A 125,874-nucleotide genomic window follows, 5' to 3' on the forward strand; every position below is an offset into this window, starting at 1 on the left:
AAAATATTATTCATACCAGGTCACTTTAGTTTTTAGTATTGGCTTTTTCTCCTTTTTTTTTTAAATTTCTCTTTTTTTCAAAATTTCTTGTTCATGTCTGTTGTTGCGTTTCTTGCTGTGTCAAGTGAATTTCCCCTTTCCTGGATGAATAAAGTATAATCTAATCTAATCTAATCTAATCTATTCTGATATGAACAAACCCAACAATTTAATATTATTACAATAGGCTATAGAAAGAAATAAAGTTATGAATTTTGATGTAATTGAGACCAGCCTTTAAATATCTGTACTGTAAAATTAAATTTGTATACACAAATTTAATTATATATATGTTACGGATCACAGCTATCTGTGAGATGCAGCTCCACACTACTGTTGCTTCTACATATCACAGACGACGACCAGGTGGATTATGGGGTATTTATTACAGCTATTTTCCTGCAACACTGCATATAGCACCGCAGTGGTGTGGGAAACTTAGCGTCACAGTCTACACCACAGTAAAGTCCTATTTTCTCTGTGCGTCTAATAAATATAAGTAAAATACAGAAACCCATTCTCATAATGTATAGTGCATTTGTTACTCCATAAATCCTAAATGAATAATCTCCTCAATCTTTATGTCACATGAAATATCTTTTAGGAACACATTCAACATCTTACATTAAATTCAAGATTAGATGAACAAATGCGATCTATTTATCCGGACAAATAAAAAAGGCTGCTCACATAGGCTGATATACAAAATAAAACGTCATAAAAACGTACACAAATAGTACACAAAGTATTACCTGCAACACAGCATATAGCACCGCAGTGGTGTGGGAAAGTTAGCGTCACAATCTCGGGACAATCAACAACACTTGACACACTGCGAGGGAAAACATTTAAGCGAGTTCAGCAACATTAACAACTCTCTAAACATACTTTTATGGTCTAATAACTCACAGTAAGTGCTCAGACCGTTTAGCAAAGGTCACAGTGAGTATATGACAGTAAATTATAAAGAATAAACAACAACCACTACGCCAATAGATTGCGCCTCTTTTGCCATAATTTAATAGGAACAAATGTACTCTGTTACATATTTATACTTTTTAATGTTTAAATAAACAGATAATATAATTGTTACAATTAAACAAAATGTATCCCTATTGTTTAGCTACATTTTCACAGATATAACTGCATTAACTTGTAAACTGATGTATTTGAAATAAATCTGCCGGAGCAATCTTTTTAAATAGAAACAAGTTTTGGCGACATCTTGTGGTGCACTTTGAGCATTGCAAGCAAGGCACACGGCCGGATACCAGACCTCCTGCGTCACTTCCTCTCCTCTTCCTGTTTATTTTTTTTCTAACCTTGCTGGCCTCCATCCATGTAGTACCTGCTCCACAGTGAATGGAAGATCTCACGAGCTCATTTTGTGCTTCTTTCGGTAAGAGGAGAGTTGATCTATGTTTTCACCACACAAATTCAATAAACTATCAATAAGCTCTACGTTTATTAGCATTATTAGCAGCGATAAATGATGCTATACAGAATGTTAACAGTTCGCATTAGGCTCGTTTAATTTGTTTCGCTACTTGGCTTTCTAACGTCAACGGGTCGAGTTGTTATCCCTCTGTAATAAGGTCAAGTTATTTCCTCTCTATCATAAGGACATTAGCAGTGTCGTTTCGAGTGATATACAAGTACAAAGTCCATACAGTGGGGTTATGTAACCGCTATAACATATTTGGTACAAAGCAGACTAAGGTTGACGGATAGTTAGTTGTTTGTTTATTGTGTACCCATGTTTGCTCAGCTAATGAAGTCATCTTTCAGTAGCTCCACCGTGTTTGAAGCCAGCTGGTTTAAAGGTTCACCGTGCTTCGGAGCAAAGCCTTGCTCTCAATAACATCCGCCAGCCACTTCTCCCTGAACCTGCATTTCCCGGGAGTGTGAATAAGCCTGTTCGACTCCACTATGAAGTGGACATCTACTGGTATAGTTTGGGGCTTGTTTTTGGAAACTTCCACGGCGAAGTAGACGCTGGCTGTTCCCTGAATCGGCTTCCTCGCTGTCGGGGTGCTGAAGCGGGCTCGATAGTGGTAGATGGTGTTGTGCTCCTCCTCCGTCGAGTAGAGAAAGTCCAAACTATAAAGCCAAGATGATGGGATCTCCCATGTTTGAATATAAGCCCCAATCTGCTCCTTCCCCACTTGGACCGTGAAGTCTTTGCAGGAGGCCCAGTGAATTGTGTCCGTCTCACTGCCAGCGGAGTGGTCCTCCTGCGTGTTCGTGCGGCGGTGGCGCTCCAGCGAGGCTTTTACAAGTAGGAAGGACTCAGCTGTATGATTCACATCATGTGAATATCGGTCCATCTTGGCTTTGATAGAGGACGTCAACGAACTGCCATGTCATTTTTTTGAAAGATGCCAGCATCGGTTTTGATGACTGAGGAGTTTCCATGGTTACCAAACACAGCAGAGAGTCACATGGAGCCCTCTATTGGCTTCACCATATAACAACAAAATCACTGGAAGTCTTGTTTTATCTTTTTCATGCTGACTCTCTTTGAAAATATTTTCTGTTTGTTCTTTTTCAGAAAAGTGGAACCCACAGCGAAGTTTCAACACCGATAATGGACCTAAAGCTACAATAGCTCATGGCACAAAGCCTGACCGGAACGCTGCAATACCACCATTGTGAACACTACAATACAGTGAATCAGCAGACGCATGTCGCGGCTCAGGACCACAATCGACAGCGTAACCAAGGCTGTAGGTAGCACAGACCTCATCTCCAAGTTCTCCCGTTTCAAGCCTGGCAATGCCACAGCTGGCAGCACCCATTCTGAGAAAGTACCGGTCAAAGCCGAGACCTTGACCTCCAACAACCCAGCTGCTTCTTCACCGCCTGAAACTACGATGAAAGAAGAAGAAGAAGAAGGAGGAGAAGGTGGGAAGAGTACAGCAGAGGATGATTCAGATAAGCAGAAGCAGCAAGTTACAGAAAAGCCTTTTGTCGCAAAGAAGAAGTCCACATCTGGTTTAGCTTCGGCGACAAATGTGTCTGCAGCATCTTCTACATCTACTGTGGCAAAACAAACGATACAGCTGTTCCACCCATCAGCTCTGTCCACCAATATGGACGAGACCTACAAGAGTCTGTCCAACCACATTAATAGTTACTTTGGCACCAACCCACAGGGAGAAGATGGAGAGAACAGACTACAGCATCACAGAGAAAGGGCTGATCCTGTTCCTGAGTCTCACATCGCTGCTCTGAGACCAGCAGATCACATTCCTGTTTTGTCTCCCGTGTCAAAGAGTATTGATGCACCCGTTACCGCGCCCATTCCTTCCTCTTCATCAGAAAATATCCGTCCCTCTGCAGAGACGCCCTCCTCTGAAACCGTTGCCAGTGAAAGCCCAGCTCAGTCCACCCCTGTGCTTACCACCTCTCCAAAAAAAGGCTTCAACCACTATCTGTCCTACCCCGGGCCCAGCGTCCAGGCGTTTGTAGGCAGCTACATTGCACCTCTCGTCCCCAAATTTCGAGGTGATTCTAAAAGAATAGCAGCTGCTGAAAAAGACAAGTCTTCAACAGTTGGCGTGGATGAGTCCACTGTGGACAAGCCAGTGGAGAAGGCTGATAGTGAGGAGGAGAAAGCTGCCAAGGCGAAGCAACAGCTGCTTAGTCAAAGGGAAAAGGTGGGCGGTTACATATGACTGTAATGGCTTAGATGTTTAGTTTAATGTGGAAAAATAATTAGAATTGATTAATTTCAGTTCAGTGATGATAAGAAATGATATTGCTTCAGTATTATTATTATTAAAGGTATGCTATTGTCATAAATTGACATTCAAATCAAAACAATGGATTAGGGTGTTGTTTTTGTAGCTTGGCAACAATTTAGCTGATGATGTCACATGCAGCAATGACCGGTAACACAGGTAAAGTCTCTCAGTAGACAACATGGACAGAAACTCACAGCCAACAGTTCTACATCTGGTTTCACGGAGACGCTCCCTCTCAGTGACATGCCCAGGATGACACCATTTGTTCTTAACACGCGCTTCCTCCTCCTTTACGGCTACCCTTCTGCCTGCAGTCTCTGTCTGCACGTACAGTCTTAAAGCTGAGTAGAGCGGTGTTAGAGTTGTTCCTGCAGCTATGTCTCAGTGCAAGAAATAACATCGCCTTCCTGATATTCCTGCTGTGTCCTCATAAAGTTTGTCCATTTTATCTGCCTGAGATCTCATACTTCCTAGGATGATCAAGGCAAAGAAATGGTTTAAATTCCCTCCATTTTATCTCCGCATCCTAGACGTCTCATCTTCAACTCATCTTGATTTGGGGTCTTATTCCAGGTATTATTTGGGCTTTGGAAGGCTCAGTTAGCTGTTCCCAATAGGTTGACAGCTTTCCCGTTGCCGTGGTAATGCATCACATCAGATGCAGAAAATTGCCAGAGTTACCAGCAGAATCTTTCCAGCTGCACAGCATCCAAAAAGCACCCAAAAAATGATTCAGAAATCAGTGTTTTTACAGAAAAAGGCTCAGTAGAAAATCTCAATAAGATGCAAAGACTAACACTGCTTTGTTAATATAATCAAAGACAACAGTGTTATCTTCATTTATAACATCAATCAAGTGACAGAGGCGATGAATTATCAATCAAGAAAAGAGATTTTATGTTTGAGTTCTTTAAAATGTTTGAGAATCAAACTGTACACCCATGCCATGTAATGTAAGCAACACCTCAGCTGCCTGGCAGGAAAAAGTCAAGAAATGATGAAATCATTTGCGTTACTGTAACTGTTTAGGAATATGCTTTTCCAGGGATTTTCTTATATCTGTTCTTATCAGCATTGTTTTTGCACTGTTACCTGACATTATTACCTTGTCCTGCAGATAATAGCCAGAGTGAGTGTTGACAACAGGACCAGAGCGCTGGTGAAAGGCCTGCAGAAAGTCACTGATGTCAAACTCCTCACTACCCGAGTGGAGGAGCTCAGCTTTCATCTCCTGGAGTTCCCCGAGACCCGAGGTGTGGCCATCAAGGTTAGTTCATCTTCTTTTGTTGTTGTTGTTGTTGTTTTTTCTGCATATCCTCCAGCTCTCTTTACTGCCAGGTGGAATGAACAATTGTTTTTTTTCAATGAAAAGTTTGTATGATTGTGTCTTTTAGGAGAGCGTGCTGTCCTGTCTGCTGCGATTGCGCCATGGCAGAGATCTGCCTCTTCAGACTGCCGTGAGGGAAGCGCTGGCTGTGGTTGGCTACACAGACCCAGTCAAAGGCAGAGGAATTAGGGTGCTGGCCATAGATGGAGGAGGAACAAGGTGCCGCTTTTTGAGGATTCAGTAAATCAGTATTTGAATATATCTGACGTATTTATTCTAAATACAACATAAAAGTACTACTTATGGAAGTAAAATGAAACCTATTCTTTACATTAGCAGAGCTTAGAAGCAAAGAGTGGTACTATCAGAGATTTAAAAGGATTCCCAATTAATAAGACTTTTTAGACTTAAATGTGTTCTGTTTATTCTCTTTTTCTACAATTTCTTGTTCAAAACACATGAAATATTTGAACTAGGCCTCGTTTATCACATATTTTGAACTAAGGTACCCACCACTGCTTTAAGTGCACAGTACGTTCTGGTGAGACATGATAAGACAGAATGTCCAGGCTTTACAGACACAGTTTCAATAATGTTGCGGTTTTTAATGGTCACCAGTGAAGATAAAGCAGTAAAGTGCCACACAGGCACAACAGCTTTTGGTTATAAGTTCCAGTTGAAATGCAACAAAGAAAGTAAAATAAGCCTTCACAGCTTTTCCAGATAACAGAGGGAGCGGCTGGCACGCCTTGCCTGGCCTGATATACCCTGTTTGATACTTTTGTCAGTTATTTCTAATGGATGTTGCTTGTTGTAATGAGGCACTCTAACTGAACTTTATGACTTTATTATCTACCACTTTGTTTCTAAGTACCATTGCTACATGAGTGAGCTTGGACTTCAGTCCTTGTGGTTTATGCAAACTTTAAAGCTAGCCATGCACCTATGAGTTTCAGTGTTTCTCACAGAACCTTCAGTTGTAATCGATCCTTGCTTGTCAAATTTAACACTGTTTTTCAGCCATTCAGATCTTAAAAACAGCAACAATCAAAGTTCAAACATTCGATGACTTCCTGCTTCTCTGATCCTCTTCATCTTGGTGTAGATGAATGTAAATGTAATGTCTTCAATGTTCAAGGTCAAGGTCACGTTTATTTATATAGCACCTTATAACAACCTGGGTTGACCAAAGTGCTTTACATAAATAAATAACAATAAAATCCAACAGATACATTTAACAAAGAAATTCAGCAAAAGATAAAAACAATTTACACACACAGACAACATTCGTTTCACCCAGGTTCGAAGGCCTGGGAGAAAAGATGTTGTCTTCACCACTTCTGCTGCACTTATACAAATTAAAAAGGCTGAATGGACTCCATGTTTATCCCACTGTAGCATCCAAAGACAGGGGCTGTTTTGGGTTCCAGACTTTATGTCACTGCTACCAAAAAATTGTGCACTATGGGTGAAATTAATATTTATCTAATACTATTTGTCTTTTTAAATATTGCATCTGTATAGCCAAGCTAACGTTAATCTGATGAGCCAGGCTCCATTTGCACTAATGCAGTTCTACTGCACCAGAATAAAGTAGAAAATACCTATTAATCTCCATCTTTATGTATTTATCTGTTTGGATGTAAAACGCTGTTCCATGTAAAGGTTGTGACTGTGTTACAGAGGACTGCTGGCCCTGCAGACTCTCCATAAACTGCAAGAGCTGACAGGAAAACGAATCCACCAGCTCTTCGACTACATCTGCGGAGTCAGCACCGGTATGCTGCCGTCTCTCTTCAGTATCACTCTTCAGTCTGCTTGATACTCAGTGATTCTATTGGTTTAATGTCAGATGGGATCAGTGATGATCCATCCATGTGCTGGTTTTAATGTCAGTTATTTCCTCAATCATGTTGTGTTTCCCGTTCCTTTGCAACAGGTGCCATCCTGGCCTTCATGCTGGGCATTTTTCAGATCCCCCTGGAGGAGTGCGAGGAAATGTACAGAAAGCTGGGCTCGGATGTCTTCAAACAGAATGTCATTGTTGGAACTATGAAGATGGGCTGGAACCACGGTTTCTATGACAGCGAAATTTGGGAAAACATCCTCAAGTTTGTCTGCGAGATTCTTTCATCTCTTCCTTTTTACAGTTTCTGCATGTCCTCCCACGTTGCTTAGGTTCTTATGTATTATAGCTTATGTGTGATGGGATCTTTTTGTTTTCTTTAGAGAACGGATGGGTGAGGGGTGTATGATTAAGAGTGCCAGGGACCCACACTGCCCAAAAGTAAGTATTTACATGATAATAATAACAGCCAGTGCTCCTGTTTTATTGTTTGAGCAAGACACACTTGTTTCTGAACTGAACATCATTTCAGAAACAAAAGTTGTGGTTCATGTATTATTTGGAATTTGTCCTTTGCTGTCTGTACAGAAAACCAAGGTGACTTGACAGGCGCTTTCGTGTTTGTCCACTAGGTGTCAGCAGTGAGCACCATTGTGAACAGAGGTTTGCCTCTGAAAGCGCATGTGTTCAGGAACTACAGACTCATGCCTGGTGTGAGGTCCCACTACCTTGGAGACTGCAAACACAAGATGTGGCAAGCGATCAGGGCGTCGTCTGCCGCCCCGGGCTACTTTCAGGAATTTGTTCTGGGAAAAGACCTCCATCAGGTACAGCATGGAACGAAGAGAGACGGTAGATGTCTTTTTTTTAGATGAAAAACTAAGTAAATATCCAAAGCTCATTACCAGTTCACAGAAAACAAGTGAGCAGTGTGTCATGAGAAAGTCTTCAGCAGAAGCTGAGACATTAAAATGAGGCGAGGTGAATGATCCTTCACCAGTGATGCAAGTCGGTATGTTATGTTGCTGCATTTCCTAAGAGATCAGTTCTAAGAACAGATGCGATGCATTTCGCTGCAGTCTGCGCGTGCCCATCAAAAGATTTGTTTCATTCTTTCAAACCCTCTTATGTGACTGTGGGATAGGTGGAATAGGATGTGGCCCATCAAACACCTTGTCGGGGTTTGACTTGGTATGCCTGAAAAGAATTTATGATTCCCCATTAAAGTGAAAATGTGTCAGTTTGATAACAAAATGCACATCCTTCTCAAATATTAATCCAGTTTTGGGTGTTTCCTAATATTACATCTGCTTAGATTGACACTGATCAGTATGTTTGCCACTGATTCAACATGGTCTGATTATGTTCAGATCAATGTTCCCAGTGTGCGTAATTGCAATTAGAAGCAATATGGCAGTCTTGCACTTGGCTGCACTGTTAGGCAATCACGTGCCATTTTAGTTCTCTCACTTCACCCATTGTCAGGCTGCTTAATGAGAGTGTATAAGGTAATGGATGTTTGCATATTTTTTTCTGATGAGTCAGAGAAACTTACTGGAACAGGAGGAAAAGACAAATGATTAGTTTCAACAAATGGAGTTAAAAGATTAGTTATGAAAATCTGAGCAGCATTAGTGAGGTCTTTTAATCTACTCGTGTGTGTGTGTGTGTGTGTGTGTGTGTGTGTGTGTGCCATTTGGGAGCTGTCCAAATAGAGTTGTATTATTTTGTGAAGTGTGACTATTAGGCCAGATATCTTTAGATGGTCTTAATGGAGAGCAATTAGGCTCAAGGCTTAGCTTCTTTTCGATAACCTACTTAAGCAAAATTAGCTTTGTCCCTCCTTCCCTCCTCTGCCATTTCCTAATGCAGGAGCACTCTTCCATGGCCCTGCATTATGCTTCAGTCAATATCCGATCCTAATCTCATAGTCAACTCTTTATATTGACTGACCTCAGGCCCGATTATTCCAGGAAGTTAGAATTAATCAAAAAGTCCTGTCGCCATGATTCATCAGTAATGTAACCTCTTATCAAAGTCTGTTTTTGCTTTCATGACAATCGCATGAGTTGACAGACTCCAGAACTTTAACATTTTCATTTCCGTGATCATAAAACATGTCCGTTTTGTTTGCACATTGCTGTGTCTGTTTCCAACACACTGATGATGACAGCAGACATGGAAAGATGGAGATGGATAAGTTGTGTCTGTGTTGTTGTCCACATTCCTCTTAGAGCTGTGTAGTGTCTCATCAACTGTTTGAGCTACTGTTGCCACCCAGCTGTCTCACTACGCCTCTAGTTTTCAGCCGTAGCAGAGGCATTTCTCAGGGGATTGCTGCCACTGCTGGAGATCAGAAGCACCATAGTATCCACACACAAACACTAGGGAGAGAGTTGCATTCACATCTTTCCCCTCAGCTGCAGACGTTTATTCTAGAAGTCAACTGTGATTGCATCAGCCAGCAATAAACAGTGATAGTCTCCTAATTGGATGCTGAACCGGTCCGTGTCTGGCACAAGGGATGTCACTTCTCTGAGAGGTTGCTTGAGTGTGAGAGCTGCGAAACGTCAGTGTAATTAATACGTCTCAAGAATGGAAATTGTTGTCCACTGTAATTAAAGCTTACAAGTGCGGGTTAACGGCCCTTTAACCTCTCTAAAAATGGTATGTTCTGTGCCATTGGTTCCATGAGGCCCACCATTTCACGTGTTGCTAAAAAAAAAAGCCTTTTTTTTTTTCTCCCAGTTGTTACAAAAGTGCTGAAGTCAGTATTATGCATCCAACACTCTTTATTCCCCTATTATGTAGCTATGAGCTGATTCTCATCATAACTTTCATCCATGGCAACAAGAGTGGAGAGCCCCAGTCGTCCATGGTAAGACGAGAAACGTGCGGTGAAATCAGTCTTCAACTAGTTAAGGTTAGAAAAAAAAAAGAGCTATAAAAAAGATGTTACATGTCTTCAGAGTGTTCCTTTGGTTTAACAAGTCCACACAATTTTCATAGCCCCATCACCTGCAGAAGCATAGCAACAACCATTGTCCTGCTGAGTGAGATAATTCGCCACACTTTCAGTCTCTATGCGTCTCAGCCAGAATTATTTCAGGGTCTGGATCAGGTCCAAACCTGGACGTGGGGAAAGACTGAAATAGAGCGTGAGGGCTCTATCGGCCAGCCCCTACGTTCATTGAGGCTGGTTGTCTTCTTTCTCTGATTGTTGGCATCATTTCGCTCGGCACCTCTTTCATGAATCTGGTGACTTAATTTTGTGCAAAAAGAAAAATATGCTGACAGTCAAGATTAGAACACTGAGATGCAATATAACTTATGGGTCCAGCTGAGTTGAGTGTAACCCGGCTGTTTGCCTCATTATATAGCTCGTTTCTGACTTGTTTTTGCTGCAGGGAGCTGCTGAAAACACAGTTTCTTCCTCCTTGTTTACTTCTGAATAAACAGGGATGCTTGCCAGAGTAACACATCTCTGGCCCAAAGCGGGGTAGCTCCGGGACAGCCTGTCCACTTCACCACATTTGCCGCCAGCAGTCTGTCACAAGTGATATATTTCAACTTTGCTTCAGCTAGAAAACCTCCTCTCTTTTGTGTATCTGATTTCCGCATCCTAAAGACATCTCTTTTCGTTTTTTAGGATGGCGGACTACTAATCAACAACCCCACCGCTTTGGCCATTCATGAGTGTAAGTGTCTGTGGCCAAACACACCTCTGCAGTGTGTGTTGTCTCTGGGCACAGGACGGTACGAAACAGCGGGCAAGAACAGCACGACCTACACAAGTTTAAAGACGAAGCTCAGTCATGTCATCAGCAGTGCCACAGATACTGAGGGTAAGACCATGCATGTATCAGGAAGTGATTAAAATCAGGGCTGGGCAACGATAAAAAAATTTAATCTAATTAATCACATGATTTCCCTGATTAATCACGATTAATCGCATTTGTTTTTTGTATAGATATATTTATTCAAAGTGTACAGCTGTACAAAGTTTACATCCAGTGTACAATATAACTTTTTTTTTTTTTTAAAGAAAAAACAACAAAAACTGTCGATTAATCGCATTTGTACACAAAATCCAAAAATGAATTCAAAAGTAGTGTATAGCTTTTAGCATTTAGCTTTATTTTAAATGTGCTGCCATATGAATGACAGTGCCATAACATTTGTTGTGCAAACACACTTTTAACATCAGCATCTTTCTGTAGTTTTTATGTAGAAGCCTCGCTCCACTGTCTGTTTCCTTAAATGACTTGCTGCTATCAGTTGTGTGTTTTGCCTTTAAGTGATATTTTAGACTGGAACTACTACGCTGAGAAGACAATTCAACTTGGCAGTGTTTACAGATGACTTTGGTTCTGTCGACTCCGCCGTCTGGAAGAACTTTAAAATAAAAATGGCCGAGTAAAAGTTCCGTACCCTTCTCCATGTTTGGTGGATCCGCCAAATTACTTTCTTTTCCGGTTCCGCAGCAGACAGCAACAGACTTTTACAAAATAAAAGCCTGTGAGCAACAGAGTTTTACAATAATAAAATAAATAATAAAACAAGGGTGGTCCGTGGCGTAGTGGGTTGAGCAGGCGCCCCATGTACAAGAGGCTATAGTCCTCGCTGCAGCTGGCCCCGGGTTCGAGTCCCACATCAGACGGCCCTGTGCTGCGTGTTGTTCCCCCTCTCTCTGCCCCCTGCTTCCTGTCTCTCTGAACTTTCCTAGGCACAAAAGCGCAAAAAAAAAATATATATATATTTTAAAATAAAAAAATAAAAATAAAACCTGCGTTAATGCGCGATAAAATATTTAGCGGCGTTAAATAATTAACGAGTTAACGCGATAATAACAAGCCTTAATTAAAATCCCACACACAGGTGTTTATAGTCTGAGCTGTACAAATATCTGGTCTCTTGAGTAAAAAAGCTCTTTATTTCAGAGGTGCACACCATGCTGGACGCCCTCCTGCCCCCAGACACCTACTTCCGCTTCAACCCCTACATGAGCGAGGACATCCCGTTGAACGAGAGCCGCATAGAGAAGCTGAACTTCCTCAAGGGTGAAGGGGAGCGGTATCTGGAGCGCAACGAAGACAAGCTGAGGAAGGCGGCCAGCGTGCTGGGTCAGGAGAAGAGCGCCATCCAGAGACTGGCCGAGTGGGCCAAGCTCAAAGGATACATATACGAGGGTTTCCCCTTTGTGTCCAAGCTGTAAAGCGTTAAACTTGGAATTGGTGTCATCACAGATGAGTTTTTAAGGTAAGAAGAAGACAGTGAGCTTAAAAAGACTTGATCATAGTATAGTTGGGAGTAAACTATAAGTTGAGGGGGGATGGTGAAAGTTTGGCACATTTTTAGGCATCTAGGTAATACTCCTACATTTAAAATGTTTACATGGTAAACACTTAAAGTTTATTTATTAATACCTTAAGAACAAGATGACAGTGTTTTATAACATATGTGATGTGATGTGCTCTTTATGGGAAAGGGTGTGTCTGGGATGGACACAGTAACTCGTATTAAAGCAACTTCGGCAGGTTTTTTACTCTTCATCTGGTCGCTTGGCTGATTGGAAACAAACAAAAAGAAAGGATGAATATTAAACTGCCTAAAAGTTTTGGTTGGCTGGTTTATGAATGCACAAAGATGCTGACGTCGTAGTATTAGACATATATGTACAATTAATGGCACACGGTTGCACTGTGGTGGTTTTCAAAGCAAAAAAAAAGATGTTTGCTCGCATCCTCGATAACTTGAATACATTAAGATGTAATTAATGTGTGATTGCACGGTGAGAACGTTAACATGACTGCCTATTAGTAACACTGTACTTAAAGGAAAACCTTGTGCACCTTGTAAGATATCAGATATCATTCTTATCCTTTAAATGAAATTTAAAATATGTATATATCTATATATATATATATCTTATGAATACTTTTGAGTGCTCTCTCTATAATGTAAAAATAAGACAAAGGAAATACTCCCCATGACCAAAATGTGTTGTCATAATTATTCATTAACCAGTTATAGATTTAGCCCTCATTGTATGAAGCATGTCTGTTGTACGTAGAGCTGATGGTGATCTGTGGCCCGATATAAAGTTTTAGTCTTCAAACTTTGTCAAAGCTGAACTCTTCAGGTCCAGCAATCGTTGTATCATTCTCAAAGTGACCACACTTTTTACACGGTGCTGTGATTTCTCCCTCCTTCATCGCTTAATAGAATTCAAAAAGATCCAACAATGTCATGGGATAATAAAACTTGATATAAGTGCTCTTTTTGACCTCTTGCCTCTTTGAAGTTTAGCCCTCAATAAAATATGTGGAATGTACGTCGGGTTTAAGTGCTTTTGTATTCTGCTGCCACGCTCAGATCGCAAGGAGACTCACAATGGAGTTGTCACCCAAGAATGCCAAGTGTCTTCCTATGATGAATTGCCTTTTTTTTCCAGCTGCGGACACTGATTTTCTGCTTGATTGTTTTGATCTCTTTGAATGTCCACTTGAATTCCATGGAATCACTCCTCCCTGTCTTACTGAACAATATGCCAACAAGAGTCCTGCCAACAAACCTGCACAACGGTGACAGATGTCAGAAAACACGGGAGTTTCACGTGACTGACGCCTGAGGTCTCCAAGTTGGTTTGACTTATAGATTGATGAGTCTTTTTTTTTCTTCCCATTACCAGCATGAACTTCACCGTGGCTTCTGCCAAACATCCCCGTCTAATTTATGGTTGTGTGGCCTCAGCTTGGCCTTTTTCTAGAAAGGTCTTTTCGTGGGTAAACACTGACACGGGGGTGACAGCTCCTACAAGAGTGTTGACATTGAAGGCTGGCAGCTCCAGCAGCTGCTTCATAACAAGGTTCTTATGTGAAAGTTTACTGCTGCTGAACACCTGGGGTTGGGCCTGTTGCTGTGCCAGACTGCGGTCGTGTGAAAAGGGTTTAAATTCTAAGCTTTTTCGTATCAGGATATATCCTTAGCAGGTCTTAAAATCAGGTAAAGAGTCTGAAACTTTGTCTCTTTTTCCAAGCGTTGCACGGTCTGACCTCAGGGTGAACCTGTTGGGACATCTTCTCCCGTGAAGATGGGGAACTGTCTTGAATGTTTTTCCACTTATGAGTCTTTCTCACCGCAGAACGATGGACTCCAAACAGTTTGGAAATGGCCTTATGATCCTTCCCAGCAGCAACAGTTACTGGAGTCTTTGCTCCTTGGCATTGTGTTCACACACCTCCAAACGTCTGTTTTTATGGAGGTGCTCACACTTGCTGGTGATCAGCTCATCAGGTGCATTCGATGAGCACCATTCGGCTGCTGCTTTCCCTCTTAATTACTATGGAAACGCGAAGAACAGAAAGTTTTCCACACAGTGCTTTGCATTTTGGCTTAGTTTTTGTTAAATGAAATAAGACGTGTGTTACTGTTCATCTGAACTCAAATTAACCCAATTTCAATATCTGGTAATGATTATACGTGTCTTTTTTTTCCATGATAAATCCTGGATCTGATAAATTAGAATTTTCTAATGAGTGGAGATGATCTGTGATCCGGGTTGCGGTTATCCCGAGCGCTGAAATAAACCCCAGAAGCCTTTAAAAGCCTGAAACCTCCCACCAGCCAGTCAGAACTGAGGAGGCGTCTTGGATAGGATGTTAAACATCTTCAAGAACCAAAAATAAACTCAGCTGCCTTGATTTAAGGTATCACGAACAACAAATTATGTCGTGCATCAGATGTTTAAGCCCCTGGTTATGTATCATACTGATCATATGATTAAAAAGTAACAGTAATTGTGACTTCTTTGGGGGCTTTTTGCTGCAGAGTAATTAAATATTGAGGTTGAAGGTGTTTTTCTCTGGTGGTAAACACATTAAAACTGACAGCAAACTGACTTTTTCTCACCAGAGTGCCTTTTCCCAAACAGAAACTACTCTCAGCTTTCAAAAGGTCAATAGTTTCATGCTAAAAAAGTTGTCATCCGTGCATCTAATGGCTAGAAACTTTTGCCTTGTGTTTTGTTGCCTGGCTTTTGAAACTCGCGTCACGATTCTGAAGGTGTGACAGCTTCGGGAAGCAGAGGTTGGATTGTTTTTTTAAACGTCAAACGGCACAACATGTATGTCTCCTGCCAGGATGTGTGGTGACGTGGGAAAGTCGAGACAGACACATGAGCTGAACATGACAGGAACATGTTCTGGTGTAAGGCCGCAGAGGTAAAGTCTGCCAGACAGTGTTTACATGAAGAGGTGGAATATATATTTATAGTTCATACCACTGCACCATTAGCTGCTTGTTGTGGCAGGAGCTTTTCTGTCTCTTGTCCTCCTCAAGCACAATTGGATTGTGTGGTCCTATGGTGTTTCCTAGCAACCATTATATTTCCCTTCTCATTTACAGTATTCTCAATGTACGCACGACCATGTTGGCCTAATATTTGCCCTGATCTGGCATAAAACAGTTGATAAAATCTGGTTTAATTTGCTTTGTTTCAGCCGTATCACAACCTCCCCCCGTGGGATCACGCTCCACACACATATTCTTGCATAACAGGAGCCACCGCTAAACATGTTATCGCAATCTATGAGTTTACAGTAGCTCCAGTCATGCAAGAGAGCCAACGCATAAGTCCCTCCGGGGTTAGAAGTGTCCGTGAGGGATGTGCATGAATAAAAAGGAGAGGAATGTAATGCGTTTTTGACACTTTTCTGATGAATTCTCGTCCCAGTAGTTGCTTTCTTTGAAAGTAACCATCCAGGATCGGAGTGCCAGAAAGGTCATACCCAACCGTTAGAGGAAGTGTTTATCAGTGTTTATGAGACAAAGTTAAGAGAGCTGTTGTGTGAACAATAACGGCAGGGGGTCACATGTCTGGTTAGTGTCGGAGACATCGTCTAACCGTGATGTATCCTCACTTGTGTAAACTGGTTTTAAAATAAACAGCTCCCCAGTAAAGATCTGGATTAGATAAAGGAAAGAAAAAAAAGTAAAAGAAATAATAGTGGAAACGTGTAGTGAGATGAAAGCACTCTTATAACCAGACAGTGTGTAAGCAAAACATCTGCCCGCCATCACGTCTCCTAGTTGAGTAGAGACGTGGAGCCAGAAGCAGTTTACACTGGGCCGGCTCTCCACAGATCCCTGCCAGTCGGTCGGAGTGGGGACACACCTGCGCACACAAACATCATAATATGGGAAATATAAAGCCCTTTTTTCAAACAGTTCTGATGACAAAACATTGGAAAGTCACAGGGATAAACACAAAACTCAATGGCTTGTTTCTTTCCCTTTTTTTCGATCAAAAAAATATGGAGAAATAGCCAAAGAATGTGAGACTGGCAGCCTGGAGATTACCAGTATTGACGGATGCTGTGTTGACTCATGTTGGACATGCTTGGTCTGTTCCTGACTTGTATTGAGTGATGTGGGATGGGTGAGAGGTGTCCATGCGCAGCTGTCATATTAGGAAAAACTGCTGTTTAACCCATCCTCCAATAAAGGACGGTCCAGTGTTTCCTTTTGCTAAAAGTAATGCCAGAGGAAGCGTTGAAGTCCCTTTGTTTAGCGTTTAGAGAACTCAATCTACTCTTATCATGGCCACTATTTTGATATTTCTGGGTCATTTCACTCAGTTGGGAACCATCCCAAGCAAAAAAAAGACTAAAGAATGAACAGCTGTCTTCCAACGCAGCAATTTCTGACCAATTACCTGACCAAGGAGAGCACTCTGCACCTTTCTGGAAGAGAGTCTTAAAAGGACAGGAGCTAAAACAAAGGGTAACAAGAGGTGCAGCAGCAGCGTTGAATATCAGAAAAAAGTTCCTTTTTTAACATTAAAACGTGTGACCCTGTAATATGAAAGACAGAAAGAAATGATAACCCGCCACTGCTCTGCTGGGGTATTGTTTATTTCAGGCATCTGTTGTCTGCAGTACCCGCTGCAGCCGCCCGGTAAAAGGGGGTCGCTGCTGTTTCCATTCTTCCTTCTACACCGGATTGAAAGCAACTGAGATACACTAAAGAGACAGATGTCTCACTCTGATATTTCTTTCACATAACGTGTTGAAACGACTATATACATATTCAGTGTGAAGTGTGAAGTGAAGTGTATGCTACTTTTCCAGAGTCTGAGATGGTGAGTAAACCGACCAGCTGTCAACATCTGTGTTCAGAAATATGTCTGTATCAGATCAGGGTATTTTGACCTGAGAGACTCTTAATTACACCCAGACTTGGCTTGTAAGCCTACAGATTCACATCAGTATACCGCTATCAAGATAATGAGAGCAAGTAGGTCACGCATATTCAGTTCTTAATAAAACATACCACTCTGAAAACCTTGCACGGATGCCGCTATAGAATCTGGGTGCAGTTGTGGCTCCGCTTTGAGTGATTTTAAAACCCTACAAGCTACATTCAGGCGCGTTGATGCTGACACAGTTTGCAGAAAGATAGAGAATCAAAAAATATGTGATTAAATTTTTATATTTTTTTTATAAAGACGACTGCGGGTGAGTATGCGCTCCTCTTGCAGGCATAGACGATCTTTGTCACTGCTGGTTTTGACAGCGGCGGGGGAGCTGGTGAGGGGAGCGGATGGATCGGTGGACCACAGCTTGCTGTTGCAGCGGCTGAGGGGGGACGCACACACCAGCCGGGCACTGTCCCTCCGACACACACTCTCACACACCTCATCGTTTACAGCAGCATCCACACTCAGCCTCTGACGGGGGAGCAAACAGCAGCCGGTCTGCAGAAAACGGTGAGTGTGAGCATTTCTTTTTATTTGTCCCTTTTCAGAATTTGGTGACTGCTTTTTCCCCCATTGTCCTGAGAATCATCATGAGAATAATGGTGCAGTGAGTGTGCCAGCTTGGGGCTTTTCTTTTGCCACAGTATCCCTGAAGGAAAATGACTGTGTAGAGCGATGAGGTGCAAATAATTTGACAATATGGGGGCGCCCAACGCCGATTTTCGTGCTTTTAAAAAAAAAAAAAAAAATTTGTCTGGATATTCTCTGAGCATCAAAGTAGACATTGCAGTCTGTGCACCGCACGCATTGCATCTTGAGAAGCTACCATCAAAGCAACCAGAGGGAGGGAGAGCAATGTGTTGATGGGCTGTTGGAGGCTGCTGAATGGATTTTTTCCTCCCTCAGTGGTGCAGCAGCTGGTTCGTGCTGCCGGCCGGTGCAGACAGGCCCCGCAAAGCTGAGCGGATTATTTGATGTCTGCAAGTGATGCTGGCAGCTGTAGCTCTGCTCCTCTCAGTGCCATTTAAGTGTTTTCACTTAAACGAAGACAGGGAAGCCAGCACGACCTTGTTGTCACGTAAGGTACGAGATTTGGAGATGTAGAGCGGAGCAGAGGCCCATTCTGCCCTCAGCTCCTCTCTGAGCATTTAATCTCCCATATGATAAGGATCGGGCTTTTTATAAGGGGAGATTTCTGATATTCATTGAGTTTGGACACAAAGACACTGAAAGATAAGGCAGAGATTACAATATGATTTCTTAAAAACCTTCAGTTGAGTCCTGTTCATGATTTTAAACGATTATGCCTAATTATAACGTTTTTTCCCCCTTCTGTTTACTTCTTATTTCCATTTAGAATCATAAAGGGTTTTCATTTAAAAATGTCTAATTTATCAACAGGGTCATGCTTGTCCATAATTCACGACTTTAGTCCATTGAAATCAACAGTTGGGGCAGCTTTCAAAAGCCTTTTTTAAGATTCCAAATTCCCAACCTTACCCAAATATACAACACTTCCAGATCTAGTTTGGTTTCTCTAAAGTACATCGCACCTGAGTGTAAAGTCATCCATGTGAGTGGACTGAACCATTGCGATGGTAATAAGGAGGGTGTTGTGTGTCACCAACTGACAGAAGCGTGGAGTATTCCTTTTTTCGTGCAGTGTTAATACATGTAGTCTGCTGTTATTTTAAGACACGGTGATGCAATATGACAGGATGCAGGGTTCGCTCTGAAACTACACTCTAAGCCTCCTTTTCCACACTGGACAACCCAGCAGGCTTCAGCTGTGGCAGCCAGTGAATGGGAAGCTGCACCAGAATGTTAATATCAGCCTGCTTACTGATACAGTCGTGTGGAAAACTGCCTGACTTCTGCTTTTATAAAGGTGCTCACACTTAGTGATAAGCAACGAATCAAACACTTTTGAATACCCTCTTAATTATTATGGTGCAGTACTGGTGTTCTTATGTTTTCCACACATTGCTTCTGCTTTTTGACTTCATTACCAATGAGCTGTTTTTGACTTAGTTTGAAATAGATGATTGCATTGTGTAACATTTCATCTGAAGTGGTGTTCATGAGACCTGGTAAGGACCAGAAGAGATGCCTTTTTATTATCATAGCCTGATAGAATTGAAAAAGTGAACATTTGCGTATCTGTTTCTTTCTTCTACCACATGACTGTGTTTTTGAAAGATCATGTCAGCATTTACAGTGCTTCTGTATTCTGGAATATATCATTTAAGCAGACACTGCACAGAAGCTCTCTGCAGTAGTGGGACTATCTGCCAATCACAGCTCATTGTTGGAGACGGAATGAACAAAGACAGACCAGACATTAATATAGATTGGACTTATTGTAACTTGAGCGTTTTGTGTCCCCTGCTGAAAAGATTTTGCAATATCCAATCAGCATTTGTTTCATGGTAGTGCTCTGAAACACAGAAATGGTATAATGGAGGAGGCCTTTTCATGGAAACCATTTTAACAAGCCACAATGGGGAAAATGACAGGTAAAAAAAACTGAAGTGAAATAATAGCAGGGCTCCATTAAGACTCCTGAATGGAGTGGAGGCAGTGTTATGTTAGTGATGTCTGTGCTGCCATGACAGGAGAAAAGTTCTTTAAAAGGCTGATAACACCTAAAACTAAATCTTCAGAGAGCACTTCCTCCACCACAGCCAATTATGTATTTCTAAATTTTAACCAAAGTTGAATGCATCCTTCTATTGCCTTTTATCCAACTTTTCACAGAGTTCAGCTTGGCAAACTTTGTGTCTTTTTTTTTAACAACCAGTCAGATGGTAGAGGTCACATACCTCCATATTGGTTCTCACCTTGTTGGAGCAATAATACTGAACATCTGCTTTGTTAGACACCATCATTTATTTCAGTTGGATTCTGTTGTTATCGCTTAGCAAGAGAAAGAGTCTTTCTCCCAAATCTCATTATGAAAATAAATACACGCTGCAGTCGTGTGGCAGAACATGTGATGTATGTTGGCATCGCAGGTCATCACGAACTCTGTTGCTGAGCTTTTCTCCTCATGAGACATCAGACGACATGGCTTCTGTCTCCTGTGACAACTCCCCCTGGACTGCCAGCGCTGAGCCATTACTCACTGCAGATGCAATGTCACCATCACTCTACTAGCTCTCCTGCTTGTCCACGGCCCATTAGACGGGAAGCCGGATGATGGAGCTTAGATGCATTCTCATTCTGTCCTGAGTTTCTGTAAGTAATGTCATAATCTCGAGACGAGAGTGATGCATAATATTGCTTTCAGGCTCTTCCGGGACCAGGGTTGAGATCAGCTTCCAGATATTTCACTGAGTCAGTGTGGCAGCCTTCATTCTCTAAAACTTTAGCATCGTTGAAAGTAACTTCAAGAACATTAAAAATGCAAATACCTGATTCATACTGCATATTAGTGTTCTTAGCAGTTTATGTAGTTGGCTTGAGGGCTATTGGCTTGCAGGCCACAGCCACTGTGATACATGTAAAATCATGTTGGGTTTTTTGAGGCGGTGCATACAAAAGGAAAACTGTGGTTTGGGTTCTCAGACCTTGCGCCGCTTCAGGCACTGCCACAGCAAGGAAACATGGCCATTTTTGTTAAATTCATCCCCAGAGGTTAATAAGCTCATTCCCTATATAAGCAGTCATCATTAAAGTATGCAGATGCGCATTTTAATTAACTCATTAATACAGTAGCCCTGAGGGCCAAAACACAAAACTGGGCAAAGCAGAGCACAAGCTCCTAAAATGCAACAACAAAGCAGAAAATGCACAATTCCTAACAGAAACGTTGCAGGTTTGTGTCTGTTTGGATATCATCGCTCACTTTGGTGGGACTGCTGTGGAGATTGCAGTCAAGTGAGCACAATTATCACCATAGATTCTCACACACTTTGGGTTAATAGCGCCCTGCAGCCATGGCGGTGGGCTCGGGGATGGGAGGAGCATGAACACCCTGGCTGTGCCCTTTGGCTCGCAGCTGAACATGTTTGGATGGCTGTTTTCATTACAGCATCGGGGGCGCTCAAAATGAGCATGACTGGCTGAAGATTGATGAATTGCAAAATAGGGACGAGTTAAAGCCGTGGCGGATGTATTGGTAAGTTTCTGAGCGAGCAGATGCTGTTTTTCCTTGTCTTCTGTACAGCACAGATGGTTTTTTAATTGTGTTTTTTTTTCCCTTTTTGAAAGAGTATGTTCTTTCTAGAAGATTGGAGGGACTTGGCTTTGCTCACTGAGGGCGATAAGTAAATCCCTTCTGTAGTCCATGTGACTTTGACTATACAGGCGCTGTAAGTTTGCTTCACACAGTGTACAAGTAATTGATTTTCCCCTTTTGACATTTACTGGTTTCCAAGAAGAAAGCAAATGAAAAATATGTAGGAAGAGATCTATACAAAAGGAAAGCAGAGGAGGAATAATAAGACACAATATTTTGGACCTGATTTAAGACCAGTGGAAATAATACAAAGGGAAAAAATACAGCTTTGATATAGAGGAGAAGAGCGAGGAGGAATGAAGAAAAATCACAGTGTGATCTCCAGCTGTGCTGCCAAGACACATATACAGTAGACTGAAGAATAATGAAGGAAGACAGGCACATCAGTCCTGAACTGCTGGAATACAGATAGGGACACACTTTTATTTCTTTAAATGCAGACGGCTAAAATTACACAATAAGTGTGCATTAAAGTAAAAAAACGTCATTACTTTTTTCACCTCGTACATGTCCTTAGAATCAAATGGCAGCAGAAGGTTTGAGTTTGGTCGTACGCTGCAGGTGAGTTGTTTGTGTGGATCAGGTGGGCAACAGATGGGACAGCAGAGGAGCTGCCAGACTGGTGGAAGCTGTCACTTGCTGAGTGTAAAAGCATATCAGCATATTTGGCTGATTTCATTTTATGTGCTGAGACACACGCAAGCAAAAATCATCTGCTTTCACTGCAGTTTCATTTCAGGTTGCTTTACTGCGATTATCAGTGCGACACAGCAGATTAGTCCAGCTACGTTTACAACCCCTTATAGCATAAGCAAATGCTTCATACACTATTGCAGATTCAGGTCTGTTTGTTAAAAATTGCCAGTGTGGCACAAATTTTTCACAGACAGTCGAGAAAGATGTAACATGACTGCAAACAAATGTAAGATGATCACCAAGAAACTCAGAATTGTCTAAATAAGACACAGAATGAGCACAGATGGTAAAGTAACAGAAACCAGGCTACAAAACAACCATAAAGGGATGTAAAAGAATCCAAATTCATTTCCATATGGCAAACAACAGAAAAAATGAACGACAAAACAAAGCTACTCAATTTGCAATATGACACAACAACCTTAAAAGGAGTCAAAATGACACAAAATGACCACATAGACATGCAAAGAAATATGCAAATGTCCACATAAAGAAACCACATAATAATGAATAAATGCAACATTGTTCTAAACAGACAAAAAATTAGAAGAGAAAAGCAGCCAAATTTGGGCTGTTAAAATATGGACAAAATGGGACAAACCAGTTACAAAGATGCAGAAGGAGCCACAACCTATTTCAAATGTATGACACAAGATGCACACAAAACACACAAAAAAATGCTACAAAATTATATAAAATGCACCAAATTACATGCAAACGAGCACAGAGAGACACAAAAATGATAAATATATACAACACAAAATAAGTGACGCAACCGGACCACTAAAAGTGTCAAAATAAAACAAAAAGAGAAATTAATATGAATATTTGTTAGACCATGAAGACACACAACATTGTTAAAGATGAGATACAAAACAACATTAAAAGAGGCAACATGAACAAAGAGAATATAAAATATCAATTTCAAACACAAGCTGGTGACAGTTGAATCCAAACAGTTGTATGACAAAATGAGTAAAATGGTACAAAAAAAAGCAATCGTGAAGATAATTCATGCGTGACATCTACCAAACAGTGGTCACACATCAGCAGGCACAAAACAAATCTGAATGTTTAGCAGCTGTTTGTGTCCCATTCAGTTTGTGGGTGTTTTGGTCCTCATAAAGACAAATGGGAGGCCCTTTGCTTATCTTTGCCAAGGGGCCAGTTGTTGTCGAACCTTCTGTGGGCCTGTACTGTTAACTGTACACCCTCTTCTTTTTAAACCGGTTTTATGGAAACAAATTCAAATCCCAGCAGTGGGCGCTTAATTCATTGTACAGCAGACTGAGAAACAATATTACCCCCGTCCACCAGAATCTTTGTCACAGCTCTAAAATGATTAGTGAGGATTTAGGTCAAAGAAGCCATTAAAGAGTTCCTCTTATCACACCAAACATCCAGTTGGTTCAAGGAACCAGCATCACACGAGGCCACCAGCCCCAACAATGATTATTAAAGATGGTTTTACAGGCTCTAATTCAATCTGTCAGCTTTTACAGATTTGTTTACTTTGTATTACGCCCAAAGGGGACTGAATAATTTTCTGTATTTATGAGATAAAAACAGTCTTTTTTCTTTTAAAGAAAAAGAAGAGATTAGTTTGGTGGAAATTTTTATCTTAAGGCCTTCACACATGATTTGTGGAGTGTGTAATTATGTATGACTTGAAAAAAGCAGGCAGTGTTGGTGCCACACAGAGGACCCTAATTGTGCCATCTCATACACCGCTGGTTGTGATTCCAGGCCCAGTTCCTGAAGGGACACTTTATGTTGAGCAGCTGCGAATATGCTAATAATATGCTGCTGATAAGGGGTTGGAAAAGCAGCTTCAGTTCCACGGACCCTGCACATGTCCTCAGTCCTACTCGTCTGACCCCGGAGAGAAGGTTGTTCCGAGGCCAGCCCGCCTTCAATAAGAGTCCTCCGCTTGACCTGAAAGAATGTCTTTGTAGAAGAAGATAAACTGTACAGCCGGCAGATGAGGAGGACGAAGAACAGAAGTGGTTCTCAGGGTGGAGAAGCCATCCATCAGCTTACGACGAGTCTGTTAACTGATAAACCAATTAAAGACAGACAGACTGTCCTGTTTATCAGACTTGAGGGGGGACAAAACAAAGGCATCTGTCCCCTTAAACATCCACGACTCCTTGTTTATTCCAACTTTTGATTTAATTTGAACTGAAAGAGCTTCAAGCTGACGTGCAAACTGTGCTGTGCAGGGTGAACGGAAACCCCCGTTCAGTTTGAAACGGCTCAAATCGTTCATTGTAATCACAGTAACACGCTTAATCAGCAGATTAGTACAGAGACTGACAGTAAATACAAATGACTCGTTAAATGTGCTTTCAGCTTGTTTTTTTTTTAATGTGAACTGACCAGTTGTTGACCAGGCTACATGACTTACAATAAGAATAAGTCCCTTCTTTTTTTATTCTTACTCAGCATCATTGGATGCATCTGGATGTCATTCCTTATTTGAGTCGGTGGCATCAGTGATAATGTCACACTCTCTTTGCTTTGTCTCCGCTGTCTCCTTCACCCTTGTAGCTGCTGACCTGGCTGTCTTTTGGGCTTTCAGATACCCTGTTGTCCTTTCAGAGCCAGGCTGTGTTTACTCACCTTGGCTTTTGGCTAAGTGACATAATGTCTCCTTGCTTTGCTGTCTTAGCACTTTAGTTTATTGCAGTTTGACACAAGATGTGAGTCAACTCCACCTTAACAGAGGGTGTTTCTGTCCTGAGAGCGCTCCTTTGTAGGTTTGTACATCTAAATAAATCGTAAGTTTATTATGTTGGGCTTATTTCTGCCTGAGTTAATTATTCTCAGCACAATTCTTCTGCACATCAGTTGCCAATGAACTGTTTTTCCTTCTGTGGCTCTGTGGTCAGTACTGATCAAAGGGGAGAGCAGGCTGTGATCAGGCTGGTTTCTCCTACGTTAGCTGCTATCTCTCAAGCACTCTTTCACATCTTGATCTCTTTTCTGTGGGAAGCAGATAACCCTGATGTCCTTGTTCTGATTGCTGAGATACAGAGATAATGCTCACAGCAAGACTGAAGTCAGCCAGACTACCCACAGAGAGTCAGTTGATGTAGGGAGATGTAGGTTCAAAGACGGCTGAGAACATCGGTCTGCATTTTGTCAGCCGTGATAAGTCTTGAGTAATTAAAGGGACGTCAGCTGTTCCAAGCTAGCTGGAGCTCGTCGACTTCATGGCTATTTCAAAACAAAACAATAGAAAGTCTTTGTGATACTTCCACATGCATGAAACCGTGTATGATTTAGCTTCCTCTCTTGGATAATTGCTCTGTGAGTCCTGACAGCTGGATTAGCCCAGCATTAGAAGTGCTAAAAAGTGTTAAGTCTTCGAGGGCGGAAACACAAATGAACATGAATTTTCTTATGTGAAAAGGGAGGGTGATCCTTATTGTTTTTGCTGAATATTACTCAGTGTGTGACAATGTAGTACTTTAGAATATATATTTTATTTTTTTGGTGTTTCTTTCTTTATTTAACAGCTAAAAATGATGCCGAAATGGTTTTGAATTCAAACAAACTTTTATTTCTCCAGCTGCTAAATATCCATGCACATTGTGCTACAGAGGTGCCGTGTACACAAGCTTATTGCTCCATAATAGTTATGTTATGAATTATAATACTTGAACGCAACATTGAAATTTTAAAATTTGAAACGTTGATGGCTGCAAATGGCTCGGCACTATGCCTGTTTGCGCAGCATTTTCTTCTCCCGTGTCCTCCCAGCATTTTCCCACCGTATGCACACTGCTGGTATTGACCCTCAACCCACTCCATCTCTCCTCCACTCCGCTCTCATCCATGACTCACAAAGCCCATTTAACCTTTACCCAGCTAAATGCAAGCCGGCACTTGGTTTCTACCCACTGGCTGAAAGCAGCAAGTATATGTCTTTCTTGTTTCTGCTATTTTTCATGGAATTGTTGGGGAGTATGGCACTTGCTGTGTTGCTCGACTATTTTTCATAGTCCATGTCTATCTGTTAAATATCATTTGAGGTTTAATCCACCCAAAAAAGACCCGTGTTTTGTCTGGGAAATAACCTGAGACGAAGAAGAAATAAGAGCAAAAAGTCTCACAGAAAGTCTTCATACAAGAAAACCCTTTTCTTTTTTAACACAATCACTCAAGCCTGTCATCCATTACCGTTTGTGATATATGTTACCTGTGAGGTATTCGTCCTACAAAGGGCCCATTAATAAGTGGAAGAGCAGCTACTATTCCAAAATGGGTGTCAAATGCTTTTCCCATGGTAGCTTCCTCTGTGGACACAATCACATAACCAGGTAACACAATCTATCAGCTGCCAAAGGAGTGTCCTGAAACTGCTGGATCACATTAGCTCTTCACTTGTTTGGTCAATAAGGATACTGTCATTGCTGAACAAATACTCTGTATTTGTGAGACTGTGTGTACTTACGTGGTTATTTTAAGACTCTATCGACATATATTTGTCTTATTTTAGTATATGGATTCAAAATAATTAAGAATACAAGAAAGGATACATCTTTGCTTGTGCTCTGGATGCTGATAAAATTGTAGACTGCTTCATAAAGTACTGAGGCAGTGAAAAACCACCTCTCACTGAAAGAACAATTTGAGGCTAAAGTAAAAGAAAATTATTTTGGCCTTCTACAATAATCTATTAAACATTTTGGGTTTCAAACAGACAAAACAACCTTCATGAGCCATTCATGAGCTAACTTACACATCTCTAATGAAGTTTGATAACCGATACCCTTCTGGTCGGTTAGCCCTTGAACTATCTTGTCAACCAAAGCTCTGCAGTTTGCCTTAATTCAAGTGCTGTGATGTTGGTGGGCTTAAGGTGAAGTTAATGTAACTGTGATGGAACACAGGGCCGATGCTGCAGGTACTTCGCCAGGCTGAAGATAGGGTCCCTTTATCCATGAGAGATGATCTTCGTTTGAATAATTGATTTACCTGCCATATAATGCATAAATATGTCTCTTATCCTAAGCCCTGCTTCTCCTTTGGTGAATCAAAGCCAAGGCCCAAAATACTGTTTTGTCTGATGAATTATTTAGGGCCCTTTTCTTCTTCTTATTGGCACTTTTAGTGCTCCATGTTGGTGGCTGACGTTCAGTGAAATAGCAGATAAATACATCTTTACGTTTTTATTTTGGTTGTTTAATTTTCCTGTAAGAAAATGTTTTGTTAATTCTTTCCTTTTTTGTTATTTTTATTATTTAAAAAAAATGTCCACTCTGGCTTTTCTTACCTTGGACCAACATGATAGCTTTTGCGTGAACACACGAATTGATCGTGAGGATCAGGAACTGGAAATCCAGTCAAGTGTCAGGACATGAGGTTGTATTGACACTGAGACTATTGATCCCAGTATTAAGGAACAGGACCCCAGAGGGCATCAGTGTTACTGAGAGCAGAACCCTTGATTTTAGGCAGCTGAGTGAACGCTGGCAGGCTCATTAAGAAAGGCTGTATAGAGCTGAGTGGGTTAGCTCGGTTTACTTTTGTCAGCTAAACTTTCTGCTCTCAGAAAGACACTTTGTTTGAGATGAACCAAAACCCAGGGGATTCAGTTTTTAATGTCAGTCCTATTTGAATGTGCACGAGAGACAGAACTGGATGCTTTTCTGATGAGTTTGGCATCTTTTTTTGCTTCATGTTACTCTCTAATTTAGCTATTGCCAAAACATAATAAAAGAACAACACAAAATGACCCAATTTAAACAAGAAAGACTTAGTTTTACTTAAAAATGCTGACATCTTAGTTTTGGCGAGGGCATGCGAGGCCTCACCCTTAACAAAGGTGATGGAATAGAAGACACATTGGTTCAGATGGTGTACTGACGCAATGCAAACTTTGGGCTGCTTTGCTGGGAGCTACACTCATCAGCTCAGGCAGCATCTGTTTTTGGAGCACCAAAGTGCTGACAGCCTCTCTTTTTCAGCCGGGTCCATGCTGTCTGGCTTACCACAAGCTCAGCACCACAGACCAAGGCATGGAAGCCCAGTAGGCAGAGCTGAATGGTTGTGGATGTGCTTGTACAACAAGAGATAGATTGATAGTAAGCTGCTTTGGTCTGCTGCTTTGATAGATCCATTACACTCTAAAACTGAGCTCTGAAGTTTTCCAGCTGTTGGTAGTTATCTTGGTTCAATTTTTTTTTTTAGAGCATTTACATCTGTTTGAAAAGATAAGTTGTGAGACGGGAACCAGTAACTTGGCCTGAGAGCTGGTGTATTTGTCTTTAAGAAGGTGCAGTGGGATGTATTATTGTACATTTTGTAAACAGTTGGCTCAAATATACTGCATATTCTTGTAAACCTGTCTTTATGATGACTGGTGACAGCGCTAGCATGAGCTGAAACCTTTGCACACCTTTCTCTTGTCAAAATGTGGGCACGCTTGGCTTTAAAAAGAACTAGATGGTGTCAATCTTGAGACAAATTTGTGATGTCAGGTTCCTCTATTAGTCCTTTTATTTTCACATTTCTTCTGTATTTTTTCACAAATCTAGGCAATTACTCACCCTTTATTCATCTTTTGGCATTACAAATACTAAAACCAGTAAAAAAAAAATCAAAATAATTAAATCTTGCAACTTCATTGGACCTACAACTGTCATTTTCAACTGTGCAGCACATGGGAACGTTCTGAAAAGTAACACTTTTATTTCAGATAAACAGGGCTGATTTGTTAGCCAATAGCTGTCCTTCAAATCCAGCAGATAAAGAGCTCACATACTGGACATTTGGGTTGTGTGACAGGGAAATTCTCTCTGATATTATTCTAAAACAATTAGCTAAAAAGGCTAAAACACCCAATTGAATGAGATAAACTGTAAAAATGCAAGATAATGTCACTGTGTATGTCAGTAACTGTGGTCTTATCACACTTGGTTGGTCCAAAGTTACAGTATCATTAAAGTCTTTTTTTCGAGGTTTATTTTATTTAAATATACTGTTGTTTATAATGCTGCTTTGAGTACCATAATAACTTTAGATACATTTAACTATTTTAAGAAGAAGTGAACGAGGTTGATATTCAGTACTTTACTCATCAGAGATTAAGAAGGAAGAAAGAATGCGGATGCAGAGATGCTGACAATAGTAATTTGAGGAATGATACGAGATTGGAGTGAAAGCAGTAGCACCTGAGACATTGATTTTTCTTGTCCTCCAAAAGACTTGTATGGTTGTCAAGGATACATTTAGTCTCTCTATCACTGCACAGAAATTGGTGTCAAGTAATGAGGAAATATTGGTCTCAATGGACTGGTATCCGTCAAAAAAAGTATAAAAAATACCTTACAAACCCTACAAAAACATTACAACTATAAAATGGCGAGGATGTGATATTAGTTAGAAGCCTGTGACTCTTTAGGCTCTCAGTCCAATGTGGCTGGTCTCTGGTTTGTTTTGTCTGCTGGATTTGACTGTGGGTCAGCGTCGTCTGTGAATTTGTTTAATGAAAATCAGGGCAAAGGTAGGAAGCAAATGAAGTTGGTTTATTTGTGTTGCATGTGTGTATTTACGTGCGTGCATTATGTGGATAAATGTGTGTCCAGCCTGTGTCACAGCAATTTTACACACTGCAGGAGGGAAGCACCGGCATCTGTGTATTACTCAACCGTGACAGCATCCAAATAAGTCATACCAATCTCTTTTATTTTGCTGCACAGGTGTGGTCATGACTCATGGCACACAATTCGTGAACGCTTCAGGGACAATTGCACATGGCCTCTGTAGCTTCATTAAGACTGCTTTTGTTATCCCACAAAATGCTGTCACCTTAACAAAGCCGAGGGCTACAGAAGCAAAAGGTTTTCAAGCAGCAGCTGAATTTTATTTGACTTCAAGGCCAATAAACAAATTCAGCACTTATGATAGCAAAGGAAAAGCACACAAACAAGTTAATTCAGTTTACACAAAAGCCCTTATAGTGTGTCACGCCGCTGTTTAAATTACGCTCTGTTTTGTCTGCTCGGAGCCTCGAGTCCTTGTGCAGAAGTGGACTGTTAATTTGAAGTCTGGCCAGGTTTTGTGAAGTACGTTTTAAAGCATTCACACTCAATGAATAGCAACGACTGAAAGGAGAGTAATTAGTCACTTTGTGTTTGACATGCACACGCACAGGCAGCCAGATGATCAGAACTCTCACCAATCCTGCTCTGCGTTAAGCTTTCATTGTTCTCGTTGTCATTTGATGGTTCCCATATTCTTCATGTTGTCATAACAATTATTAAAGCAGTTTTAAACATTGTGAAAAATATTCAAAGCTCTAAAAGGGTTCTTTTCCAGGTGAATTTTGCTTCCTTGTTTATATTTGCTGGCACCGTTTTGCCCCAGTCCAGCATTTGTTTTACAGCACCGGTCATAAGCAGGAGGACGATGTGGTTGACTGGGTCTCAAAGCACAGGATATTGGCTGTACATGCAAAGCAATATTCCAACCATTGATCTTAATTAATGTTCAGTAATCAAATGATGTCCACACAAGTTGTAGATAAGATATGCCATTCAAATTCCTGTATCCATATTATACAGTCTGAGTAATTCCTACATTTAGTCACCATACGGAACTGCAATGTTTGTACCCATCCAAAGTCTTACATATATTCACATCTCTCAAAGCGTGGGAGATTAAAGCACTTTGGTTTCTTCCTTATTCCCCAAAGTGTATTCTTTGTTCACCGCAGTCTCCCTTTTCTGCTCTGAACTTTGCAGGAACCAGTGTTGCCAGATGTTGTGAAAATACGTGATGGTGTTCTTCAAAAACAAGCCAAAAGGCACTCATAATGAACGAACCTGGCAACTTTGGGCCCAGAGCATGAGTTATAAAGCAGAAGCGTGTGTCACAGGATGAAATTTAGGTGTCTACATGTCTACCTAACAACTCACTGCAAAGCATAATCCAAATATGTCCCGATTCGGTTTAAGGTGATCCAAAAATGCTTTTTACATTAACAGTAAGTTAATAATCAGCTGAATATAATATTACTGTGCATGTAAACATGTAAACATCCATCTTCCGTCCAAATAAGTTGCAAAAACTGCACAAGGCTCGGCCCATCTGCAAAAGACCAGGATGGAAACAGCGCAGGTAATAGACTGTACTCGATGCAATGTGGCCACCAGTAGCCCATATATGGTGCTACAGATATGTTGTATCATACTGAAAAGATACTCTGAGTCCATACAAATTGTGCATTCCCATACAAATGACTGGGGATATTGATTCTGACATAAAATATTTTCTTTTGAAGTACTGTAAGCAGAGCATAGTCTGATCCCTTCCCATTTGTGCACAGATACCTTGATGAGGAGTGTACTTGAAAAGCTCATTCACATACACAATATTTTCTATAAATAGATAATTCACTACAGTCATCTCCTGCCATCGCACATTTTCAGATAAAACCGTTCCTCTTTTTTTTTCATCTTGCGTGAGACTTAGAGGAGCAAGTCGGCCAGCTCTTAGTCTGATGAATTTACAATCCGGCTTCAATCTTCATGCTGGGACTCGTTGGGAAGGAACAAAAAAGATTCCTTTAGCTTTAATCTTACTTACTTCCAGCCACGCTGCCAGACAGATAGTGGCTGTAATTCTGCACTTCTCAGTCACTGAGAGCTTTTGTGTCAGCTTGTCGCTTCCCCGTCACAGTTTTAAGTCTGAGAACAAGGTTTTTGTGACGAGTCCCAAATTAATGAGATCACACAGAGAAATCCCTCTCCGCTGGTGTTACTAATATTAGCAGGCCTCAATCTCCTGTTCTCCTTCTGCCTTTGTCTTTGTTAGGTGGCAGATAGGCAGTCAATATTAGACATCTCCCAGGCATCCTATGGGTCCATACTGTTTGCGCAGCCTTGTCAACAGGCCTTTTGTTTCTCACATTCTCATTTCCAGTGTTTTGTTTCTCATTTACCTCCACTCTCACTGCTCTCTTCAACATCTGTGTCCATCTTTGCTCTCCCTTACATCCCTTTTGTTTTGCTGCCTGAGATGAGATGGTTTCCAGGGGGCTGGCTGCATGGATGTGTCTGACATGTCATGTAACTGATGGCCAAGTCGTGCTTTCCTGTGCTATTCTTCCTAACTCTCACCATGGCGATGAGCTACGGCCTTGTTCCCGCTGGGATTTTTTTTATGCATCAGTAGATAAAACAGCCTTTCCTGTGCTGGTTTACTTCTTTATGCAGTCGCATGCAAAAGTCTGGGAGCTGAATTCAAATTTTCACTGCCACGACTAGTTAATTGATAAAAAAAAAAGAGTACCCTATATCTTAAGGCTAGTTGGAGAGGGCATATTTCTTTGATATTACTTCTATCTTTAGCATTCTCAGACAGGGAAAAAAGGGATCCAAGTAAATGATCAGCACGATTCGTAACACGCCCTTTGGCAAAAGGGTTTTTCAGTTCTTGTTTGGGGTATTTTTCCTCCAGGGAAAGCTCTAGTTCCGTCAGAGTAATGGGTTGTTTTGCATACACTCATCTTTGAAAGTATATCCATAGAAAGTCAATTGTCTTTAAGTTGAGGGGATATTAGAGCTATAGAAAAACCCTCAGCTAACCCCCCTTGAAGTTGTCCATCGTGGATTTTGAGGTGTATTTGAATCTATACCTGGTTGTTGAAGCCATCGTCTTTTCATCTGCGGTTTTTCCACAGAGGCTGAGATGTTTGCTTCCAGATTTTTTTGGTATTTAACTGAATCCATTCTTCTTTCTATAGGTGAATAATTCCAGGTGCCACTGGCTGCATCTCATACCCAAAGCATGATTGATCCTCCCAAATGCTTAACAATTAGATTGCTAGGCTTTTCATGAAATTCTTCCTATTTCTTCAAACATACATTTATGCATTGGAACAAAAAAAGATTAGTTTGATCTTCCTAAATATAACACACTTATTTAGATATTCATTGATTTTATGATTTTTATGACTAAAAGCATTCATGATGATTATTTTATTGCAATATCAAAAGGAAACATTTGGTAATGGAATGACAGATAAAATGGACGACACCACACTAGATCTCCAGAGTCTGTTAAACCTTCCTGGAAGTCTTTTGCAGTCAGACAGGAGCTTTAATTTGCCTCTCTACCAGTCCTACAAGCCTCTCTCGCTGTAATTTTTCATCCAGACTTCAACTTGACCTTCTCCTTTCCACTTAACTGCTGTCTCTTAATCACATTACAAACCGAGGAAGCAGCTACCTGAGGACTCTTTCTTATCTCCTTATTAGCCTTCGCCAGTGTTGTGGGCATCAATTATTTTATTCTTCACAGTGCTTAGATGCACCCAAGGCTGAGCATTTAGAAAAGTTTTAAAATTAAAACCATCATATCTTTCCTAATGCCGATAGTAAACAAGCTGCAGCCTTAATAAGCGAATTAAGGAGCGTGACCTGAGTTTAAGTTTGCGAACCTCAAACCTTTTCATGGTGGTTTTGTTCTTTTCCTTACTTGTTTTCCATATGTTGATACCCAATCTTTATATGCATATACTATTCTGTAAATATTTGTCTTTATTTTAATGTCTTTGCAGATTTCTAGGCAAACGTTGCTTCTGTTTTTTTTTTTTTTGGTGAAAGAGCTTAATAGGAGCAGCCGAAACATTATTGTAAGATTCTGTGTTCTATATAGGAAGTAAAAGGGTTCAAAGGGTCCTACATAGGACTGCATGTTTGTGTTATATGAGATTCTATGGCCTTGGGAGGAACCCCCACTACACAGCCTGCGGAAATCCAGAAATTAGCATAGAAATCAAACACTATAACTCTCACTCACCCGACTGATTGAGTGGAGTCGAGCCTCATATGGTGAGGTATCTCATCTGCACTGATGATCTCTTTTTCAATACTTGGTCTGTTTCTTCTTCTGTTGCTTCAGATCTCTCACTCCTCTCATGTCATGCATCTTCTGCTTTTGCAACTCACTCTTCGTTTCAAACACTCTTTCTGCCGGGAATAGAAAATTAGTTTGAAGTTTAGATCCAATCCTGTGAGAGCTCATTCCTGGACATTTTTAAATTATACTCCCCTCACTTGCAGAAGGTCCAGAGGAAGATCTACCAAAGAATAATACTTCCTACTGTTCTTTAATCTTGATTTATAATCTCTTGCTTTGCATTCTCTGTGTGACACTTTTGATGACTCGATAGTGTGCGCTGTGTGGTGTTGAGTGGGAACAGCAAGGATGGGAGACTTGTCCCTTTAACCTCTGGAAGGAAGAAAAGAAATCTCTGAGAAGGCAGTAAATCTCTTTGATTAAACACAGCTCTCTTAGACTGCTCTTTTTGTGCAGGACTGTGTGTTTTGTCTGTCATCTGAAGGATGCTTCCAGACTGTTAAAATTAAAAACGCTTGGAAAAGTCATGGTAACCAACCTCCCCCCCCCAGTCTCTGTCTCTTGCACACACACATGTGCAAACATTACAAGAGAATATACGGAGGTTGAACTGTTTTGAACTTCAAACGCAAAGATAGACCAATCTTACAGTGCTTTGTGGCATATTTTTCAGAGTGGTTACATTTTAAAATGGAATTGTCTACCAGAATGTTACTATTTACCTTCTGGGAATAAAGTCTTTCTCATTCAAATTATTTCAGTCCCCACAAATTGAAGTGAAAGACTAGCATGGGAAAAGAGTATAAAATGGTTTCACTTGTAGAGAAGACTATTCCATTGTGTAGTAGTGAGAATGAATCTCATTCATGAATATATTTTACTCATTATCAGAACGTTTCACAGCCTTTGTGAAAGAGGCTTATATTATACAGGTAGCCAACAGGTCTGGAAGCCAATGAGGAAGTGTAATTCCACTGATAGCCTATAGGAGCTTCATACCTCCATTAAAAAAAACTCAAACTTTTCTCATGAAACAAATTTTTACAAAATTCATGATGGTGTCTTTATCTAGGTTCACTCCTTCTGTTCGGTATGCTGGTGGTCATTTTGGAAAATGATTCCAGATTTACACACATGAGGCTTCAAACATAGATATTTCTTTTTAATCAGTTTAAAGGATCATTCTCTATCTCAACTTTTATGTCCAAATATGATCACTTCTTGCTGCAAGCAAAACAATATGGCAATAGCTAAATGCCAGACTCGAGGCTTCAAACTAGCAGATCAGAGACCAATGGGCAATATCATGGTGGCAACATCCGCTTTTTATTGACAACATGGTTGACTCCTGTGTGTGTCTGTGGAGCTGCTTTAGCAGAAATCTCCCATTTTTTTTTAATACTGATGAGTTATAAGCTTAATACTGTTGTTGGTTACCCAATTATATTCAGTATTTGAGACGTTAATGTTTATCTGTAATTCACAGTTATTATGAAATACATTAGGTAATTTACAATTTATTTACAGCAGTTTATTCAGATCAGTCGGCCAGAAGCTATCATGGTGAAATCTGTAGTACTGAAAATCATGGACTGTTTTAATAGCAACACTTAACATTTGCATTTGCCTATTAACGTGTTATTGGTGTACTTTGGTTTAAAACATTTAAATAATAATAATTTCTTGGAGCCCAAGGGATATGTCTCAATTGTACGGTGCACTAAACCCAACATGGCCATGATCTTAATTAGATCATTTGTCATTTTCAGTGACTAAAGAAACATGGAGACTGATGTTTCTGAGCACACACACACACACACACACACACACACACACACACACACACACACACACACACACACACAGTAATGAATAACCATGTCCTTTTCCAGAATCTCTTCACACACAGCTGGTATGTCTGGCACTGAACATAACGACCTTCAGGCTCCTGCAGACAGACAGTATTTTCACTACATAGGTGCTACTGTCTGTCTGCATAGCTGAGGACCCAGATGCTGTGGATACACTTTTTTTCTTTTACTTTAGCTTGGAACTGAAACTGAAGAGGCTGTTGCGAATGCCTGCAACCTTTTCTCTTTTCTTGACATGACATTGATAGTCTCTCCTTATTCAAAGAAACATTTGGCAAAATCATTATCTCCTTGTTTCCTGCTTTTTGCACTGCTCCAGGGCTGCTGGTTTGTCCATCCAACATGAGTCAGAGTCACACTTCACTGACAGCAGTTTTGTTATTGAGCTGTAAGCCATATATTTGAGTTTCTTCAATCGTTGGTTCAGACAGTTTTCTATTATGATGTAGTGGTGAAAGACTCTTAAGTCCATAATAGAAAATGTAAACTGTTAGAATATAAGATACAAATTATGTTGCAAGTGTTTATCAAATCAGTAAGCAAGGGCTTTTTAAAATGTGTTAATAGCAGACTGCACATGAAGCCAGATAAAGTTCAAGTTGGTAGGATGGACGGGCACTCAGGGTGCAAGTTACGTGTGATTTTTGGGCAGCTGCTACTATCACTGATTGCTGGGGACCTTTAGCCTCAGGGATTAGGGCGCATGCACAAATTTCTATTCACGCCTGGGGTCAGTTATTCTATCACGGTTGAAAAAGCAGACGCATGCTGTTTACTGACTCCCAGTGGATCCATAAAACTCAGGAGACTAATTGAAACAGGGGCGAGGCAGCAAATCAAAATGGTTTTGCACTGTGCCTTTGGTCATGCAGCTTCATTTATGAAGACAGAGTGATGACGATGATTAGTTGGTGCAAGACACGGCGAGAAACACAAGCTTTCTTCTTCATATCTTACTTCTCATATTCACAATGCTGTCATTGAGATACTGATATCACATCTATTTTTACCTCAAGAACATTTCCTTAAGACTATGCACTTGTTGTCCTTAGAATACAGTGGTTGCAGAAGAATCGTCTCTTGCTCTGGCTGGTAGCTAATCCAAGTTTAGTTCTGCTCAAAATAGAGTAAACATAATGTAAATGTAAATGTACTTATTTATACAGCCCTTTACAGACAATCCTTATGGTGTACCAAAGTGCTTTACAACAGGTAATAAATAAAGAGAAGAATAAGTAAAAACAAATAAGTAAAAACAAAAACAATAGGTAGGCTAGAATCTTGGTTAGCGAATGCAATCGTGACAAATTAAAAGTTTCCCAGCCAAGCACATGCCAATCGGCCAAAAAAAACGATGGTGTTCTTTTATTTACAAGCGATATTTAAACCTCTTTACAGAAATGCAACGTGTATCTATTAAGGTAGAGGAGAAATTTATGAAAATATAGTTATACCAAATCATATTAGTAGCACAAAGTAATGAGAGAAGCTACAGCAGGCAGCAGCTTAGCTTCACATGAACATCAAAAACGGGGGAAAACAGCTAACCTAACTCTGCCTCAACTGACTTCCTACAAGCCCCTCTGAAGCTTACTAATGAGCACGCTATCAAAAATCTCTTTTGCAAAACCACCATCATTTTCACTTATTGTTTTGTACAGATGAAAACGCAGCAAGCTCTGTTCTAAAACGTGCTAAAATGCTGCAGGAGTTAGCATAGATAACTCTCTACGGGCAAATAAATTAATATATTTCCCCAAAAATTTAAACGTCTTTATTGAAAAAACTGTGTTCTTTGTTTCACGGTACTCTTGTCTGTATGCCTGTTTTTCCGTCGCTATGGCAACTTGCTGTAGCATGAGGTCAGCTCTGCTCTTCTGCCACCTCCCAGCTCCTCTCTCCTCTTTTCTCTCATCTCACTCTCCATCTCTGCATCTCCCTCCAACCCCCCTCTTGATGATGAAGCGCTTTTAGATTTGCCCCTTTAATAATGCATGTTTTCAATCCTCATTCACTCTTAATTTTTTCATGTTTGTTCTCTCTCCATCTCTCTATCCCTCTATCTCACACACTCTTTTTTTCCCCATCACACCCACTCTGGCTGCCTCGGTTTTCTGATGTCTCTGTGCTCCTGTCTCCATTTATTAGGATCTTACCCTCCCATTTCTCCTAGTCTGCATCTGCTCCTTCTTGTCTAAGCTCAGTTTGTTTCAGATCAGCTCAGGTAAGATCAATGCAACCAAGTTCAAAGAAGATCACACAAAAGAACAGAATCATTTAATTCCACATCATTCAATCAATAGACTTAGATTATCTTTACATCAGGTACATTGATACATGAATACATATTAACAAAGCTTCCTGTTTTTGTGTGTCTACTTCACACTGCTTACGTAGCAACGGCTGCTGGATTGAGGTTTAGTCGTAAGGGTTACTAAATATCCTTTCACTCATAAGTTCAAATAGCTCAACCTCGGCTTATTAAAGCTACTCACACAATGCAGCATCTTTCTCCCCTTAGCTAACCACGGTTGAAATGGTTCACGTTTAAATGGGCCTGCGTTCTTTGTCTGTCACTTTTGTTTTGCTAATGTGAGATGAATGGAAGGTCTCTCTGGAGATTATGATAATGGATTCGTGGTCACGAAGGAGGCCTGTTTGCTGGAGGTGGGCGGGGGCAATCGTGTGTGCATGTTGGTAGGTAACCTTTTATTTGTGTGTGCACCCTGGTGGAGGTGGTGGTAGTAAAACTGACAGGGGACATTTTGTTTGATCGAAGGTCTCCTGTTCAGCTAGACGCTGGGTATTCCCTGGGGAGATCCGAGGACGTGCCCATGTGTTCATGAACCGCTTGTATGTGACAATGGCCCTCTTTGATGAATGAAGGGTCAGTTTGCTTTAAGGATTAAATAGGTCCCTATTTGTCTGCTATTTTACAAGAGCTATTTTTTTTACAAAAACTACAAAAAACCTTTCTCATATTAACTGTAAAATATTTCACCCATGTTGCACCCATCAGTCCTTCTATCTCACCTGATGCTGATAAGTTAATGGGAGGGCGCTGGTCCACGTTTTCATAAATGTCAGCTTTAATGATGTTTAACCAAGCACGCCTTTGACAAATAAGTTGCAATAAAAACACTACTGCTTACTGGAGATCAGTAGCAGCATAGAGATGGTAGTAACATCATGTTTATAATGTTGCTTTTTGTTTTAATTGGATGCTTTATTGTTGTTGTGAGTGCACACACTTTTACCGCTGATGGGCAGATATCTAATTAGATCTTAAAATAACCTGACTATTTTCCTCCTTTTTATTGCAGGTTTGAACAGCTGTCTGAAGAAAGAGCGGCTGAGGTTTAATCCTGATAGGTGAGTCAAAGATTGTTGTTGACTAAGTTGGACATTTTGTGACTGGCTGAAGTTTATCCACTTTTGGAGGGAGCTTATTGGGAGGTGATATTCATCTTACTTGGGAGGGGGGGGTAAAAGTTAACCTTTTCGGTTAAGTTTTAAACGTAAAACTACACATTTACAGTGTATTTTTGCTTTTTAGAAACATTAAATGAGATTACTTCTTTTTTAGTACCAACCCTCGTGAAACTGTTGTCCCCAATGTATTTGGCTTGGGTTATAACCAGCGCTTCAACCATATATCTTTAGTGATAAAATAAATTGCTGATGATACATTTTTGTTTTTTACCATTGCTACGTTGGTGTATGCGTACACACTGATGCTGATGACAGCAGTCAGCTCGCTCTGATAGATGTAGTTTGTCGCAGTAATGTGCTGTTAAGCATCACTCGTAGGTGGTTATTGCACCATATACAGAACAATACTCCAGTTGGATTCATTTATAGTCGCATATAATATTATTTTCTGGAAGATGCAGTTTAGTGTTTGAAAACACAGATGAAAGGCCCTTTGTGAACCTTATAGGCTTTTTTTCCCATTATGGCTGTATTTTGAAAAAGAAAGGTCAGCTTGCAAAAATAAAAAGTGCTGAGTGTTTAAGTGTGACTCACAGCTGGCAGTGACTGATTTATACCCTCTGCAGTCTTGGCTGTGCACTGTTTGTATCTGCGGCATGTACATTCAGAGCCAGCCAACAGCAACTGAAGCTTACTGCTTGGTGTTGCTAAATCTCTGTGTGGCTAGGATTTCAGTACAGGGTTGTCGGGTAGTCTCGTTGTTGTGTGGATCAAAACAAGTGTCCTTATGTTAGGTGGCCTGTTACGGGCTGCACCATAAATTGGAGGCTGAGCAGACAGTTCTGAAATAACCAGAATGTATCTATTCCTTTAGGAAAACCTGCAATCTCGATCATTGTGCTAAACTTTTCCATCTGCTGTTTGACTCAACCGCATTGAAAAATTTTAGTTTTGGATTTCTGAGACCACAATGCGAGCCAGGATGTCGGATAAACAAATTAGACAACAGGCCAACAGAGTACTAGCTTGACAGTAACACCAATAAACTGCTGTTTGAACACACGTTAGTATTTAGACAACATTTGGTATTGAAATCATGGGAAGACTTATCGTCACAAATTCCTTGAATCGTACTTTATTATGGAGGGAACACGCACGTATGTGTGGAAACATTTTCCATAAGACTACTTTGACTAAACAAAAACACTGAAGTAAAACATGAAAAAACAAGAACATAAAAAGTAAAATAGAAAACACGAAAGAAAATCTCAGAAAATATTAATTTTTTGCACGTTTTTTAAAAATCATTTTATTTTTTGAAGTGTTTTCTGTTTCATAGTTGTGGTCAGTAAAAATTTACTGTTTTCTACTTTCTGAAATGTTGTGTTTTCTGAGATTTTTTTCGTCCTATGTCTTGTCCAAACTTGTTGTGTTTGGTGCCTATTATGGTGCCACCGTACATAAAGGGACTTGATGTTATAAATAATATGTAAAGACATTCAAAAAGCAAACCAGGTTAATTGTTTGTCAGCCAGAGTAGTGGCATTTTTTTTTTTTTTGGAGTACAACCAAACGTAAACCAAATATGAGAAGACAATATGATTACCCAGCGTGTGTTTGGACACAGTTCGAAAATGACGTGAAAAATAGAAACCACGTGTCTTGGCATCACCTGCTGCTCACCCGCTGCTGAACACACACACACAAACAGAGGAGGGCAGTGCACTGATACAATTTAACACACAGAGACAAACAATGATGGGAATAAAAGGCAGTCTGCTTTTCAGTGTTTGCACTGCTGTAAACTATTCTTTAAGCCTGTATGTAAATCATGTTTTAGTTGTAGGACAGAAACAGATTCCAAACGAGTATCAATGAGCACAGATAACAAGCCACTAACATACAGACTGCTCCATTCTCCATCAAACATTATTGCCAGCAGGGAACAGTAGTCTTTGTAAGTAGAGCACGCTCAGTAGAGTATTACATCACACATCACTTCAATTTTTCTCCCGCCAATTACCGTCATTGTTACCTGAATGGTCCCATGAGGGCTCTTTACGATATTAGACTGAGCTGTAATTTAAACAGTGAGTTGTTATCAATGCAGTTTATACCCCTGTAAAGACTGAAAGTCACAGAAAAGAGGTTCAAATTCAGTCATTGTATGTCGTGATAATAGATCTCCTCTCTGCTGTCCTCCAGCTTCCTCTCCACAGCCGTCCTGTCCTCTCCGTGAGTAATCCTGATGAACAGATGGGTGGAGGAGGAAAAAAGGGGGGGCATGCCAGCTTGTTGCGCTGCTATATTACCGTCAATCAGCCCCCTCCCCCCCTCACCTTCTGCCCCCCTTTCATACCCTTTCCATTGCTGTCAACACTTGAGCCTGCTCTTCTTCAGTCTACCTTTCCGGTTCCGTATCTGTCGTTTCACTCATATATTTGCTGCAACGGTGCTATCAGTCAACCCCATCGATCGATTCGACAATGCGACAGTCTGTCTGAGCATCAATCACGGCCACAACTACCAGATATGCATGAAACTCAGCCATGAAGGTTCAACACTCTACCCCTGAAGGACAAACACAGTTGCTCATGTTGCAGTAGAGAGTCACATACCAAGGCCACGTGCATCTCTCAGCTCATCGATATCTTTTACCTTGCAAAAACACGCAGGAATACCAATGAGGCTTGGCTCGTTTACAGGCCCAGATGGATTTTACAATATTTTTCCACAGCTGCATTTAAATTAAACTGATATTGATTCCTTTTATGCAACATGCGTGCTCCATGCCTGCCTCATTTCAAAAGCACTTTTTCACAGTTCACGTGGTCCCACCTGGGAGCTGCACTCACAGCTACAGTCTTCTTCAGCCAGCTTCTTATAGTACAGTGAATCTTAACCAATGAGGGTTATAAGCTGTCTAAATCTAAAATGTAATATGCTGTGAGATACCAGTAAGGCTACAATGTAGAGTGGATGACTGGAGGTAAGATGAAATGTGAATTTATCTTCATAAACATGCAATGAAAGAATTAGAGCCAAGGCTCTGTTTCAGTCACGAGGGCTTTAAAAAGTAACTGGCATTCTCATTATGTTGTTATACGTCGAGGCATCAATGTGGGAATATTGAGTATCCGTCACTCTACCTGTCCCACACACAAACAAAAATCAGTTATGCATTGAACAGTTAGACCCTCGGCTCTGACTGAGCCGGGTTTTTGATGAGATGACCTTCGACAGGCGAGATGTGCACTCATGCCTACACACACACACACACATATGTGCACATTGGCCCACACCCAACCGAGCTGCAAGCAGCTAAGCAACTCCTCCATCCGCCTGGAAAAAAGATTGTCTTCATATCACAGCATCATAACTGGGAATTATATGAAGAGATTTTCAGTGGAGGGTAACTGTAACTGTGCTTTTGTGTACACCTTGGTTTAAAAAAAGAAAAATCCCAATTCACTGTGATTTGCTTTTATATTAAGTGGCATCCAGTTCACACGCATTCATATTCTCTATTTTTGTCCTTTTGTCCCAGTTTGTTTTTTTTCTTTGATAAAAAAAAGAACACTGAACACAGAATGACAGATTAAACTAAGTGTGTAAAAACTGAGCTGCATGAGTAACAGTCGCTGGCGGTTTCTGTTTGTGGGGCAGTTTGTTAGTACCTCCAGCAAAAGTGTGTCACATAGAAGCACAGTTCCCCACTAACCTCTTCATGGTTCATCCCTCGTTTTTCCAGGTATGTTACAGTCTGTATGCAGCCTGGAACTCACAAACACAGTTAACTAAATCATACGAACGGTTGCACTGAAATGGTCACAGCTTCCTCTGAACTGCCAGGGCAGGGAGTATTTACAGTCCACAGGGGAAAGCTTATTTTCAGCCTTTCTCTACCTAAATGTTGGTAATTGGCAGATATTTGGCAGAAAAAGTAAGGTGAAACTTTTAATACATTGACAATACAGCCAAATAAATAGTCCTACATCCAGAATTTTACTTAGAATTGAAGAATGAAGGATAGATATTATAAGCACTGGATACTTTTATTTCATTTTTTTTGTTTGCTCCAGTTACACATCCTAAATGTATTTACCACAAATTGAAATTACAGAAAATTTGGTTTTAATAAAATAATTTTTTGGGTGCTTTATTAAAAAAATATTCAAAAGAACCTCTAATAGTGCCATTAAACCGCTGGATTGACACAGATTGGTATGAGTGGTGGAACCATTAACTTCGCATTGAAAAGATCTGGACCACTGAAGCAAATAAAGCCGACACAATGCTGCACCTCTCTGTTATTTGCTTGTAAGTATATATAGAGAAAAACAGGCTGTGATTGTTCAGGATGTCATCGGATAGACGGGGCCAATCACTGTAACAACTTGCATAAGCTTTTACACAATGACAGTCAGGGGCGCAACTACTTTCTGAGGGGTATGCAGACGCATGACCGATTGGTAAATAGACGCAGGGTAAATTTCTGTTTTTTCAAAATTAAACAAATTAACCTACCGAAAATTTAATTTAACCTGTTGGTGGAACAGTCATTTTTGCGTTCCGCCACTAATTCGACTGTGACTGTAGTCTCAGTTTCCTGTTGTCAGCTGACAGGAGCGGCACCCGGTGTGGTCTCCTGCTGCTGCAGCCCATCTTCTTCAAGGTTCCATGTGTTGTGCGTTCAGAGATGGTATTTCATTGAACAAATATTATAATTAGGTTTTAGATATAAGTTGGTGCTTCTGATAGTGTTTAGGCCAGCAGAGAAGGCCTTAAAGGGATAATCCGGCGTAAAATGCACTTTAGATCAATTTACGGGATGTTGGGAGTACATACGTTGAGTTGACATCAAAATCATGTCATTCGGATGTGTTTTGAGAATTTCGATTTGACCGTTTTTAGCTAAAAGTCGTTAGCCTGGAAGTGATGAGGGCATCGAGTATCGCCGCTACAAAACGCTATTTTTATACCTCTTCTACAGCTCCAAACAACATAACACTTACGTGGTAGTGAGTAGAGGGTCCCTAAAGCCAAACAGAAGTGTCCCGAGGTCTTCATGTGGTTGGATATAGAGTCCAGAATTAATTTAATCAAGCCAGTACCTTTCCGGAAATGTTGCTGCTGCAGCTGCCGCTTAAGACCGTGGTGAAGACCTCGGGACACTTCGGTTTAGCTTTAGGGACCCTCTAATCACTACCACGTAAGTGTTATGTTGTTTGGAGCTGTAGAAGAGGTATAAAAATAGCGTTTTGTAGCGGCGATACTCGATGCCCTCATCACTTCCAGGCTAACGACTTTTGGCTAAAAACGGTCAAATCGAAATTCTCAAAACACATCCGAATGACATGATTTTGATGTCAACTCAACGTATGTACTCCCAACACCCCGTAAATTGATCTAAAGTGCATTTTACGCCGGATTATCCCTTTAATGGCCGACGACCAAACACTGGTAAATACTAATCAGTAGAGAGTTGCGAAACAACAGTAACCTATCGTTTTACTAAAGCTACTAGTGTGGGTGGGGGGGGTAACCATTTACGTGCCTCTGTTATTGATCATTTTATTTACACATGCACAAAAGCTGTTAAATAAAGACAATGCCAACTCGAAATTATTTTTGCCCATCTCTTTGGCGCACCCTCTCGTGCAGCGCCCCTACGCGCCACTGATGACAGTAGGCGGTTAATTCATATGCAATGTTTTCACACAGTCTTTAGCATTTGGTGGAAGTTTGCTGATTCATGCAAAAGTAGTGCTGCTTAGGCACCCTTCTTACATTACCTGAATGGGAAGAAGGGCAAAAAGTAATGACAAGAAGGAAAAACATCTAATTTTATCACAGTTTAGCTAGTCAGGGTTGATTTCAAAGGGGTTGTAGGGGAGAGGTCAACAAATTGTCAGCTTGTATAACCCTTTAATGCAGGACACACACGTTACTCATTCATAGAGAACTTGTTTTCCTCAGCTTTAAATGTCAATGATGTACGACGTAACAATGCTTGAACATCATTACATTTGTTTTAACAAGATAGATTTGAAGCTAAATCAAAGACAGCTATGACCAGCTGTCACTTGAGTTAGCAGCTAGTGTACCATGAACATTTAATGGATTCTTAAGTGATTACATTCGAATGCATTTGGTGGTCAATAATGGCACTAAATGCATTTAGCAGCATTTAGATGCCTCAGGGACAGATCAGTGCATATGCTGCTGCTCTTTTAAAACCTTCCTTTGAAAATAAAAAATGTCTGACACACAATCAAGAACTCAATGTTTATTAGGAGGATATTTCACAGTATACGGGATCAAGACTCATGCACTTTTTTTTATCTTGAATAAGAATCTGACAACGTGATTAAGAATGGTAAATGTGCATGTTTTAGGAAAACTAACATGTATTCAGTCACAGCTTGCAAACGTCCGTCTGTTTTAAAATTTTGCAGATTTGCTTTAATTGTTATAAATCTTTTCTTTGATAGAATTTAATATAATTAAAAGTCATTTTCAATCTGGTCACAGCATAGAATTGAATATTAGTTCCTGTCATTACATGTATTTAGTGGTACGGTGATCATAATCTTTTATTGCCCAGAGGTGTCACCTTATGCCCTAGACCACCCCTGCCATTTCAGCATTATCACAGAGGTAAACAATGTGGAAGGACAAAAGCTCGCATGGGTCAGTGTGAGACCAGGGAATGGAGGCAGGCATGGCCTGGCGCATGCTGACCATCAGCACTTCATAAAGCCTCAGAGAAAAGCAGGCGCTGGGGGATTCTGCGGATGGTGCTGGAATAACCTACCCCAGAAACCAAGGCCCTGTGTGAGTGTGTGTGTGTGTGTAAAAGAGGATGAGATAGTTTGTTTTGATTAGGTGGCTGAGTGTGATCCGGTTTGGGGGCTATTGGGGACAAAGAGCTCACTAGTTCTGACTTTTCATTGTGAAGACATGGTGTTAGTGTTGTGAAAGCTCCTCTTACAATAACTTCCAATGTGGTAAATGGCTTCTGATGGAGTCAGCAATTGAACCACGAGGCTGAAAGCACTTGTAGGCTGTGACTGCAGAGCCGCTGGCTATTGGAACAAACCATATTCTTCCCGATTAGAAAGGAGTCAAATGCACACACTGATTTACAGAGTCAGTCAAGGTCATATTTGATCATTTCCCTGGATATAACAGAACCATATCAACAGGACTAGTATGCTATTACCTCACCCAAGTTATTGTCTTTTTAACAATAAACTCCATCAGTCAACTGTATATTTTTCAGTACATTTAACACCCAGCACAGCTTCACTTAAGCTTTTGAAAGAATGCTTTATTTCCACGGCTCATCTGAATTCTCTCGTTACCTTCAAAGCTAAGAAAAGTGCAACATTATCCATTTATTGTGTAAAGCATAATTGTGTATAAGTAAATAATACTTAACTGTGTAAACAGATATGAAACGTGCATGAAACGCATCCCATCTATCAAGGCGCATTAGTCAGGCACCTGTGGTTTTCTGTCCATCATCAAAAAGTCCTGTTTGGGCTTTTGTCCAAATGAATGGCCCGTTTCTCACCTTACATTGGGCTTTTTTATGGAGTAGATCCACTGGTTTGAGGAAGTTTGCCACAAAAGGAGGCATAAGGGGAACAATAGACTCAGCAAACCAAATTTAAGGTTACCAAACTGACAGAAGCAGAGACAAGAAGTCACAGCTGGAAGCCCTTTTTTTTTACTCAGAGTCAGCCCTTTCTTCAGATTTCTTCAGATGCCTACATGGACAACTCAGAGGTTAGAAAAGTCAGGTTCTCTTGGCGTCTAACACTTCTATGTGGTATCCTCTAGCTATCCATTTTTTTATGTCATCAACATGCCAAAAACACTCAATGTAGCAAATAGACAAAGAAAACAATTTCCAGCTCATACAGACTTAACTTTTGCACTTACCCATCATTGCAGGATCTTTTGTTAAAGTATTGCGAGCCATGAACGTAAAGTTCTTACCTCAGGCACTGGACGCACAAAGGCTGTTGTTTGGTGTTGTGAGCAGTGATCTATGAGCTTTCTGACCGTTTTTGTATTTGCTTACAACTTGTAGTCCCTGTCGTCCCTTTTCTCTGTCGTATCAGCAGCCCACTAATTGGAGTTTGGTGTGTTATTTCAGCTGCTGGTATTATTTAGATTAGTCTTTTGTCAAAGTTTCCAGTTTAAAAGACGTTCAGATGCATGTTCCCCCTCCGGATACTCAGAGTGGAAAACAAAATGCAACGTCTGCTTTCTCAAATGTCAGCACTTAAGCAGCAGGGATGTGGGATTCAGTAGTATACAGCAGTGAAAAAAAGGATCTACAGGTTTTACTCTACAAACTTAGTATTATGTTACTGTGTATCTGTAATGTGCAAATAGTGTTGAATTACAGATAACAGAACTTACACTCCAGTGTAGCTGAAAGCAGTTGGACTAGATCCATTGTCTCATAAATATCTCTCTCACTGTGATTTGATGTGACTGGAGATGATTGTGTTTTCCATCCCTTCCTGGAGTTCTCCTCCTGCTTTCCTTTTCCTCCCCCCTCATCTGTCTGGTCAGGCTGTCATCCCTCAGTGTCTCTAAGTGTGACTGAAGGCTGTGTGACCAACTTAGCAAGTTGCTTCAGGTTTGCTAACAGAGGGGCAGAGGGACTTTTGGGTTTGTGTCAGCATGTGTCACGTCACTTTTATGTCGTTGAGAGATGTTGGCTGTTTTTATCCGGGTTATTTCGGTGAGAGCAAAGAGGAGAGCAGGGTCTTGGTCAAAGAGTCTGAATCGAATTAAATGGCTGTTATTTTCAAAGGGACTGAAGCTTTGCTTGACAAGTTATGCAGAGATCAAAGAAAATGGATTGTATCTACTTGATACAGAATATCAAGTTATTGCCAAAAGATCAAAACCAGAAAACCTGTAGTCTGACTCTGTTAATGTGCAAAAATGAGGCGACTATGAATCATCTTAACTTGTGGCAAGAGAGCTGAAAAATATATTCACCAAAATTGAAACTATTTCTTGAAGCTGACAGGAATATGTAAGGGCTGCTCTAACAATGAGGGACACATACAGCAAAATAAAAGTAACACACTAAATGATCATTTTATTAATTCATGTTGCCTGCAACAAGCCAGTCGTGATTCATTGCCACTGTGATGTCACCCATTTGTAAACTACGGTTTCAAAAGCACCCATACTGTATTTGGACACGAGATTGTTAGCAATATGTATCCCAAATTAGCCTACCTTTTTACTGTGGTTTTAAGAAATATTCTGACTGTCCCTCGCCGTCCTAACACTAAAGTTGTGTTTTTGTGTTGGAAACAATTAGGAAAACAACATTTACTCATCAAATTTATCACAATGAAGTTAATAAGAAAATATAATAATCTACAAACTAATTAAAGCAAGCTAACAAACTCAGCAAAACTGCTCTTGGGGAATATAGTGCTTTCTTCTTACTGGCAAAGTACAATAGAAAAAAAAACTTTTAAACCCCATCAAAAAGGCTTTTAAATGCATTGGGAAGGTGTTTAACCTGCGTCAAATGACAGCAATCGTTGCAGTATTTATCGAGTCCGGCTCCTATCGGCATTGATGGAAGCACAAAACATGGGTGCACAATGCTGTGTTTGAGACTATAAATCAAATCAAAATCAAATCAAATCAAATGTATTTATATAGAACATTTCATGTACAAACAATTCAAAGTGCTTTACATAAAATAAAAGAAATAAAAGAATTGCAGCAGGGAGTGTAAGAAGCATTAAAAATACATAAAAGAATATAAAGAGAAACAAATAAAATAATTTAAATGAATTTAAAAACAAGCAACAGTCTAGATAAGTTAAAAGATATTTCATGCATAGACACATGAGAACAGAAATGTCTTTAACCTGGATTTAAAAATGTCTACATTTGGTGAAAGTTTAATCTCCACTGGCAGTTTGTTCCACTTGTTTGCAGCATAACAGCTAAATGCTGCTTCTCCATGTTTAGTCTGGACTCTAAGAAAGACAACAGCTTGCTTTTCATTACAGAAATACAAGTTTACCAACCTGAACATCTTACGTGAAGGCTCTGAGAAGGACTTGCATGCAAGACAACTGGCTGCTCATTCTCAGCTCCATTGGCTGACTTTAACGGTCAACTAAAAACATATAGTCTAATTATCTCAGATGCTGAGACGATTAGACAATGTCCAACACAGCTTTTAGAATAAAGCATAAAGAAGACATTCCTTAAATTATCTGAGTTGTCTTTGTCTTAGACTTATGCCCAACACAGCCTTCAAAGTGCAGTGTATTGCCATTCCTTTACTGTGGCATTGTTACAGAGTTGTCCCCTGGGAGGTTCTGTAGTGGCAGTTCCTTGACAGATTGGAACATATTATAGTCTCAAGAGTACTGAGGATAAACATACCACTTCTGGCAATGGAAAATGATTTAATTAGCTTGTTTTAGTGGGTTTCACCTATGTTTAAAAAAAGAATAAACAAGTTACGTTTAAACCTCAAGTAAAAACGTCATAACAGTCATGAATCAAAGAAATGTGCTTGCGACTTCAGGTCACTAGTCAATGAAGCTTCTGGTGTATGTTCGCCGAACGACTTGTCAGTCAGACATGTCAATAAGCCAAAACAGCCTCTTTTAGACGCTAAATATTTCATTAATGAATGGATTTGATCAAAAATGACACATTTGTCTTTAATCAGAACATGAAAAAAAGAATTGAATCTTAAAGTTATAGAAATACCAATCGGATGAAGAAAAACAGATGACATACTTCTTTTTGTTATTAATGAGTGAACAAAAACTAGGCCAACATTCAGAAGCAGTGTGTGAAAAATGTATTTATTTATAGAGATTTGTTGGTACATGTTTATGCACATTACAGTCTTGGACTGGAGCATTGCAACACCTCGATGCTGTTCTTCTTCAGCCATTCTTTTTTAGATGTCTTGCTGTGCCGGGTATCGTTGGCATGCTGCATTCCACACTTTTAACCAAGCTTTAGCTGTTGTCCCGCACAGTTACACTCAACACGGCTCTTCCATGCTTTGTTTTCTATAAGGGCCACTATCCCCTCACTGTAGGCTGCTTATCATCACAGCATGTGTGAGGCTGCTATGGCACAGACATGACACACAACTCCACTGTGTGTGTCTGTGTTCATTGTATTGAACTGATTTAGCCGATGGTTTTATCCAGAGTGACTTACATGTAAGAAGTAAGGAGAAATATAGGGTGCTCACTGAACAGAATGAGTTTGAAACAGACTTTTAGTTCAGAAGGGTTTGAATGTCTTTAGGGAGAGGTAAAGAATTAGTGCTTTGAAGCTCAGCTCCGCTCAGTGGATGAAACAAAAAAATAGATCTGTAAATCCATACTCACGGTTTATGAAAATGCTCATGTATTCTTTATTATTGACACAGAATGTGATCCGTGCGCTCAAATGAGATATGATTCATTTTGTCAATGTTGTGCTGGACTTTCAAATTACTTTATTGAATACTGTGTTGGTGTGTGTATGCTGCTCTTGGGAGTTGTTTAAAATCAGTGCTCTGCAATGTTTCCACGTCACCGTATCGTACTGGCTTGGCTCAGTTGGAACCTCAGCGGAGGTAGCACCCAAAAAACAAGCATCAAAAAGTATCAGTTGCGACTGCAACGTGTCCAGGTCCTGTGGATGCAAAACAGGCCCAAATCATAATCCCTCCACTACCGTGCTTGACTGTTAGCATGAGGTGTTTGCGCTGATATACTGTGTTTGCACCTTTGCCAACCTGAGCCACACCGCCATTCGTTTTTCATCCTAGTTACGGTCAAGGAGGGGCTGGAGCCTGTCCCGTCAGGCGAGAGTCACTTTACACCCTGGACAGGTTGCTAGTCTATCGCAGAGCCAACAAGGCGACAAACAAGGCAACAAGGCTGAGTACTCCACACAGAAAGACCCCAGCCAAGGTTTAAACACGAAACTACCGTGCAGCCCGGTCTTGTTCGGTCTTTTTCCATCTCTTCCGCAGTTTCTCTGTGCATTGCACGGTCTGACCTCGGGATGCACTTGTTGTTGGATAATCTTTCTAACTGTAGAATTATATACTCCAAATTGCCCTTATCCTTCCTGGATTGATGGGCAGCAACAATTGCTTCTCTGAGATCATTGATGATGTCTTTACTCATTTTTGTGTGTTAACACACGACTGAATACTCCAGACCGGTAAACTGACGAAACCTCTGGTGTTATAGAGATGCTCACACTTGCTGATGAACAATTAATTGTGTGTATTTGATTAGCAGCACCTGGCTGCAGCTTATCCTGCTAAATCCTGTGGAAGCGGTAGGGCTACACTTAGTTTTCGCACTCTGCTTCTTCCTTTTTTTGTTAAATAGATAATTACACAGTGTAATATATCATCTAATATTGTTGAATATATACTTTCCTCTTACCATGACTGCATGAGGAATTTCTGAAGAAGAGTGAGAGAGAGGATGTGCTGGTGGATCGTTGCTCCATCTGCGGAAACTGCAGCTACTCAGTGCTAACTGTAAATGCTCAGAATATATGTTAACACAGAGAAATTACCCATCATTGATTTGATAATACACTGCATAAAGCTCACGGGCTTGTTTCACAGGCAAACACAATGACACAGCCAATTAGAGGAGGGAAAACAGAACAGGGGAAATATCACATGATCAAGAGGGAGCGGTAGAGTTCAGTTTTAATCTTTTTCAGTGAGAGGAAACAAGAGTAAGACGATAAATGACCTTAATAACAGTAATTCTACTCATTCTGAGTCCTCTATGTTATCATCATCTCTGCTTTTTGTTATTTGCAGCCTGTGAGAAAATGAGCAATGAAATTTTAATTTAGCTCATTTAGCTTTAGGTTGAATGTAAGACTGTGCATGTGTGTGTAATCTGAGGAGAATGTTGCCGCCAGAGCAATGTCTTTCGCCATGCTGCACAGTACAGCCTCATGGCACAGCCTTTAATGGTGCAAAATTCACACAACAGGCTTCAGAAATACATTAACATATGTGTGATTATGTAAAAACAAGATCTGAAAGAGTGTTTTCCTTGTCACTTATAGGGTAAAAGTTCAGTTTGATGGTTCTGGGATCACGTAACTCACAAGCTTTGATGAGTTTTTATCACGAACATCCAAAAAATGTTCCAGTTGAAACTTTTTTTCTTTTTTTCAACGTATTTTGAATTATGGAAATGCTGACATTTCCACGCGGTAGCTAGATTTATGTATTTGGACTATTTCCTGTTTGTATCCATGCTTACGGGGTTCATCTGTGTTTCTTTTTTTATTCTATTTATTTACTTCAAATTCCCCAGGCCGTGTTCTCTCTGGAGATGTTGTCCAGTTCAGACATAAAAACGGCCAAATAGAACAGATAAAATACTTCGACTTCCATTTCAGGAGTTTTTGAAAAAAAATGCAATTTGTGCTGAAAGAATAGCGTGTCAAATTGGGAATAGTATCTATTTGCTTTCCATCAAAGAGATAAGAAATTTTCTTCTCCTCTGTCTTCTGAATATGCAGCCAAAGCAAGCGGCTGCTGTGTTTAACTTAAAGACTGGGAAAAGGAATCTAAAGGAAAAAGGAAACAGAATCCAGCTGCCAGGATGGTATAAGCTCATGAAAGCCATTTTCCGACATCTTCACATTTGTCCATTCATATTTACATTAAAATACTCCAGAACTACAGCTGGGTAGAGCATGCAGGGCAGGATTGAAATGGTACAATTTGGAAATCACATTGTTGGTAATTCCATTACGTTTTACTTATTTGCAATATCAAGGAAAGAGTAGAAAGAAGTACACAGTCAGCAGATGAGAGTATGATGCATCAAATATCACATGGGACACACTCATTTGGAATGAGCTGTCAGGACATTTACCTGCTGTGTTCAAACATTGGCCCATATGGATGTGATCAGACTTTGTACCAGGGAGCTGACAGCGTGAATCTCCCACAGTCAGAGTAGAGTATTTGCAGTCTTACATAAAGCCCCGCCAGATAATGTCTGGAGAATTTCCGGCTTGCAGCGCATGCACATGTGAAAACTGCTTCATTTAAGAAGTCCTACAGCAAGCAAGCCCACTGACACAAGGCTAATCTGTGACATTCATTAGTTCCTCCAAGATCATCAGAATTTAATGTCATTACAGTCATTTTTCTTGCAAATTTAAACTAAATCTGTTAGAAATTGTTTAATGCTACATTTACACTGATATTTTGTGCAGTTTAGCTTTGGAGATATCTCATTGTTGTATTATTTAGTTTAGTTTTTGTCATGCACAACATTTAACATTTTTTTGCCCCATTTTTCCCCACCTCTTTCCACAAATAAAGCACTTTCCCACTGCAATTTTTTCTCTTCATCCTCTTCCTTTTCACTCATTTGTTGGCCAACATTATCGTCAATCTCCATCATTTCATGCCATCTCTTTTTGTTGCTCATTTCCTTTTGGATAAAAACTCCACTGAGTTAGTTGAAATGGACTTTTGAGTGGGAAAACCACTTGGAGGTCAAACATAATGCAGTACTGCTACTGTCGCTGTGGGGGCGGCTATATCTGCTGCAGCTGCATGGAACATTATTGGAATTAATCTGAGGAGGGGGTATTACATTTACATGATCATATTGCCATTTTTCACAATGAGATTAAGAGATTTAGCATGCATGAACTGCATCTAATGCTTCATGTGATGTTGCTCTCTCCCTCCCTGCTTTCCGTCGCCTTGTGAGAGTAATATCCAATGGGACGTGTCAGCGTAATTAGCTGTGTCCTGGGGTTGTATCAGCTCACACTTACTGCCTTGCTCAGCTGGATAAAATCTTCGCGAGTATTCATTACCTCACTCTTTCTCTCCATGCCATCAGATGTGCTTCCTCTCCTGCAGAGTGGTGACTGGTCTAAGTCTAGCCTGATAGTTTCACCTTCAGATGCCTTTGGGGGCTTCAGCCCCCTGCGCATATGTCACTTTCTTCATTTATGTAAGCTGTGACGGTGTGTGTAGAATAATGCAGAGGTGCGCGTGTTAGTCATGAATAATGAAGAGTTCATAGACGCAAATTGCACACTGCATCACCACAACTTCCCTCTCAGGCTGCTGAAAGAGGTTGTTGAGACTCTTTGGCCACGTTAAATAAACCAGCTCATAGTTTTGGCCCAGTTTAGTCATCCTGTTTTCCAATGAAAATAGTAATGATTTGTCAAAGGAATGCTTTTCAGTGATCAACATGGAGACATGCTGTAATGTGCAACCGGTGCACCATAAAAGACAAAGTAAACCAAACTTAACCAAAGGCGTATTTGTAATAAAACCTAAACGATATTTAATGTGTTGCTTTTGAGATGTCCTAAGCTAACTCGCTCACAAATTGATGTTGCATTGCCTATATTTGGGTGAACATTTGTTTGCATGTTGGACGAATTTCTGTACAGGATGTACAAAGGGACTTGTGTGCAGATAAGTGACCCCAGCACATTGACATGAAACACACAGGTTTCTCTGTTCAAACTTCTGGATGAAATAAAAACATTATTTACCTGTTATGTAGCAGCTAGGGTTTGCACTAAGCAGGGATTTACATAGAAGTAGATGGAAGACTGAGTTGTGTACTGACCAGAGCATGCGTTTCTAATGCTTGAGCAGTGGATGCAATGAAGAGCTATAATGAAGAGAGGCTGTTGCTTTAAAGCTCTCTTTCTGATAAGGTGGGCACAGTGTGTGGAAATGCTGCGTTTGAACACTGTTTGTGCCCCATGCAAATATATTTTCACGATAGTCAGACAGCCTAATCCAAGAAATGATTTGCAAGATACAAATTTAAGGTCTAAATCGTTTGTGAGTGTAAATTGCTGTCCGGCTCAGTGTGGGTTTCTACCTTGCTAGTGACGGGTGGAGCAGTATTCCAGTTGGAGGGCAATGTCATGAGAGCAAAAATTGTACATTTCTTCATTTTGGTCTTTGATTTTTCCATCGAAGGAAAAAGAGAGTCTATGGCAGATTATAGAAAATTGTATTTCCTCTCCATAGGAAGCTAATATGTATAATTCCTGCATATAGTACACAATTCCTTATGTCAGTGGTGCAATAATATTAGAAAGTAATAAATTCAAGCCTACAAATGCATGTGTGACAGTTTACACACAAAGAGTGCATAACAAAGAAAACCAAACATACATCATTTCTTCTCCCCATGGTGCAGTGTTTACAAGAGCCCATAAATACCAACATGATTTTGTGCATTTGTGACGCATCAGTCGGCATCCCTTTGTGATCCACCACACAGCAGAAGCCAGTGCTTATGGGTCTGCATCCATATGACACACTGCCAAGGATGGTTCCGCTGATGTGATGTGTTTGTGCATGCGGGAGCCAATCTGCATATAGCTCGATCTTCAAAAATGTTTTATTTATTTATTTATTTATTTTCCCAGGCCAGTGCAGTCACGTGTCATATGTTTACAGGCAAGCACGTGCACGACAAGGTTGCTCAGCTGTGAACATGGGCTGTATGAGTGGCTGTTGGCTCTGGTAAAGACAGCTAACTCAATTAACTAAAAACTAAAAGAATAAAGGATACAGCCCATCAGTTTTGTCAACCCCACAGCTCGGTAGAAGCCTAGTTTAACAGTCATTACAAAATTAAGTCAGTCTTGTGCTAATGTTAAGCAACTATGCCTTGGTTTGTTCTTTATCAGCAGAAAATGTAAATAACAGGAAGGGACAGAACTGTGTACAATTCTTAGCTGTTTAAGTTACAAGAACAGGGATCAGGTTTGTTTTGACTTGTTCTCCTGCCAGAGTCTTTATGCTGGCAGAATGATCCACCACACAAGCCGCTTGCAGTGTTTTTCTTAGGCCATGTCACACTAGGTACTGAGTCACAAGAAACTAAATATACAACTAAGAAAAACCCTCCACTCGTTCAGACTAAATATTTACGCCCTCTTAACTGCAGTTAGTTTTATAGTTTATACCATTTACCATTAAAGACACCGTTTGCAGCCATGCATATGTACTGCAGCAGCAACATTTCTTGCTGTCACCTAATCCTAATACATTGCTAACGCTACCCCTGCTTTTTTTTATTCAAAAGCTAAATTGGAAGGTCTACCCAAGCTCATAAGGCAATACTAATGAACAATGAAAAAGATTAACCCTAAAGAAATCGTTTATATCTAATTTGTAAGAGGTAAAAAAAATGTTTTAAAGTCCTTCTGACTTCATATTTTCACCTGCCTGCCAAAAAGGTAGATTTGTCAACATTTCAAAGTTGATTTCTCTAAAGTTAACAGGCATATTTATGTGTGTGCATGAAGATGTCACAAGAGGATTGGAATACTTGACAAGAATATGGGTCTTACAGTTTGCAAAGCAAAACGAGTTAAGAATATTGTGTTTTCAACTCCTTTTTTTTTTGCTTCTTTGTATAGAGTGGATTGGTTTTCTTGATTCTGCTTCTGAACCTGGAGAAAAGATCATTATCGTCACACGGACACACTAGAACATGGACAGGAATAGGAAGTGGGAGCCAGGCTTTGGAGCTGTGTTATTGATACTCATGAGTCACATGACTTCAGCGCTTGAAGTGCCTCTTGATCGTGAGTATCATCTTCATTGAAATGACATTTAATTGTACTGATTGATATGAGACATGATATTTCACATGTGTAACTTGTGGAAATACTTCATGCTCTGTGGATAAGAAATGGACATTTCAGTCAGTGCTATCTTGTTGTGAGGTAAACTTAACATATTTGCATCCATATACAAGACAGAGAGAGTCTTCTTTTATTTCCTGTTTGCATGTTTCAGCAACGTTTCTTCCATTTATTGCACCAGCTTAACCAAGAAATAAAAATTCACCTGAACCTGCTGTTTGTTCTTTTCTAAACTAACACCTTTCCTCAATATTCTATTACTGTGGTACGGCTTGTCACTGTGGACAATAAGCTAAAGTACTGGAAGGATGTAAGTTGGCCCAAACACTGCTGTGCCTTCTGCTGTGCGGTTTTTGCTCTTGAGATGTTTTCATTAACCTTTGTGTGGTTTTAAGCCATGATGTGCATGCAGTAATTTCAGCGCTCTAACTGTGTTAAATGCCTTGCTTGGCTTGGAGTGTTTGTTAGTAGATGTCAGTTCATGTGATGGTAAGTGTTCAGCTCAGGGGTGAGGTAACTGTCTTTGTTTGCAGTGGTGTTCAGCTCAACGAATCTTTGTTGCTTAAGTCTGGCTGAATGCAAATGCTTGTTGCACGATGCTTGCATAATTATGCCCTCCTTGTACACATATCATGTAATCACAAGTTTCTAAGTCTACACTGCGCTGCTTGTCAATGTGTGTCTGAATTACACTTCTATCCGTGCGTCTCTAGTGCCTCAGCCCCCCACTATAACCCTGCAGTCCCCTAAGGATTACATCTTTGATCCAAGGGAGAATATCGTCATCCACTGTGAGGCCAAGGGGAAACCTCAACCCAGGTGGGGCAGTTAATCACTTAATGAATGACTTACGACCACTGCTGTAGGTCCTCTCTGCCAAATTGCATCTGTTTTTCTGAGGGGAACTTAACCTTGAAATATAAATAGCCGTAGCAACTGTTGTCCTGGAGACCAGGTGCTTGTGAAACTCACCTGGAAGAGTGAATGAGCTGTTTCTTGGTTTTGCCACCAGCCCATTAATCAGATGAGTTAGAGGATAATTAAACGTTAACAAATGGTCAATGTTGTGTAATTTCCTCTTTCATGTGTTTCCTTCTTGACATTTTTTGCTCTTGCTGATTGTAGCTTTTTATGGACGAGGAATGGGACCCACTTCGACATGGATAAAGACTCCAAAGTGTTAATGAAGCCCGGTTCAGGAACTCTGGTCATTGACATCAGTGGAGAAAAAGCGGAGGCCTACGAGGGAACGTACCAGTGTGCAGCTCATAATGAACATGGCACAGCTCTATCCAATAACATTGTCATCAGGCAGTCCAGTAAGACATTTCAGTACATTTTATTCCTTTTTTTTTTGTTAAACTTCTTCTAAACTTTATAATGTGTGCACCAGAGTAATAGTGAATAATGATCCTCTCTGCAAAGTTTTCAGTCTTTTAATTGATGTTTGTGACTCGCAGGGTCCCCCTTATGGTCAAAGGAGAGAAATGAGGCCATCGTGGCGCAGATGGGGGTCTCCCTTGTGCTGCAGTGCAGACCCCCTGCTGGGCTGCCCCCACCTGTCATCTTGTGGATGGATAACAGTGAGTCATTTGCTAATCAACATCCATATAGAATTCAATTTTGAATTTGTAATCAAAACATTTTGAATTTGAGACCACACCCACATAAAATCTCTTTCCAATGATGGAAGATAAGCCCGATGGACCCTCAAAAATAATTGAGCTCTCTCTCTTGTGAAACTTAAAATCTCAGATTACTTTGTCTAACTCTCTCTCTCTTCTCCATCAGACTTTCAGAAGCTGCCGCTGGATAAGCGAGTGTCCCAGGCCCTGAATGGAGACTTGTACTTTTCCAATGTTCTCCAAGAAGACGCCAGGAGTGACTACATATGCTATGCTCGATTCCCCCATACGCAGACCATCCAGCAGAAACAGCCCATCTCAGTCAATGTGCTGAACAGTAAGTCAGTTCATGTCATTGAGAAAGAAAATCTTCCCAATTCATTTTTGGACTTCCTATAGAATTGTATAGAGCAGCTCTTGTGTTGTGCAATGACTAGTTCACATTTGGAGCTGTTTTCAGCCTTTTTTCCCTTCATTTTCACTTCCTTATGCTGCTCATACACAAACGTAATAGAAGTTGATCAATTTTAGTTGCTTTTTTTTCTTGTATCCTATCTTTGCTGAGCTTCTTAAAGGGTTTCAAGCAATGATTGGTGTTACAATGGTCATACCAATTATGTTAATGCACAATATACTGTATATTGGTACACTCATAATGTGTCCCAAGTGTTTGCAACACATCATTAGCATGTAATTTCAAAGCTAAAAAGATTAATTGAAAGGTAAAGGAACTTTGTAAAGTGAAACATTCACCTGCTTACTTTCTAGTTTTGCATGTTTATGATTTTCTGTTATATTACAGTGGAAACAATGAATGAGACTCTGGCTGCTTTATACAATGTCACTGATTTCTATAGTGGTGAGTTCTGCTGGTTTATTCCCATTCAGCCCTGTCAGCGTGAACCCTGCCCTGTTTTTACTCCCTGGCATAAACACTCACCCTTAACGTGGCCTCAATCCTCTCCTCTGTGATTTTTATTAACCTGCACTCATCACCAGGTTTCTCCTGTTTCTTTTGCAAATTATAAGTGTAAGGCTGAAATCCCCAGTTTTTTATCAATAAAGATTATACTTTTCATACTTTCATCAAAAATTTTCCCTGTTAATTGTGACATTTTTTGTAATCTAATGTGGTTGAATTAGCCTCACAGCATGGCCAACATGAACTATCAGCTAACTGCAACTCACGGGGAAGGAAAACTTTAAATACTTTTAAAGCATATAAACCCAAGATGACCGCAGAAAGAGTTATTTTCTGACATGATGTTGCTCTGAGTGGGATCATATTTACTTTTTGAGCTTCTCAGCTCAGTAATAAGTAAAACTCAGGGCATCCATGAGGGACTTGGTGTGTATGTGTGCCGCTGGGGGGTTGTTCTGAGCAGCCAAGTCCAGTGTTGCCATAGCAACAGGTGGGTGGCTATCGCTATCTTGAAGACTGCTGTTGTTCCTCTCGTTTTTAAGTAATCTGCACTGTATGTTATGAGGAACAAAAAACAAGCATGTATCTTAAGTGTTATGCTAGGTCATCACTCACTCATGTTCTGTCCCTTCTGTCCACGCTGGCAAATCACTCTTCATCAACAGTGTAAACACAGTCAGGCTCTGCCATGCCCTTTATGATAAAAAGCCCCCCCTGACATCCCACATTACTCTCCTGTTCTGTTTTGGTCTGTCTCTCATTTCCTCTCGTGTCCTCATGTGTTCAGACAGTCCAGAGGGGGAGCGCCGTCCCGGTTTCATGTTGCCTCTCGGCCCCACCAGCACCAAAATGGTTCTGAGAGGGGAGACTCTGGAGCTGGAGTGCATTGCCGAGGGATTGTAAGTTGCTGCAAATAGTCAAATATCTCAGCAGGGTTTCTGTTTTCTTTTACAATGTCAAAAAATAAGGGAAATCTGAACAAGTCTATGGTTCCTATGACAGGCCCACTCCAGATATCTCCTGGCAGAAGGAAGGAGGAGAGTTCCCGAGCAGCAGGATGTCCTACCACAACTTCAAGAAAACGCTGAGGATTTCTGATGTGAATGAAGCTGATGGTGGCAACTACCGCTGTACGGCCACCAACAAAGTGGGCACTGCAGACCACGTCATTAAAGTCACTGTCAAAGGTACATAGATCAGAGGAAGTATTTTAATAACATCATATTTAATGTAGACATGTGAACCTACCAGTGATTGTACACTGTGGGGGGATTGAATAAACAGATTTTAAGCTAAGACTTTAAGCTAAGTTATTACCTCAGACGTGTTCTCTTAAGAATCCTTATTGTTCATTATTCCCAGCGGCTCCTTTCTGGATCAGTGCTCCCAGGAACTTGATCCTTGCTCCGAATGAGACCGGTATCTTAACTTGTCGTGTTAATGGAGAACCTAAACCGAATGTTCACTGGTTTGTCAACGGAGTTGCTATGGACAGTGAGTATAAAAAGAAGCTGTTTTTTTGTACCGGGTTTGTGTAAGGTGTAGTTAAAGTGGAGGACTACCATATAACAAAAGGATGTACCATAGAAGGTAATTTAATCTGACTCTGTTTCTGTGCCAGACGCTCCTGAGGACCGCAGCCGCAAGGTAGAGGACGACACTGTGATTCTCAGCAGCGTGCAGACAGGGTCCAGTGCTGTCTACCAATGTAACGCATCCAATGAGTTTGGCTACCTGATGGCTAATGCTTTTGTCAGTGTTCTAGGTGAGTGACAACATGTTTAATCATACAATTTGTTATTTAGAAACAATGTGGGAGAGCCAGCTCCCAAATCAGCCTGAATTCAAGGTTATATTTTCTATTTCTAATTCTCAGAAATAAATCAGAAATCAAACCTTAAATGTACGGGCCTGTGTGTGATGAACATACAGCAACTGATCAATCAATTATACTTTATTAATCCCCGAGGGGAAATTCCATGATGATGATGATTAAATGTATAATTTTATTCCCAATAGCTGAAGCACCAAGAGTGCTTACTCCACCCAACCAAGTGTACCAGGTCATCACGAACAATCCTGCTTTACTTCACTGTGCTTCCTTTGGCTCACCAATACCAATCATCACATGGTAAGAGTCAGAGCCCACTTTCACCTACATAGTTAAACCTAACTGGTCTAACTCCTTCATATGCTTATGCTACGTTTACTAACATTAGGCATACATTTTCTGCTTAGTCAGGAGCAGACATGAGGCCAAAATTCAAGATTTATCTGTATTAACAATTGGAGGCAATGTTCCACCTGATTTATGCACTTTACAACGAGCAGACATCTGGAAAGGTGAAACTTTGTAGGTACAGAAGCAATCCACTGGACACATAGAACAAGGATCTTGAATAGTTGTTTCTGGACATAAAGTTTGTACTGTGCTGCAACACAACATCGCCATGAGATTGCCACCCATAATGCAGCTTCTTACGGCACTTCGTTTTCACACAATGTATTTCAGAAGTCAATAACTCAACTGTTCGCGGCCTTCGTTCTGTCTCAAATCGACTGCTTCTTCTTGGTTGTTAATGTCAGCCCTTGTGTCGACGATCTTTTTATTCAAAAGTCAATCAGTTGCCTTTTCTTACTCTTTGATCCTTCATCGTGGTCACAAATCAACAATGACGAATTAAGAAGAGAGTAAGAAATTCTTAATGTTGTATCCTTGCAGCAGCCATTAGTGACATGGTACCCCATAGATACCTACATGACCCCCCCCCCCCAAGACTGGTGATTGTTGAGATTTGATTTGAGTTTGGCTAGTGAAACATTTTAAAGACTGCTTTTAAAACCAATGTGTGGCATCAAGATGACTTTTTCTCTCTTTTTATTTACAGTCTATATTCCTTACAAAAACCTGTTTAGCAGTTAAAAAAGAACTGTTTATGACTCAAAAATCCTAGAATCATGATTCTGATGTTGTTCTGTTGTTTGCTTTGACCATGCAGGTTCAAGGACAGTCAGATCAGCATAAAGAATAGTGACACATATGTGATCCATGAGAATGGTACACTGGAAATGAACGTAGCCCAGCCTCTAAATAGTGGGAAGTACACCTGCATTGCCACCAACAACCTGGGGATCAAGGAGAATCACGTCTACCTGGAAGTTAAAGGTCAATAAACTCTAAACACAACTCAGATAGCGATGTCAGTGTTTCACCTCCTTTCCTGTCCTTTAGCATTGCGTTCATAAAGCTGGTTTATTCATCAAATATTAACTCATTTTCTTCCATCTTCCAGAGCCCACCCGCATCCTTAAGCAGCCGGAGTACAAGGTGGTGCAGAGAGGAATGAGCGCTGTGTTCGAGTGCAAAGTCAAACATGACCCTTCCCTCATTCCCACAATGATCTGGCTGAAAGACAAAGGAGAACTGCCAGACGATGAGAGGTATGACAGACTGTGAGATTTTCAGATTTTTAAGCAGAATAAGTCTTTGGTCTGTAGAAAAACTTGATTTGGGAAAAATCTTTTTCCGTGGCGATCACTCTAGGTTTGAGGTGGACATGGACAGTCTGACCATCAAAGACATTCGAGATGCTGATGAGGGCACTTACACCTGCATCATGAACACCACTCTGGATCAGGACTCAGCCAGTGCCATGCTGACTGTTGTCGGTACGTTCACATGCACTTTGCACATCAACATGGATCTATTTTTCATGTTTTTCTCTTTTCTAAGATTCAAATTGAGTGAACCGTAGCCAATTACCTTACTGTATCAATACATATCTCTTAACGGTCCACTATTCCACTTTTTCAACTTTTTCTTCTACTCTGCTTGTGTTGTTTTTCTGGATTAAAATCTCTGTTCTTCACTTTCAAGTGCACCTAAATCATAGTTTTTAACCATCACTAGAATCTCTTTGCTGTAGTGATTTGTCTGTCACTAACATCTAATGCTCTTCTTGAACTTTACTCTTTCTTCTCGCTGTCAGAGGCAACTCCTACTCCAGCAATTGTCTACGGTAAACAAAGCACAGTGTAGCTCTCATTCTGTTCAACCAGTCAGTACATGTATCTTCCACTTTGCATTAACATCTTATGGTGATTCAATCTTCGTCTGCCACATTTTACTAGTTCAATTTTGTTTAATGTGAACTCATATTTTAATCACCATTGTTTGAAAAATGTTCATCTTCACGTGCACGGTACAACAGGTGTTCTCACCTCACCTGCTTGATGAGACCTCTTCTCGGAGCTTCTTGGTTATCGTGTGCTTTTGCTCCACTTCAACCTTAAAGGTCTACTCAGTCAGAAGTGAAAACACCTGTGTGCATGGTCCTAAATTATTCATATGTAAGAATGCACCTTTTCAGTACAGAAAACTTTATTTATTACTGAATTAACTGACTCTAGTGCTTTATTAGTGAGAGTTACATTATTAAATGAACGTTTAGAATCATCTTTGCCCAAAGCGGCCGTGCAGTACTTTCAATATTTTAGTTTTGTTGATAAATAGAAAGGTAAATAAACTAAGAAATAAGAAGGTGCATCACTGTTCCATTTTTTTCCCCATAAAAAGATTCAGACAACAAAAGCCATAAAGTCTCAGTTTGCTTTAAAATAAATGACTCTACATCTAGTTTTTATTTATCCATTTTAGAATAGGAAGGGTATGGCCTCATGGGACTTTCTTTTTGCTGAAACAGTGGCAGTAACTACTTCATTCTCATTGTGTTTCCAGAGAAACCCGATGCTCCGACCGACCTGGAACTCACTGACCAGACAGAGAGGAGCGTTCAACTCACCTGGATCCCTGGAGATGAGCACAACAGTCCTACTCAGAGTACGAAACGCTTAAAACTGCTGCTGTGCTTTGCAGCCGTTTCCTCAAACTGTGCTACACTTGTTTGCTGCCAAACTTGAGACATTTAATAAATTACAACCGTATGGGTCCACCGTATTGGTTTGATCCAACCACTACAAACGCCTCCTGAGAAAAGAAAAAGTCGAAGTGTTGTCAGTTTCCGGCTGGCTTTAAGTTGAACTTACATTAATCGTAATCAATAAAAAGATCGCTCTGTCTTGTTTCTTTGATGCTTTGGTACTATTTAACATAATCTTAAACTTTGAATCTTTTATCTTACCCAGACTTTTTGGTCCAATACGAGGATCTGCTCCACCAGCCAGGAGTTTGGATCAACCTCACAGAAGTGGCTGGAACCAGCACCACGACCCAGCTACAGCTATCTCCATACGTATACTACTCTTTCAGAGTGCTGGCTCGGAATGAAGTTGGCTACAGCCGGCCGAGTGAGCCCTCAAGTCAATACAGGACCAACCCTGCAGGTAAAAAACATATAACTAAAAAAAAGTCCACTGTTATGTAAAGTGTTCCCCAAATCTGCAGGCTGAGCCATAGTTTGTTTGACTTTTCCAGCTCCAGATGAAAATCCATCAGACGTCCAAGGAGTGGGAACAGAGCCAAACAACTTGGTCATTTCCTGGACAGTAAGAAGGCTTTAACTGTTTAATTCCGGGCCTGTGAGCCTAAGTGTGGATAGAATACTCTATAATGTCTCCTAGGGATGCAGCGGTACCACTTTTTTACAAACCAATACAATACCGATACTTGGATCTGAGTACTTACCAATACCGAGTACCGATACTTCTACCACAAAAAAAATGCAATGAACTGAAGACAGGTTTCAGTCTCACTAGCCTAACCACACTGTTCCTGATTAGCTCGACATCTCCCCTAGCCGCCAATCTAAAAAAATACAACAAAAATAACAAGCCACCCTCTGATTGCGGTCTTCATACAATAAATTGGTATCGGTTCATGGTATCGGTTAACTTTAACAAGTATGAGTATATTAGAATAGTATCGGCCGATACCAGTATCGATATCGGTGCATCCCTAGTTACTCCCATTCCTATATAAGATCTATCTATAAACCTATCTATATATTAGACTCTCGATAGTACTTATGAAAATAGATACAGATAATATTTATCCACAAAGGGAAATTGTGAAATTAAAACTAAAAACGGTATCACACCTCTGTGTTTTGCACCGATATTCAGATTCTTATTCTTCAGAGACAGACTAATTAAAATGACTCTGTGTGCAGCCACTGACAGGATTCCAGTCTAATGGTCCTGGGCTGGAGTACAAAGTGCTGTGGAGACAGAAGGACGTGGGCGAGGAATGGTCATCAAAGAGTGTGGCCAACCTTTCTCGATTTGTTGTTTCTGGAACTCCGACCTACGTGCCGTACGAATTTAAAGTTCAGGCTTTTAATGATTACGGCAGCGGCCCTGATGCCGAAGTAAAAGTTGGTTACTCTGGAGAAGACGGTGAGTGAATATCATGAATACCATGAATATCAAGCAAGACAAAGTGATATGCCACTCTTTTTATTTGTGTTTTTTAAGTTTGACATAAAGTAACACATCTGAGGTTATATTGCATGCTCTTGATTAACATGTTGGCGTCTCTGTTTGGCAGTGCCTTTGTCTGCTCCTGATAGTGTTCAGGTCATGGCTCATAACAGCACACTGGCAGAAGTACACTGGGAGCCTGTATCTTCCCTCTCTGTCCAGGGTAAAATACAAGGATACAAGGTACTATTTATTAATTACGTTTTCACACAACAAGGTCTAGATTCTTGCTGGTAGTTGACTGCCACCATTGTACCTGTAAAATCAGGGCTTGACTGGCTAAACTTACTTGCTGTGTGACTACAGTTGACATCGTTCAGTGAGATTTTTAAACCCGCTGCATGCTCGCTTGGTTTAGCTTTAGCTTCTAAACACTAAATATGTTAAACAGTAACCCTGCAACTTCAGCTGATGTATAAAAAAATCTTTAGAGCTACACAACAAGTTGCTGTAGCTTGAGCATTTGAATGCATTACAAACTGGCTTCGTCTTGTAATTATCCAATGAGGAATTGACAAGTAATGCTGGCCTTACAGCAACTCCAACCCAGACATGTCCCAACATGCAGCCATGGAAGAATGGGAGAAAGAATAATTATACAAAAGCTACTTTGATCGTTTCGTTACCTGCAAATAAAATATCCTGGAAGCTTTGTGGTGTTAAATACAGCATCCGTAGACCTTCAACATTTGTTTGATTGTTTTCCTAACTAAGTAAAATGATCCAGGGTAAGGGACAGTCATTATAAGAGCTGAATGGCCCTGGCTCAGCTGGTAGAGTGGTCGTCTTCCGACTGGAAATTTAGCGGTTTGATCCCCAGTGCGTCAGCAAGACACTAGATCCCACATTGCGCCGATATGTTCTTTGGTGTAGAGTATGTAGAGTGTGTATATGAATGGGGGAACACTTGGGTGGACTATCCTTTTTAGCCGTGATCAAAGATATCCCCACGATTCTTTCATGTTGGTCATCTTTTGTTTGGGATGGCCAAGGATTACATGGTATATACTGGGCTGAAATTGTTATAAATTGTCCTTCAAATCTTTGCTTGACCTTGCAACATCATTCATCAAGGTAAAGAAAAGTGTCTAAGAAATGAGGCAGTTTTTTCCTGGATATTCAACTGCACGATGTCTGTCAGCTCCTTATTAGATCAAGAGTCGGCCATTCTTGTGTTTTTGGACATGGTTTTGCTTAGCTCTGTAAAAATGTGTGCTGTAGTCTTCTTTGGAATTTTCTTGATAGCTCAACAAATCTTAATCATTTGCTTTTGCTGAGGTGTGCTGTCCATGCAGTGTCTTTGTACACTGGATGCCAATATTTATCTTAGTATCAGTGTGCTACTTTGCAGAGGGATGTTAAGAAAAGCAAGCTTAACTTAATTTGCTCATGTAAATTTTCAAGAAAAGTAATTTGCAAATGTTTTCCTTCCAGTCTAGCCTGGTCACTGTCAGACATTACGATCAACAGTGAAAAGTCAGATAATATCCATCCATCCATCCATCCATCCATCCAGAAATTCTTCCTGTCGATGCTCTACTTCTCTCTTCTCTGGGCCTTAATGACAATAATTACACAACAAATCCTGCTGTTTTGAGCTTTCTTTATTAAATTTCCCCTCTGCCAAGCCAACTGTGTCTGTTCAGTACAATATTGGTGAGGACAAACCCTGCATCAAGCTGCATCATAACAGACTTAACCTGAACTTGTTGTGCATCTTCTTCTAGGTATACTACCGTCGGCTGCATGGCTTGCATGAGACGGAGGAGCACGCAGATCAGCAGGAGCAAGTTTTGACTTTCAGTGGGAACCGTAGCGAGGGAAGGCTGCCAGGCCTGCAGCCTTACAGTGTCTACAACCTCTTTGTCAAGGTCCTTAATAACAAAGGAGAAGGGCCTCCTAGCCTCAACAAGACGTTTGAGACACCTGAAGGAGGTGTGTATATCTGCATTTATGGAGCAACATCATTTAACAGCTGAAAATTTAGGTCTTAAAGGTTGTTGCTTATAAAAATGACTTTCTGCCATGCAATTAAACCATATATTTTCAAATCACTACAAAATAAAGAGGTTCAAAAACATGCTCCCACATTTGAACCACAAATGGCAATACTTTTAAACTTTATTAATTCCCTCCAAACGTTAAATTGGTCAGCTATGGCTGCAGTAGTCACTCAAAGCAGAGTCGCCATTTCAGCCGCCAAAAGCACCATAGAACAAATCATCAACAACTTAGTAAACACATAGCATCCGACGTGAAACACCCTGGCTACTGAAAACTTTTGACCTGACCTGAAGTCTCATGGAACACACTCCACACTATGCGGAGAAACCTCGATCGTGCAGGATAGGTCACTGGATACACCATGGTCACTATTGTATGCACTTACATGGTGAAGAACCATACAAATGGTTCCTGCATCCAGCAGAACCTCACCACGGTTCTGGTTTTGCTTTCAGTTCCAGGGCCTCCTTCTTTTCTGAATGTGGTCAAATTTGGTTTGGACTCTCTCACCCTGGAATGGGGCCCACCAATGGACAACAATGGGCGCCTTGCAGGATACACACTCATATACCAAGCAGGTAGGCTTAACAGACACCTAATGGACTACCCAACTTAAACTTTTTACCCTTTTGGCTTCCATCCTGTCTTTATTTCCCCATTATTGACCACTTCTCTCTGTCTCTACAGTCAATAACACCAGTGAACTGGGACCAGGCAAGGTAATGACCCTTCAAGCCAACAAGACCACTGTTACCCTGGGCAGCCTGGACTCCAGCATGCTCTACAAGTTGTACTTAAGTGCAAGAACAATCAAGGGCCCTGGCCCCAACGTCTCAAATGAAGCCTCCACAGTCATGGAAACAAGTGAGTCCTGTCTGCATAAACTTAGAGTTTAAGCATTTCGCTTAATGTGTTAGTTCGCCATTTTGCACATTAAGCCCTGTTTGGGGGTATTCGGGGATGAGTTAGAGATGTTCTGATCACAATTTGGACATTTGTTGCTGAACGGAGCATTTAGTTATCCACTGCTGCAGCCCACCCACCTTTGCATTGAGTCAATGACCACTCAAGCAAACAATCATAAAACGGCATTAAACTTTCGTTTGCAGAGACATGAAACTCACCGTGTGGTCTGTGGTGGACAGCGATACGTTGGCTCGAAAATCACCGCGAAATACGCATCCAGAGAAGTTATTTTACCATTATTGTCCGTCTTCATTGATTTGTATTGGTTTGACTAGTATTACTCCGCGCGCTGTATGTCGCTGGATGTCTTGCTGCTGCTATTCAACGGTGTCCGGAAAAATAGGTCCACCAAATGCTAAAACAACTGTTAGAAGGCACATTTCGCTGCAATTTTCGGGTCAATTTATTATTTATTTATTATAGTTTTATGATTGTTTGCTTGAGTGGTCATTGACTCAATGCAAAGGTGGGGGGGCTGCAGCAGTGGATACCTAAATGCTCCGTTCAGCACCAAATGTCCAAATTGTGATCAGAACATCTATAATTCACCCCAGACTACCTAAAAACAGGGCTTAATGTGCAAAATGGCGAACTAACACTTTAATGTGTCGCAAACCAAAAGCCCAGTAGGGAGAAAAGGTCGAAGTCTTACATCAACAGCCTGAAAGCAACCTCATTAATGGTCAGACTTACATTCCTGTGACTGATATTAGGGATTCCTGTAAGAATTAAAACCATGAGGAGGCTCTAATGCATTCCTCACTGGACATCTTACACCGCTTCTATCTTTCTCTTTCTCTTCTCCCTTAAGCTCGTATTCAGCCCACTGTAGAGACGGGCAAAGGTAACCCATGTGTGCCACTGGAAGATTCTGCATGCTAATTTTACAGTCAGATTAAAAGAAAACCCAACTAAATTGACCTTAGAATGAAATATTATATTCATCTTGCTTTTCCTTGCATGTTATTATGTTAGCGTGTTTGCAAACTCAGCCTATTCATTTACAGTAATGTTGATAGGATTTTTATTCATTAGCATTAGATGTGCTTGCCTACTTGACCCTTTTTATATTTACCTTCACTAGATCAAAATTAGAATGCATGGTACTTATGTTCATTTATGGCATGTTAACACATTTAATTTACCTGTTGATGTTATGAAGTAGCCATTTATTTGAACCAAATATGCATGCTGCAGTGTTGTTATTCTGAGCTGCTGAGTTTAATTTGTTTGGATGCAACAATGAGTCAGCTGTTTCAGAGTTGAGAGGTGCAACTTGTTTTAGCTCTGCCTGTCAGTACCATATGTTTTCTTTTATGGTGTGCACTGTCTGTGTGTTGTCTCACTCTTTTCCATGTCCTTTCAGGCCCCACAGAGCCCCCTCACCCAACTTCCCCCATCACTCAGTCTCTGCATTCCCCGTTTCACAAGGGTACAAGCTCTCCCCGTGTCCCTTATTACCTTCCCAAATATCTACCCTTAAAGTATCTCAGCAAATGCACAGTGGTGCTTAAAAGATTTTGATTCCTTTAGTATGTTCTATGCACATGGATAAACATGTCCAGACGTCTGAAATTTAGCAGAACAAAACACATAAAAATTCTCAAAAGAGGTTAAAGAGAACCCAGCTGTTTATTATTTCAATGTAAAATTATTTTGAATGGGAGGGACATTTTTACAACAACTAATTAATTGGTTTACTATGCTATGACACATGTTTCTACCTGGTGAAATAGACAAAGGTCATTTGTATAATACTTGACCCCACAAAAAAACAGAATTTGATTTCTGCATATTGTCCTGGAGATGTATGTGCATGCACGAGGACACATAGTAATTCCATATTTATAATCAAGATTAAGACAATTTAATGAGTGAAATGCTTTGCAAACTGGTGCTTTTATTTGCATTTTGAATATTTTTGTCTCCCTTGTATGCTCAGTGCCTCCCGTTGGCCCTGTGTTTGGCACAGTTAACACATCTGTTTCAGAGGAAGGTGCAGTTATCAGTTGGGAATACTTTGGACACCATAAGAATGTGTTTGTGGAGTATATTGTAGAAAACAGTAAGGCTTCTCTTTGTATTTGAATTTCTAAATATCAGTGCATGCCTCAGCTATTATAATCACAGCAATCTAATCTGTGTTCATTTACCTATGGAAACTGCTGTTCAAATACCATCCTATGAATAGTTATTTTCCCAAAGGATGCCCCGAATCTAATCCTTCTCCATCCACTGCACCAATTCCAGGTGAAGAGAACTGGAAAAAGGAGTTGGTAAACGGTACACACTCACATACGATTAAAGGTTTAAAGCCGGGGACGTCCTATAGGGTGCGAGTGGTAGCTAGAGACGGAGCTGACGGGACGGTCCACAGCACAAGCGAAGTGTTGGTTACAGTGCCAGGTGAGGCGGCATGCCTCAGGATAGATGCTCTGTCTTTGTCCTTACTTTTTGGCAGTTTCGTGTCAGATGTCCGGTGTTACATTCAGACATGAATGTACAGTCATTTCGTTGTTTGTGTAGAGCATGTCAGAGCTTGCCATCAGTTCCCATTAAGTCATTCCATGTTCACTTTGAATTTTTGATGTTGTTCTCTTATTTCCGAGTGAAAGATGAATCCATATAGCAGAAAATAATCGTGAAAAATTTGGTGAACCAGTTGAAAGTAATTTTTCATTTCAGTGTTGATAAATCATTTTAAAGCTTCTACACACATAAAGTGTTTTCATGACATGTACAGTTTTGAGGTTTTTGGTCATTTTCTTCCTTTCTTCCTTAAGGCCAATGGAATGGACCCATCAAAAATACATATTTCTGTTTATTTTGCTACACATAGTTTAATTTATTGCATTTAAATTATGCATATTCACAACACAAGCAATATATGTGCACTTTACACAGAAAATGAACAAATCCAAATCCAATTCAATATTATATTTTGTGCTCTATGCAAATTGGCACTTATTTTATTAGTATACATGAATATTATATTTGAACCAATTCCATATTAAAATTTATAAGGGCACTTGTTATTCATAAAATTATTATTTAAATCTGAGCAATTAACCAAGCCTTTGGAGTTGTATTATTTTAACCCCAATAAGTAAAAATTTAGAAGGAATTTCATGAGTTTGAAATACAGTATATTTTTACTTGTAGACTAAGTAGAATTATTGATGGCAATTTGCTTTTTTATTCTATATGAAAGTGGTCTTTTAAAAATCTTAACCTGCTCATAAATGAAAGTGACAAATGATGATGAATAATTACTCCATGGCTGTGTTGCTTGCTGTTATTATTTCATTCATTCATCTTCCACTGGAATAAAAGATTAAATATATATATATTTTAATGGTTATATTTATGCAGAACAGCCCCAGCGATCTAATGCATGTCACTTAAAATCATGCCTAGAATATCCATTATTTTATCATTTATTTCCTTCTGTTTTCATCACATTTTCCACGTGTGTGTAATCCTGCATATTAACCCATTTTAAAATCTCATTCCAATGTTTGTGGCCTCTGTTCATTTCAGTGTTGCTCAGCATGAAGAGAACAGTTCCACCGTTTTCCCAGCCTACATTTAAATTTGGACTTCCAGTCAGGCTTACTCTACCTCCTTGTCTTTCTCCCCCTCTTCTGTGTCTCTGCGTGTGTCCAGCTGTACCCAATCGGCAGGTAGACATCGCCACCCAGGGCTGGTTCATTGGACTGATGTGTGCCATCGCTCTCCTTATCTTGGTGCTACTCATCGTGTGCTTCATCAAGAGAAATAAGGGTGGCAAGTATCCAGGTAAAGCAATGCTATCAGCAGACGATGCGAGTGCAGCTTATCGGCACAGATGGGCAGAAATTTACAGGAGAAACACTGTTTGTTTATTTGTTTATTCACAGTGAAAGAGAAAGAAGATGCTCACCAAGACCCTGAGATCCAGCCCATGAAGGAGGACGATGGGACATTTGGAGAGTACAGGTGAGAAATGACTAACCTTCATCTACAGAAGGGTCACAGTAATGTATGAGATATTTTAGTTAATTTATTTTGTCCTGACTTGGCTGTTTGTATGTAGAATATATTACCAGGCTGCAGAGAAAATGCCCCCACCAGAATCCATTTCCAAACACACCATAGAGGCAAGGCACCAAAGGCACAAACTACATCGTGTATACCAACTTACTGACAATACACTGCCCACATGTCAATTTTTAACATGTTGTCCCATCTCTTACTGAGTAAAGTACATACTAACTGTTCCTCAAGCTGAAAAACATTCCATCAACATTTATTAGTTTTTCATTAGCTTCACATTTTATAAGAAATGTAATGAAGGACCTAACCTTCAAACAGTTCCAGGAGTTTAGAGGTGTATCAATCAAATAAGTTGGAGTAACTTTTAATGTTTGTGTTTTCAGCATTTTCCATGTTCATGCTTTATCTTGCAGAACCGATATTGTTGACGTCTAAAATAACACACACACACACACACACACACACACACACACACACACAAAAGGCATTCATTATGGCTCATGAATTACTTTTCATGTGTACTTCCATTTTTATCTTTCTGTTCTGGGGGTTTTAGGTCAATGGAGAGGTAAGATGAGATGCAGTAAAACCAGCATGCAGTTAATGCAACTCATAAAGCCTCTTTAAACTTTTTTTCAACTTTACTGAAACTAAAGGCAGGGACGAATCACATCAACCTATCTGTTCTACTAAGCCCCTGTTTACACCTGGCATTAAGATGCACCTCGATTGATGCAATCGCTCGTGGACAGTGCTAAGTAGGTTAGCTCACACCTGGTGTTAAAATGCGTTGCCCAGTTTACACTCAGAGACCTGAACAATATTATCATGGATTCAGACACGAACAATTGCTTGGGTTATGTGATTAATTCAGTATGAGAGATAAATAATATAAGCAAAAGATAAAAAAAGATCATGAAGTTGGCGAGTTCTGTGAGCCCACTATCGTAGCATAAAAACACTCCAACTGAACATTCAGGATGAACCCAACACTTTGGTGCTGTGCTTACAGTTGGTTTGGTAATTGTTGCTGAGAAGATAGGTTTTCTGCGAGTGATAGTAAATCCAGTCTGTTTGAACTCTGCTTTACACAGAATAATACTTTCGGAAGAGCAAACCCAAACAGTTTTATGGAGGAACATCAGGTGTGTAGGTGGTATGTCGTTGTATCTCAGGACATACTTGTGTTTACGCTGACTGATGTGGCTACATGTGTCCCAAACCACCAGCAAATGTAGTCCAAACCATCAGATCACAATGCGTCCGTAATGTGTCCTGAGTGAGTTCACACCTGTACTTAAAACTGTCACCTTGAGATAAGATCACCAAAGTTAAAGGGATATTCCTTCTTGGAAATGGGTATGTATAAAGTACTTATGAGTAGTCCTGTCTTAACTGTAGACAGCGGGCAGAGTGCTTGAAAACCCGCTACACACTCTGCAATTTTCTTCTGTCCCAGGTTAAAGATGGCAGCATGAAAAAACCATTGAGATGTTGTTGATTGTGAGCAAAACCACTGTTGTCACTGTCTGGAGATAGCCAGGGACAAATTTCTCACAGTATCAGAAACTCAGGATAATCATCTGGCAGTGTGACTGCTGATATGGCCTACGTCTCCTTACCAGCCAATAGGAGGGGACTTTAGCATGGATATATGTCTCAGTCAGTGCAGATGGAAGTCAAACTGGCTAAACTTGACCTATAGAATTTAGTAAAACAAAAAAAAAAATTGCCCAGTGCGTAGCTTACAAGGGATCTTAGGCACCACAGAAGAGAGAAATTTTGCCATAAAAAACAACTCAAACTTGAAAAAATTCATAGCAGGCTACATGAATGCTGTATAGTGGATTTTAGACGACGTAACTTCTGCATCAGACAATCATTTGTCTGTGAATACATTTTTAATGGCTCATAATTCGAGCCTCCCAACAGACAATCATGTAAAAAACAAAAGATGCTCTTCAGTTGAGAAAATAGTGATCAAGTAAACAACTGTATGATGCAAGTAATACCGTCTTAAATTCACTATATATAATTTTTGCTTGAACAGCGATGAATTTTTTGACAGTTGAGTTGTTTTAGAAGATGCTGAAAATGATCTCATCCGTGGCGTCGTAGCTGTTAGCTTAGCACCCCGCCAGAATTCCTCCCTTACTTGTCCAAACTGAGAGCACTCTGTCTGCTGTCATTAAAATACTCACAAATACTTCACACAACTCCACTTCAAAGGAAAATAGAAGTATCACTTTAATACCAGGTGTAAACGAAGTCTATGTCATTGTCTCATTGTTGTATGTAACATTGTAACATTATTTTACATTGAAGTGTAACAGTATTTATTCTTTTACTGCTTTAACTGACTCTAGCTTCCATCATTCATAAATTTCAATCATTAGATGTATTAATAATTTCATTAGTTACTATCATAAAACTTGGATAGACTTAAACATTAACTTCAGAAGGTGAAGTTGAGTATTCTCTGTAGAGCTTGTGGTAAATTGCATAGATTAAGATGTTAAGATGTTTACACAAACATAGAACAGGATGTATTTGGTAGCATTGACTTGTTGATTGCATTTTTGATTATTGCATGTAAACCTAAGCATATTGACTGAAATAATTTCAGAAACTGCTTTCTAACGCAGGATAGCTACAAAGGACTGAACGGCACGCATTTGCAAAATCCTCTCTTGCAGTGCACCCAGCCTTGAACTACTACAGCACTAACATAGATATACTACATATGTAGCTGAGCTGCTCCACTGTACACGTATAGAAACTTTAAGTGTAAAGTGCAAGAGATGAATTCATGTGTATTTAAGAACATTTCAGTTTTTGATGTAAATCAGAATGCTGTTGACCAAAGACAGCTCTAATGCCTCGTCTACAGTATATGATACTTGTGCAGTGGAAAAGCTCGACTGCTAACGAAGAGCTTGAAGAGCCTGTATGAACAGTTGGCAGCTCTGCAACCAGCATGAATAATGTCTCAGTGAACCCTCCTTCCAACGTCTTCCTTTCCCCTTACAGTGACACGGAGGATCACAAGCCGCTCAAGGGCAGCCGGACGCCGTCCAACGGGACGGTGCGCCGTGACGAGAGTGATGACAGTCTAGTGGACTACGGGGAGGGTGGGGACGGACAGTTCAATGAGGACGGCTCCTTCATTGGCCAGTACAGCGGCAAGAAGGAGAAAGACACGCACGAAGGCAACGAGAGTTCGGAGGCGCCGTCACCCGTCAATGCTATGAACTCATTCGTCTAACGAAGGGCCGCAGCCTGATTGCAGCGGTTGCTATGACCACCCCTCGTCACCCTGGCAAATGTGACCATCCTTGTGGTAGCAGTTGCTAAGGTGACAGTCGTTGTGGACACCTGCTTTTACCCCCCGTGGTGGCTGTCACTCTGGCAGCCAAGGCTACCTGTCACCAAGACTGCTGACACGTCCTCATCTCCATACCCGTCAGCCCCAGTCACACCGTGACTTCCCCATGAACACACTCTCAAAAGTCCCCCAAAACCAATGAAAGAAAGTGTGAAACAAGAGATGTTAAGGACGGACAGAGCAAGCAGTATAGAAAAGCAGATGGAATGTACCAGAATGGGTTTTACAAATCAGACTGAGCACGTGTGTGGCCAAGTGTGTGTGTGTGTGTGTGTGTGTGTGTGTATGTGTGTGTGTGTGTGTGTGTGTTAGTGCTATTTGATCTCCTTTGCAAAAAATAGCATATTCAAATATATATATATCTATATCTATATAGATATAGATATAGATAAATATATTATGAAAGTACAGTTAATCACCCGCAGGCAGGCAAATATGCATTGAGACGTAAGTATCTGCATGAATACATCATGAGTCTTAAGCATTTTACCACCCTTCAGCTGTTGTAGAGGTAAGCTGCGTCTTAAAACTGTATTTGGTGCGCGCCTTCAAGCAGCTGGGTGTGCCTTTCTGTTCCTTGTTTTCAGAGTGTTAAATGGCGTATGATACATAGAGAAAAATTGGCCACAGCTGTGATAAGTATGACTCAAGATAGAAGCTAGTATATGTTTCTTTTGTTGTTAACGACAGAGGGACTGCTTGTACATAATGTAATAGAATAAGAAGAAAGTTATATTTCCAGTTCAGGTATGTGCATTTGTAGTGTCTGGAAACCTGGCCGGGATGAACTCAGCATCACACCAGCCAGGAATCCCACATTTGGATCCAATCGGCCTGCTTGTAGCCCTGTGTTTTCTCAAGCTTGTTTTCTGCTTGCATTTCATTCACATTGTGTTTCTTTGCATCCAACTCTTGTCACTGAACACTAAAGGAGGCGTGAATGATCCAGTGTCACTGTCAAGTGCTTCCACACCGAGTCTAGGCCATTGTGCAGAACCTTGTCAGAACTACCCCAACACAGCAATATAATTTGTTTTCAATATAATTTGCAGTATATAAATTATATAAAAAATATAATTTATTTTATATAATTTATATATAAAATGGCAGAAAATATATTCCACGTAAATGTTTACTGAGAGTACACACGGTAATTTCTGGATATTTATTAATATGTTGATCAAGAAGCTCTCAGCACGGTTTTTAGTGCCTTTGTAGAGAACAGTGACCTAGATCCACAGTTACAAACCTCTTCATACACAAGACCGACTGGAACTCATAACAGTTCCCCTTGTCATTAATTACATTACATGCAGAAAACCACCTGACCTTACTGACAGCTTTAAAAGCTATGGGAATATTCAGATCTACATTAAACGCTCATGGAAAATAACCTACATGACATCAGTTGATAATGGAAAATTTGTTTGTAGGGGTACATTAAACCATTTACAAGCGACGAATGCGTGACACATTAAAGGACTAACCCGCAATGATGGAATCCAGTGGCTACGCAATGCTAGATTGCTTTGCAGTTAAGTTGTCGCCTTTACCCCGCGGTGAAACATTTCTGTCCTGATGCAAGCGGTCATGGATGCTGTCATCCATAGGGTCTGTTGCTTGCTCTCCCCCAACATCATAAAAACAATAAAATGAAGGAATATCTTGGAAGAATGGAAAGCAGCATGTGGTGGGCCGACACCTCGCTAAGAACCTCGCTTTATGTTGTTTTTTTCCTTTAGTTTGTGAACCGTCTCATTGAGTATTGTGAGAGCTTTAACATTGATATTAAAAAACCATCAACACATTTTTGGGGGTCCAGGTTCCTACATGGGGCTAAAAAGCTCTTTCACAGTTACAAAGTGGCATCAGATGTGAGGAATAAATCTCTAACCCAATCTCATGACAGAGCAAGAAATAGTTTTGTTGGTCCACAACACATAACATTGCAGTTTTAGGAGTAAAAGCTGGAAAATTGTACAAATATTACATGTTCCTTAGTCTTTTCTCCACACAGATGCAGCTGAGGTTTCAACTCAACAGTGTTTATTTGGTCACAAACACTTGAAAGAGGGAAGCTGGGGATGGTAGTAGGACTTTCATGCAAGAGATCACTAAAGCTAGACTCATCCTGTACGTTTTTCTCATCCTCTCGCATTCCTTAGTGTCGAGAGATACATTGTGTGTGAAGGCAACTGTCGAGAGGGACATTATCATCTCACAAATTACAACCATGGATTGTGACACTGCTATGTTTTGGACATGTGGACAAACGTACCTATTACATGTTTTCTGGTGAGACTGGGCTGCAGCTTCTGCAACAGATTGTGATGGCCTTGTTGACAATCATGATATTCAGCTACCATCACAACACATGGTATGAAGACCATCAAATATATCGTCAAGTTAAGAATTTATGAATATTGAAATGATTGATGTGTCGGAAACTTGAGGTCATGCATTAATCAAACACCCTCCTCCTAATGTGTTCATGTTGGGAGGAGGCGCTGCTTAGCAGCATGAAACTACTGCCAACCTGCTCACCAGGTAACTGCCAATGGGAACCAGACTCACCACCTGGTGTGGTCTTACTGTTAATGGTAGCTATTTGAAATGGGGTCGGAAAATAGTGATACTGAATGTGGATACAAGTGTATCTGTTTATGTGAATGAAAATGTTGCTTGTTTCACTGCAAATGGAAAAAACACACTGGTGACTTTGGTTTATGCATTTAACCCTCAACAGTACATGTTGTCTCATTCTGAGCGCAGCACTCCAGTAAGTTTTATATGACTGTAACTGACTGAAGCTTAGTGTGAATGTTTGGGTGCATGAACGCGTGTGTGTGTATGTGTGTGTGTGTACAGCACATGCATGCTAATGTGTATAGCGTGTGCCATGTATACTATTGCTTTCTAGTTCCACTGATTACAGTCAACAGTTCCGATATGTGTCAAGCAGTCTTTATTTTTTCAGAGAACATTTCCATGTCTTATCATAACTTGCATCAAGTTTTTAGGTTGCAATGTGTCAGCATTCCACGTGTAGATATTTTTTGTTTTTTCATTGTAAATAACGGCGGACTTGAGCGGAGATGTGTCGAGGTCGGAGGTGAGAGCCTGACCTCCATCGCCCCCCTGCTGCATTATGGGAAAGGGTGGTGAATTGGGATGGTGTGAGATGAGACTATTTACAGTTTTCACTCTTTCTTTTTGGTGTGAAATTCAACTAAAGTTTTTTTTTCTCGTCAGGTGAATTTGCTAGGTCAACTGTTTAGCTTATCAGGTATCAAAGGAGATTATTTAACTTGTGACTGAGCTCTTGTGACACCTGTCTTGTTTCTGTCTCCGACAGTTCCTGCACATTTTCTGTGTTTTTTATAAAAAGGCTCACAGGTAAACTGGCTGTATCGTTTCAGAGTAATTCACGCATCTAATTCAGGACAACACCTGCTGTCTGGATGCTGTCCTCAAGTAGACATCCGACGAAAATGACATATCCTTATAAGAGTGTGCGCACACACACACAAAAACTAAATAAATAAAACGCAAAATAAAGGTAATTTGGAGCATACAACAGGATGGCCAGCGTGGGCACTTAGGTGGACTTGCAAATTGGAGTGTGGATGTCCCGGAAACAATGTTGTAGTTGCTGTTGAACATACAGTACAGTTGCATATTACAGTATATGATATGAAACAATATGACATTCTGGTTAATGTTGAAGCTACACAAGAAGCATGAAAGGCTGTCAAAATGGTTTACTCAACAATATGATATTGCAAAATATTTTGTATTTTAAATGAAGTTTAAAAAAAATGAAATAAATGTTGATTTCAGGATTTCAAGTCACTCATGTTTTTTTTCCTTCCTCTGGGATCGTTCACAAGGTGCAACATGGAAACGTGAGTTTCTGGCACCACCTAGTGTATAAAAACTAACCCACAATGATACCCTCCCAATGATATTTATTCACATCCATCATTTAGTCATTCCTGTGCAGAAGTCATTGCATCTAAAATGTGACAGCTATCTGTGTTTGAGTAACATGTACAGCGAAACACAGATTTCTATCTGATAATCTGATAACTGATTATTCATGTAGGAGTCCACATTGGGGAAAAAAAGGGGAAATATTAAAGATTACAGACAAAGCTGTGAGGACACCTGCAATGTTGGACTCAGTTTCCTGCTTTCCTTCTCCAAAAGGGTCACATTGTCAGTGAAGTTATTAATAATATATTCAACTGAAGGTCATTTATAATGCACAGCACGAGACTGCATGGAATACAGGGACAAATTAAATTCTTTTAAGTCATTTTATTTTTCGTTTTCAATATTATCTGTTTGCCAAAGTTTACGTTGTTTTAATACACCTCGATAATCTTTTGAAATCCTGATTGTCATTGAGTTAGTCTACATGATTGTAAGCCTACTTGTTATTTTTGATAACATTAAACTAGGCTATTACATTCATGCAGAACGATTCTTGATAGAAATCGGCGTTCTGTTCTGTTGTCATTGATCTTGTCCTAAGACCTTTTCCATGTAGTCTTTCTTCACCTCCCTTGCCTCCGGCGCACAACAGCAGGATGCCGCATCCCTCTCATCCTCCCTCCCTCCCCCATGGACCAATCGCAGCCTCATACTCGCTGCTTACCTCGCGTGCCACTCAACCCTTCTCAACCAATAGAAAAGTTCATCTGGAACGGGACGCTCCGGCGGGTGTGGTTGTGTGGGATATATGCGGTTCTGGTCCAGGTGTGCCTCGAAGACGGCGTACTGAACATTTTCCCATCCCGTCTCAAAGGTAAGATCGAGCCCGCACGAGAGTGCGTGCGCGAAAGCCTCTCGCGTCCCGACTTGCGATGATAAATCTGGGATTTTTTTGGGGGGTGCTGTGTTGCTGAAGTGGACCGGCTCTGGAAGTACCGCAATGCAGAGCTGTGAATTACCGGTGCCGCTCAGTCGTCATTAGGACGAAGGGATGCAAGGCGGCTGCGCAGCTACTTTTAGAAGCAGCTGCACAGCCGGTGATGTCTGAGGAAAGCCTGGTTCAGCCGCTGCAGTTTGAGCCACTGACAGTTTAAGACACCTAAAGAAAAAAAAGAAAGAACGAAAAGAAGGAAGGAAGGTGGATGCAAGGTGAAAAAGTCAGATACTGTATGCGTCAAGGGCGCAGCGAGTTGCTGCATGCAACATGGCATCTGACCAAGGCTTACCTGGCAAATGTATTATTATGACAAAGTTATCCTCTGTATATCCTCTGAATGATTGCAAACCGTTTGGTATGTTCTAATGCACAATTTTAGGATATTTGCAACACCAATGTAAAAAAAAAAAAGAGAGGAAATAAATGTGATACATGACTTTGCATTATTATCTGCCTTCCCCCTCTAATCATCTCCTGGACTGTAACAAAAGTCCAGGAACAAGTTATTCCCCACAGCTGTCAAAAGCATTTGTCACATGGGTTTGCAGCAAGCTGGTCCGAGGAAAGTGATTCTTTCCCCCTTCAAACCTTCAACATTGTGCACAATATCAAAACTCTTTGTGATCCATTTAGAAATCTAGAAGTAACCTAGTAAATTCAAGATAAAAACAATTCAATTAAAATAATCATCAGTCCTCATTTTGATTTCAAATTCTGCTTTTTGTGATTTCTTGAAGCCACAAAACCACAGTAAACATGGTTATTCGGCCAGACACCAGCCTTAATACTTGTGCTGACCTAAATTTCGCTAGGCTGTCCAAAGAGGATATGTGACCGGATTATTGCCAGGGAAACGCATGAAAACAACTTTAGACGAATTGATCAGAACACCACAGATTGCAGCATCTATAATCCTTTAAGCTATCTATAAATGGTGGAATATTGTGTTATATATTTGCATTGTTTCAGTTTGACCTGTGATGCAGTGACATCAGTGTGACGATCTGGTCTGATCAGAGAAGATTTGGGCTTTTTTTCGGGTCTCGCTCCATCTCAAAGATATACAGGAGACATATTGCTTTGCAGCAGCACAGCATATGCAGCCAACTGCTGCGTACTGTAGTGATGTTGTTGTTGAGTCATCAGGATTGCCCATGAGGAGTCATTGCTGCAGTCTCTGCATCTGGATGAGCTCGACAGTGCATTGGGTGGGTGTCTGTAATCTTCTTTCCTGATCTTTTCTCTTGTTGGTTGAGACATAAGTGGCCATTTAGCTTTTTTTTCCCTCCTTCGACTTGTTTTGTATTTGCCTGCCTTTTTCTTTTTTCTTCTCGGAATGATTGTGCAAGATTTCTGTGGCTGCGACCCACTTCTAGCTGTTAGTCTCCACAGTGAACACTGAACCAGAGAGTTTATTTTCTTTGGAATTCAGCTCTTCATGAGATGATATTCATGTGCATTTTGCCCTCTATCTGTAATCTCGTATTTTTAAGGAGCCCATATCATGCTAATACTTTGTTAGCCACGAGGATCATGTTATACATGTGCTTTACAAGGTAATGTGGACATGTGAAGGTTGGACTCCAAATGGAAAATCATTGGAACATGTAAGATGTAATTTCATTTTTTTCCTTTCATTTCATGTTTGATCTTAAATTAATATCAGTGTTAAAGAAATACTAAGAACTGTCCCAGAATCTATCCAACCGTGTTGTTCTGTTCTGTTGTTCAGGCTTTTCAACACACTGAAGGAAAAGAAAAACTCAAAATACATTCTTTTCAGTATGTCGAAACCTTTCCGGGAAGATAAATGTTATACTGATTTCTATTTAAAATATGCTCTCTGATCACTGAGCACGACATTGTAGGAAGATTATCATTTCTATCCTGAGCTTTCAGCTGTTGGTTTAGATTTATGATGTGAATAAAACTGTATCACCAATATGATAAGTGTGTATAGGTGAAGAAGCTTTGTGTGAGATTAGATCATTCAGCAGCACTTTTATCCGTTGTTTTGTCATAACCTGTTGGGTTTAAACAAGGCGACTTGCTTTCTAACCCAAACCACATAATCTTATTGCCTAAACCCAACTAGGAAGTGACAAGTGTTAAATAAAAGTGTCATTGATGGACTGTTGGTCTCAGTCCCACATCACACAAAGGCCCATGGTTGAGGGCATTGTATTTAGCTGCTTTATACACCTCACTTCCTTCTTCAGAGAAGTTTTGTTGTTTCTTAAGCAACAGATTTGGGAATGACGGGGCTGGCAGGTGCAGTACTTTACAGGATGCAGTGTTGATTTGGCATGAACAAACAACTTGTGCCTCTACCTCCCAGGGAACACTGGAAATGGCATTACTGTTTCCTGCAGGCTGTGCCTCTGATAATCAGGGTCCTGAAATAATCAGGCCAGTTCCGACTTTTGGCAAGAATGTCAAAGTCAGTTGTCATGCGAACAGTTTTAAAAAAACTAATAATAATTTGATCAATCTCATCCCTTTTTGTCCTTAAACTGTAGCAGTCCGTTTCAGAACCTCTTTGTGAGACATTCATGGTGTTTCTGTAAAGAAAATGAGAGCTGTGCATATTTTTGTAGCATCCACAGAGAATGATTAGAGTCCACTCCTGGGTTTTGAGTTCCTGTTGATGTTGGGCCGAGTTGAAGCCCTTAAAATCTACGTCTACTGCAGAGTCATTTGACTCGGGACTGAATGCTGATTGAACAAACTCAAGATAACTGTTCAGTTGAAGGATTTGCATTTTGTTCTCCAGTTGGACCTTTGTTGACCCCCATCCTTTTTGTCTATATGCTATAGATGACCTTGTTTCTGTCTAATCTTTCACTCAAGCCGACTGTCTGACTCTTCTGCTCGGTTTTCCCCTTTACATCCGGGATAGCGAGGACTTGCCCTACTTCAGTCGCACACAGCAGCGTTGCTATCCCATCCTGCTGAGGTGACATGTGATCATGTGAGCCAGCACAGCAGGAGACGTATACTGCAGAGCTGCTGAGTGCACATCGAGGGCTCTGGGGATTTGGTGTTTGAATGGCAGTACAGATGTGTGTGCCTCTGTATCTGTGTTCTGCACTCGTTTTATTTTCCTGCTGAGTCACTCAGACCCTGAATCATTGACATGCACAGGAAGAACTCCAGCTAGTTCAGCACTGGCTGTTTCTGGTGTGGAATGTCAAATGAAATGCATACTGCAGTCGTCAGCTGAAACATGTCTGGATTCACACATGTGTGAAGATGGAAATGTTGACCATAACAAATGTAAATCATTTGAATCTGGATGATAAACTAAATCAATAGATCCCAATGAGCACGAACCCTTTCTTTTTGTCTCTTTCAGCCCTCTCCAGTTCATGCCCTGTCCATCAATTCCCAGTCTGTGTCCCTCTGTCAATCCATCCAACTCACGTGGCCGCAGTGAGTCAGTCTGCTGACTGTCATGGCTTCCACTGCTTTATTGCTGCTGGCCATCTCCTCCTCTGTCTCCCTGACAGGTAAGATCAAACTGCATGCTCTGTCAAAGCGATAGTAAGATACTTTTCATGCTTCTGGTCAGTGGAAACCCAACACATCACGAGCTTACATGAATATGTTTCTTCTCCTCTAGTGGCGGTCTTGTTCGGTGAGCCCAGAATTTTTGGAGGTGAGTTCACTTTATTTGACAAGAAAGAGGGCACTTTAAGTTTGATTTTAATACACAAGCTAACTAACTATTGCTCAAATTTTTCAGAGGATGCCACTGGTTATGGCCCGATATTTGAAGAGGAGCCTGTGGATGTCGTCTACACTGAAGACTCACCTGATAAGAGAATCTCCATGAACTGCAGGGCACGTGCAAACCCACCAGCTACATACAGGTTTGGAAAATAATCCTGCATGTCAGAACATATTGTATCAATACAGGATGCCTGGTTTGCAAGTCCCAGTAACTGCTTTTATGTCACAGATGGCGCCGTGGTAACTGGGAAATCAAGCTGATGGAGCAGCCAGATGAGCACTACAGTTTGGTAGGCGGAAACTTGGTTATCACTAATCCTATCAAGAAGAAACACGCTGGGACTTACATCTGTGTGGCCAGGAATATCTACGGCACGGTCATCAGCAAAGAGGCCAGGGTCAAGTTTGGATGTGAGCATATCATAGATTGTGTGAAAGATGGATGTACACTTGTGAGAGAAAGAAAGTATGTGCTCTGTATCAGGTGAATAACAAAGATAAACTAGTGCTTACATGGTTTTTGAATTAAGTAGATAGATGAACAACACATAAAATATTACATTCTATCACTATTAATTCAATTAAAACAGCCAAAATCCAGAAGCAGTGTGTGACATTCTGAAGACATCCTGTTTCCGAGCGATGATAAGTAGCAGTCAGGTACTGCTAATCACATTAATTTGAATAATCAGCAAGTGTGAACGTGTCTATAACAGCACAAGGTTTATCAGTAGTAGGGCTGGGCGAGTTAACTTGTTAATTATTTAACGCCAATAAATATTTTATTGCATTTTTTTTGGGGGGGGGGGGGGCTTTTGTGCTTTTAATGGATAGGAAAGTTCAGAGAGACAGGAAGCAGGGAGCAGAGAGAGGGGAAACGACACGCAGCACAGGGCCAGCTGCGCAGCACAGGGCCAGCTGCGCAGCACAGGGCCAGCTGCGCAGCACAGGGCCAGCTGCGCAGCACAGGGCCAGCTGCGCAGCACAGGGCCAGCTGCGCAGCACAGGGCCAGCTGCGCAGCACAGGGCCAGCTGCGCAGCACAGGGCCAGCTGCGCAGCACAGGGCCAGCTGCGCAGCACAGGGCCAGCTGCGCAGCACAGGGCCAGCTGCAGCGAGGACTGTAGCCTCTTGTACATGGGGTGCCTGCTCAACCCACTACGCCACGGACCACCCCTGTTTTATCATTTATTTTATTATTGTAAAAGTCTGTTGCTGTCTACTGCGGAAAAGAAAAGAAAAGAAAGTAATCGGCGTATCCACCAAACATGGAGAAGGGTACGGAACTTTTACTCGGCCATTTTCATTTTAAAGTTCTTCCAGACGGCGGAGTCGACAGAACCAAAGTCATCTGTAAACGCTGCCAAGTTGAATTGTCTTCTCACCGTAGTAATTCCAGTCTAAAATATCACTTAAAGGCAAAACACACAACTGATACCAGCAAGTCATTTAAGGAAACAGACAGTGGAGCGAGGCTTCTACATAAAAACTACAGAAAGATGCTGATGTTAAAAGTGTGTTTGCACAACAAATGTTATGGCACTTTCATTCATATGGCAGCACATTTAAAATAAAACTAAATACTTGTACTACACGCCTGTACTAACTGCTATTGTGTGCGTTTTTTATTTGCTTTATTAGTTCCTTTGAGGGATAGTGTGATGGACAGTTTAGCTACACTGTGCTCTGTGAATTCATGACTGAAGAATGTGGCGTTTTTTTGCTTTATATTTCTGTTCCATCATTTTAAATTTCTTTTTAATTTCTTCTCATGTAGTTCTGGAGGAGTTTCCTGATGAGGAGAGAGAGCCAGTGCAGGCGAAAGAAGGACAGGGAGCAGTTCTGCTGTGCGTTCCTCCTAAAGCTTGGCCAGGTGTGTCCAGATGTTCTTTTCTTCACCAGTCTTTTGAAATATCATTTTCATGTTTAATATTCAGAAAAACTGAATCTCGTTTTTCCTTTTCAGAGGAAGTGACTTACCGCTGGATTTACAACGAGTTCCCAGTTTTCCTGCACACAGACCGCCGTCGGTTTGTCTCCCAGAAGACGGGGAACCTGTACATCTCCAAAGTGGAAGCTCAGGACGCAGGAAACTACTCCTGCTTTGTTTCTAGTCCCATCTTAGGGAAAAGTGTCTACTCCAAGTACATCCCTCTGATTCCCTTACCCCCTGATGATGGTGAGCAGCCGTCTGCTGCAGCTAAACATTAAAAATATGTAAACCTTTTTCCTTTTCAAATCTTTTATTTTTATTTCCTCAGGTGAGGAGAGAAAATACCCGGCGGACATCAGAGTGAAGTTCCCAGACACCACTGCTATGCTGGCCTCCAATATTACTTTGGAGTGCTTTGCTCTTGGAAAGTAAGTTTGGGTCAACTCAGTGAATGTTAACTCCATGTATGAGTTTAAATGGCATAAAGCAGGACCTTCAATGAGATAATGATCCTCAGAACATATGCAGATCCACTGAGGAATAAGCCAGTAAGAAAAAAACAGGGGGTTGTGGAGTGGCATAGTCATTGGTTAATTCAATTGAAATGTTGTGGAGGGATTTGAAATATGCAGTACATGCAAGAAAGCCCTCAAAATTCTCACCAATTAGGGCATTTTGAAAGGAAAAGTGATTTTTAAAAAATCAGCCAACTCATGCACTGAATGAAACACAACCTCAGATGAGCAACAACACATGAGACATGAGATATTTCACCATGTCATTCATTTCACAACAAAAATAGAGAAGCAGTGTGTGGAAAAACTAAGTAGACCCCATGAGTGAGTAGTTTGTCACACAGTTGCATCTTTTTCAGTGATCAGTTTCTCACATCATCGTGGAGGTGCTTTGGCCCACTCTTCTTTACAATGTTTAATTCGCTGTGTCAGAGATTTGCTGCTTTGATTGCTCTGTTGCATGACCTGACTTCAGCCAAGTCTGAGATGGAGCTCTTGTTTTTTTTTTGATAGTTTCTCTGACCTTGTAGTGAACTTGATGTGACCTCCATTCATGGGAAGATTGTCTTGAATGTTGAATAATCTGTTTCATGATAGAAAGATGGACTAAGCATGACAAACTATCATTTTATCTGCTCAGTCCCATCCCACATATTGTATGGAGGAAGGTGGATGAAACAGACCTCCCGGCAAATCATGAAATCAGTGAATCAGGAGCTGTGCTTCACCTCTTCAATGTTCAGTATGAAGATGTGGGATCATACGAGTGTGAAGCCATCAACACTAAAGGAAAGGACTGGCATAAGAACTGGCTCTATGTGGAGTGTAAGTAAGGTGAATGGGGTGCACTTCCAAAGATTTTCGGTTGTATTTACACAGTGACGGCTTTCTTGTGCTTTCAGCCGCACCAGAGTGGGCAGAGACCATCAACAACACTCAGATGGACATAGGCTTGGAGCACACGATGCGCTGTGTGGCATTAGCTAAACCTTTCCCTTTCATCCGTTGGTATAAAGATGGATATATGGTAAACAATGCCCCATTATGTCATTGCATTTAAAGAGAATGGGTGATCTGAGGTATGCACTGAGCTGCAGCTGTGTGTCTATAGGTGTTTGTTGAAAATCCTGTTTAGCATATTCATAGGTTAGAATTGTGTTTGTGTGTGTGTTCTCTAGTATGGGAAAGGGGAGCTCAAGTTTTCCAGTCTGACTTTTGATGACTCTGGGATGTACCAGTGTATCGCTGAGAACGTCTGGGGCATCAAATACGCCAACGCTGAGCTGCGAGTCATCGGTGAGCTCTCTCTACGCACTGCAACATTCTGTGAAACTGTAAAACTGTTCTTCACAACTCAGTCCCACCTACAATCTCCCACCAGCATGTGCTCCAACATTCGAGCTCAACCCCATAAAGAAGCAGCTTCTCGGAGCTAAAGACGGACGAGTGGTGATTGAGTGCAAACCAAGAGCTGCTCCAAGACCTCGGTTCACATGGACCAAGGGCAAAGAGCTCCTCTTCAACAGTTCACGGTCAGCACTATCAATTTCATCCCATAACAACAGAAAATGAGATTTGAATAAGACACTGCTTTTTTTATTTAGTGTTTTTAGATTCAAAACTGAACATGTAAAAACACAACCTTTTTTTTTTTTTAAAGAACTATAGCTCTTGAAAACCTTGTATATACCCATCTGTGTCAGGCAATGTAGCTCAACTGATCATGGACATTTTTAGCATTTCAATCATGTTCGATGGAAGTCTGGAGATCCGAAATGCCACCATAAATGATGAGGGTGTTTACACCTGCCTTGCTGAGAATGACAGAGGAAAGGCCAACAGCTCAGGATATCTCACGATCACAGGTCAGTGCATGTACATGCGGATTATAAGGGGGGTGGCATACCTTTTGCTTAGAAAATGAACAAAAAGCTGGTTATGCTCTTTAGATCTTCTCATAGCAGAGTGCATGAGCACCAGGGTTCTTCAGATGAATAAAATGTATTAGTTTAGTGTGGCTAAGGCCCTAAAATCTTTGGCCCTAAACATCGGTGCTGAAGTTCTGAACAGATTCACGATTTGGCTCTGTTCCACATCTTTGTAAGTTTTGACTTGGATGTAACTATTCTGTATAGATACTCGACTTTGTACTGCAATGTGGACGACATAATCCACAGGAAAGGATTTTCCTCCATGATCAAATGGATGGAAAATGGCAATGCTTAACGGCGGAACAAACCACAGCTTTTTCTAATCAATAAGCATTACTGACATACATAATGTCCACATGAAGTCAAGTAAAGTCAATACAAATTCTGTATTTGATCTAATAGCAGTTCCATTTAGCAGAAACTTAACATGGTTATCATGGTGTGGGTGCAGTGACTTATGGTGTTATTTTCTTCCTAGAGGCTACCAGCATCACGGTAGCACCTGAAGACAGCGAGGTTCAGGTTGGTGACGAGGTGATTCTCAGGTGTGCTGCTTCATTTGACCCCATGCTGGACATCACATTCATCTGGGCCATAGACTTCAGAGTCATTGACTTTGACTCTGAGTGGCAACACTATGAACGTGTTATGGTAGGGTGAAATTTTCACTATTTTCAAGCCTTTCTAAAGATTGCAGTTTTAAAATCGGTTACTATCTCGTATTTTCTACGACTGACTTTACAGCTCTATCTTTCACTTTCCCCATTTCTCTTATCTCATTTTGCTTCTCGTTCGTCAGAACGAAGATGGAATTGGCGATCTAAGAATAAAAAATGTCCAGATTTGGCACGAAGGTCGCTACACTTGCACAACTCAAACTGTGGTGGACAGCGACACTGCGTATGCTGACCTCAAAGTTGTAGGTCAGTCCAGCCATGTTATGTTAAGCAAGCCTAGCTTTTGCTTATTATTTTACTTTGTAATCTCATTCTCAACCATATAAAGAATAGTTTATTGCATGAGTACACCTTACATTGTCCATTACAAAACTGCAGGTGTTCCTGGGCCTCCTGGTGTGATCCGGGTGGAAGAGATCGGGGATACGTGGGTGAAGCTGTTGTGGAGCAAAGGATCTGAGCATAACAGCCCAATTCTCTACTACACCATTCAGACCAGGCACTTCTGGGCACTGAATGAAGATGACTGGAGGGATGCAAGCACCTGTGAGTACTACTCCTTGCCAGCAGGGGGCAACCTTTATCCAACTAGAGTGTCCTTGTGTTTGTACAGGCTCTGAAATATATGTTTGTTCTGAAAGGTTTTAGTATTTTTATTTCTTTTTGTTGGTTGCTATGGGTAGAATTAAAATCATATCCATTTGAAATTGTATTTGTGTTCCTCAGCTCCATCTTCTCTAGATGGAACTATGGAGAAAGCAGAGGTAACAGACTTGTACCCTTGGATGGAGTATCAGTTCAGGATCATTGCCACCAATGAGTATGGATCTGGAGAGGCCAGCATCCCTTCCCTCAAGATAAAAACCTGGGATGCTTGTAAGGACACCGAGAGAATTATGCTATCAATCCATCATGGAAAAATACACTTGTATAATAAACCCTTTTCCCTCCAGCTCCTGTGGTTTCCCCAACTGATGTGGAGGGATATGGAGGTCGAAATGGTGAGATCGTCATCACATGGACTGTAGGTGTCTCACTTTTAAAGTTAAAGTTTTTTAAGTTACATTCATTTCATGCAACTCCTTTTTTACACATTTCTCTTTCTGCTTGCCACCATTAGCCCGTGGAGCCATGGTACTTCTATGGCAAGAAATTTGGCTACATTGTGGCATTTAAGCCTCATGATGCTTACGACTGGGGGTACGAGACCATCTCAGATCCGGAGACCAGACGACATGCTCAGAAAGAGACCTTCTTCATTCCAACTGAGGAGGACTTCCAGGTGCGAGAGTTTCAGGTGAAGGTGAAATGCTTTAATGTGAAAGGAGATGGACCCTTCAGCCTCACCAAAGTCATCTACTACCCAAGAGATGGTAAGGGTTATGTTTAGTCTTTCTACTCTTATTTCACCTGGGTAAAATTGTGTAACTATATTGTACAGCTTGTTCGTCAATGCAATGGGCTAACTGTTTTTCTTTTCTTTTCTCTTCCTGATCCAGTACCCACAGAGTCTCCAACAGATGTCTATGCCAGGCCGGTGTCCTCCACTGAAGCTCTGGTTTGGTGGCTGCCAGTGGTCGACACCGGAACAGGTCTGCAGCAGTACGTAGAGGGATACCAGGTACAGGACAGAGGACGGGACTTGCACTTTCTCACTTACAGGACTGACATTTTCCACCTCAGTTTTAAAAAATTTACCATATAAGAATAACAACAAAACAATTTCCCAAATTGGGATGAATAAAGTATTTCTTTCTATCTATCTATCTATCTATCTATCTATCTATCTATCTATCTATCTATCTATCTATCTATCTATCTATCTATCTATCTATCTATCATTTATACGCATACATCACTGGCTGTATTTTTTTTCTTTTTCTTTCTTTCTTTGGCTAATAGAAATTATAGAAACCTATTATAACACACCTAAAATAAGACTAAAAGATACTAGGTGGCCTTTGATGTCTTGTCATGGAAGATATGGGAACTATTGATTAAAAAAAGCTGAAATAGCATGACCAATAGTTAGAGCAAGGATAATAATTATTACCTGACACCAAACCATTTTGGCCAACTGGATGAAGTCTTATAGCATAAATAGCTTATTTATGCCTCAGTGGATGTGGAGAGTTTGGGAGAATTCGACTAATAAGCAGAGTCTTTGAGAATTTGAATGAATACAACATGAAAGACCTCCATCTTCCCTATCTGCTGTGCTTCAGCTTTGCATCAAAAGCCACTGCTTGGAAACAGGGATGATACCCATCTACAGGCTAGTAACCATGGAAGCTGCAGGGGCGGTGGTGACTTACACTGGCTGGAAACCTTTCTTAGCTCATACTGATTGTTTTCACCTAGATATGGGGGATTCTTCTGATTGTTGCAATTTGAAATGCTTCAGGGAGCCAGGAAAAGGAGATTGGTTGTCCCATGTATTTCTTTTGGAGGATAGCATCAGCAAATACGACTTATCTGTAAATTAAATTAATATAAGATGCAAGTTCTGCCTTAAGCTCATGACTTAAAATCATGTCCTTTAAAAATTCTTGCTCCTAAAACATCAATGTATGACAGCAAACTGACAAAAATCTGAAAAAAAACAAACATCTATTCTGCTAAACAGGTCAAATACTGGAGAAAGTATGATGACCCAGAACCAGGAGCCCATCGCATATTTGTTCCAGGCACAGTCAATCAGACCAGACTTGAAAACATGCTGCCAGACTCACATTACCTCATTGAGGTCCGTGCCTTGAATGGAGCCGGTCTTGGACCCCCTGGTGAACACTGTGAGATGTTCACAAAGAGGCCACGTAAGACCAGTATAAACACAGAAAATACGAGGTGTGGTAATATATCCAAATACATGTACATGTAATTGATTATTTCTTTACAGCACCACCAGAGGCTCCCAGAATGTGGCGCTATATCAGCTGGACAGGACAATGGCTGTATGTGTGGTGGGATCACATCGAGTACGACTGGTTTGGCAATATTTCTTTCCCCCTGTACTACAAGGTAGGTACAGGGAGCTCTGTAAACTACAAATACGTCTACATACATGCCCATAAGAGTAATGTTTCTTGTTTACCCAGGTCATGTTCAGGAAGACAGGTTACATCTATGGGAAAGTCTACATCACTGGCTGGCACTTTATGGACTTCCCCATGCCTCAGTTTGAAGATTATGAACTGATGGTACGAGGCCGTTATGAAGGAGGAGATGGTCCGGTCAGGAAGATTAGGATTCAGGGTAAGGCCCAGTAAAGTCAATGAATTAAAGATGTCCTATGTTCTATTTGCTATCCACTTGTTTCATGTTGTTTCTTTCTTCCTCAGGTAAAGCATCTATGATCACGCCCAATCTGAGTCGAGTGTCTTTGGTGCTGCTGGCGCTGTGCATTATGGGATTGGCAGTTTAAGACTGCCACAAGTGTCATTTATAAAAATGGATCTTCGGAGGCAAATACATGGACCTTATAGAAAAACCCAGTTCTCATTATCAGTCTTCACACTGATAGTCACTGATTAAGATCCCACAATCAACATCATTACTTCATTTGTTCAGATGTTCCCCCACACTGAAAATGTTTTTTCTCTCAGAAATGAAATTAATTGTTAACCAATACACTCTTTTATAAACTACTTACTGTACTGGAAGCATGGCAGGATGCTCAGAGGGAAAGGAGAGAATGTTTTATTGTATTTGTAGATCCAAAATCTAAAATGAGAAGCAGTCCAGATGCTTTAGACAACTTATGACAACTTAAAAGTTAAGGAAGACAGATTATGTTTGCTGGATGTGTTTAAAGCCCTAAATAATTCCCTAAATAAACACTGTTTAGTTTGAATTAAATGCATCTAGAAAAGTTATTTTCAAGTTAAATAAAATAACTGCTCTGTCACCGCACTATTCCTCATTCTTCTTTCATTTCATTTCATTCTTCTGCTGTGTGTTTTGAATGATGATTTACAATTGCAACGCAATCCAGAATGATGTTATTAAAAGTTTGTTCGACAATGAAAGCCATATCACTTTCACATACTTCTCTGAAATTTTCATTTAACTCAATGAGCTTTGAAGGCCAATACTTCATATATACGGTCATATATATGTATCTATATATATATAGATATATATATATGAAAACAAATACATATATATGTATATGTATTTGTTTTCACTGGGCTACTACAGTGTTAAAATTTATCTCTCATCCCAGGAAGAAAAAATGACATTACTTGACTCTTAACTGTATTAAAGACTGGTTTTCTGCAGAATTCAGTAATAATAATTTAACCATTACACAGAAAGTGCTGCTGTACAGGTAAGATAACAGAGGAAAATGGTGGCAAATCAGTTTTAACTGCTATCAAGTCCACTGGACTGTTCATTCCCCTATATTTAACTTCTAGGAGGACTAACCTAAAGCTCAGTTTTAATTAAGTTTTAAATCAATAGTTAGAAGATTAAAAGATAACCGTTAAAGTCTTTTTGTGTAGGTATTGTTGACAGTTCCACAGACTGGTGGGAAGAAGAAGTCCAAAACTGTACATTTAGGTATATTTTTCTAATGTAAAGAACCCACAAAACACTTTAATCAGTTGTGTAGATGAATTAAATGACTGTTTAAAGTCTGTTCTACAAAGTCATTCATTGATCAATTTTTTTGTCTTTTTCCTTAAAAATATTGGCAAGACCTTTTATTCTAGTTGATTTTTTTTAATTTATTTTTTTTGTCGTCCAAAAGCTTCAAAATACAAAAATCATCTCCAACTTTGAACCTTGCCCTTTTAAATATCAGATCTTTAGTCTCCTCTGAAAGATAGATTCTGTATTTTTTTTCTATATTTTTGCGATGATCTGAAAAATCTGATAGAAATCTGATACTCCAGAGCCTACAAATTAAAATGTGATGTGTGACCTCAGCCAACAGATGGCAGTACATCTCCATGGCATGAATCCACATCGAAGTCACCCACAGCTCCAGTCTCATTGTCACAACTGCTTTGTTTTTACCTTGAATACTTGGAAACCCCAATTTTATCTATATGAATTTGAATTAATGTTATTTTGACTGCATTTATTTGTCCAGCATTAAATCATATGATTCACACATACCACCAGGGAATGTTGTTACACATGCAACTGTATTTCTTTGCAAATGTCGAGTCAAGTTAAAAGAGCTTGTTCATAATACCTGCAGATGTTGTTCGAGAGATAGACAGAAAAGAACCTTTTTAGTTTGTCTGTTTACTTTTGCGTTAAAGCAGCTTTGCCTGTATACAGTGCAGTAGTTGATGTGTGGGTGGCTTTTATGTCTCCTGTTTCCAATGCCATTACCAGTATTTTTTTCTCCCATTTACCTCCTTCCCCACAAACAAATTACACGGGCAGAGAAAATCTCATGAGAGGCTGAAATCAATGCTGCCATCATTTACAAACAATCACAGCAGATGCACAAAGGTGAGTCCTCCATGGCAGAGGAGTGAGTCTCACTCCAGAGAAGGATATTGAAAAGCCTGTTGTTGTGATACATGGTTGCTTCAGTTTTCATTAACCCACCCTGTGTGGTTCTCTTCTGGACAATAAACAGGAATATACTGTTTGCACCTTTAGTTTGTGTGTGTGGCCCAAAATACAACGGCTCTTCTAAATTTCCTGCATCTGTTTGCCATCTAATTTACATGTTTGAGTATAACTTCAGACGCTGTTTGGTCTGTCAGTGGAATTCAGTGTTGTTGTTGTAGTTGATGCAGATGTGTTGATAAATTAAAGGGAATTTCAATGATTTGTCTGTAGATGACTGCATGGAAAAGATGGAGCTCACTGACATTGCGCTAAGTTATGTTTGGGATGCACCCCGATCTCCTGCACCGGTGTCCTAAATAGGAAAGGTGATGTGGTCAACTCACCTGATGAAGGATGCAAATGCAAAGTCAACTCCAGCTTTGGCAGCTGACTTAATAACTCTTACTGCTGCAGTGGAGTAGCATTTTGCATGACAATGATGATTTATTGCAAGAAGGATTTTTTTTTTATCTCTTTTTTATCCATTTGTGACATCACAACTGATGCAGAATTAAGGTCCTTATTCAGTATTACTGGTTCCCATTACGGGTTGTTCCAGTCTAACCCAGTTAAAAACGATGGAACCCTGTATCTTCAGTTTGGTGGTAACAGATTATATTCACTACACAGAACATGATTGGGATCATAAGCAGTGATGTTGTTTCAGGGTCACTAAATTATGTTTTTTAATACCAAAAAGTAACCAGAAAATGTTTTTTTTTTTTTAAAGAATGATTGCTAAGTAAATCAATCAATTAGTTGGTCACAGGCCAAATCAATATTTTGTAAAGCACAGTTTTTATGTCTGTCTATTTTACTTCAGTATTTGCACTATCAGGGGAATATTTGTCTTGTTGTCTGATAATTTACCAAACATGTTTATGAGATATTATAGCTTGTTATGTTTTCTTTTAGCTCTCTGCAATCTAATGAAGCAGATAAAAGCAGATCCACCTTGATGATAAAAGAGAACACCTGGTGGAACAGCTCCCAACCAATTAGCCTAACTGGTTTGCAATGTGAAGGCAGAAAATGAGGAGCCCATAAAGGCAGGAAACAAAGATGTGAGTACTTTAGAACACACAGGAACATAAAGTCATAATAATTTAAAAAAATAATAATGTTTCTCAGTTTATAAAGACTCTTATGATCCAGAATAATCTTTATGTACAAGGACAAGGTCATAAACCAATGCTTAAAGGCAGCTCATCATTAAAAATCATTATGAAGTGGAAATGCCTGCCTCAGGAACATTCCTTCAGAGAAGTTTGTCATTGCTTCAACAAGCACAAGTTAAACTCAACCTTGTTAGAAAAACAACTATTTATGCACAAGTTCCAGAAACACAACTGCTTGCCTGGGCTTGAGCTCATTGGAGATAAAAACAAGGGCAGAGTGGAAAATGTGGTCTGACAAATAATTTTTTCCCCCTACGTTATATATAAGAAATAAATAGAAGAAGCCCCAAACCAAGCAGCTAAAATTCAGTGTCGAGCAAAAATGGGGAAAATCATCATCAATGGCATCAAACTCAAAATGAGATGTCACTTCACAACAGTCTGTTTTTACCTCTTTTCCCGTCTCCTTCGATGATTTATAGACCTACAATACGCAAAGTATGACTCACGCTGTCCAACTCCTTCATTCCAAATATTTGTCCTTCATTAAAAATGAAGCCCTTCTCTGTGATATACAATGCAGGAAGTCAATAGATGTCAGATTCAGTAAATAAGCTCCCATGTTGCGATGAAATGTAGCTAGTTATTAACATATTAAATATTCCCTTTGCTACTCTCTATTTGATCAGAGGAAGTTCTGACTGTCATGCTCCACCTGTGATGGTGGAGGCACATAAATGGATTTTGTAATAGAGCTGGAGTCTTTAGTGCTCAAAGCAGGCTCAGCTTGTGTGATTTGCTGCCTCTTAGATCCACTCATTGCATCATTATCAAATCCTCTCAACCCTTTTAGCCCAATTTCCCTTTTTCTCTACACCAGAGACTGTAGTTTTGCACAACATCAAACTGTAAATGTAAAATGGAGAACCCATTTTCTATAATTCAGTAGCAGGGCTAAGCATCAAAGGTGTGGAAAAGATCAAAATTAAGTCTGTAGAGGCAACAAAGGGCCAAACTAGGACATAGAGCGTACAATGCAGTCTGCATTAGTCTTCGCACAGGCCCATAAATCACAAATATTATGCAGGGCTCCTTGGCTTGTTTACAGCTCAGACTAGAGTAGCCTGGCTTGCTTGCCCCAAAGAGCAGACCACTGACCAACATGAGATGGCTCCTAAGGTTTAGAGAGAGCCACACTAAATCTCCCAGACCAATTTGGTGTGGCAGAGCTGGCCTGTGTTAGCAGCGTGGCTAACCTGGTTAGCTGCCTATAAGACCACGATTGCTGGCTTCTGCTGCTGTTTCAAATGGGTTGTACTGTCAGGTAAGAAAGTAATTGCCTTTTCTATGGATAGTTTATGACCCTGTTTACCCTTTGAAAAATAGCTCCTACACGTATTCCTCTTCCGAGTGGTGTACTTTGTCAGGCTGATAGTAGATGGAGGTGCTTTCTCACTATTAGTGAGTAAAAAAAATGTGCACCTAAGGCTAAAGGGGACCATTTTAGCTGTATTGTGTGACAATGGAGGAGAATTGATTACTTTCTGTGCATTGTACGCTTGCACAGAAAACCTTTTTCTTGTTCATTGGCTGAATAAGGAACCTTCTCTGTGGGTATTTCCCCTGAACAAGCTGGCTAAACCTGTTTAAATCCTTAAGCCTCACAGGTTGTACAATTGTGGAACTTGGTTTGTTTAGTTCATTAGTCCCCTGCCAGGTTTCTGCTCACTTTGCACCAGGACCCCCCCGCTTGTTTTGGAAGCAGCACCAAATCCCCTCTCTCGTCATCTCTTTCTTGAGCTGGCAGATCTGGTGCTGATGCCAGGGAAACTGTTCCCAATCCTCTTTGAGTCCAATTGAAGATTAACAGCAGTACATTCAGAGCCAGGACACCATTCTCATTGTAAATACCTTTTCTTCCTTTGTTTAGGAGATGCTCATTTAGTGCAATTAGTGAAATCAATGGGCAGTCCACAAGCCTGTAATTGTCTGACACATGTAAACAGGATCAGAACAGCTGGTGGAGCTGTTGGTCTGAATAATTCCAGGAGAGGAGAAGAAGCTCAACTGAAGTAGCAGGTAAAAAAATCCGTCAGCAAGGAAATTAAACTGTTTGCCAGTCAGATTAATACCTATGGTCCAAACTGACTCTTCAAAACTAATCAGAATTATTGTATTCTAAACATTAAGTATCAGTTGATGAGGCTGAGGGAATCATGTCACATTTAAACATACATTAATGTTCATATTTTAAATGGAAGTCTGCTCATTTCTGTTAATCCTCAAAATTCTCCAATTGTTGTGTAAAACCTTCTGGGTTTTTTTCTTCTGTATATTGAACAGTTTTAACATTTTCAGAGGATTTCGGAGAGACGCAAGGTGTGTTTGGGAGTTTGACAAACAAAGTAATGAACAAGCTAATACACTACTAGTTTTACAGTTAAAATTATTTAGAATACATTATGAGTGAATCATTTTTGTAAGTGAACTCTTTCTGAGTCCATTTAAAATACTATCCTAGTTTAGTTTGCATAGCTACTGTGGGGATATCAGGAGTATCTGCACAATACCCTGTAGCTAAGCTAAGTTTTCAAATTTTAGGACGAAACATCGGTGGTGTACCACGGGGTCAGCAAGTGTTATGGTTGTTTATCACCAGACGCTCTCACCAGTGGAGTCCCATAGGGGAGAGCCCTCCTTGTGTCCTGTGTCCAATTGTTTTTTTGGTGATAAATTGTTTTAATTCCTGACTGATTAAATTTAAAAAAAATTTTTTTAGTTTAGTTGATTTTAGGTTTTTGATTTTTCAGATTAATTTGTTTTATTGGTGTTGTGGCAAAATGGTTTCTGTGGTTTGTACAGGTAACAATGGAGTCTTTGTTCTGTTCAGGTAAAATGGCAGAAACGGCGGTAAACTTTTAAAATGGAAGGCTCAAAATGGTGGCGTGGTAGAAAAGGTTAGAAAAAGTTGTATAACGTGGGAATTTACACTTTTAGAATTGATGAAAGGGTTGATCTGCGTTTTGTTAGGCAAATGCAATTCAAAATGGTAGTTGTGGTGGGACTTGGAACATGGGCGGCTGCATATGTAACCACTGCAAAGAACAAACTGGTTGTTGACACAGTAAGGTTATTCTGGTCCTCCAGGTGATCTAATCTAAACACTGTTGGAGAGTTGGTGGAGACCACTGAGAAGAAAAGACGAATGAGAGCTCTTTGTTTCCCCTGAAAAATGGGGAGTAGCTCTGAAAAGAGCTTTTGGCAGCTTATTTGCTTGATGGCCACAAAGTTCCTCTTTCCCTGTGTTTCTTTTTCTTCAGTTCTTCTTATATTCTCTTTTTTCCTTTGTTCGAAGTAGATTTTAGAAAGCCCAGAGATCTCTTTGTTGGTTTCAGAAGTCTAATTTGGCCTGGGGTCCTGTCTGAAGGTGTCCTTGTGATTGTTCACATCACTCATTTTTATGGCCGGGGTTGATATTAGGTTAGGTTTTCTGGTTAGGCATTAATTTCTGATGGTTGGGTTAGCTAGACGCTGAAACACTGCAAAGAAAGGGAAAACGGGTGTGTGCATGTGTGTACGAGTGGTTTATTGTGGGAATTAGCCTAGTGTCAAAGTATAGAAAAGGGATACTATGATTTGCATACTAGGTAATCTTTATGGAGGGTTGTTTGGGTAATGGGCACTTTCACCTGTTCATACAAGTCAGATGCGTTGACATGTCGTCTTTGAAAGCAGACAATAGGTATGCATATTGTACATGTATGTTCCATACGTATTATTTATGATTTTTGTGTTGTTTTTTAAAGAATGTGACATTGTATGGTCTGCAATAATATAGTATTTTTTTCAACATCTAAAGTTGATCCTATAAACTATAGAGGAGGTTGGGGCTGAGCTCAGGAGACTTAAGTCAGGGAGGGCTTCAGGCCCAGATGGAGTCTGTCCAAGGCTTCTGAGGGACTGTGCTGGTCAACTAGCAGTCCCTCTTCAGAGGCTCTTTAATATGAGCATTCAAATGGAAAAAGTCCCAGTACTGTGGAAAACTCCTTGTCTCATACCAGTGCCCAAATTAGGGCAACCAGTGGAGCTGAATGACTACAGACCGGTGGCTCTTACATCTCATATCATGAAGACCTTGGAGAGACTTCTTGTTCGTCGCATGAGATTGCAGGTTGCTGAGGCTCTTGACCCCCTCCAGTTTGCCTACCAGAAACACATAGGAGTGGAAGACACGATTCTGTACATGTTGCATCGGGCATATGCTTATCTGGATGTGCCTGGTTCATATGTGAGAATCATGTTCTTTGACTTCTCCAGTGCCTTCAACACCAAACGGCCTCCCATACTGAAAGAGAAGCTGCTCGGTATGGGTGTGGCCCCCTCCCTGACATCATGGATTATAGACTATTTGTCTGCCAGACCACAGTATGTCAGGATGGGGAAATGTGTTTCTGGAACACTGGAATGCAGTACTGGGGCTCCGCAGGGTACTGTTTTGGCTCCTTTTCTTTTCATCCTGTACACATCGGACTTCAGGTACAACTCTGAGTCCTGCCACATTCAGAAGTATTCTGATGATACGGCTGTTGTGGCATGTGTGCGCGGTGGACAGGAGAAGGAGTACAGGTACCTTGTGGAGGCCTTTACTGACTGGAGCAAAAATAACTGTTTGCTCCTGAACACCACCAAAACCAAAGAGCTGGTGGTGGACTTCAGGAGATCTAAAACCCCATACCAGTCAGTCTGCATTGATGGAGGGGAGATAGAGACTGTTCAGACCTGCAAATACCTGGGGGTGGTGCTGGATAATAAACTGGAGTGGTCTGCCAACATAGACGCAGTGTACAGGAGGGGCCAGAGCCGTCTCTTTTTCCTGAGACGGCTCAGGTCCTTCAATGTCTGCGGTGATATGATGAGTATGTTTTATCACACTATCATTGAGAGTGCACTGTTCTATGCTGCTGTCTGCTGGGGGAGCTGCACTACAGACAAAAACTGTAGGCGCCTGGACAAACTTGTGAAAAAGACTGGCACAGCATCCTGACAGGACAGAGGAGCAGCTGCAGTGAGAGGCTCATCTCTCTGCGCTGTAGGACTGAGAGATTCAGAAGGTCCTTTGTTCCCACAGCCATAAGGCTTTATAACAGTGACTGCTGAGTTCTTCTCAAATTGATTGATTGATTTTTATTTATTTGTTTATTTTGCCATTTAGTCATTTATTATTATTTCGTTAGTAGTAGTAGTAGTAGTAGTAGTATTGTTGTTTTCTTGTTGTTAATTCAATCATTGTAAAAATTTAAAAAAAATGTTGAGCTACTTGACGAATTTGAATTTCCCCCATTGGGGATAAATAAAGTATTTTTCTATTTCTATTCTATTCTATTCTATTCTATCTAACCTTAACCATTAGTGGCTGAGAAAACATGTAAACTCTTGGAACCATCTTGTGGTAAGTTGACAGCTTTAACATCTGTCCCTAACCCTAACCCTACAAAATAATGATAACAGAAAATGTGATTCTTGCAAAGACTGAGGCATACCTGCTCAGCCGTGCCCTTGTTTTCACTGTGGACAGGAGAGAAAGTCTTCAACCGTTATTGTGGCATGCTTTCAGCTGTCACACAGGAGGCCTTGGAGTGAAGGATTGCTGTCAGGTTGATTTAAAAGGAATGTGATACCTGTGCTGTCAGGAGGGAAAGGTTGGAGGGAGCTGGGAAATAAACTGGCAACAAAAGGACAAAAAAAGGCCGTGTGGAAATAAAGGGAAAGTTTGAGAGGGGACTTGGAAAGAATTCAGAAGCAAAATGTTCACCTCCATTCCTCTTCACAGCCTTGGAATAATGACAAGATTTATCTTACTATCTCTATTCACTGGGAAGGAGATGACATGGAAGTAGAAATCAAGTTAAAGTTTAGAGGCACTTCAAAGGAGGTACAACCTCCAAAAATATCCTTCACAGACTTTCCTTACTGTGCTGATGGATCTGTCTGCGGGCAATGATGAAAATGTCAACTTCAATAGTATAAAACATTGTCTTCATCTGAAATGGGAACAGATGCACATGATACTGTAGCTGTAGGGCCGTAGCAGTGTCTTAGTAAGGTTGTATTTTTTTTGCCACTGTTTAAAAGGTAGCTATATTGGGAATTTCGCCTTTTTATACCCTGATAGAAAGCCAGATAGCCTTCTTTTAACATAGATCGCATCATCTCGCGTCAACATGGCTGTCAGATTGCATAAAGGCGATATTGTTTTAAATAGAAATCTGCTTTGTGTCCTCTTGCGTCACCTATGCACAGCAGCCACTGTGCACCTTAGCTAAAAATGTTATTATCTGAAAGGCATAAATTTCTTATCTCCACAGAAAAGTATCAGCATAACAGTAAAGCTGTCACTTCCTATAAAGGACCACTTCTCTGAGCCAAATAGTAACAAATGTGTTGCATTGTAATGCATTGATAATGTTTTTTTTTTTTTTTATCTGTCTGAATGACACCACTTATAAACAGTTGTGTCCTTCTTGGGGAGATAAGGGTAATATATTGAACAAGGCATGGCAGTGAGGCCTTTAAAAAGCTTGCAAGAGCATAATGTCATTGACCTATGAAAATCTATGATCAGAGGATAGATGTGGCATTTATTTTAAAATGACATTGCAGATTTGAAATGAATTTCTCATGGAAAGTAGATCCGAAGGAACACTTTCTGGTTACAAGGATGCATTATAAGCACTTCTGTACCTTTGTGTAGCCTACTGTAGCTGTTAGCATTTCTGTAAACTTGCTAAATCTGTGTCTTGCAAATCCTCCAACATTGAATAAGTCCAATTGCTGGTATTGCTATATCAAGCAAACATACCTAGTGACAATGGTTGTATGCTAATGTTTAATGGTTATGATATTCTTTAATAAACCAAATTACTGGACAAACACCAATATCTGTTCCAAATTTCACAGTTCTTCCTAATGTAGCTCCTAACAGGAATTTAAAAAAAAATAAAAAAATAAAAAAAAATCAGAAACCAGAAACCAGAAAAGATTTTGTATTTTTATATTAGAGACATCAAGTATTTTGAATACATTCGACAAAACTCCTCCTGGGTAACAGCAGACATAACTATTCATAACTATGCTTCTTGAGACTAGTAAATAGATTTTGATGTGTGGAGTTCACACGTCAACATGATTACATACGATGAGCACATAACCCACACGCTAAACACCCTCATGTACCTACTTTGCAGTGAATATCCACAAAAATTCTAGTAAAAACACAAGGTGACTCCTAAGGTGTGGGAATGCGTTAATGTGTTTTACCTTAATTGAGATGGATGCATTTTTAATGACTGATTTTAACTCAAAGCGAGAGATGCATGAAATTATGCTAAGTAAGTGAAAAATGCTAATGGCCCAGCAGTGCTTTGGGCTGCTCCTAAAAGACGAAACTTTGCAGTTTTCTTTTATGTCCTTTCTCCACGGCAAAATCTGCTAACCAGCATTTGTTGTATTCCTCAAAAGCTTATACGATCTAAGTTCAACTTTGAAGATGCTGGTGTAGTTAAGCATTAATCCAAAGACTTTTTTGCATTTAGTGCAGCTAAAGGTTGTTTCTTTTTTTGTTTTTTTTTCATACAAGCATTTAATACAGACTGTGTACTGCTTCATAATCCATACCAATATTTATCTAACCTGTCACTCAGGGCCGCTGACAGGTTTGGCTGGGCCCGGGACAAAATTCTCTGAATGCCCGATACCCCAAAACGTCACGTTTATAACCCATTCGTTACATTCAACTCTATCTAAATGGCAATTTCACACGTTGCCATGTCTATACTGGCTTATTTTAAACAAAATAAGGTTAAACCAGAGCCGCGTTACACTGACTGTCATCCAGCTGACCGGGGATGATTCTCAAATCAATTCAGCCTGATTGGCGTGCGTGCCTGAAACATTTGGACATATTTGCGGACTAATGCGCATATTCTTTTTTTTTTTTTTTTTTTTTTGGGCCCCCCCCCCCCATTCCTGGGCCCGGGACAAAATACCCGTTTGTCCCCCCCTATCGGCGGGCCTGCTGTCACTAAGCAGAGTTCAAGCAATGTTTATCTCAAAGCTTAGATTCTGACTGCACTCCCGAGGTTGCAGTAAAGTTGCGGCACCGACTGAAAACTCAGCCAAAATCTACGAGGAGGGACGTCAGTGTCACATGGACCATGTGTCAGATGCCATACACAAATGTGCAGACAAGTACACACAATTAGTTTGCTCACATGTAGTGGGGAGAAATGTGTGCGTGTACATACAGTATAAAGACACATGGGCACATGAATTTATACACACACACACATATACACGGACTGCTTTCTTTTGCTGCCATCTGTCAGATTCTCAAAACCTCAAGGGAGGTACAGTGGGCAGACAGGGCCACAGTTGGATGCTAAAATGAACAACATAGCAGATGTTTGGGTTGCTTCTTAATAAGTTACTAAACTCTACAAGAAAGCTGCCAGTATCAATCCTCATGAGAATGCTTAGTGTGCTCTTGTCAGGCAATAATGTCTTATTAAATGCCCCCCCCCCCCCTCAAGTAAATCTGTGTTTGGTTTCCAATTGTTTGGTGAAAGATGTGATGCATGAAGTTTCATAAAGAAAGTTACAGCAAAAGAGCACTCTCCAGCATCAACTCCAGTTATTTCTGCTCGTAGAAACATTGCTCTTTGTCAGTAAGTATATCTGGAACAAATCTGTTATTGCCTTTTTTCATAGTTTGAAGTCTTATTGTAAAGTGTCTTTGTCAACTTTGTTTGTTTTTCAGCTATGAATATTACATTACTTACCCAACCAAGATAACCACTGCCTCATTTTGTACAACCCTGTTAATACGAACTCTTTTTATACACTTGACTTGCATAGTGCATTTTGATAAACTGGTTAGTGCATGTGTTTTTACAAAGCTCAGCTGTCTTCTTCTGAACGTCGGAGTTTGAGCACTTACCACAAATTAGAATCGGTCACAATTAGTTTGGTTGTGTTTCTGTTTGGATTTTTTCGTTCAACTCTAAGATTGTCTTGGTCTTAGTTCACTTTACTTCCTGTTTTATTTTGAAAGTATTTCCTCCCTTTTGAAGGCTTTTTTTTCCAGGTGTTTTGACCTTTTCAAAACCTGTTTTGAGTTCTGTTGATTACTCTACAACTCTGTTCCCACCATACACCTGTTTACCATCAATTTTAATTATCTCTCTGCCTAGTTTTCTTTCTTCTCTGCTGTTTCACTCTGTTTTAAGGATTGTGTCTCATTAATGTTCCCTTTCTTATAAATATGTCTGTCACCAGCCTGCTGTAACCTCTTGACACAGTCTATGCCACGTTATTTTTTTTTTAGCTGATGTGATGAGTGGGTGATTCCCAGTTGACGTTGATGTCCTTAGGTGAGACACAGACCCTGGCCTGCCTCAGGGGGATGTATCGAAATAAATTAAGATATGTGGACCATTCATATCTAGTAGTACAGCACAGATGAAACTTGTATGTGATTTAAAATGTATCAAGATGAAGCACTGCATGCAGCCATGAATGACAAACTACAAAATGCACTTTCCAAATAGCAAAGATGAGGCAAGGGATGGAAACTGAGATGCAAGGAAGCTCAGCATAATTAAAGGGACCTGCAAACATATGAAAATTCTGTAGGTTCACAGCTGGAAAAACAACCCCTTTTAAGACTGAATGCAGTGTTTTCTTCCACTGTTGACATAAAATGGAATCGAAAAATACTTTATTCATCCCCCAATGGGGGAAATTCAAAAAAAGTTAAAAAGTACTGGTTTGAGCAGGAGAAAATTTTGGTCAACTCCACATCATCTTACTTGCAACCTCAAAGGGAAGGATGGTGGAGAACGATACAGGTTTGATTTGACATGCACCCGTGACATCACCAGCACATTGTAAAGAACACCTCTCAAACAATAGGTACCATGTCCTGTGAATTCCCAGCAGAACTGATTCCACTAGCCTTGTATTAGTCATTGATGGATGACACTGGGAAGCTTCTATTGTTGGTGAACATTACACAAATTAGCTGAGTCTATAAGCTTACTCCCTGCTGATGTCACCACAGCTCCCCTGTGAGAGTAGATTAGTTGCTAATATCCTGTTTGAAGGAAGAAGCCTGTATCAGCCATTTCTTTAAGGAGTGACACAGAGATCTACTTTTGGATTGCTTTGTTTGACTAAAATGTTAGATGAAGCTCAGAGTTGTCAAACATTGGGCTTTTGTTCCATTTGAGATCTGGGATTTATCTGTCACCAGACAAAAGAAGCGTAAGAAGGGTTGACTGTCTTACTCATGGACACTTCACAAGCGTTCCTTGTACATATTTTCCACATTTTTCCAAAATAAAGCCAAAAAGTTTAGCGCCATGCTAACAGCTCTTAAGCCCTATTCGGACGGGACTAGTTTAATGGGGGGACCTGGGGTAAAGTAATAATAACCGGGAAATCTAGTCCCGTCCGAACGCGCCATGTCAGTAAAGATAGCGGAGTATGTCGGTAAACTTTGCCGAGAATTCTACCTCCTGTGAAACGGTCCGGAGTATCTACCATAGGTAATACTAATCCCGTGCGAATGCGACCTTCGGTAATAAGTACGGAATATGTCATCACATCCTTTTAAAGAGAGAAACAATTAGGTGTGTCTGTTTGCAAACATGGAGGTTCTGGATGAAGCGCTGCTTGCAAGCACGCATCCAATTTCGGACTTTGGCTTGCTTCGACCTGTTCGGCGCCATGTCTGTTCACAGATGGGGTTTACGGAAGTGAAATGAAGACGTGCATAGCATCCAGGATGTGACGGTTGTGCGTAACCAACAACTCCTCCCATGTTAGATGAATAGTACAGGGATTTCTTGTCCCGTCCGAATTGGTCATTTCTTCTACCTGGCGTCGTCTGGTTAACCAACATTACCATACGTCCCCCCATTGAACTAGTCCCGTCCGAATAGGGCTATAGACACTCAGCCAATGACTGGCTCTATTTCCCCACCTTCACCCTCTCCTTTTCATCTCTAACTTAACATGGCTCATTTTTTTTGCAAACAAGTGAAAACACATCAGAAAGAATAAACTTACTGACATGTTCTCACACACTCGTGGTTTGTCTCAGATAATTGGCAAAGTGGCAAATGGAAAAGTGACTTGACAATTCGTGGCAAACCCAAATGTTGGGTGCAGGAAAGAGAAGAGCTCCCAGGGGAAGACGTGCTCTGCGTTGTCAGCACAGCCCGGCGTCCGCAGCAGGAAGCCTCAGCCACCAGAGGACCACTTACCCAGGCATCTTGCACGAAAATGCATGAAAAGAAAAGGACTTCTAGGACTTGACTGCTCGTACTTGCAGCGTCTGTCGGATAAATGGCTGGAACAGCATCAAGCTTTATGATTAGTTTAACTGCAAAATCAAACTTGGCAATGGTTAAAATTTGCAACTGGGATGATTGGTGCTAGTTGCTAAAAACATCTTGATAAAAAAAATCGGGCTGAATGTCCTCACCACCCTGAGGCTAAGGGTGATGCTCACCCCTGGTGTTCATGTCATATGTCATGTGACACATAAGAAGGTGAAAGCACATTTTTTGTTATTTTTTAAGTTAGTTTCAAGTGAGAGTAGATCAGTGTAAACGAGCAGGAGTGATTCAAACCCCAACTGCATTATCAGGGTGTTCATCCACCTTTGAGAGCATGCTTTATTATGATTTCAGGTTTGACAAAAAGGTTTGCATGCATTTTAAAAGTCCAGTTCTGGTCAGACTATAAACACAAAAATTCATTACTTTCCTAGTGTGTTTAAGTTTCTCAATATATTTAGAGTATCAGTAGTAGAGGGGCTTGTAATTGGCCTCATTTAATCAGACAGCCTTTTGTATGAGTGCTAAACACCGATTTTTCTTCTTTTTAATTTAGTGGTATAAAGAGTAGTAAAGAAGGGAATGTAGCTCTACTACTAAGATGGACAGTGTTTCATTCTGGGTTACCTCAGGTCCTTTGTGGATCATCTCACAAAGGCACCCACTGTATGTTTTGCTTCAAACTTGAGTGTGGTCCTTGATTGGGTTCATGTGGCACCGTGTTATTGTCTCACCTTTCCTGTCATTCTCCACAGTATGCTGTCCAACAAGAGCAAAGTCATTCCTAAAAGGCAGACATGCACAATCCCCTGTCTCTACAAGCCATTAACCCCTTGCGCAGTGAGGCCTTAGTCATCGATTTCAGACTGCCTTTTGTCAGGTGTGATTTCTAAACCCATTTCTCAAATTCTGCAAAAAGTGCAGAGGACAATGTGTGGATGAACAGACTGGCCTCTAAGCAGAGTCTGTTTGAGAGAAAAAAACAAAACAAATACATTCTTTCAGATAAGGTAAAAAATGCGTTGGTCTTATTTTGAATGCGTGGAACACGTATTCTAATGATGAATAAAAGACACACTAAAGGAGAAAGGGTTAACAAGTTTGGCTTTCTGAGCAAATACCTTTAATTCTGTGCAGAGGATGGAGCAGCGACAAACGTGAAATGAGGATGTGACCCCAGTGTGTGAGGAGCGTCAGGATGGGGTCAAAGGTTAAAGAACAGAGGCTTTGTGGTAATGAGGTCAGGCAGTGATACATTACTGTAGCACTTGATGCAAATGACTCTGAGAATTAATAGAAACCAACAAAGAGCATATTTCTCATTAACACGACACACTGTACTCCCGTTTTGCTTTGGTATCAGCTCAGATTTTGTTGCACAGAAGTTAATAAAATGCGTTTGATAAAATCATTTTGACATTTGATTCTACGGCTTCATCACAATGTTGCTTTTTGTCATCTTTAAGCTGTTTGGATCGGTTATACCAGCATCTACACACGTTTAAAAATGCATGCAGCACAAGATAAATGTGAATAGAAGCTTTTTTGTGAGCCATGCAATCACATGTTTTTCACCAATCTTAAAATTCTCGTAGCGCGTGATTCACTCAGTTCTCTTTAACTCAAAAGAAACACTTAATGGTGTTCAAAACAAAAACCCATAAATACCAGCGGCGTGTGAAGATTACTTCATGACCCCTTGCCTTCAGGATGACCTCAATCCCAGCTGAGTCTGAAGTGCGTCTTATATAATGATGAGTCATTACGGTTATTAGCAATGGATGGGAGAAAGAGAAGGGAGGGAATGTTGCTGTCCATTTTTCCTCATTTCATTTGAACAGTGAAAGTAAAGTCGTGTACATTTTTATCCTCAAAATTTAGCTTTGCAAACACAATGTGACACATTTTCTGAAGTAATTTATGTTGCTGCTTCTGCTCACTACATCGCTGCACATACTTTGAAGATGTTTCCAGAACATGGAACAATCTGCCACAAAGCTGATGGATCGCGTTTGGCTGCTGAGAGGTACAAAGCTGCTGTGATGTGTGTGAAGCTATTTAAAATGGTTCCTAATTAGAGGTAGCATCTGGACTTACCAGCCCTGGAAAGAATACCTCGACAAAGCTTCACATGCAAGGCACAGTTTGGGTAGATTAGAGTTGAGTGTGCAGAAAAACTTGCCAATGTCCAAACACTTCTTGTCTGTAGCGCTGTCCAACTTTTATTCAATAACGACAGAGATCTGAAATCTTTGCCTCAACTAAAGATAGAATACGTTGTGCTTGGGAGCAGATTTGCATGAGTAGTGAAGAATAAAACTGTGACCTGAAGACCCTGAGACTGATGAAAGCTCATGGTTTCCGTGCAGACGGCCAGAAAAGAAACACTGTGATGAAAACCAGTTGATCAGACAACAAGACTTGCAATTATCTCCACCGCAGGCCAATCAAACACCCTGCGCCCAGACAAGGAGGACGCAATCAATCTCCACTGCTTGTAATGAGCAACATATTTTTCTCTGCCAGTGAAAAGATAATCAGTAGCTGAACAGATGGGTCAACAGGTCGCCTCGACAAGGATGTACCGAAACAAATAACGCAAATCTTTATCAGCCAAAGCAGCTCGACAGCTGAATTCTCAAACAAACAAAGTTACCTTCAGTCCTGCAGACCCGTTTAGCATGTGTGTGCATGAGAGATTTCTTAGTCTCAAGGACCAGAAGCGTTACAATCTGCTTTTAAGTATGCACTAATTTGAATATGTGAATAAACAGTTAGGACTGGTTTGGGATTGTTCTCTGCTTTTTACAGCAAGAGAAACATCTGTTCTGCACTGGGGATAAGAATAAACATTACTGAGTGCTGTCTTAATGTGTAATGCATTTTTCAAATTGCCTTTGGATTAATAAAAGCATTAAATTTACAGCCAAATCTCCACAATTTTGGTAAAAGCACTGCTTTTAAAATTAGCCCAAGGCGAAAGCATTCAAGGGAATACATTAGAGGCCTGTTGAAGTTAGTTTTGGTTTACTCATTATTCATTTCACTGCCTTTTGAAATATGGCTACTATGCAATGCACTTGGCTACATAATTTGCTTATTTGGTTCATTATAGCGAAGGGATGTACATCTGGTACAATAAACTTTTATCCCTGAATAGGGTGTGCTACTCCTTATAAAATTACATTCACAAGCTAATTCTAATCAGTTCTAAATTAAAAATACAGTTTGGGGCAAATTACTTAATCTGAGAGCTAGATCTGACTGAAGATCAAACCGTTAAACTCTTTTTGTGTCTTCATACATTTAATTTATGGTTTACTCAGGCTGATGCAGACTTTAAACCAGTAGAGATTACTCTCATGAAACACACAACTCTTTGGCTGTTCAGCTCTGTCCAAAAAGTGGTGACGTGCAAGTTGCTATTTGAGTCCAGAGTTCTTCTTGTGGCAAAGTGCTTTTCAGACATGAGAAATAAAACGGTAATAGCTTATTTAAAAAAAATTAAAATGTCAGCAAAGCTGACAACAATCATGGACAACACCTCCAGGACACCAGGACAGCGGCCCTCAAGGACCAGATGTGGGTATCTGTGCTGTAGGAGCTTAGAGCAGCTCTTTCAGCAACAGGTTCTGATCCACCCACAGTGTCAGAGGTAGATCTACAGTGGGTAATTCCTGCAGTAGTTAGACTTTACAACAGTGGCATCAGTTGCCATTAGATTACTGAATATAAACATATCCGCAACTAGCTTAACTTAGTTTAGTACAAAGATTGGTTAGCCATCTGGTTTCCCACTTTCTAGTCTTTGTGTTCTGTTTCTTTGGGACAGTGAAAAATTTAACTTCTTTCATTATTTAACTACTTTTTATTGACGAATCAATTAAAAGGTCAAAGGCTGTGGCCACTTCTGATGGTGACACACCTTCATTTAAAGGTTTTAGGATGTAAAAAAGAGATTTTCTAAACTAAGTATTGATTATTTGCTCACTCCAAAAAAAAGGTATCAACTGCTACAATTCTTCCATGGACTTTGTTGGTTGCTTATTGCTTATAAGACAGCAGCACAGGGACAAAACATCAGTGTCTGTTTTAATAGAAATAAGGATGAGTTGGCCTTTTCCAGTCTTTTTGCTGCTGGTGGCATTTACCTCACATAAAGGTTTCTTCAAAAACACAAATCAGCACATTTCTCAACATGTTCAACAATTTCTAGATTCATTATGTCCCTAACTGTAATGTCTGTTGCAGCCCTTTTATGCCATTCGTATATTTGACATTGTTAATCATGCTGTGTTCTTTAACTGATGAATGCGCCTCTTGATTGCACATAAATTGAAGCATATTATCTAACGTTTGTCATGATTATTTTTTTTTTTAGGTTGTCTCATTTCTTCGGTGCTCCTCTCCTTGTGCAAGAGTGTGTGTATGTGTGGGTGGAAGTTAATGGAAGTTGTTTTTCTTTTGTCATTGTTTTGAGAGATGAAGGTGAATCCAATTTGAGATAAATGGAATCAGTGATTGGAATGTATGGTGCCACTTAACTTTGCTTCTACAGCTTTTATTTGGTCAATTAAAGGAATAAATGGGAACTCTACATTTTGAGAATGAAGAAACATTAAATCTAACAACGTGAAGCAGAAATAAAAAGGATAAATAATACATTTATTGCACTCCTTTGTTTTATATTGGACGAAAATTCAATATCTCATTTCTCATTCCCCGCTAGATCAGCCTTTGGCATCAGCCTTTGAAGCTAAGATAAACACAATATAGATAAATGTATTTATTTTTTTGCTCATTTATGTACTTATCTATTTGTGACTGAGACAGTGATCAAACCAACTAACTTTTAAGAGGTTTTTCTTTTTCCATCTGGGCGTCAGTAAAACAAGTTGAAAAAATAAATGAAAGAAATAAAATGCAGAGAAAATAAATCCTAAAGTTGGAAAAGATATGTTTCGCGATGACCCCATGTGAGGTTCATGAAGTTTATGACCCGGAATGCCACTAGAAAGGATACAAAGGGCTTCTGAAATAAGATAGAAATCCATATTTTAAGATAATAATATAATATATCCATATTATAAACTGAGTGGGGAATAACTGGATGTTTGTGCTTCTTTCAGATGCTACATATTTGTATATGACCGTAGAACAATCGCTACATAGACAGGGCCAACTGCCTTTGCACAAAAATAGTAGGTGTCATCAATATTTTTGTTTGTTTTTGTCAGTGCAAAACAGAGGATGTGATGAAATCTGAAGTTTTGTGCAAAAGTGGCAGAGAGTCATTTCATGCAGCCTTGTTTTTTATTGTTTGCAGAGGCTGAGGCAAGATAATTGTCATGCATTGGAAGCAGGGGAGCATGACAGCCACAGATAGATGGGAAGACACACCATATATACTGTATATATATATTTATATATATATTGAAATAATATATATGTTATATATGAATTACAGTGGGTAAGTTGATTTTAGGGTTAATCAAACACAGGCAAGTGCAGGAAATGGATGGATGGTTGGATGGACAGGCAAATACTCAAAATACAAAGAAAAAAGGAAGTGATTAAAAAGTAAGGACAAGCGAAGCCAAATGGCCTGACACTAATGGCCCACTAAATGGAACTCGTACTCTGCATTAAAACGCATTAAATCAAGCTGTGACTATTTGGCATGATTAGGGGGTAGGAGTTTGTAATTGGGCTCTTCATATCTCTATCCCTGATGCTCTAAAAGCTTTGAGTGGTCTTGCTTACCACTGCCACACTTTGGGACACTCATGGACTGAGTTGAGATTATAAAACGAAAACGTGGCCCCTTGGGTCAAGTAGCCACACAAATAGCACAGATTCTCAGAAATGTAGTCAGAGAAAGTTACTTTTAATCAAGATACATCATCTGACCTTTCATGTCATGTGAAAAGAGTGAGAATCGATGCAAGTCGAAACACGCTTTTTCTAACAATGCGATGCTGCGATATCCTGAATGAAAGGAGTGAGATAAGTGAGAGGGGGTTCAGATATTCCTTTCACACATTCTGTTGACGGCTGCATTGCGAAAATGCAATACCATATCAGTTTGAATATGAGTTCCTGTGCTTGACTCAACTTGTAAGAACAACATGGTGGGGAAAGAAACTGCTGCATTGCCCCATTTGTGCTCCAACACAGTTGAGTTGCATTGAGACTAAAAAGAATCCGTTCGTTTATAAATCTAGTTGTGTATTATGAGAGATTCGAGAATGAGGAGAGCTCTGGAGTCCCACTTGGAGCTGTTTACTATTGTGTAGTTTTTAATCAGACATTGTCTGATAACAATCTTAGAGCCACCACATTTTTTATTTTTTATTGTTGTGCATCTTTCTGCAGACACAAAACTCTTTGAACAAACTTTCACCAGCTGAGATTGTCCACAGAATCCTGCAAAGGAGAAAAGGTCAAAGAAAGAAAGTTGATGTTACCTTATGAAGTCATGACACTTCCACTGCTTTCCTCTCATGAGATTAAACCTCTTAAAACCACTTAGATCCTTCTGACCGAAGATCAACCCCCCACTGGGACAGAAAGTGACCCTAGCATAACCTTATTTTCTCTCCTGTTACACTGACCACTAAAGCTCCACAAAGATGGGGTTTTTCTAAGTGGCAACACGACTCATTCATTCATTCATTCATTCATTCGTTTTCTATACCTGCTTATTCTGATTCAAGGTCGAGGGGGTAGTTGGAGCCTAACCTAGATGTCATTGGGCGAGAGGCGGGGTACATCCTGGACACGCAACCATGCATGCTTACACTCACTGCTAGGGACAATTTTAAAGAGTCCCCAATGAACCTAACATGACTCATGAATACAAAAAGAATTGTTTTACACTTGATCTTACTTTTCTTTACAGTTAGGTGAACTACAACCAAAAAGTCAAGCTTTAAAGACTTCAAACAAAAACTTGTTTTTTATTTAATCCAAAGGAAGACAGTTCGAAAAACTGAGAGAATGTCAGGTTAGTTGCTGAAATAGAAAACAAACTATTTTTTACAGCTCAAGTGTGAGATAAAAAAATGATGTGCCCCCCCCCACTGTGTCTCAGAGGGCTTATTGTTCTGAGAACCTGTTCAGTAAATCAAAGGAGTATGCAGAGAGCACCAAGGAACAAATTTCCCACTCCACGTGTTCACAGTGACTTATTTATGGCAAAACCACAGGTTAAAGTCAGCATTTCCCACACATAAATTCAAAAAAACTTTAGGATGTTTGTGTGAGAATGGCTTAAGACCAATTCTGTCTAGCGCTGAATGTAAAATTTGAATGGATAATTTATTTATTTTTTTCATGGTTCATTTAGTCCAGAAGCAGTTAAGATTTCAGATAAAATGTAACTATCCTAAGCCCTGGACACATGAACATGTGAACACATTCTACGTGTTGTCTCTCTGTCGTCCACATGCAAGTCCAGTTCCTGACAGCCAAACAGACAACTGTAAGCGAATCACCCTCAGGGCTGTCAGAAAAGTTGCTGGATGCTGAACTATTTAGCAGGGGAACAAAGGTCACCCGTGCCAGTGAAAACCCGTTGGAAACGATGTTTCAATACATCGAAGCAGAAGAACACGCTCATCCACAACCTTTTGTTCATGTGTGACCTTTCTACCCCCTCCCGCCTATTAAAATGTCTCAACACTAAAAATATATTTTTACTGTGTCTTATAAAAGCAGTTTGGCACCATGTTTGTTGCATGAAGTCTTTGACTCAGGTACTCCTGCACCCTGATTGTCAGCCAGTACGCCCAAACTGAAACCTTGTTCGTTTTTTGTCTGCCATCAATATGACACGCTGGTCAAACACAGTTGACGTAGCTCCTTTGTCATATTTCTGTGGAGAGCAGAGCTCTCTGGTCAAATCACACCAATGTTATCTGGATTTTTTTTTGTGTGTACTCAGCAGAAGGTTCTTCTGCACATACACACACGTGTGCACACATCATTATAGCATGGCTCCACCGTACGAGGCTATTTCAGTGACAGATCTGTGTTTAGAGCTCCTCTGTCATCAGCTCTGTCATATTGCATGGTTGCTATGACAACCACAGCATGATGTCAAAAAAGGGAAGGTAAAAAGGGCCTTAGTCCTCAGCACCCAACTAGTTTTAAATGACACTAATTTGACAAGCATATGGTATATGCTGCACGTATACATGAGCTGTGCTAATTCATGAAAATATGGCAAGTCCAATAATCTCTGACACGCTGATTTGTTTTTAACAAGCAAAGGAGGTGCTGTAAAAAGCTTTCGACAGCATTTATGACTTTCACTATTGGTATGTACCAATAAAAACCTTCACTCTGACCTTCTGTGCTTTTTACCCATCCAGTGTGGTTGTAAAAACATGGCTTGATATTGGATTGTAAACAATTGCCAAGGCTCTTGCCGCTGGATGAGGGGAAAAAAAAGACATTTGTAAGGTAAAAATAAGGTTTATTAGAGCCACTGTCTAAACCTGGTCATGCTGGCATAAAAGCTTTTTTTTATACTATTGTAACTGCTGTAATGACTAGATTCCATGTTTGACAAAGTACGTCAATGCTTTGAGTTAATTTGAATTATACAATTATACAATATGAAAGAGCACTTCTATTTAGGAGGGAAAGTTATCAAGAAGTTGCTGTTGGAGATGCATCTTCTGAATAAACATTTTGAACTTCGTGAATGAACTAAACAAGCATGTTTGTGCCTCTGACTACAGGAGACTGAGGTTAGAATGCTTTCTGTCTGAAGAATCAGACAGATACGCAGAGCAGGGCCTTCAGAAGAGGAAAGTTTTCACAATCTAAATCAATTCCAGTCATTTCAGAACACACTGCTGTGTGTAGCACCAAAGCAAACAACTGTCTGATACAGAAGTGATGCGGTGTAAAAATCTACAACATGGCTCTTGCTCAAACCGTGATGAAATTTTGTAGGTTTGAGTTGTTTTAAATTGACAAGATGTTCCCTCTTCTGATTGCTCTGTTCTGATTAGCTTTTGATTGCCCCATTGAAAACCCTCAAATTCCCCAAACTTGGAGCGCTCTGACTGCTGTCTGGTGCAGATAAGACACTGATTTCTCATAAGTACTTCACACAACCCCATTTAGAAAATTATAATAAAAAACCTTATCACTTTAGCTTTTTGTTCTCATTATCCATTATATTATTCACTTAGAGGATGATGCATTTTGCTTTTCTTGTTCCTTTTTTTTGGTCTTAAGCAGTGAATAGAAAAAATTGTCATTGCTTTGTCTACTTGTCAGCAAGATTATGTAAAATATAACTGGCCTCATTTAATTAAATTGGATGAAATGGGGCATCAGGAAAGAAAAGATCCATTAAATACTGCTGTAGATCGGTATCACTTTCTCCAGAACTGCAAGATTGGAGCCTTTGCCTTGACACATTTGCTCTCCATGTTCTGAGTTATATTGAGGTTTTAGTTTTGAATTAGGTCATAGGTCAGTGAGTGGATGCTTAATATGAAATCCTCATTCAACGATACAATTGTGTCTATGTGTGTGTAGCTTGGTACTTGTAAAAAGGGGCTCCTCCATGATCCTCATTAGCATTGTAGAGACTGAGGCCATCTGATCCCTCCATCCCTTTGACCTCTGGGGTCATAAAGGATCTGGTGTTATAGCTTTGTGTTTGTAACAAACCGTCTGAGTTCAGTCTGCTTTGAACCATGTAGAATCTATGAAATGACCTATATGTCAATATCAAACAGATGGCTTTCAATGCAACTATAACAAAAGGCTTTTTGTCCTTTCACTTTAATTCAATTATACATCTTCATGGTTCTGTATTTTCCTTTAACACCATATAAAAGTTCATGCTTTCATACCTGAAGCTAAATACGTTGTCACTATCATGAATGTCAAACTCTTGCTGTTGTTCTTTTTGCTTTCAATAAAAAAGATGGGATGGCTCATCTTCTTCTCGTAAAGCCATTCTTTTTTTCTCTGTATGGTCATCAAGGGGACAGTAAATGTTTTATTGCTTATTTTTGGACGACCAGTGAGGGCAGCATGACCCTCAAGGCACGTCCAGTCAATCAAGCAATCAATCATATTTATTTGTGTGTGTGTGTGACTCATTTCCAAGACATTAACAAATAGATAGAATTCGTCTTTGACTATCTTTCACTATTGTGAAAGGCAGTTAAGTCATTCGAACATTAAGACCTTTAAGATCTGTATCTTTAAGCAGCTGCAACCAAAAGGGTAAAATATACTGTTGGGTAATGATTCTGTCCAGTGCAATTGTTGGAATTGTTTATCTGGTGGTATTACTGCCAAGCTGTAGTAGCAATAGTCTCCGCCATTTGGATGGCTTCTTCAGAAAGCCTTCAATGTGAAGGCTCAATCACTTTAACCTTGAGGAGCAATTACATGAGGTACATCATTTATAAAGAGTATTGTGTAAACACTATGAATGAAAAAGGGAACACAGATTCTAGTTTTACAAAACAACATTTTAATCTTTATATAGACATTTCTCCATCTTCATCCTTTTTTTTAAAGAAAATTTAACCTAAACAGTTGTTTAATCTGTGAAACTTTGTTCAGCTTACCTCACTGAATTATTGATCTTTGTCACAGAAGCGTGAGGATGTGAGCTCCAGCCAGGCTTCACCTATCCTATAGATGGGAACAGATTATAACAGTCTTGTAATGGTATGCAGAATTGCCATAAATAATGAAAAACATGTAAAAGATGTCATATGACTGGACGCAACTTGCAGTAAAGCAACACCACTGACTTGAAATGTAGAAGAACATTGCAAGAACGCAGTTGAGAATAAAAAGTCCGTCTTTACATGTACACTTATAAACTTTAGAGCTGAGTCTCTCACGATTATGCAACTATTGCTCGCTCAAGCTCATAAACTGAGGTCCCCTGTTGAGTCTCACATGATTTCGCTGCTTTTACATTCCATCTTAAAAACTCCATCAAATCTCCAGGCTCATTATCCTCCTGTCTGAACTGAGTTTAACACAATTTAGTATTTTTGTGTGTGTGTTAACACGATGATAAGGAGGAAAGACATCAGCAATGATCTTACAGAAGCAATTGTTGCTGCCCATCAATCTGGGAAGGGTTCTAATGTAATATTCAAACAATTTAGAGTTCATCAGTCAACTGCAAGAAAGTTTATCCACAAGTGAAGAACATTCAAGAAAGTTGAAACTCTCCTATGATTGGACACCCCAGCAAGTTCACCCCAAGGTTCATAGAAACTGCAGAAAACCCAAGAAAGCTTCTTCTCTCCAAAAAGAACATGGCAAGACCAAAGTGGAGATGTTTGGTCATAATGCACAGCAGCACGTTTGGAGAAAACCAAACAGAGGATATTAGCATAAACACCACATACCAGCTGTCAAGCACGGTGGTGGAAGGCTGATGGTTTGGGCTTGTTCTGCAGCCACAGGACCTGAGCACCTTTTAATCATTGAGTTGATGATGTTCTCCAAACTATTCAAACTCAAATGTGAGGCCATTAGTCCCACAGTTAGCTTGGCCAAAAGCAGGTCATCAAGCAGAGCAACGATCCCAGCAGCAAATCTACAACTGAATGGCTGAAATAGAAAAGAATGGAGCTGCTGCAACGGTCCAGTCAAAATACAGACCTCAGCCTGATTGAAATGTTGCGGGGGGACCAAGCTGTGCATCAACAAATGCTGCAAACCTCAAGCTGCTGAAGCAACATCATAAAGAAGAGGGGGGCAAAATTTTTTCAACTTGTTGAGGCTAAAAATGGTTCTACAGCCGACCTAATCATGGCGTGTGTCTAAGTTTTTCACTCTACATCTGCATTTTGTTTAGTGTTTGTTAATTAGATAATGACACGATGTAATATACCATGTGTTGCCGTTTATATAAGATTTTTCTAAACTAATCTTAAGACCTAACGTTAATTTTTCTTTTGTTTGCATGAATATGGCCTGATGTGTAAAACCTTACATTTACATAAAATATTATGTTTATACTTGAATACTGCAGCCTAATGCTGCCCTTTAAAGCTGCGTAATTGGCTATTTTAGGTTGAAAAATGATCATCTTGCAGGTCAATACTACAGTTCAGTAATGTAATGCTACAGACTATTAGTTGCACATGAAGACAAACTTTGATCAGTCAACAGTTATGAGCATTAAAAGCCCCCCACTGACTGACTACATTGATTTGTCTTCTATAGATCTGTGTTCCTTGGGATTTGCCGAGTTACTGTATGTTCTACGATCAGTTTCTCAGTGAGCATATTGACTGTAAGGCCAACCGCTGCGTGTTCACTCAGCATAGTCCAGGATCAATATTGTGTGCTTATTCACCACATGGAGTCAGACTCCTGTTGATGTGGATGCAATGTACCGCACACAAAGCATTCAGATGTAAACTCGATAAATTCTTGTCCTGCCTTGTAAAGGAATTATTATCAACAACACGGCTTGGAATTAAGCAAAGGAGGAGTCTCTCTTGTATATGGTCAAGTTTTGCCCAGCAAACACAAATGATTTCAATGTAAGTTTAAATAAAAGAGAGACAAAAAACGAATAGATGTCAAATCAACAGCTTTCCTTTCTGTGGTTTTTCTAACCAGATGGAGGCATTGTTTCCAAAGCCTTTTCGGCCTGACCACACTTCAAGTTGGCACATTGACATGAGCAGCACCTCAATATACAGATGAAAGGAGGATCAGGAAGACAACAGCCACTTCCTTATCTTCCCTTCAGGCAGTAGCTTGTGCTAAAGTCAGGATTAGATGGGAAAGGTGGCACCAGCAGCTGGAAGCAGGAAGTGAGACAGCACGCAGGAACATGGACCTTACTTCGAGTTCAGCGGCGTATGACTAATCCTTAGTCTTCTGACCACACTTGCTCTGTCTCTTACATTGCTTTATCACTGTGTGTGTGGAGAAAGATTAAGGCCACATTAATTCACAACAGGAAAGCCCTTTTAAACCCAGCCGGTGCGCTGATAAAAATCCAAAGGAGAGGGAGACTATGCATGTGAAAGACGTTGAACTGGAAGAGTGGGAGGTTGAAAAATATTTTTCAAAAGAGAAATCTTGTGCCCGCAGTCATGGAAAATTATCAGTTGCATTAACATAATTATGGTAAGCAACTTATAGTTGCATTTGCATAACTTCAACATTATTTATATAACAATTTTTAAGCAAGGTGCAACTCAAAGTGCTTTACTGAGCTAAATAAAAGCAAAGGGGGGAACAAAAAAAAAAAGGGAAAGGATTAAAGACATTGTGATAGATAAAAGCATCGACAAGCTACTCAACATCTTGGTTGAAGAAAAATGAAAGCAATGTCATTTACATCAGCCCACAAATGTTTGTTTCAAGTAGAATCTTACAGGCTTCTGGAAATCTCCAAGCGGCAGAAAATGTCTGTGAAGACAGAAGTTGGATGTTTACTACTTCTGCCAGAAAATGGTGCATTTGTTCAGAAAGGGTATTTTCAAGCCCAGACAGAGCATGAGATAAGGATCAAAAGGGCTCCAGACAGGCAAAAGCTTCAGGCTGACAAAAAAATTGGAAAAGAAAGAATTGGAGTAAAGAATGCAAAGCATTTCATGTAAAAAAAAAAACGAGACGTGAGGATGAAGATTGAAAGCAATGTGAATGAAGGCCTGAAGGCACAAAACTCCACAAATTGACTAGTTAATTAGTGACTCAATTAGTGACATATCATTTCCCTCATAAATCAAGAAATGACGATTTCTATATTAATTTGATAACACCTTATTCGACTGTCTAATAATTAGCATAATTTCTGTATGGAAGCATCTCCATAAAAAAACTGAAGAGCAGACAATCCAAATAAAAGATGTCTTTTTCACTGCAATGATTTTTAACCATCTCAAATATTTACTGTTAATGCTCTAAAGGATTGAGTAGAGAACATATTTCGCCCATTTTATTTGCGCCCTTTGTGTAACATTGTGCGACCCAGTAACACAGTATAGCGTCAGCATGCTCGGCGGAGCATAGCTCCAGTCCTCATCCATAAAGCTGAGGGATGATGTGTCCTTGTGCTTCTCCATCTGCCTTTGAAGTTTTAGGTCAAGTTTGTGTATGAAAGTGCATGCGTGTGCGTGCGTGTGTGGCAGAGCCTGGCCTTGTGCCCCTCTGTAATCCTGTTAAGCACCTGGACAATAGGGGAACAGCTGGCTTGGCCTCCCTGCGCTCTCCAGCATCGAGTGGAGGAGAGGATGCTGCACAGTGCATTCAGATAGAGAAACCAGTGGGGGGTGGGGTGTTGGACGCTATTTTTGTATCTATTTGCTACATATCTGCTGTGTTGTCTGTCTTTCGTCTTCCTCCCTCAGGTGACTGGTGGCGCTCTCTTGGCCCTGTTGCTCCGTCCATCCTCATGGTTCAATACTGGCACAGATGTTGTGGAAAGTTTAAGGGGCCCGATTGTGCCATTAGTCCAGCAGCAGGGCCTGGGAGCAGCAGGGGAAGACTTCTCTAATCAGTTTTATTGGAGCTATGCTATTGGGTTAACACAACAGGGTCAGGCCCAGCCCAGCAGCACTTCAGTGTAATGTGTGTGTGTGTGAACACACAGGGGGAATCTGTATGTGTTTGTACCCTAGGGCTACAGCACAAACAGTAATGTTTCTGCCTCATTTTTACCCTCACATACACACCAATGTTCACTGTGAAACCTGAGTCTCAGCTGTGTGACAGATGAGCTCTGGTTGGTGTAGATGCTGCAATCAAATGGCTGCGTGAGTTCACAACATGTTATATATATTTAAATACAAATCTGTGTATGCACAGATGTTTTCTTTTGGAAATGAAGATAACCATTGAATGAGTAAAAGGCAGCTTAACTGTCTACAGAGCTTTCAGCTCTTGGAAGCTTTGTACTCTGCACATATATTGTAAACAGATCATTCAAGATGTCCGTTTTCACGTCTGATCAAAGGTAAAATGACTGAAGTAGCAACTACATTGGGGATCTATATTCAGCACACCTGCCAACTTACCTAATCACCCGAGTATTATCATATCACATTTACCATGTGCACAAGCTTGCTAATTAGACCCTAAACCTAGCGTTTCAAGTAAAAATCAGGCTTTATTCTTAAAGCTACAGGGAACATTTAAAAATGGCTGCTTCCACTGTTTTTAACAGCTCCTCATCCTCCCAAATTTCTATGATGGAGGTACATAGTGCAAAGCTAGTTTGACACATTGGATGGGAACAGGTCAGACCCCTGAAAAACATCTTCAGAAAGAGCTTCATAACTGTAGGATCGAACTGAACAAGCCTGGACTAAATAAAACACTTGAGTGATGAGACGATTCAAAATACAATTAATCTTCTTATTCTCATCACCAGGCCAGATTGATATTAAAACATCCATCCATCCATTTTGTATACCCGCTTAATCCGTCGGTCGGGTCGCGGGGGAGCTGGAGCCTATCCCAGCGGTCATCGGGCGAGAGGCGGGGTACACCCTGGACAGGCCTGATATTAAAACAAATAATCTAAAAGCACTTACATTTAGAAAATCAGTTTAGTTTTGATTTTGTTCCACAAACTACCAAGAGGTAGAACTCTGACCTTTAAGTGTTCTTTAAACTTCTCTATGCTTCACAAGTTGATTTGGAGTCAGCACAGTGTATTGATGCTGCTCAATATTCAAAGCAAGGCTGCTGAGGGAAATCTGAACCTGTGTCCCAGTGCCTGAGGAGGACTCCACCCTTAAGGGCTACTTGACCCTGCATGGTTTACGCCGTGTGAGGTCAGCTGGTCAGACGCCAGTTTGGCTGCTGGCTTATCGAGTACAGAGGCTGCCACGGTCTCACGTTCCCCGTGGTCACACTGCTGCTCCATTTGTAAGTTTTTTCATATACTGAGTAGAAAACTTAACCAAACACAGGGGCCAGCTGTGCCTCCGGCTGTCTGGTCACATCGGTTCAGGACGGATTGTGAAATATTGCAATTTGCCTTTTCTTCGTACCTTTGTTTGATGGAGCGATTAAAAATAAGTGTTAGCTGTGATTTAGCAGTGATTTGACTTCATTAAAGAGCTGCCTTGGTTTGTGCAAAACAAAACTCTGAATGACTTTATTATCACACACTTTGTGTATATGTGGGAATTCGTCTGCCTCCTCAAAGGGTACATAACTAAGTTTGGACTTTAAAACACACTGTGTCTACAACAAAGCACTAATGAGTGATTTTCCTCTAACTGGCAGACTGCTAATTATGTACAAAAGATCCCTCTGAGTTTGGCTGAATGGTTCCCAGTTTAGCCGCTTTGTCTTTTTCTCACTTTTGTGGATTGGCAGCCTTTTGTTTCTCTTATAACTGTGTTCATAAATTTGATAATGCGTGACTGGGATCCCTCCAGCTCTTTTTTTACAAAGTCAATCATTTTGCTTCAACAATCAGGATGAGGAGACAATGAGTGGAGGAGAGACAGTCATTATGATGGGTTTGCATCTGAGCACTGGCCTCCTGCAAAGTAATTAGACGATAATGAATTGTTAAAATGTAATTGCTAAAACAAAAAAACAAACAAAAAACGGACACTGCTTTTCAATTACCATGATTTACATTTATTTCCCTTCGCCCTTTAGCTTTATGTTGTAAGTAGCACTCTAATTGTGTTTTTACCCAGATGAATGGTTCGGACTGTTAAATAATGCATAGGTTATGGCCATAGAGAGCCGTGTGTGGGTCGCCCTCAGGCTCTTCTCACACCACTGGCTTTGAGATGCTCAGCTGACTACGCCAGCAGAAGTGCTGCTGTTTTGCAGTGATCTTTCCACACACGCAGTGACATCTAAAGGACGATCAAAGCTCAGCATTTGCTAAACTTTAGCCATATGTGTTGGAAGTTTCTAAGCTCTGGAGCTGTTTTGAAAATCTGAACTGACTCTGGATCACCACAAAAACAGGATATAAAAGTCCTGGAGGAGTTTTTTGTCCGATTAAGACTGAAGAAGTACCTCCTTGTCTTCTAAGCTTTGTTTATATCGACGTGTTTTGAAGAAATTTTTGTGGCATAAATAGACTGGAAAGTTTGCACAAGTAACTTATTCTAATGCCTTTGAGCACAGACCCAAAGCATGATTACTTCTCCTGATTGGATCACAAGGCACCGCAGCCTTTGAATATCTAGGTGCAGGATTCACACAGCTGTCATTGCCTGCAATATCTGAGAACTCTAAAGTTTCGGTATAGAAATGCACACTTTACAGTTCAGAGCTTTTCAGAGAAATGTGCGAAGTGGCCCATTTTCTTTCAATCTCAGCCATATAGGACATTATGCAAATGTGGGGTTACAGGCTGCCTTTGAAGTGCAACACTTTCCATCTCCAGCGAGCTATTTTTGGTTAACCTTTGACGGACATGCAGATTCCAATGAAAGACTTAACCGTAAAATATAAAATGACCAGTGCAGCCGTTTGAAGCCACCTCAGCCCTCCTCACCCTGAAGTTAACTACCTGTCAGAGAATTTATTGGGCATGTAACTTTACAGGTATGACACCACTTTACGGCCGTTATTGCCAGTCCTGTCCTCACACATCAAAGATGAAGTCACATTTTGTTTCTGAAAGCCTGCAATT

General features: G+C 40.4%; 4 protein-coding genes across 16 annotated transcripts; 3 read left to right on the forward strand and 1 right to left on the reverse strand.

Annotated features, from left to right (window-relative positions):
* Window positions 1–501: 501 nt before the first annotated feature.
* On the reverse strand, window positions 502–2,920 carry akap14 (A-kinase anchoring protein 14). The gene has a single exon (XM_075471430.1). It carries the CDS (start codon window positions 2,364–2,366, stop codon window positions 1,857–1,859), a length of 510 nt encoding a protein of 169 aa, XP_075327545.1. The 5' UTR covers window positions 2,367–2,920; the 3' UTR covers window positions 502–1,856.
* pnpla8 (patatin-like phospholipase domain containing 8) lies at window positions 1,333–13,292 on the forward strand. Its single transcript, XM_075471429.1, has 10 exons — window positions 1,333–1,438; window positions 2,591–3,698; window positions 4,903–5,052; window positions 5,180–5,331; window positions 6,796–6,890; window positions 7,052–7,223; window positions 7,342–7,399; window positions 7,591–7,785; window positions 10,608–10,803; window positions 11,899–13,292. The coding sequence occupies exons 2-10, from the start codon at window positions 2,724–2,726 to the stop codon at window positions 12,171–12,173; spliced, it is 2,268 nt and encodes a 755-aa protein (XP_075327544.1). The 5' UTR covers window positions 1,333–1,438; window positions 2,591–2,723; the 3' UTR covers window positions 12,174–13,292.
* A 4,250-nt stretch (window positions 13,293–17,542) lies between these two features.
* On the forward strand, window positions 17,543–80,267 carry nrcama (neuronal cell adhesion molecule a). 11 transcript variants are annotated; one of them, XM_075471431.1, is made up of 32 exons: window positions 17,543–17,726; window positions 39,221–39,269; window positions 56,823–56,990; window positions 57,343–57,360; window positions 57,764–57,869; window positions 58,176–58,369; window positions 58,511–58,633; window positions 58,842–59,012; window positions 60,385–60,496; window positions 60,600–60,784; window positions 60,960–61,091; window positions 61,219–61,362; window positions 61,617–61,728; window positions 62,597–62,763; window positions 62,891–63,038; window positions 63,142–63,266; window positions 63,587–63,616; window positions 64,336–64,437; window positions 64,743–64,940; window positions 65,032–65,102; window positions 65,726–65,951; window positions 66,103–66,218; window positions 67,763–67,970; window positions 68,495–68,617; window positions 68,727–68,903; window positions 69,817–69,849; window positions 70,372–70,437; window positions 70,948–71,070; window positions 71,256–71,411; window positions 72,672–72,803; window positions 72,905–72,983; window positions 76,071–80,267. In XM_075471431.1, exons 3-32 carry the CDS (start codon window positions 56,897–56,899, stop codon window positions 76,303–76,305), a joined length of 3,906 nt encoding a protein of 1,301 aa, XP_075327546.1. In that variant the 5' UTR covers window positions 17,543–17,726; window positions 39,221–39,269; window positions 56,823–56,896; the 3' UTR covers window positions 76,306–80,267. The 11 variants fall into 11 exon arrangements, with proteins under 11 accessions (XP_075327546.1, XP_075327549.1, XP_075327548.1 ...); XM_075471432.1 differs by lacking the exon at window positions 17,543–17,726 and adding an exon at window positions 18,172–18,299; XM_075471434.1 differs by lacking the exon at window positions 70,372–70,437.
* Window positions 80,268–81,125: 858 nt separating this feature from the next.
* Window positions 81,126–95,923, forward strand: cntn1b (contactin 1b). 3 transcript variants are annotated; one of them, XM_075471443.1, is made up of 24 exons: window positions 81,126–81,235; window positions 84,714–84,867; window positions 84,981–85,016; window positions 85,104–85,230; window positions 85,320–85,501; window positions 86,867–86,962; window positions 87,056–87,268; window positions 87,351–87,450; window positions 88,178–88,362; window positions 88,440–88,564; window positions 88,716–88,833; window positions 88,919–89,069; window positions 89,275–89,402; window positions 89,947–90,119; window positions 90,268–90,391; window positions 90,524–90,691; window positions 90,872–91,021; window positions 91,099–91,169; window positions 91,266–91,518; window positions 91,645–91,766; window positions 92,772–92,961; window positions 93,045–93,166; window positions 93,244–93,400; window positions 93,487–95,923. In XM_075471443.1, exons 2-24 carry the CDS (start codon window positions 84,813–84,815, stop codon window positions 93,567–93,569), a joined length of 3,129 nt encoding a protein of 1,042 aa, XP_075327558.1. In that variant the 5' UTR covers window positions 81,126–81,235; window positions 84,714–84,812; the 3' UTR covers window positions 93,570–95,923. The 3 variants fall into 3 exon arrangements, with proteins under 3 accessions (XP_075327558.1, XP_075327559.1, XP_075327560.1); XM_075471444.1 differs by lacking the exon at window positions 81,126–81,235 and adding an exon at window positions 82,391–82,566; XM_075471445.1 differs by lacking the exon at window positions 81,126–81,235 and adding an exon at window positions 82,748–82,965.
* Window positions 95,924–125,874: the final 29,951 nt, after the last annotated feature.

Source organism: Odontesthes bonariensis, chromosome 8 (genome assembly GCF_027942865.1).
Source record: "Odontesthes bonariensis isolate fOdoBon6 chromosome 8, fOdoBon6.hap1, whole genome shotgun sequence".
NCBI lineage: Eukaryota > Metazoa > Chordata > Actinopteri > Atheriniformes > Atherinopsidae > Odontesthes > Odontesthes bonariensis.

Excerpts from the sequence above, each read along its gene's own strand:
- akap14 (XM_075471430.1), bottom strand. The coding sequence starts at position 2,366 with ATGGACCGATATTCACATGATGTGAATCATACAGCTGAGTCCTTCCTA.
- pnpla8 (XM_075471429.1), top strand. The coding sequence starts at position 2,724 with ATGTCGCGGCTCAGGACCACAATCGACAGCGTAACCAAGGCTGTAGGT. Across the intron at positions 5,053-5,179 it reads CCCGAGGTGTGGCCATCAAG|GAGAGCGTGCTGTCCTGTCT; the intron begins GTTAGTTCATCT and ends TGTGTCTTTTAG. Across the intron at positions 7,224-7,341 it reads ATTTGGGAAAACATCCTCAA|AGAACGGATGGGTGAGGGGT; the intron begins GTTTGTCTGCGA and ends TGTTTTCTTTAG.
- nrcama (XM_075471431.1), top strand. The coding sequence starts at position 56,897 with ATGGACAGGAATAGGAAGTGGGAGCCAGGCTTTGGAGCTGTGTTATTG. Across the intron at positions 60,497-60,599 it reads GAGTGCATTGCCGAGGGATT|GCCCACTCCAGATATCTCCT; the intron begins GTAAGTTGCTGC and ends TTCCTATGACAG. Across the intron at positions 61,729-62,596 it reads CCAATACCAATCATCACATG|GTTCAAGGACAGTCAGATCA; the intron begins GTAAGAGTCAGA and ends TTGACCATGCAG.
- cntn1b (XM_075471443.1), top strand. The coding sequence starts at position 84,813 with ATGGCTTCCACTGCTTTATTGCTGCTGGCCATCTCCTCCTCTGTCTCC. Across the intron at positions 86,963-87,055 it reads TCCTCCTAAAGCTTGGCCAG|AGGAAGTGACTTACCGCTGG; the intron begins GTGTGTCCAGAT and ends TTTCCTTTTCAG. Across the intron at positions 92,962-93,044 it reads GATGTTCACAAAGAGGCCAC|CACCACCAGAGGCTCCCAGA; the intron begins GTAAGACCAGTA and ends ATTTCTTTACAG.